Raw genomic sequence first — 144,179 nt, forward strand, 5'->3', positions numbered from 1 at the left:
TGCTAAATACAGAGAGAGATCCTGGATAAAAGCCTCTGCAGAAGGTTTAAACTGGGGAGGAAGTTCAGCTTTCAGCAAGACAACAACCCAAAGCTAACTGCTAGAACAATCATGGAGTGGCTTCAAATGAAGAAAATTGATGTCCTTGAGTTGCCCAGTCAGAGTCCTGACCTTAACCCGATTGAACATCTCTGGCAAGACCTCCAGTCCCCAACCAACCCACCACAGCTTGAGCAATTTAGCAGGGAGGAATGGGTAAATCTTTTTCCATCACATTGTGCAAAGCCAGTACAGACTTAACTAAAATTACCTCTGGCTGTCATGGCTACAAGAGGTGGTACAACTAAGTACTCAGCAAAGGAGGATGAGTACTTTTGAACTGCTGACATTTCAGTTTTTTAATTTTTACTTTTTCATGTTTTACAATTTTCCCTGTTTTTGGGCACTACTGTGAAAAAGGAACATGTGATTCCCAAGTAAAAATTCTCAGTTAATTTGATCAAAATCTCTGGTTGTAATATTCACTTATGTGAACAAAAGATTGGGGGCTGAATGCTTTTACAAGGCACAGTACGTGTACGTGTATATATGTAATATTGTAATTTATAGTTTTTTATTCTTCTCAGTAGATTGTCACCTTGTCGTGGTGGAGAAGCTCGTGTGGTCCTGTGATCCCGAGAGCAATGCCGTTTGGAGCTATGCTCCTAGTAGGATCACCCATGGCGGTAAGGTCAAGGGTGAGGTCCCTGACAAAAAACAATCCAACCAAGACCTCAACGGTGGAACAGGTGGACAAAGTTACTTCAAACTCGACGGCTGTGAAGGCGGATGAAGGCTGCAACAAATCCATCAGCTCCAATTGTCATGGTTCCCATGCCATTGGAATCAGCTGGTTGATTTGTGAAGTATCGTGTGCTTCTTGGAGTGCAACATCAAGTACACGTTAAACAAATACACGCACAGGTGTCTTCACTCTGTGGGCCACTTCTTTAGAATGAAGACCGTCATCCTCGACCTCGAGGGATAGCCACAATGACGAGTTTTTTTTATTACGTATTGCAAAGTCAGCTGCCGCAAGACAACAAATTTCACGACATATGCCAGTGATATTAAACTTCATTCTAATTCTGATTCATAGCAGCAGCACAGACTGCCAATTGACTTGTGTGCAAATGTGTAAGGATCAAAACTGTTGTTTCAAACACTTTGGAAGTGATGTATTAGAATGTTAGTCCCCTCCCCAGAGCCAATTCAACATGTATGCTAACTTGTTGAAGAATCTCTCATCCCAAGTTTCCATGGATGGCAACTTTTAATAGTAATCATACAGTTAACAAAAATGTCTGATAAAAAAATGGGGCCCAAATGGGTAGAAGAGTTCAAAAACTTTTTTTCTGATTTGCCTCTATCTTATTACTTACAATTTTTAAAATATTTGCACTGTTGTCAGAATCAGAATCAGATTTAACATCACTTGTATATGTCATGAAATGTATTAACTTTACGGCAGCAATACAATTCAATACATAATATAGAGAAAAATATATATGAAGTATACATATGTCTATTAAATAGTTAAGTTAAAATAAGTAACGCAAATTAACAAATAAAAAAGTAGTGAGGTCGTGTTCACGGGTTCAATGCCCATTTAGAAATCAGATGGTAGAGGGGAAGAAGCTGTTCCTGCTTCACTAACTGCATGCCTTCAGGTTTCTGTGCCTCCTTCCCAATGGTAACAGTGTGAAGAGGGCGTGTCCTGGGTGCTGGGGACCCTAACCATGGATGGTGCCTTCCTAAGGCACTGCTCCTTGAAGATGTCCTGGATATTACAGAGGCTGGTACCCATGATAGAGATGACCAAGTTTACAAGTTTTTGCAACTTATTCTGATCTTGTGCAATAGTCCCCCCACCCCCCCAATACCAGGTGGTGATGCAGCCAGTCTGAATGCTCTCCATGGTACATTTGTAAAAGTTTTTGAGAGTTTTAGTTGACAAACCAAATCTCCTCAAACTCCTGATGAACTATAACCGTTGTCTTACCTTCTCTGTAGCTGCATCAAACTTTCAAATTCCCACCCAAGGTCTTTTACCATTATGCCTTTGAGAATAGGCATATATTTACTTTTTCATTAGCATCTTGATTTACTTAAATTTAATTTTTTGATGCATTGAAGACTTTGTTGGATGCTGTGCTTGCTTTTCAGCATTTCTGTTAAACAAGGACTTTTAACTTACAGAAGAGACAAGCATCATAGACCTGATTTCATCTTAAATGTCTTTATTTGGCCCTAAAACTGGAAGGTTTATGATTTGAATACATGAGATATGCAATGGGGTTCAATCAGTCTCATTCAATGACATATTACAGAATATAGACCTGGAAACTTTCACAGATGAACTCAAATGTTAAAAAGGAAGAATGATTTAATTGGCTCTGATTGATTTTGATTATCTCATACTTCCAAAGACTCAGAACTGACAAATTACTACTATGGAGCAGGTCTTCAAACATCTTCAAATAGAACTTCATGGTAGATGAGACCTTCAACAACTTCAAACTAGAATATATAATGTTTGTTCATAAAACACAATAAATTAAATGTAATTCTGTGAATTTCAAAAACAGCTTTTAAACACATTAATAAAGTGTTAGTTCTGCTCTGGAATTTTCTCATCAATGCCATTGAGTTAAAACACACCAGATGGGAAAAGTTTATTTTTTTAACCCCAATCAACATTTCATTTGAGCAAACCTTGTTCTTCATTCTGGATCAGTGGAATATCATACTGGAATTATTCAATATTCCATTGGGTGATGTGACTGCCTTGTTAACTGCTGAAATGTGATTTCAAGATCAGCTTTAATGATATTGATATTTGCAGATAAAAACACAGAGTTTTGTGTGTATGCATCACCAAGCTGTGTTTATTCATAGGGAAGAGGCTGATTTGTAAATATCACCTTCATTTTGGGTTATGTTCATTCACGATGGATGATATCAGAACACACACATACTACGGAGGAAATTGATTGTTATTGGCACTCTGTCTAGGTCAATAATAGGATGATTACACACAAAATCAGTCAGCGAAACCCTGCTGTGCATTTGTAAAAATATACACTCACTAAAGAAACTGCATGTATTCATTTACAATATAACTGATTAACATTTAAACAATATTACAGATAAAATTATTAATCTAATATAAAAACTGTTCTTTTAATGCAATAATCCCTCTGCAATGAAATATTCCATTCAAAGTAGTATAAAATATGTTCATTAATGACAATAGTTTTTTTGGATTTCTGGTTCTTTATTTTAATTTCTGAAATCTCCATGCACTGTAACCACATTGATGTTTAACTATTGGTTAGCAATGGCCATGTGAGACAAGAGCACAATGAACTCTAGTCCTGCAAGGTTGTTGCTACCCAGTAATCTTGCTAGCAGCAGCTCCAGTATAAGCAGGTCAGAATTAGCTGGCATCAGCCTGGTTAAGTCCAGTACATAGCAGCATGATAAATCCCAATTATTAGCACTGGAAAACTGATGCTTTCAGAAATCTAATCAACTTTCTAGCTTGAAGGCCCTCAGTGTTGAATTAATCCCACTGAAATTACTCCGTGGAGTAAATAAGATCCTTCTATGGAACCTATCAACTTCCACCTTAAATACACTCCATGACCTGGCCTCCACAGAACTTGTGGCAATGATTTCCACAGATTCACCACCCTCTAGCTAAAGAAATCCCTCCTCATCTCCATTTAATAATAATAATTTAGAACCGTAATTAGTCAGGGCATGAAAGGTTATGGAGAGAAGGCAGAAGACTGGGGTTGAGAGGGAAAATGGATCACCTATGACGAAATGGTGGAGCAGACTCAATGGGCCGAATGGCCTAATTCTGCTCCTGTGTTTCATGATCTTATGATCCTCACAATATGGTTGTCGTGGGCCATTCCCATTTATTCACCTTCAGCTTTGAATTCAGCAGACAGCCAAAATTTAAGAGAATAAAATAAAATCCCATAGTGATCAAATGAAATCTATGGAATGCCCCAATGGCCATTTCCCTCAGATTTTGCCTTCGCTAGGTCTAAGGGAATGAAAATAAAATAAATAATAATTTAAGATAACACAACTACGAACGACATGTTAAAAATAATAGAATACTGCTGATTTGTATGGATGAACAGTTTGCACATGGATGTGGGGCAAGGAGGTGTACTTGTGTAGAGGTTTAGCCATGAGCCCACTGAATTAATGGGGCACATTGAAGGTGCCATCTAAGCTACTGTAGAATTCTGTTTATTGTCTTCTTATTCTCAACTGACTTCAAGAGAACAGCTGAGGGGGAAAGAGGATAAAAGCAAGGACGCAGTAACACCTTTTTTCAAAAAAAAAAGACTGATAAACAGGCAATTTTAATCAAGACACAACAAGTTGCAAATGCAAAAATCAAAAGAGAAATTGATGGAAATACTCTGCAGGCCAGGCAGCAGCAGTGGAAAGGGAAACAGAGTTTAAAGGAGCAATAGCAGAGGGTACGTGGCCCAGAGTATTGCAGCACTTTCTGATGTTATATTGACATGGCGTGGACGTGTAGCAGTTGGCATTGCGCTATTACGGCACCAGCAGTCCGGGTCAATTCATGCTTCTGTCTGTAAGGAGTTCGTACATTCTCTCCGTGACTGCATGGATTTCCTCTGGGTGTTTCGGTTTCTTCCCACATTCCAAAAAATATGGGTTAGTAGGTGAATTGGTCCCATGGATGTAATTGGGCAGGAAGGGTTGTTACTCAAAATTTAAAAACTAGTAAAAGACTGGTTTCTATAACTGGTGGCACATGTTATGCTGCTGTTCTTTGTACCACCAGTCAAAGTGGTGGGAGCCCAGTTGGTAAGTGTTGTGAATGGCGAGATGTGGCAGGTGAAGTGCAAACCTGAAACTCTGAAAGAGTACCCTGTGCACCCCAGGATGATAAAGAGCATATACCACAGTTATTCTTCCTTCCGTTTGTCCAGGTCTAGTGCTGCACAGCCATTCAGAATTTTATTCTAATCACGACCCTAGGTAATGTGCTTCCTGCTTACAATATCTCTTTGACCGCTGCACAGATCTACCCTGAAGCACCAAACAGCTCCATGGTAAATGCAACATAAAGGGGAAAGAGCAGGAAAAGGTCCAGCATTCTTTTTTTAAAGTGAAGATTTGAAAAGAAAAAGATACCAAAGACATTAGTCAGTCAGAGGCTGAGGCACCTTTGGTAACATAGTGAACAGAGGCAATAAGTTTTCAATCTTGTGCTTACAACTGTTTTGCCCTTTGATAAAATTGTCATTTTATTGTACACAAATACTATAAATCTCTGTCCTGATAGACTAAATACCAAGACTCTTCAACCTTGATGGGGAAGAAAGGCATCTCATTATGGTAGCAGTTTCAAAAGAGAAATAATTTAGAAAAAGCAACAATTTTTTGCAATAAACATGCCAATGTAAGATACTCTGTACAGCTACATAAAATTCAGTCATATTTACAAGAAATGTGATTGCCAGAGGAGGACAATACAGGCATTGTAAACTCTGCTGGTCACATTGTCAAGAGTCCTGAGGTCATAATATGACAATCTTTCTCCCTCAGGTACATGGCACCTTATTTACAAATACTGCAGAAGACCTAACTTTTCATCGCTCACCAGGTTTTGGAACCCTGGTAGAGGATTTTGAGATAATACATGAACATTATAGACACCAGCAGTTTAGCACCTAACAGTAACACTGCTTTTAATTGTGTGGCCTCTGCCTAGATGTAATGTTGATGCTCACCGAGAAACCCGGTTCCATGATGCAAGCCAACTAAGAATATTCATGCCTTCCATAACCTTCAAAAGACAAGAAAGAAAAGTGTTTCTGCTGAAACATTTTACAGCTTTGACCCTGGCTGCTGTACCATTGGGAGATTGATCTGCTACTCTAATGTCACCCGTCCCCCCCCCCCCCCCCATTTCTCATAAATCGCTAATCTGAATCTCTTCACTGTATGGAGCAAAGCTCAGAGAACCCCCATAGTAGGAAAAAGGTAAAACTGGAGTGAAAAGTAATTGCACTCTTGGTCTGGCTGTTCCCCCTTCTCATAGTGCAAAAGAGCAGTGAATGAGCAAATTAATAGAAAGCAATTACATGCAAACTCCAATTATTATTTTCTGTGGAGGTCTCCAATAGCAACGGTAATTAATCTTAGATCACAAAAAATATTGGCACTAATAACCAGAAAAGGAAGTGTGACTGCCAAAAAATTTGGATATGGTACTTAGAGAAATTTTCAGATACAAATCTGTATCTATGTTATAACTTTCTGCAGGGTATAAAACAGTAAACCAATTATTATCTGGATAACCGTTGTTACAAACAGCTGGGCCAGCTGTTCCCAAACTTGTCCATTCACACAGTAAAATTAATTCAATTTTCTACAAAGAACAGTTGCTATGGTAATTGCTCTTGTGAGACTAATTGCTGTGTTTATAGGTGAAAGTGGATACAGTTACACAGTTGGATGATTGATTGCTATTATATTGCCAATCGTGTATGGTGCTCCAGATACACTTCCCTTTTAAAAAAATAAGCAAAGAAGTTTGAACTATACATACAAATCATTTTAGGGGCATTTGCAATTAACTGGTCACTGGATTATTAGACCAGGCTGATCCCTGAATACCCTCTGAGAATTTGCATCAGTTCCGTAGACTGGTAAACATTAGAATTATAAAACAATTACTTTGATGGCTATTGACTTATCTTGATGCAAAGATATTTTTAAAATGGGATATCAGGTCACTGCATCGTTTGAAGAGCTTTGCGCTGGATTCCAGGCATTCCAGAATTGGTACGTCATTCTGCAATTTGCTTATTGTAGAATTTCCATTTCAATAGAGGCTACATATGTCTGATTGAAATATTCTACAAGGCCCAGGTAAAATAATCATGTAAAGCACCCTACCTTCTTCAAAGCTTTGTTTTCCGGCAGAGAGCAAAATCAAAACAAAACCTATTAAGAAACTTATTACACAAAATGATATGATCTTATTAGGTAACGAGTGTAGTGAATGGTGCTGTTAATGATATTATTGCCAGATGATAGTTTTGAACCTTTGACCAGAGATGCAAGTCCAGGATTTTCTTAGTAGTAAATCTTTAACTTCATCTGTTCCAATGATGGAAGCTCTTTCCTGACAAGTTGGATTCTGTTCCAAATAACTTATAGTTGCTGGTGTGGTTGAGTTTATGCTCCTTCACTGCCAGACATCAAGCTGTGAGGCACCACCTCCTTTGATAATGTCACATGGCAAAGAATCAATAGAATTGCCATAAAAGGTGGTATGATGCTTCTATGACAGGGAGCTCTGCTGCCAGCCGATGCCGGAATACAAATATGGCTTTTATTGCTAGTCATCAGTCTCAAAAGGCAAGAATTGTGGTAAGTCTGAACCGATGAAGGCATTAATGGTTTTAATTCCTTGCCACACCACCTGCATTACTTCCACAGAACGACATTTCATACCTTTCAGGAAGAAGCAGGTTTTAGGGAAAAATCAGTCTCAATCCATTTTCCGACCTTCCCCGATGAACGACCTTGGTAAATTACAGGGCAATTAGCAACGCTGAACCAGTTGCAGAATGACATTTTCCTCAAGTCCTGCTTCGAGTGTTACAATCACGGTAGTTGAGTAAGCACGGGTCTTCGGACAAAGGTTCGTGGGCAAAGACAGAGTCATTAGAAGAACATGTACTGTTGCTGTCCTCGCAGGAGGGAGAATATTGCTCAAAGGGAGTCGAGAGGTCCAAATACTGTTGAAGGAAACATTTGCATAGGCATTTCATCAAAAAGCATCACATTTATTAATAAACTCAGTTTACCATATGATTGAATTATCATCTGACTTCTAAGTAATTAGTTAAGATGAAAGCTTGCTTTGCTGTAGGGAGAACTGGGTGAAGCAGTTGGTTAGTACATTAAGTTTTTATATTTTGGGTTTGAGCTCTTTATCTTGTGCTGAATTGTACGATGATGTAATGAGTTTAGTCAGCAGCAATCCAAGTTTGAATGGATATGAATTCGCAACATAACTCCCAAAATTACGAGGGGTGATTGATAAGTTCGTGGCCTATGGTAGAAGGATTCAATTTTAGAAAACCTAGCACATTCATTTTTCAACATAGTCCCCTCCTACATTTACACACTTAGTAATAGTCCAGTGGTCGTGGAGCATACGGATCCCTTCTTTGTAGAAGTCGGTGTCCTGGACCTCCAGAAAGTGGTCGACAGCAGGGGTGATTGATAAGTTTGTGGCCTAAGGTAGAAGGAGATGAACTATACACCTCTCGTTACATGCACGTGCAGTCCAACTCTTTGAGTGATTATGCAGAAAGTTTGAAGTTAATAACTCATCTCTTTCTACCTTAGACCACAAACTTATCAATCACCCCTGCTGTGGACCAGTTTCTGGAGGTCCAGGACACCGACTTCTACAAAGAAGAGATCTGTATGCTCCACGACTGCCGGACTATGTGTGTAAATATAGGAGGGGACTATGTTGAAAAATAAATGTGCTAGGTTTTCTAAAATTGACTCCTTCTACCTTAGGCCACGAACTTATCAATCACCCCTCGTAAGGTAAGCTTGCACTATGTGGAAATCCCACTGACAGGCTAGGCTGCTAAAGGAGTGGTGTGGTCAAAGGAAGCTTTCATACTGGTGTACCAGAAATGAAGTCACAGTTCTGGGATATGGTTAGGGATCAAAATATATCAGTGAGGAATTATGATAAAGCTTCACGAATCTGACTTGGGAATGAGTGTGTTTTCAATTATGACTATCTCTACCCTCTTTTTCATGTAAGATCAGAGGAAAAAAAATGAGTCAGGAGCACCCTTCTGCTTCAAATTTCCTTCTGTTTGCCATTTTTAATTTGTATTATAACATTATACTTATTTGGCTTTTAACCACACGCAGCATTGACATTTATCTCAAGCAGATAAAGATTTTCTTTGTGTGGTGATCTGGCAATTCATTGACTATCCAGATTCCTGATCCCCAAGAAATTTTAATGTCCTAATTCTGACGTTAAACTATTCAGAAAACCACGGGGGCCAGAAGGAAGTGTGGATGGAGGTAATATGAACATATTGTAAGTGCACTGACCTCATCTGATATAGAACTCAAGACCTTGTCAAGCTCTGCCACCAGCTGTTTGAATGTTGGTCTTTGGGAAGCCACTGCATGCCAGCACTCCCTCATAAGCAAATATCTGAAACAGATATACAACATGTGAGATTCAATGACAAAAGTCTCACACAAATTACATATAATACCACAGATATTCTAAGAGTGAATTTGCTAGGTTTATTTAAAAATCCTAATGAGACAAAGTAAGCAGTTCCAACAACCCTCATATCAAGTCAGACAAAGTTAGCCATTTGAAGGTGCCCCAGCCGATCAGTTTGTGCTGTAAACCTTCAGGATCCTCAAATATGCAGTCAAGGCCCTACACTTTGAAAGAATGTGAGAAACATGTTGCAATGGATTTGGCTGTAATTACCTTCAGTTAGCTGACGTTAAGTGTTTGCTGCTGAAACATATTCTGGGAGTACAAATTCACTAGTTCTTTATTGACGTTTCAAGGATATAATGGCTAGGAATATCACATTCATGACTAGGAATATCACATCTTCTTTATCTTCTCTTCAGTCTTTTGGTACCAGGGTGAATTTTATTCTGCTAGACGGGAACAATGCTCACAGGGGACACAGCCTATTTTCTAAAATAACTGATGTCCAAAAGCGAGAAAGCAGAAGTTCAGAGATCTACAGGGGCTATGTATTGCACACATATAAATCAGTGAGATGTTGATGAGTAGCTTACAGCTCATGTGTACAGTTTGATGGCTTGTCCATTCGATGACCTTCTTTGAGAAGTTTGAAGAGTTCCTCCACAGGGATTCCTGGATAAGGAGAGCCACCTAGTGTGAAGATTTCCCACATCAAGACTCCAAATGACCATCTGCATTATAGTGAGAAGCAACAGCAAAAGATTAGCTGATGGAACCAACAAAGGTTTGCAATACCTATCTATGAAAGAGATGAAGATATCATCTGAGTTAGTGCATTTTTTTTATTATTCAATGCAAAATGAAATAAACCTCATTATTTTTACAAGAACACAAGATAATTATGGAGAGTGTAGCAGTTATTTGTTCAGTCCAGATTCAGTTTTGCTTCCACTATTTGATCTTGATTCCACACATTGAACAACTTCCTTTGTGAAGAAATTGTTGCTAATCGTAAAAATTCAGGACTTCGGTTAGAATCCAAAGTGAGCACATGTTAGGATTTTATACTGTTCAGGTAGTTTGTTAAGTACTACTGCATATGTCCTCTGTTCTTGATCAATATTTTGAGTTTCATTATCAACTGGGCCAATACCTTGTTCAAGATTGTTATATTTATGGTGATGGTGAGATTGGGTCATGAGACGCCAGATATGGAACATGATAAGTATTTAGGTCAGGTCACGCACTTATACCTAAACAAAGCAACTGTTATTCACCCCTTCCTGCCTTGTGCCCCCCTTCTTTTAAAATGTCTACCTCCATCTGCCTTTGTCCCAAACTTTCACCCACTCCCCTTCCCAATGTCACTTAATCTACCCATCACCCTTCACCCTCCACAGTCCATCCATCACCTCTGGTTCCCCGTCCCACCACTCTCCCTCTGCTACCTTCCAGTCCTGATGCAGGGTTTCAAACCAAAGCATTGACAATTCCTTTCCTCTCACAGATAACTGTGCAATCCACAGAGCTCTTTCAGCAGATTATTAGTTGCACCAGATTCTGTCATTTGTAGTTTCTAGCACCTCCAAAAGTACTGTTATGGTTTATTCCAATAGTTTAAATATTCTGGTTATTTTCCTTCAGGTGTTCCATACAATTCCAATCAGTTATACCTGTAGACGTCATTGTCCTTTCCTGTGCTAGATCCATGACACTGGAATTAGTCTCGTGGGGCTTCTTTACACCATCTATAATGCTCAGCCATTTCCCTTGTTCCATGGCAAAGCATTCAACACATACGTCCAAGGTGTAGCGTTTGAGATCATAGGAGGTCACTGACCTGAGTGAGGACTGAGAACGCAATCTGAGTATGGGACTCTTCAAACTGTTTGATTTCATAGAAAAGTATATGAAAGCTAAATATTTTATCTATTGTTTTTCAGACCGCTGGAGATAAATTAAACAGCTGTACACTGTTGGGAGACTTTTACACTGGGAAAAATGTGCCAGATGAACAAAAATCCTGCTTTGAAAAAAAGACTTGGCCAGATTGAATGATCCCTGTCATGGTGGACATCTGCTGCTGACGGCTGTGCATGGGCTGCAGTAAAGTCACATCACCCAGTGTTAAAGAGAAGATCACTAACAGACTATACTTGGCATTCCTGCCCTTAAGATGGAAAAAGGCGTGTGCTTTTTGTTTTGAGTTTGACTTTAAGTTTTTTTTAGAGAATATTCTCCATGATCATTAGATGATTGGTAAACATTGTTGAACACGGCACTTGCCATGGCAGGGCAGGACTGCCAGGGATCTTGCTCATAGCATGTTGCTTGGGTAGACAAGATTGAGACGTGGAATGAACACCTGCACATGTGACAGTCCAGTGCTAAAGAATCACAGCATGTTGATATTATGTTTTGCAACTCCAAAACATTAAACTAATTAAAAGGAAAAGATGGGAGTCTGAAATGTGAGTCTAACTTAGTTTAACTTTCAGTGAGGTGCCCATATATCATGTGGTAGTGTCATAACGTATGCCATTTATGTACTTTCACATATAACCTGTAATGAATTACGTAAACAAAGAATGCTTAATCAACAATTTATTTACAATATTATTCAAATATTACTGAAATATTATATACACAACAGTTGACTACTGAAATAAGTGAATTATTTTCAGACAGGTAGTGGTTCTGGCAAATGTCAGCTTCAGATCTTTATATCACAGCCTGACAAAGCCAAGGTTGTATTTTTAGGAATTACTTTGACCTACAGCCCAACAAAGCCAAAGTTGTATTTCTAGGAATTATTTTGACCTACAGCCTCAATGTGTGTTATCTGATCTCAACAAATGCATTTAGGCCAAAATCTCACTTGTTCTTAGTGATGTCAAATTTGATGAGCAAACTAATAGGATGGTACTTTCCTTGAGTCTGTAGGTGAATCATTGTGGTCAGATTACACTGTGAAATTCATTTTGGTAGAATTGAGGATAATCTTATTCCCATGGTAAGTGATAAGCCTAAAAAGCTGCCAGAGAAGTATTTTGCAGGATGCATAAGACTTGGCTGAAATGTCAAGAGGAATGGAAAGTTGCTCACTGCCGAGGGTTGAAGAACAGCTGCAGCCCATTAAAGCTGTGTGGATAGCTCATGTTTGTTTTCAGCAGCTCCTGTTAGTGAAGGGACATTTGAAGTCACCAATGCAAACACCTGAACCACTATCCATTTCAAATTGGGGGCACTGTGCAAGTTGAAAATATACTGCTCCACCAACCTACTGATTTCTTCTTCAGAGTGAAATAAAGTGGAAGAATCTATGATATTGTTCTGTATAAAATGACCAGGCCATAATTCTGATGATGTTTCAGGATTTGATGGTTCATGATTGATTGTTCACTGGAAGCATGGGTTTCTTGGAGAGTTCATAGTATCAAGCAATAAGTTAAATACTATGACACAGTATCCTGAAATGGTCTATTCAATTGAAGTGAATTCCATGGAGTTTATTAAAATATAAACATAATGAAGGTTAAATTGTAGTTTTAGGTATAGAACACAAGATAATATTTTGACACTGTGTCTAACTTTGTCAATCCATTTAGTGCAGGGCGAAATGACACGGTGCTGGCAGGCTTCAGTAGGTAATCGACACTATAGCTTTCTTGCGCAGCCTACTCAAATTGAGAAAGGGAATCCAATACTGAAAGAGTACTTAAATATGATCAGTACTTACACGTCACTTTGGTGTGTATACACTCTATCAAACAAGGCCTCTGGCGCCATCCACTTTACTGGCAAGCGACCCTGGAATGAAACATAAAAGCCATTGTCAGTGAGTCTACTGTTCCCTTTTGACAAGTTCAATGTACTTTCAAGTTAACCTCCATGACAAACTGTCAGCTGCAGGCCCAAGCACTGAGGTTTCAAACAGCACAATGAACTGTGTGCACAGGAATTACCCAGAGCAAATTACTTAAAGTGACATTATTATTATTTTTTTTAAAAGGACTTTTCTTCTTTTCCTGAAGTTTGGCTACGTTTTATTTAGCGATACAGTGTGGAGTAGTCCCTTCCAGTCACGGTGCTCCTGCAACCCCGCAACCCTGATTAACCCCAGCCTAATCACAGAACAACCTACACTGACCAATTAACCAACTCGGTTCATCCGTGGACTGTGGGAAGAAACCGGAGGACCCAGAGAAAACCCACGCCTTCCGCGGGGATGACATACAAAGACTCCTTACAGAATGGCCCCAGAATTGAACCCCGAAACACCCCGAGCTATAACAACGTCGCGCTAACCGCTATCAGGGCAAACAGTGCTCCAGCAGTTATCCAAGGACACAGGAACTTTTTCTAAATAATGAAAATTAAACTAAGGTTTACAGCCTTGGGAGGACCTAGCAGTAGTTAGTTAAACATGCGAATTTCATAAATGGGCCGGAAGGCTTGGCATGGATCATGACCATTTATTTATTGAGATACAGCGCAGAATAGGACCTTCCGGCCCTTCGAGACACGCCGCCCAGCAATCACCCAATTTAATCCTCGCCAAATCACGGGGCAATTTACAATGACCAATTAATCTAACAGCCAGTACATCTTTGGAGTGTGGGATGAAAGCCACATGATTGCGGGGAGAACATACCAACTCCTTACAGACAGCGGTGGGAATTGAACCCAGATCACCGTGACTATAAAGCGTTGTGGTAACTAGTACACTACTGTGCCACTAACGTTTGAAAAGATTCACAGTATGACTTTACCTACATATCTTTCAGGGCACTGTCTCCTGCAAAACCAATTCCTAAAGAAAATTTATGACAGAGGAGCCTATCCAAAGAGTTCATTTGATTTATTTATTTATTATCAAAGCATGTATCCATATGCAACTTGAAATTTGTATTCTTGTGGCCCATTCTTTTCTTTCTCCTCCCACTGCACTCCTACAACTTATTCTCCCTTATGTGCCCAACAAAAGAAAAATATTTCTTCACAAATACAGAATTCATAAGGATACTTATTATAAACCAAAATAAGGTAGCACAAAATGCATTATATATAAATCACACTGATACAATCACGGCATCCCATATTCATGATCAGTCAAATAAAATAAATTGAATTATGGAATACAATAATATGGTTAATTATATTATAAAAAAAATCTACACCCACTACCAAGACAAAGCTGGTTGGTTAAAAAAAACAAAAAAAAAAGTGTACTTTACCATATAGTGTTTTATAATAATAGCCCAGATCTATATTTTAATAACATTAACAATTCAAAAATTTTCAAAATAGTACAGAAAGGGTCCCCATAACATTTGAAAATCTTGATTAGAATCAGAAATCGAACAACGAATCTTCTCTAAATTTAAACGTGACACAACACCACATAACTATTGAGCATGTGTGAGGGGAGCGGGGGCAACCTCCTTCCATTTAAGCAAGATTGCCCTCCCAACAGTGTTTGATTCTTTTGCTACTACCTACTCTGGGAACAGCTTGTAGTGGCCAATTAACCTATCAGCAAATCTTTCGAAAGTGATAGGAAACAAGAGCACCAGTTTCTCACATGGTCACAGGGAAGACTCCATACAACAGTACCCAAGTTCAAGATTGAACCAAGACTCCAGAGCAATAAGGAGGCAGCACTAACTACTCTACTACTGTGAAAACTCACGGGACTGCAAAGGCTGGAATCTGAATCAACAACAAAAGCCGTCTGCTGAATGAACTCAGCTGTCTGTGGGGGATGGGGGTGGGGAGAAAAGAGAATGTTGACAATTTGGGTCAAAACCCTGCATCAGGAATTATGCTGGTCTTTGACCAGAAATCTTTGAAATTTCTTTTCCCTTCACAGATGTTGTTCAAATGGCAGAATTCCACCAACACACGGTTTCTTTCAGCAAATTGTGCCTCCATCACTGCGCTGTTCTTCCTTTTCCACCCAGAAGGAATGGTCTTCTTGCCCCGTGTCAACAGAAGCTGATTCATTTCCAATTCAGTATTTTGCATGTAATTCTATAAATTGCTCAATGTGCAAGTCCCACAGTCCTCAGCAATTCAGGATTTTTGTTTTCTGCAGGTTTTACAGATTTTCTAGCGAAATCCCAAACCATTCACCTCTTGTCAGATCTCAGCAAGTTCTTCTACAATCCCCATCACCTCACTTAAAAAATAGTCAGACTAAGTGAAGGTCTGTGGTCGAGCAGTAATATTTATTATTTACAGAATATGCTTACTTAGTTTCAAATGAAGATCTGCATCTGACTGCAGTTGCTGGAATGCATAGCTACTTACATTTGTGGTTTTCTTGTAATAGTCAATATTGTTCACACCTCGTGCCAGACCAAAGTCTGCAATTTTCATGACATTGTCTTCAGTTACTAACACATTCCTGGCTGCCAAGTCACGATGGATACACTGCAGAGAGAATTAAAACAATCCGCTAAGTACACTCACATCTGTGTCACAGCGGATGCTTTTGTCAGGACAAGTAAACAGTTGGGGGTGAGGTATTAGAGGGACAGTCAGTAATATGCCAGCCTCAGACAGTTCTCTTTAACATAGCACACTGCTGTTCGACTAGTTGCCAACGTGGACACTTTTGAAGATGTTTCATTCACTAGATGAGTTTTTAAGCTGTCAGCGCAGCAGCAAGCTTTCAACAAACAGATGAAAATCCTACCACGGATGGCAATCTCATAAGCCCAAAAACTTTAATCCCTGCCCTTCATAGCTGCCGTAAGTTATTGTAATGTGAGCCTCATTCCCCTCTGCTTGTGAACGATGCATGTTGTTTTTAAACCATCATCTTACTTGTAGGACATGGGAAAGTGAGACACTGCCCTTCCCACATTGTTCTGTTCACACGACCTTTCACCCATCCCAAGGGGCCAATGCAGGTACCTAAACTCCCCCTGCATTAAATGAGCAATCCACCTGGGCCTCATCCAAGCATGCTATCTGCAGTGCTTCCCAGAGCTGGATTTGCCGATGGCTTACCTTTTTAGATGCTAAGTATTCCATGCCCCGTGCCACTTGATAAGCACTGGACACCAGATCTTTAAACGTTAGCTGTTCTTCCGGCACCTTTGTGACATGAAAGTTGTAATCCATGCCAGGTGGCCGCCGAGCCCTGAGGTATTCCCGCAAGTTGCCTTTTGTGGCGTATTCCACAATTACATATAGCAAACCTAGGACATCAACAGCAGCTTCAGCCACAGCACACTCAGCAAATACAAACAGCACTCGTCATGCTCTTTACCCTAATGGCTTGCTTAGTTCTCCATCTGTCAACATACAGTCAAAATGACTTCATGCAAAGCTTACACCTGTTCTGGTACCACACTCTGTGTAAGGTATACAAGCAACATACATAAATGCAGCCATCTCGTACCTGTTAGGTGTAAGACAATAGTCTGCATTTCTTTCCTGCTTCCTACTTTTCTGACACATTAGCTGTTGTGAGTAGCATTGTTGACAGCAGCTCGCCAAATTCATTATTCTTCATTTACGTTATATTTTATCATACGAAAGGTATCACACCTAAGCTTAGTGTCATTTTCAATTCAGATTTACATGCTTTTCAGTGGATATCATTGGATGGGATTTCAATCAAGGACCAAATGCAAAACAACTCTCCCAAAGAAGACAGTGGAAGCTAGCTGCTGGATACACTGGCGGGGGGGGGGGGAGAAAACAGTGCTGCACTGTCCCACTGCTGTTACCACTGGCAGAAAACTTCCAGTTCCAAGGTAACCTGGAGATTCTCCTCTCATAGGTGGATAGTGGAGCCCAGTGTATTCACTCAAAACAGTGATATACAGCACTGGTGGCTGCATTGATACATCTAAGCGTAGATAGTATATTAGAGCAAAGTTTCACCTGTTCTGCATTGAGCATGCAAATTATTACACAGATACAATCATGTATACTGCCTTGTGTAATATAGTCATAAAGCATATGTAACTTTAATATCCCTATGTAGTTCTCACCACAGAGATTGTGTAAAATAGGATCACGCAAAATAGTTGATGTATGAAAATATTTACGACAGCACAGTAGCGTAGGTTAGCACAACGCTTTACAGCTCAATTCCCGCTGCTGTCTGTAAGGAGTTTGTACGTTCTCCCCGTGACCGCGTGGGTTTCCTCCGGGTGCTCCGGTTTCTTCCCACAGTCCAAAGACGTACTGTTTAGTAGGTTAATTGGACATTGTAAATTGTCCCGTGAATTGGCTAGGGGTTGCTGAGCAGCACGTCTCGTTGGGAAAGAAGGGCCTATTCTGCGTTGTATCCCAATAAATAAATATTTAATGCGAGAAAATAGTTTGCTGTCCACAGAAGTTCACCGTAAACTCACCATCCTGTGTGCAGGCACCAAGCAAGTTAATTATATTCTTATGCTTATCCATCATCTTCATCATCTCCATCTCTGAGATAAGATCTGCCAGGTCTTTCTCCGTGGCATCATCTGCAAACAAGTGTTAAAAGTTGTACTTAATACCTCTCTTCGCACTGATTTCACCAAGTGACGAAGCAAGCAAAATTATTACCAAGTCCAGCCAAGATCAATCAGAGAAGAATTGTGTGGAATTGCTTGGACTTGGATCAAATAACAGTTCAGTTCAGTTCATTCTCTTACTGGAGTCAGTTCGAAAGTAGTCTGGGCTATTAGGTTTCCGACTGAACCCAGCAACAGACTGGACTACATATTTTCAAATTTTATGAGACCACTTCTTACTCACCTTTCAGTGACTTCACTGCCACCGTAACTGGCTTGTCTGGTTCGTCCTTGTTTATCCCATAAGCCTCCGCTTTAACCACCTGCCCAAAGCAACCCTCTCCAAGGGGTTTCCCCAATACCAGTCTGGAAAAGAAATACAAGATAAACTCTGACCTGCAAAGATATATACAAAGATAGTTTAAGCCTGTCTGAATCCTTTATTTATTTTCTATTTCTATTTCCATCTGGAGCTATTTATAGGAAAACCTAATTTATTAAAATAAATATGATAACAGACCCTAGTGCTAATGAATTGCTCTTACTGCAACTTACAATATGGGAAGACAGTTTGATCCATGTTCTGTTTGGGTACACACACAAAATGCTGGAGGAAATCAGAAGGCCAGGCAGTATCTACAGAAAAGAGTACAGTTGACGTTTCAGGCAGGACGCTGAAGGGTCTTGGCCTGAAACTTCGACTGTACTCATTTCCATAAATGCTGCTGGGCCTACTGAGTTCCTCCACCATTTTCTGTGTGTTGCTCAGATTCTCTCTTGTTTCTGTTTGGGTACATTTATTTGTAAGCCATTTGTGCAGCTTACCAAGAGATGTGAAGTTTAATACTCTATATGCAGCATCTTACTAATATTACACTTACTTATCACGATGGAATTCCCACTTTGGGTCCATCGGTAACTCGAACTCCACGACGCCAGACAGCATGGGTGTACCACTGGAGGACAGGCGCGCCACTCTGACGAGAGAGGCATTCGATTTCATTGAAGAATTTGATTCTCGTGAAAACTGAAATGGCAAAGAATTGAGTAATTAAGCTGCATGGAAATAAAGCATTTCTACAAACTCGCTCATCCCCAGCATGTTTGTGAAAATTAGCTTTACAACGGTAACATTAGTGCACTTTAGCAGATCTGTGATTGACTTACGTTGTACTTTGACTAGTCTGTGACGGGCACCAAAACGTTGATGTTGGTGCAGCTTGGCCAGACGGAGATGGACTTTGGGTGTAATGTAACTGTGCTAGTCTGTTCTAGTTATACTGGAATAATATTGGTACGCTTCAGTTGCTATATGAAATTAAATGTGCATTCTAGCTGTGATCGTGTTGATGCAGTTTTATATATAATGAAGGTGCTGATGCGATTTGCTTGTGCTACGATATTGTTGGTGCAATTTATTGTGTGGGGATGATGCTGGCAGGTTTGATTGTATTGATGCTATATGATGCTATTGTAATAGTGATGGAAATTAAATGCTCCCACGGAACAGTTAAAGTTTAACAAACTCTTAGGTCATTCAAGATTCTGTTGGTGATTTTTCTTCTGGTGCAGTTTTGTTTGTATTAATTCCTTTTTTCAGGTATTGGCATTAAGATAGTAACATATTGATATTTATATATCACTGACTGTGGATTGGAGACTACATTTCGAGAGCTCAGTAAAGCAAATTTGTATCTCATCACCTCAAACGATACTACACCAACACAGAGATATTCCAGGTGCTGGAATTCTTGAACAACATTGACAAAATGCTGGAAGAACTCATCAAGTCAGGCTGCATCTATTGAGGTGAATAAATGGTCAAGGTTTTGGGCCGAGACTCTTCATCAGATCAACCTGCTGAAGGGTCTTGGCCTGAAACTTCAACTGTTCATTCTCCTTCTTAAATGTATTAAGAGTGTCAGCAAGGCTCTCACATACTGACTTCCACCATCACGATGGCAGAAAAGCTTGTCGAATTGTTAATTACAAACAGTTGAGCAAGATGTGAGTGGTCTGTCGGTAGCCAGGTAGCCAGCGATAAAAATAGGTTGTTAATTGCAGAGCTGAACAAAAGAAGTTAGGAGAAAGTAATTACAGGTTGTCAAGCACAGCCACGCAACACTCAGCTGCATTTCAGTAATTTATTTCTGAACGTTGTGAGGTACCCAGGGTTTACCTGTCTTTTAAAAGGAAACTTGGAGAGTTTCTGCACAGGCAGTGGGTCAAAGGCTCTCTTACTGGACCTTGCCTGCATTCTGCACAATATAATGATGACTACTGACAGGATGATAGCCAGAGATGTAGCAGCATAAATCAGGATATCAGTGTACTTTGTCCCAGAGGAATCAATTATTTTCGGGGGCTCTTCCTCTGTGAAATAATGGAAAGAAGAAATCTATGAATATTTTCATAAAGCTAGATATTACTGAGAAAATGGCTAAAGGTACATGACATGCGAAACCTCAGTGTCTTTGGCACCGAAGTCAGAGTCAGTGCTTAATTGACAACAAAGGTGCCATATAGGCCTGTGATTAGCACTTCTCCTTTATAAAGGCACTATGTTCTCAGGCAGGAGGACATTTCACTCTGCGTGCCCAGTAGAGATGGTAGAGGCAGAATGCTGATGGCTGGCCACATCACATGCTCCCACATCTCACTACAGACATGCCCATCCGTCCCTAGCAAGTGAGGATCTCACTAACTTTCAGAAGCCACAGATCAATATTGACATCAGAATATGGTTAAAACTTGGAAAATCGCAGAGGACCAAATCTGAAAGAAGTACGTGATGGTAGTCAATGGCCTGATGACAATAAGTACTTACATACGGGGATACGGGGAGAGGCAGGAGACTGGGGCTGAGCGGGAAAATGGATCAGCCATGATGAAATGGCAGAGCAGACTCGATGGGCTGAATGGCCTAATTTCCCCTATACCTTCTGGTCTTATGGTCTTACATTTTTTTTCAAAAACAGCCCACCCCCTTCCAACTTTACAGTGATAACTCTCACCCCACCAGCCCAAATCCTGTCACTTCCACTCTATGCCAGTTTTGTTTGTATACTTCATTTCAGCGCCAAAACAGACCATCCCATTGTGTTCATAGCATCCTCAGCCTTCTTCCCCCACATTCAGGACCACTAGTGCGATGGTTCTAATGTTGCTCCCACTGGAGACAGTGATTAATTGCCCAGGTCTAGGAGAGAACATGGCCCAGGTCTCAGACCCTAAAGGTGTTTCCCTCTTAATCTTATCTGCACCTTGTCTGGCTGCATAGGGTGTAGAGTTAATACAATCTTTTAAACACAAAATTAAATGTTTAGTTCTTGCATAACCATTATACATCCCATAGAAAGAGAAGTACGCACCTGGTAAAACTGTCAGCCAGGCAGAATGGTAAGAGATCCCAATAGAATTGCCTGCCAAACAGGTGTATTTCCCTGCATCTTCAAATGTGACATTATGCAAGTAGAGGACTTCAATTTCAGTGCTGTTAATGTCAGCAGTCTGTGAAGAGAGATAGAGAAAAACATACAATAAACTGATTAAGGAATTGTGCTGTGCAGAGGACAACGTGTATAAACTGTGCTTTGCAGGTGCATAGTATTAGATTACACAGAGATAAAACAGGAAATAATTGGGTTATTCAACGTTCCAACAGCATAGTTTTGTGCCAAAACAATAACAATGGCACCCTACAATAAAGGTTATGTGAGAACCAGTATGTCCACCTAAGTCTACTACAAGTGCACTAATCCGACTCACAGTAGCGTGGTTATAGAATTTTTTGACCCACATACGTACCTTTAACACTTGGACATATGGAGCCTCATCGGGTCCATATCTACTGCCGTTCACCTCCACGTGTTTGAGCCATTGGATGTGAGGCTGTGCGTCACTGTAAACTCTGCAGTGGAACTCCACATTGCTGCCCACCACGGCAGATTTGTTAGCTGGCAGGCCAACCTGCAGGATGGGCCGGTGAGGAGACCGTTCTGTGTATCAGAGAAGGTATAATCAACCTAAATTCAGAACACTGCTCACACCATGTAGTTTTGAAAATCCATAAATACTCTGGGGGCTACCAATCATTGAACTATTTTTTTGTTGATTTTCCTCAGTTGTTCTCAAACTTCCACAGGGAGAAAATGGCAGAACTCTCAACCTTTTCTATATTATTTATCCAAATTACAAACTGCAACAGAAGCTCACTTATTTCTCATTCTTGAAATAACTTCCAGCAGAAATTGTTTAACATTAGTTCCTAATTCCCTCTGGTGGGTTGATATGATGTACAGATAAGCAAGCAACATAACATGGAAAATCAGAACAGCTCGTAATGGGTTTCATTATAATAGTTAACAATGTTACAAACTTTGATGTTGCTTTGAAGTCTCAATGTACACAGAGATTGTGGTCAAACCCTATACTGACTCTAATCGCATTGCAACAACATGTCAGACCAACCAGAAACATCAAATCGGCTCAGATCCAAAGTCAACCACTACTAAGTCCAATACAAACACCTGGTTTTTGGGGAAATTTTTGAAGCATGTAGACTTTTGCTTCTTTTTGATTGTTATCAATTATTTGGTATTTAGACATAATTGAACCTGTACTCCAAAAGCAATAATCTTACATTATCAAAATTATAACAACTGACTCTCATTTACCTACAATTAACTTATTCTAATTCAAAGTTTTTTTAAACGTGTGCAATTAGGTTCGTTCCATTTTGCTAGCACAATACTTAGTTTGAAAATAATGAGGGAAGCCATCTTGCCCTTAATATGGCTGAGTAATATGTACTGGCTTCTGTTATGAGCCCACATTTTTAGCGTGCAAAAGATTCACGAGCCAGGAGTATGAAAATTACCAACATGTACTCTTGGTGATCCTTAAGAATGCTGAAGACAAAATATTATATATATATATATATATATATATATATATATATATATATATATAGACGCACACACAATAGACCTCACACAACAATGGAGCACAAATATTGTTATTGTCAATGTCAGTAGATTTTATGCTCATTTTGTTCATATGCCATGCCCAATTTTAATGGAGAATGATATTTTTTGGGCAATACATACAAAATTCTGAGACATTTGTAGCTTTAGAGCATTGAAAACTGGTTATCACAATGTATAAGGTTTGCTTCTATAAATATCATTCACACTTGACCTTTTTTATTCCTCCCAATATTTCTACCAACTTGCATCTCACTGAATCATTCAATTCTTACCCAGAACTTCCAACTGGTAACTGTGGTTAATGCTGCCATACTTGTTTTCCACCACGCAGGTGTAGTTACCGCGATCAGAAGGCACAACGCTCTCCATCACAAGACTCCAGCGCTGATGGCGGAGCTGAAAGATCAATAAAAAAATAACTTGCAAATCAGAAGAGAGGCAAATACGCCAATTAAAGGCACCAAGCAAACCCAGTAAACTGACTACACACCAGAAGTCAAATCAGGACTTTCTGGATTCCAAAACTTCTTTATATCTTCACAGTGCATTCTAAGCGATTTAGAAGATCTGGAGATTTGAGTTAGGATGTGATCAAGAGAGGATTGGACAGGACAGTAGTGCAGTCAGTGAAACTGCTGCACACAGCTCAAGTGACACTGGCTCACTCCTTCAATGTGCTGCCTGTGTGGAGGTTGCATGTTTTTCCTGTGATTGTGTATACTTCTGGGTTTTCCTGTTTCTTCCCAATCCAAAGTCATGAAGGTTGATGGGTTAATAGATCACAGTAAATTGCCCTCTTGTGAGGTGAGGAATAGAATCTGGGTGAGAGAACGCGATTAGTTTACATATGATTTAAGGGGATAGGTAGTAAATAAACTTTGACTATGCTTAATATTCCTTTAGACCTTTAAAAGATCAAGGTCACCATTTATGATGCTAAACGCGAAAGGAAAGTATTAGTAATGTCCTTGATCTTACATAGCAGAGACTGCGGGGCAGGGTGGTTCACACTCACCCGGTCTCCACTTACCTGAATGCTATTCCTGTTTTTAGGAGCTACAGAAACTGTACATTTCATTTCCTTTTCTGGTCTTGTTCCTCCATCAAAGATAAATGCCCACAGAGTGTCTTGTGTCTCAGGAAGTAGTTTCTGAAATGTTGCCAAGTGCAATGGACAACTTGTGCAGAACAAGACTTCATAAATACTACACAGATAAATCAACAGTGATGTGTTTTGGTACTGTTGACTGAAAGAACTAGTTGTTCTCCAAAAATTACTTGTTAAATTTACTGGACTAGCAGCCGAAGTTCTGGGCTGTAGATGCAGAGATGAAAGTTCAAATCTCAGCTTGGCAGCTGGCAAACTTCTATTTAAGTAACTTTGAAGTTAAATGAAAATGCTAGTCTCAGTATCAATGGTCATGAAAGTAGTGGATTGTTGCTAGAAGTGTGGCTGACTGATATTGTTTAGTGACAAAAAAAATCTTCCACCCTGACTCCAAACAGACACCCATGTGTTTGACTCTTAGCTGCCTTTATTTGGCAATAGTTAGGGGTGGATTACAAATTCCAGATTTGCCATCAACATCCACAAAGCAAGAAAAATATTTAAGAACCTTATTTAATCTTTTATGTTTCTGAACAGGAAGTTAGACTTTGTTTACTGTTCATCTGAATTTAGGTAGCTTTGACAGTGATGCACTTCTTCAGTACCATGGCTGGTGTGAATGCAATGCACTCTGGTCTTGGTTCTATCCAAATGCCAATGGTGCCAGGCAGATACCAAACAAACTTCATACTTAATGATTAAACCTAAAAATGTGTATTTCAAGGCAGAATGCAATGACCCTGGAAGTTGCCAGAAGTAGCACTGTCAACTTTATCAGGCATAACAATCAATTTCAGCAGTAAACACAACTAAAGGCAGGTTCAATTCCCAAGAAAGAATTCAGGAAAGTTAAGAGAATCTGCTGGGCTCTCACTCTTTGTTGCTTATGGCTTCTCCTCTGCTGGCGGACCCCGTATGCCAAGAAAGCATCATGTTTCACTCGTACACCTCTGCCTTTTTGATAATTTATATTCACGTAAGCCAGTTCCTTTAACAAGTGACTCACGGTTGTACTGGCAATGTCCCAGACCCGTCTTTCAGTTACACAACCTTTTATACCAAAGATTAGCTGTATGCTTCATCTGCAATGCCTCTTTTAGCTTTGTAGCAACCTAGAACAATTGGCTGGCTTGAAATACAATATTAACTACCATGGTTGTGTTCCATTTTTCACAAAGCAGTCGATTCTACAATGCAGAAATATTAGAATTGCATTGCTTTAATAGCCTTCACAATCATTTCCTTCAAGAAGTATTGAGGGAGGGGTGTTATGCATTTGATCCTTGACTCTTGCGGATTGTCAACATATGTTGAATCCTTTGTGGATATGTAATTAAATTTTTAACAATTACAGAGGAATGGTCAGTGATCCTGATGAGAAGGTGGGCATATCTGATTTTCTAGTTGTGATGTATACAAGTCAGGTCACTTGTACTGAAGTCAACTAAAGTCGAGTTTATTGTCATGTGTGTGCACAAGTACAATGCAAAGCTCACTTGCAGCAGCATTACAGGGACATAACATCATATAAGCATTCACAAGAAAATCATACATTAAATAATACACAATTCTTACAAGAAAAAACAATTAGAATCAAAAGTTCACTTTAGTGCAAAGTTTACCATCTAAGTTATTGGTCAAATTGATCAGCCTTTTTATTTAAAATTCACTCTTCATGTTGTGATCCCTCTGAATATGAATGAACTCAATTCTTAACAACCCCACAGGGAAGTGAGTGTGAATTTACCTTAATTCCTCCAATCCGCTGCTCTCCCCTGAATTCCCTGCCGTTCTTCAGCCAGCGTATGGTGGGAAGAGGATTCCCAGCAGCTGGGCAGCGAAATTTAACTGTGTTTGCTGCTGGAACCACGTGCAGGCGCTTTTCCATTCGCTCAAAGTGTGTCCAGTAGGGAGCTCCTGTGTGCAGAAAGAGAAACCAGTATGCAAAAAAAGCTCTTGACTTAATTCTGTGCAATGCCACAACATGTCTGATATGACCTGCTCAAGCTGAATCAATACTTTGGTACAGCGTTGGCTAGGCAAATTAAAATGACTGATTTTTGTGAGAGCTCTGACTGAGGGGAACAAAAGATATGGAATTGGCAGAAGGTGAAAAATCAAAACACTGCACTGTGAAACAAAAACAGAAAAATACAGCAGGTCAGACAGCATCCATGAAGAAATACAGAGATAAAGCTGAGGGACTTTCAAAAAAATGTTAGCCTTTGAATTGGCATTGAGTACTGTGATTAAAGCTGTAAGCTGGACATACTTGGAACATGGTTTCATGGTATATGTACACCTCAATAAAATTATCCCATCCTGTGTGAAAAACATCGTACTCCATCTGATTGTATTCAATTAGTTCTGTGATCTACATGGCCTTTAGCAGGAAATAATCTATGATTTTTGAGATTCAATTTTTCAATTAATGTATATCAGCAGCAATAAAAGAGCTGGTGTATTTTACGAGTGTTAATGGAATTGCAAAGGCATCCCAAAGCACTTCACATCCAACAAATTACTTCAATTGGTTAAAAGAAGCAAACAATATATCCAATTTGAGTGTAGGAGGATCCAACAAGCAGCTTTGGAAATAAATGATCTATTAACCAATTTTTCAAGGTGTCGACTGAGGGTTAAATATTAAGTAAATGAAGAGAACTCTCTTGCTCATAGAGTTAACAGAACCTCTCTGCTGTAAACCAACTATTACGAGAGGATTTTTATCTCTTTTTTAAACCTTTATCTGACATTAAGGGCAGGGCCTTAGCTTAATATCCAAAAATATAGCCACTCTCTCATTACTACACAGAAATTTCAACCTTTACAATATACTTGTTTTTGAAAGGGTTGAACCATCAACTCTGATTGAAGAGCCATGAGTCCCACCATTGACTCAAGATGCCATTAACAGGGCTTCTGTTACATCAGGAATGGGGATTCATGGTGGAAAATACAAAGTCTTTGTTTTACACACACACACACAAACACACACACATAGCTTTGATGTCAACATTGGCTAAGGGACAGAAAAGAAAACTGTAGTGAGTGGCTGCTTTCATACTGGAACCAGTGCAACGTTTCATATAGGTTAATATGTTGAGCAATACACATAACATGCTGGAGAAACTCAGCAGATCAAGCAGCAGCTATGGTGGGGAATAAACAGTTGATGTTTCAGGCTGAGATCCTTCATTAGGACCGAAGGATGTCAGCCTGGAACACCAACTGATTATTACCCCCACCACTCCCCATAGATGCTGCCTGACCTGCTGAGTTCCTCCAGCAATTTGTGTGCGTGTTGTGCTAGCTTTCCAGCATCTGGAGAACTTCCTGGGTCAATGAATTGAGCATCTGGGGATGGAGCAAATTTTCAGAACTGTGGTAGGTGAATCTAAACATGAAGTGGCATTTAATACTTCAAGGAGACACAAAGAGGCAGATTCATAGTAGATGACTTTCCTAGTAGGAGCTTGAGAACGAAGGGAGAAAATACAAATCAAATGTCATATTTTAAGAAAGGGCCATGGGATCAGAAAAGCTGCTGAAAGGTGTAAATTCAGCCAGCTCTATCATGCAAGTGAGCCTCCTCAGCATCCAGGGCACCTTCAAAAGATGATGCCTCAGAAAGGAGGCTTCCATGATTAAGGACCCCCATCACCTAGGACATGCCCTCTTCTCATTGCCGCCATCATGGAGGAGGTACAGGAGCCTGATGACACTCACTCAGTGACTGAGGAACAGCTTCTTCCCGTTTGCCATCAGGTTTATGAATGGACAAGGAACCCGTGAACACTACCTCACTATTTTACCCCCTCTCTTTTTGCACTGTTTATACATACACACACACAATTATTGTTATTTGTAGTTTTTATTACTACATATTGCAATGTACTGCCAATGCAAAACAACAAATTTCATGGCCTACGTCAGCGAATCTGATTGGCCCCAGGTTGACCCTTGCATCTAATTCAGGCTGGACACATTAAGAAGGGGCTGAAACTTTGGGAGGGATAATGAAAAGGATGAGGGATTCCAATTACGTTGTCACACTGGCAAACCTATGGTTGTTCTCTTCAGAGAGAAATGACAAAGAGGAGTTTTCTCTGATCTGTTACTGTAACACAAGGTTTAGATTGGAATGTACAAACTGTTTCCTGTGGTCAAAACAGTGATAATCAGAAGGGAAGGCTTTTGATAAAAGAACCAGTGGTAATAAAAGGAAAGCCATTCTTGTACAGCATATGTTCATAATCTCCGTCACAAGACCAGGAGACACTCTTAGTTGTAAATTAAGCAATTAATTGAAGGAGAAAAGATTTCCAAGAGTTGGGGAGTTGTGGAAGCTGCTGAAGCTAACACACAAACTCAGCAGAAGTTATCAACTGAGGGCACATGGAATAATTGGGCCATTTCTGGTATTGGGGGAGAGGTGGGCCAATCAAATGCCTGTGGTGAAGGGCAAGGGGCTGAGACTGAACGTAAGAATTGCTAAACTCCATCCTACTGACCCAATAAAGCTGGTTTCCCCTTAACACATGCAGAAGCAGATCTGGTACATTGTGAAAATCTGCAGCTGCATAAGTGACCCAAAACGTTCATAGACCATGCAAACACGAATTAATTATTTGTGATGTCTAAACATGTATTGACGGCAGTTCTACTCCACCACATGTGTTTGGATGTCTCTATGCTTAAATATATCATAGGTACTGTTTCATCAGTGGCGGTTGCATGCACTGTTGAACAAATGACTTTGGCTTAAATTCCACTGCATTGCCTGAGAAAAAAACTACTGGAAAATTATTTCAAACCTCCTGATTCAAATTCTAGCTTGGAACACTATCAATGTTTCCACATTGTCTTTAAAATATTCTGAAAAAGGCTATCAATGAACTAAAAAAAACCTTAGACCATAAGGAATGGTTCCTACAAACATTTGAATTAACTTTAGAATCCCTGAAAATCTGCTATACCGGTCAATTTAAGTCAACTGTTGTACTCTGAGTTTATGAACCCTGTGTAAATGAAACTCCTCAGTTACATACCAAGCATCTATCATTTTGAAATTCTCCGAAGTTGTTACACATTCCTAAACATTCTTGTCTAATCGGCTCTAGAGTAATTGACCTAATTAACTGGACTGGGAGTTCCAGCAGCAATTAGGCTACGCATTTAGCAGCAGACTGAATCTGCAGAGCTTGAACAATTAGAGCAAAGGCAAACTGTTGCCCTAAATTACACAAAGCAGTTTAATTGGAGAACTGCCTGTTTGCCTGAAGAGCAACACACTTGCTTCCATGAGCAAGAAACACATTTCCAATAGTCCTTAGAGTGCAAATTTGCAAATAAATGACTTCAATTTATACAAACCAATGCTGCACACAAGGCTTACATGATGGGATGGTTAAAACCAACTATTTACCAATGTACACACCAAAATTAATAATTCCAGTCCAGAGCACCTTGACTCTTATATCCACCGAACCCTGAGTGCATTTCAGCTGCAAAGCTCAGGCAAATATAACTAAGTCAATTACAGCCCAATCTGCCAGCTGACAATGATTAGCATAGTAGTGAAAGCATTATTACTCATCATTAATAGCTTATTCCCTGAAGCTCTTCTTATGCTGTGCCAGAACCATTCAGTTCCAAACCCTTCACAGACACGGCACAGGTACGTTAGCAAGGATAGAATTAAAGATGAGAAATCAAGTTGCCATTAAAGCAACATTTTACTGAATACTGAACTATTCATACTGTGCGTTGTACACATCTAAGCTTTGTGCAAACACTGCCCGAACTGCTTTATTCTCAAATCCAAGTTTTACATACAGGCAACACTGCACGCACAAGAAAATCTGTAGATGCTAGAAATCCAAAGCAACACACATCGAAATCCGATAACGATGTCCACTCCTTTAACGGTGAGATCTTTGATGACTATACAGTCCTATCCTGGACCCACAAGCTCTATTGCAGGTGGGACATGTATATGTGGTGGTGGTGGAAACCATGGCTGCATTTCTCCTGGCTCTCTTCTGCTGTCTTCGGGTTGTTCTTTCCATCTCCAGAATACGAACTCTGTCCCTACACAGCTGTCGCCAAGTGTTACGGTCAGCAGCAACATCCTCCAGGTCCTCGGGTCTGATCTTGCGCTTCCTTCAAGCATTCTTCATCTGATCCTTATAGCACTTCTTTGGCCTTCCAGCTGAGCATCGACCATGATGTAAATGGCTGTATAACACTCTGCGGGGTAGCCGATATGGGGGCATCCTTATCTCGAGCCCCAGCCACTGCAGCTGATGCTGGGTGATCATGGCCTCAATACTCCTGCAGTTGGTCTTTACAAGTATTTCAGTGTGAGGCACCCATTCACGCCAGTCAATTCTCAGGATGCGCTGGAGGCAGCTTATGTGGAAGCGCTCCAAAGACTTGATGTGATGGCTGTAGGTTACCCAAGCTTCACAGCTATAAAGGAGGGTGGTGACACAGACCACTTGGTATACGGTGACCTTTGTGGAGGGACGAAGGCTCCTGTTCTGAAAGACTCTACGCCGAAGTCTCCCAAAGGCACCTGATGCCTGCTTAATGTGGCTCTGGATGTCGTCGTCAATGCTGATATCGTCAGAGAGAATGCTCCCCAGGTATTTGAAAGATGGCACTACTGACAGCTTTTCATCACGAACAGTGAAGGCAGGTAGAGTGGGTGGGACACTGGTACTCCATTGGCAAACCACTTCTGTCTTGGTGGTATTGACAGTCAGCCCCATCCTGCTGTACGCTCTCACCGCCACAGCAAGGACGGTCTGAAGATCCTCCGGAGTATGGGCCACAAGAGCACAGACACACACACACACACACACACACTGCTGCAGGAACTCAGCAGGCTAGGCAGCATCTATGGAAATGAGTAACCGGTCGACATTTTGGGCTGAGACCCAACATCAGGAAGGGGAGAAGTCAGAGTAAGGTGAGGGGAGGGAGGAAGAAGTACAAAGTGGTAGGTGATGGGGGAGGGGGTGAAATAAAGAGCAGGGAAATCGAATGGTGGAAGAGATAAAGGGTTGGAGAAGGGGGAGTTTGATAGGAGAGGACAGAAGACCATGGAATAAAGGGAAGGGTGGGGGAAGACCAGAGGGAGTTGATGGGCTGGTAAGGAGATAAGATGAGAGAGGGAAACAGACAACATTGTATGGTATGTACCTATGTGCATTGTAAATGACAATATAACATCTTTTCTGATCGCACATTTAGTTGGGATCTGTGAGAGAAAAAGTGAAAATGCTGGCCAAAAGCACTGACCTTTCTGAGGAAACGAGTGACCGTCACTGGTTTCTGAAGCTGAATCTTCAGATCCACCATCTTCATCATCATCTCCAGAAGACAAAGAGTCTGAAAAAATCAAAGAAAGGGGTGCTGACCCTTAAAAACTGGAATCTCATTTTTTACTCACCACCAATATGAAGAATTTCCCCTTGCACTGAAGATAAAGCAAAAACAAAGCTTTCTCATTTTGCTTGGAAATAAAAGTGGGCAAAAACCAGACTGAAGACTATTGAAAAGTAGCTACTTAACCTAACCCAGCTGCAAATGGCTTTTAACAATGCTGAAGGGATAAAAATCAATCATCTACCTTTGAAATTAAACGATCAATTTCACACGCGAGTTACAGTTCCAACACCTGCTGGGGGAATTCTGCTAGACCGGGGTCCCCAACCTTTTTTGCACTGCGGACCGGTTTAATATTGACAATATTCTTGCGGACCGGCCGACCGGGAGTGGCCGGGGGGTTGTTCAAGTAGGGTTAAACTCACCCCAACATGTCTTTTACAGTTAGGGTTGCCAACTTTCTCACTCCCAAATAAGGGACAAAAGTTGCAGTCAAATCCTGGGACACTTCACCCCAGGAAAGACTACCATGACCATGAAGCCTTGCGCGGGCACCTGTGTGCGCATGCGCATATGTGCCGATTTTTTTCCCCATAAATCGGTTTTGCCTTCATCTTCCCGACTATACTGTAGATACATTATTTCTACTTTATATAGGCTGTTATTTATCATATCATTCCTGCTTTTACTATATGTTAGTGTTACTTATTTTCTGTTTTATGTGTTATTTGGTATGATTTGTTAGGTTATTTTATCGGTCTGGGAACGCTCAAAAATTTTTCCCATATGAATTAATGGTAATTGCTTCTTTGCTTCACGCCATTTCGGCACGAAAGGTTTTATAGGAATGCTCTACCTTAGCGGGGGGAAATGTGGGACAAGGGCGGTCCCGTATGGGACAAACCAATTTAGCCCAATATACGGGATGTCCCGGCAAATATGGGACAGTTGGCAATCCAATGTTCAAGTTCAACAGTGCGTGACAGGGAATGAGGAAAGGTGCAGCTGACTCATATCGTTTCCTCACAGCCCAGTAGCACATGCTTTGCAACCCGGTACCGGTCCGCAGACCGGTGGTTGGGGACCCCTGTGCTAGACGTCTTGGAGAAACTCACTGACAGAGCTTCCATGCAGACATGCCACCAGTGTTGCCTGCAATGGATTCCTCTATCCACTTCAGCAAACACATCACCCAAGCAGTGGCGTATCTAAGGTTTCACAGGTATGACACGTGCCCTGGGCGCCACTTGAAAGGGGGCGCCACTGAGCAGTTTCTATTAAAGTCAGACAAGCCATCCTCGGATAGTGAAAAAAGAATTTTCTTCAGATGTATGATCTGTCTTTGATTATCATGGGTGAGAAGCACTAGGATGGCCTTATTTCAGAGCATAGTGTAAGAAGACCATGAAACGTTTCTTCACAAAGAAGAAGAAAAGTGGAGCTGAAGGACGGAAGAGACGAAAGTTGGAGGCGGAGGAAGCCAAGAAGTCGAGCAAGTTCTTCATGCCCTTCTTTGAAAAGCCCAGAACAAGTAGATCGACACGTTCCATGGAGTCCCCTGCACCTGCTACAAGTTTGTTAGAATCTGAATGTGGATCAAGTACAAATGCGTCACAAGCCAAGGATGAAGTCAAGTCAGATAAATCCGAGTATGATGAGATTAAGAGTGAGGCTGCCACAGAGAACATAGACATGACAGGAGGGGAAGATGGTGGTGGTGGTGATGTTGAGTTTATTGACGAGATTTTACCTGACGAGATTGAACCTGACGACACTGAACCTAGTGAACTGGACGGTGTCAAAGAGCCTCGAACTGTCATACCAGAAGTGATTGAACAGCGTGACATTGGACTTCTGAAGTTCGACAAGGATACTGGAAAAGCAATTCTGCCTGACGCGTTGAGAACAGAAATAGTAAAGCTGGGTTCAAAGTGTTTCCAGAACAGTGAGGGGCCTTTCCAACCAACAAATAACCACTCAATAAACAAAACTTGGTTCAAGAGGAAATTGGGAAATGGTCATGTTGAGGAAGTGACTCGTTCATGGCTGGTCTATTCCCCTTCTAAAAAGTCTTCATTTTGTATCTATTGTCTTCTCTATTCCCGGTCAGACCATCAATCCTCATTGGAGCAGGAAAGTGGATTCAACCAGTGGAAAGCACCTGAAAGGATTAGTGTTGATGAAAATGCCAAGAATCATCGGGAATGCTTCACACAGTGGAAAGAAATGGAAAGAAATTTAGCTGGAAACAGAGGAGTTATTGACGCGGTACTTCAGTCACAGGTTGAGAAGGAAAAGCAGAAGTGGGGTGATATCTTGACGAGAATCCTTCACTGCATAAAATTCCTTGCGACTCAGAACCTGGCTTTGCGAGGACACAGGGAGACACTTCAGCTAGATGATGATTCCAATGTGGGAAATTTCCTTGCTTTACTGAAACTACTCACCATCTTTGACCCTGTCATACAAGAACACCTCACTCATTTGGAAAGTCATTCTGGATCCACATCTTATCTTTCACCAGGTGTCCAGAACGAATTCATCCACATGATGGCATCCACTGTTCACCACAGTTTACTGAGAAACATTTGTAAAGCCAAGTACTATGGTCTCATGTTCGACTCGACTCCTGATCAGGCACACCGTGAGCAGATGTCAGAAATAGTGAGATATGTGGAAGTTGATTTTGAGAGGAATACAGTCCGTGTTAGAGAGTCCTTCCTTGGTTTTATCCAGATAAGCCCGAAGGATGCTGAGAGCTTGGTTGAAGACATCTTGAAACAGCTAGAGAAGGACAAAATGGAGCTACAAGATTGTCGGTCACAGTGCTATGACAACGCTGCTGTGATGGCTGGACACAGAAGTGGTGTTCATCAAAGAATAAGTGAGAAAAACAACCTGGCAGTGTTTGTGAATTGCGACAATCACTCACTCAACTTGGTGGGTGTACATGCAGCTAAGTAGGATACAATGATGGTCACGTCTTTTGGAACCATCGAAGCTCTCTACGTGTTTTCATCTTGTTCAACACAGCGCTGGGAAAAATTCAAAAACGCCATGCCTGTGGTTTTTAAGTCGGAGTCCGAAACCAGGTGGAGCGCAAGGACAGAAGCAGTGAAGCCCGTCAACAAGTACCTTGAGGACATACTTCAAGTTCTCCAGGATATGATAGACAATGAAAATGAGACCAATGAAACAAGAAGTGACGCAAGGCAGCTGTACAACCGCATGTTGAGTTAAGATTTTCTGATTTTGCTAGGATTTTGGAACAAAGTACTCGTTCGCATTGACCATATTCAAAAGAGGCTGCAGGATCCTAGCATGAACTTCCACGATGCTGCCCTGGATTTGAAAACCCTCCGAGATAATTTTTATGATGAAAGAGAAGTGTTGGTCAGTGAAGTTACTCAAAGAAGGAGTCGGTCTCTGTCAAGAATGGAATATTGAAGATGAAAGACGTCAGAGACAAAAGAAACGAATGGCTAATGAGAACTCGAGAGACGCTGGGTTAGCAGTTGAGGAGGAAATGGAAAGAGTCATGAAGGGAACACTCGACCGTCTTCACAGAAAAATGGATGAAAGGTTCGCTTGTTTGCACGACAAACGTTTGGGTTCCTTCTCGATGTCGAGGGACTGTGTTACGGCACCGACAGTAATGACCTAAAGAAGAAGTGCGAAAATTTGGGCGAATGGTACAGCTCTGATGTTGATGGACAGCAGCTATATGAAGAAATTTTGGATTGCAGAATGTAGCTATCAAGGCGGGTCAACATGAAAATATCAAGACCTGAAGAGCTTCTTGAATTTATTGTTCAGTATGGAGATGAGACCGTCTTCCCCAATCTTTGCTTTGCTATTCAGATAATGCTAACCATCGCAGTTTCCATCGCCAGCTGTGAGAGATCATTCAGCAAGTTAAAACTAATATTTTTGTATTTGAGAGCCTTCATGGGTCAAGGCAGACTCTGTGATCTTGCTCTGCTGAGTGTAGAAAGAGAAGAAACTGGAAAAATTGACTTTGATCAGATCATAGACCAATTTCCATCGGTGAAAGCAAGGAAGGTGCAGTTATAATTTTCATGTAGCGCCATAATTTGTTAATTAAAAGATTAACGAGCTTGACTTGTATTTTTGAGCTGATATTATGGTAAAGTTATCTAACAGATGGGTGTCAGATGGGGCGCAATTTCAGTGCTTGCTATAAGCGCTATTTTCCGTAGATATGCCCCTGCACCCAAGCTGACATTCAATGTTCAGCAATGACTAAAAATGATCAGAGTCCAGAGACTGTGCTTCTTCGGTCACACTGCTTGGACAATACCTGGCCGAATCACACAGGAACACAGGTCACCATACCTTTAGCAACTTGCCACATGCCTATAGCCAACCACAGTGGCAGACCACTGTTACTATGGATGCACAGGGCTGAGGCTGACCTCAGACCTTGCAGGAACAGCTACACTGTAGCCACAGGAAACAGCAAAATCTTACCCTGTTCTAATTTTATAGAAAATACCGTGGAAAGGAGGTGTTGTTTCTTTATACTATATAATTACACTGGCCTAGATGGAGCTTGTTAGGGGATTTTACATTTCACATTTCTGGTAAAATAAACTCTATGAAGGACACAGTCAGAACCTTGTGACAACATCCCTAAGTGTCCATTCCTTATGTGCGATATTAATGAGAATCCATGCACTATTAGATTGAACTGCATGTAACAACTCAATGCCCCATCCTCCCATGCCAATGCATAGAATTTATAGAAGGGGTGATTAATTATATAAGTTCTGCTTTATATTCAAACGTTACTGGATTTTTTTTTGCAATGTACTGGCTTTGTCTATTTTTGTGCACATTTGAACTAACTGCTTGAATTTGCATTATACCAAATAACAACTTCTGTATATAATAACGCATAGTTGTTTAAGCTGTTTTAACCCCTCCAGGTACGAACATACTGTATATAGGGACTTGTGCAAATTGTCCCAATTAATAAAAATTAGTATGCAGTCGACTTTCAGAAAAGATTGAAAAACTTGTAGTAAAAAAAAATCTCATAATTTAGGTAGCTAGTTTTTTTAAAATGATAGAACTGGTAATTAATTCCCAAATCAACAATATTCAGTCTTGAATTCTGAACAAGTATCTGAAGATTGAATATTTAGCTCTTCTGAAACACAAATACAAGCAAATAGCACAAGGGCAGTGCTGTTGTACCAGAATGGCTAAATTTCACCAAAATATTGGGTAACTACAGATGACTTGATGCAGAAAGGAAGGTGACTATCCCAGCGAAAATGGATAACATGAATTTATATTATAGTTCCTGAAATTCCTACTATGTTACTGGGGAAATGTACACCTCTATGATTCAGGACATGAAAATCTCAGCTGTTAACAACAATCCAATGATATTTCACACTATTTGCTTTATTAACAAAATCTCATACCCTCCTTAGCCTCATGCTTGCTTTCATTATTTTCTTTCTATTGAGAGAATTAGAAGAGCTGGGAACATTCCCGGACTAAAAACCATATATATAGAACAAGTAGTAGCGTTAGAGTGTAGTGCTCAGAATATGGTGTTAATTCTACACAGCAGAAACACATCTGTCCCATTAAAAATATTAGTATTTGGGCTCAGAGCTTAAAAGAATTAATGGACTCATTCATACCTGCTACAGTCACTGTGAAGTTTTTAAGAATCTCGCCTGTCCCATGCACCACGCATAGATATAGACCAGAGTCATTGTAATTAGTCTCTACAATTTCTAGAACCTTCCGCACTATGTGCACTCTGTCACTGGGCAAGATCTGCTTATCTTCTTTGTACCAGTTGATGTTCTCGGTTCGATTGGTGCCACATATCAACTTGAGCCCATCATGAAGATCCAGGAGAATATGGTTCTGGGTTTCTGCCGCTTCACTGCCCAACAATACTGAAAGAGACAGTACAAGGAAACTGTAAGAAGCTGGTAGGACATGAAAAAGAGAACATGAATTAGCCTTAGCTTGTTTCTGACTGCTGACAACCGCAGTTAGGGGAAATGATGGAATCTATTGTTAAGGAAGTAGTTACATAGCACTTAGAAAAAAATAGGATTAAGCAGCTCATCGTGAATTCCCAAAAAGAAAATAATGTTTAATGACTTGATTTAAATATTTTTTGAGATTGAAAGAGAAGGTCATGCTGGATTTGGATTTCAAGGTCTTCAAAAGATTATTAAACTAAGTAAGAACACAAGGAATTAGGTGTCCTGGACTGAAGTTTAGCTAATGGACTGAAAAGGGTGTAGGTATAAACAGGTAATTTTGGGTTACAATTAACAGAGTGCCTTGGGCATTTATACAGGGATCCCAACTCCTCACATTTTACATCAGCGATTTGGATAAGAAGATTAAGTGTAATTTATTACTGTACAACTTTGCTGGATATACAAAACTAACTGGAAACATAGGCTGTGAAGAGGATAGTGAAGGATTTATTAATTTAATTTATTTATTTACTGAGATGCAGCACGGAATAGATCCTCCCGGCCCTTTGAGCTGGGCAACCCAGCAACCCTCGCCTAACCACAGGAGAATTTACAATAACCAATTAACCCAACAACTGGTAACGTCTTTGGACTGTGGGAGGAAACTGGAGCACCCGGTTATGGGGAGAACGTAGCAACTCCTTAGAGACAGTGATGGAATTTGAGCCCCGGTCACTGGTACTGTAAAACGTTGTGTTAACCACTAAAGCTACTGTGCCACTCCACTGGAGATATAAAAGTGAGAAGGTGAGAACACAGAATATATCATAGGAAATGTGAGACAATTCAGTTAGTTACGATCGAAAGGGTGATTTGTTTTGAATGGTGCTGGTTTTCTGATGGACCCAATATTCTGCTTGTGAAAATTGGTTCATCTGTACCCAAATCATAGATAGCTAACATACAGATAAAGCAAATAACTAGGACTTAAAAATTATACAACCACATTGAAAATAAAATGACCAGATCTAAGTCAACCAACTCCAAGTTAACAAATCCTCACAATATATCTATATTCACGTATTATTTGTAACTTAAAGATGTAGCAGAAACATGATATCATCAACATTTTGGGCCAAGACCCTTCATCAGGAATAATGCATGCAATACAAAAGTAATGGCTTGATTATAGGGTTACCAGACAGAGCACAAAACCATTTTTAGAAGAATGGTAATGAAATGCAAGATTGTGTTGATTGCAGGATGATTAGGGTGCACCTTTTTTCACTTCAAAATTTCAAGATAATATTATGAAAGGCTATGCTCAAGTAGAAAGTGAAAATTTTATCTTTAGTCATCAGCAATATTCTGCATGTGAAAACTGGTTCAGTTGACTTCATTGAAATGAAATTTCAGAAGTGGTGTATGGCATGGAGTTACTATAATAAAGCTCAGTACCTAAAATCAACTAAACATAAATTTCCCCGAAAGAGTATTTACAAAAGTGAAGAACAAACCTGGAAGCCATCAAATCAAGATAGTAACCAAGAAATTATAAAATTCAGAGGAAATATCTTTAGCCCGAAGAATGAAGAGAATGGGACTCGGTATTGGAGGATGTATTTGTGTCAATAATATAAATATACTTAAAGGTGAGAAGGAAATTAAGTGCAATAAAGAAGCAAAGGATTATTCCGTTGGTGTTAAATGGGGAGGTTTTGGGAAAAAAACTCATGAGAGGCATTAATACCAGTTTAGACAGATAGATTTAAATGTCTTTGCTGCAACCAAAAAAATTAAAATTCAGGAAACCACAAGAGTCATTTAAATGAGAATACAACAGACCTGGGACACTGTCAGCAACAAAGGGGTTTACAAATTACACAAAAAGGCATCCCCTAATTAATTATCTGCATTTGTAAATAAGAATACAAGTTTAACAAAGCTACACAGAATCATGTATTAGCTTCATTGTTGTGCAGTTGCTTAATATGTTAAAGATATTTTAATTTTCATAATCTTTTAAATATTGTTTCTTAATCTCCTGAGAGGAAATGACAGGCAACAACAGCGGAAGATCCAAGAATAACAAAACAAGGTTGGAAAAGAAAGTGAGGAAAGTGACCAGGGGAGAAATCAGGGCCATAGTGTGAAGGTGAATCAGACCAGACATAAAAGGGAGAAGTAACATTTTAAATAAGTTTATGACAGTAGAAATGGACATGAAGTTATGAAATGGGTGGTACAAGGAGTGATGGGACTGATTATGAACTTAATACGTTTTACGCGTGGACAGGGAGTTCATAGTAGAGTATTTTGCGGTTGTCTTAGCCAGGGAAGGTACTAACAGTTATAGTAAAAGAGAAGACAACTAAGATGGTGCACATCCTAAGACCTGATTTAAAAACAACTTGTGTACTAAAGAAGACTGGCTCTCCTTAAGATAATAAAAACAAATGATTGAACAGGATCATTGCCAATTGGACAATCCTGAAGCCCACTTTCCTCCCCTTTCCCCATTTGTCTTATTGATTAGAGATCTATTTGTCTCAGCCATGGACTCTTTGGGCAAATTCCAAACCTGCTAAGAGAAGAAATTCTTTCTTGTCTTAGTCTTAAAAGAGAATCCCTCACCTTGAGATTATGCCCTTTGGGTCTGGATTCTCTGGAGCCAGAGAATCCAGCCTAGGTTCACTCTATGGTCAAATAATCAATGTACTGTGTATAACCTATCCTATGTACCCATTTGTATTTATTATGTGTGGTTTAGTATTATTATTGCATTCATTACCATGCATAAGGACCCCCAAATCTCCAAAATTTTCTCCACTTACATAAATTCACTGGAATTCAGAATGAGGGGTGACCTCATTGAAGCCCATCAAATGTTGAAATGCCTCAGTGGAGTGGACGTGGAGAGGATGTTTCCTCAGGTGGGAGAGTCTTAGACTGGAGGGAACAGCCTCAGAATCGAGGGACGTCCATTCAGAATGGAGGTGAGGGGGAAGTTCTTTACCAGAGAGTGGTGAGTCTGTGGCATTTGTTGCCACAGGCAGCTGTGGAGGCCAAGCAACTGGGTATGTTTAAAGCAGTAATCGATAGATTCCTGACTAGTCAGAGCATGAAAAGATACAGGGAGAAGGCAGGAGATTGGGACTGAGAAGGAAATGGACCAGCCATGATGAAATGGCGGAGCAGAATCGATGGACCAGATGGGCTAATTCTCCTTCTATATCTTATAATACCATATTGTATTACCATAAACTACTTCACATTCCCACACTATTCCCACTTCTCTCTCGCCTATCAATATCTCTCTATTAGTGTAAAGGCCACAATTAAGAATGACTTTTAAAAAGAGTGCTGCAGCCTCAAGGGAGATGGTCTCAGACAGTACTCTGAAACAGGCCTCAGGCTTCTGGTTGTGACCTACTTCAGTGTTCTTGCTGACCTTGTACACACAATGAAATTTTGTCAAATGAGTGTTGTGCACCATCCATCATTATTCGATACACTCAGTGGTCTTTGAGATGTGTCCTTGTCACTGACATAGAATTGGCAGCAACTATTTTGGTGTTCTGCTCTCTTCTGTAAATGGCCTTCTAAACATAAAACAGCACACCCCCCTCCCCCCACTCCATCCTGTCTCATCAGCCCAGGTGAATGACAATCACTTTCTATTTACGGAAGGGTCAAGAATTAGAATGAACAGACTTAACGTGATTGGCAAAAATGTCCAAGGGAACATGTGCAAGTGCATTTTCACACTGCTACCCATCATTATCATCATGAAGCAAATTAAATTGTCATGTTCAGTAGGGAGCTGGTTGGACATAAAACCCGCAGGGCTGTGTGAAGGGAACTGGAGAACTAATACAAGCTTGACTGGTTGATTGGCATCCTTCCATAGTGAGGCAATATTTTGATTTTTGCATCTTATGGAAAATGTATTTATTGGAACTGCCTCAGAGGACTTTAAATGGGCACAATTAATAGAATCACACATGGGGCCAGTTGTACGAGTTAGATTCACTTCCAATATGTCTCCCCAGACCTACTCCCCAACAATCAGCACAGATCATGAAAGCCTGATCTATCCTAAGTCTAATTTATTCTTTACATCCCTTGATTTTTTTTGCATTAATTTGCCTGATTTCAAACAAAGAATAGGGAAAAAAACAGTCAGACTAACTTAGAAAACTTTTCCCACTATACTTGCTCTGGGAAGACAGTAGTTTCATACTGTGGCAATATCAACAAGTTTCCTTTACACTGCTCTCAGCGCACAGTTATAAGGCCATAAGACACAGGGCAGAATGAAGCCACTTGGCCCATCTAGTCTGCTGTACAATCCGATCATGGCTGATTTATTATCCCTCTCAAACCCGTTCGCTTGCCTTTGATGCCCAGATTAACCAAGAACCTATCAACCGCTGTTTTAAATATACTCAATGACTGGGCCACCGCAGTCATCTGTGGCAATGAATTCCACAGATTCACCACCCTCTTGCTAAAGAAATTCCATCTCACCTAAATGGATATACCTCTACTCTGAGGTTATGTCCCACTACTGGAAACATCCTCTCCACATCCATACTATCTGGGCCTTTCAACATTTGATAGGTTCAATGAGATCCCCTCTCATTCTTCTAAGTTCCAATGAGCACAGGCCCAGAGCTATCAAATACTTTGCATACATTAACCTTTCATTCCAGAATTATTTTTGTGACGCTGTCTGGACCCTCTCCAATGCCAGCACCTCTTTTCTTTGATAATGGGCTTAAACTTGCTCTCGATATTCCAAGTGCTGCAGTGTAACCAAAGCCTCAGCATCACATCCTTGCTCTCATGCTCTAGTCGTCTTAAAAAGAATGCTGACATTGCATTTGCCTTCCTTACACCGACTCAACCTGCAAGTTAACCTTCAGAAATCCTTCACAAGGACTCCCAAGTTCCTTTGCACCTCAGATATTTGGTTTTTTTTCCCTGATTAGAAAATAGTCTACACCTTTATTCCTTCTACCAAAGTGCATGGCCACTTCCCTACACTAGATTGCATCTGCCACTTTCTTGCCCATTCTCCCAATCTGTCCAAGTCCTTCTGCAGACTTCCTGCTTCCTCAACCCTACCTGCCCCTCCGTCTATCTTTATATTGTCTGCAAACCTGGCCACAAAGCTATCAACTCTGTTATCCAAACCATTTACATACTGTATACCATAAAAAGAAGTGATCTCAATACTAACCCCTGCAGAACACCACTAGTCACCAGCAGCCAACCAGAATAGGCCCACTTTAATCTGACTCTTTCTCTCCTGCCAGCCCGCCAATCTTCTATCCATGCGTGAATCTTTCCTGTAATAACATGAGCTCTTGTTAATCAGACTCATGTGCAGTACCTTGTCAAAAGCTCTTCTGAAAATCCAAGTAAACAATATCCACTGGTTATCCTTTGTCTATCCTGCCTGTTATTTCCTCAAAGAATTTCAACAGATTTGTTCGGTAAGATTTCCTCTGAAGGAAACAATGCTGACTCTGGCCTGCTTTATCATGCGCCTCCAAGTACCCTGAAACCTTATCTTTAAAAAACGGACTCTAACATCTTCCCAACCACTGGTCAGGCTAGCTGCCTATAATTTCCTTTAATCTGTCACCCTCCCTTTTTAAAGAGTGGAGAGACATTTGCAAATTTCCAGCCTCCGAAACCATTCCAGAATCTAGTGCTTCTTGAAAGATCATTACTAATGCCTCCACCATCTTTTCAGCTATCTCTTTCAGAACACTGGGGTATAGCCCATCTGGTCCAGGTGAGTTCTCTACCGTTCAGCTTCACAACCACCTTCTCCTCAGTAATAGCAACTACCCTCACCTTCTCTCCTGACACCTTCAAATTCCTAGCATACTGCTAGTGTCTTCCTCAGTGAAGACTGATGTTAAAAATATTTATTAAGTTCCTTCATCATTCTTTGTCTGCCATTACTACCTCTCCAGCATCATCTTCCGGAAATCCAAGATACACTTTGTCTCTCTTTTATCCTTCATATACCTGAAAAATCTTTTGGTGTCCTTGTTGATATAATTGGCTGGCTTGCCTGCATATTGCATTTTTTCCTCTCCATTTGTCTTTTAGTTACTTTCTATTGATTTTTAAAAGCTTCCCAATCTCCACTTTCTCACTATTTTTTTGCTATATTACGTGCCCCCTCTTTTGATTTTATGCTGTCTTTGACTTACATTGTCACCCACATTTGCCTCATCCTCCCTTTAGAATACTTCATCTTTGGGATGTATCTATCCTGTCTTCTGAATTTCCCCTGAAAACTCCAGCCATTGCTACTCTGCCATCATCCCTGCTAGTGTCCTCTTCCAATCAACTTTGACCAGCTCCTCTCTCATACCCCTTTACTCCGCTGTAATACTAATACATTGACTTTATCTTCTGCTTCTCAAACTGCAGGGCGAATCCTGTCATATTATGATCCTTGTCTCCCAAGTTCCTTTACCTTAAGCTCCCAAATCAAATCTTGTTCATTACCCATCATCCAATTCAGAATTGCCTTTCTCCTGCTCTAAACAAATATTTTATGGGCATTCTACAAATACCATCCCTTGAGATCCAGCACCAATCTGATTTTCCCTAATCTACCTGCATATTGAATTCCCCCATGACTAATCTTACATTGTCCTTATTACATATAATAGATATTGATATAGCTAGGGTGTCTAAGACTTTTGCACAATATGGTATTTGTCATCGAGGAGTGGAGAGCGAGCTTGTAAATCTGGCAGGAGCATAGGATGTTAGGAATGACAAGGGTGGACTACTGTGGGAGGGGTGGCAGAGAAGGAGTGACAGAGGTCAGTGGTAGTGAGGGTGCAGACACAACCAATCCTGAGACTCCAGGAAAGGCTATTTGATTCCATACAATTGATTACAGAATGTCTTACTGGTGCTTCTCACTCCTTCCCCTTTTCCCAATCCTCTCTCTGCCCCCTTTCCCACTCAGTCCACAGTAGAGACTCATATCAGAATCAGGTTTATCATCACTCATGTATGTCATGAAATTTGTTGATTTTTTGTACAGTGCAATACATAAAGCCACCACAGTACTGAGCAAAGGTTTTAGGCACCCTAGCTATGCAGTTTCTTAACTCTACCCACAAGGATTACACATTTACTGATCCTATGTCACTTCTTTCGAAGGATTTGATTTCATTTTTTACCAACAGAGCCATGCCATTCCCTCTGCCTACCTGCCTGTCCTTTCAATACAAGGTATATCCTTGGATGTTATGCTCCCAACTTTGATCTTCTTTCAGTATCCCCACAATGGCATACCTGCCAGGGTCTAATTACGTGACAGGATCATCTACCTTGTCGGAGTAGACCTGATGGGCTGAATGGCCTCATTCTGCTTCCATCGCTCTATTATCTTTTATTCTGTATACTGCATGCATTCAAATAACACGTTCAGATCAGTATTCATCACTTCTCAATTTTGTCCCCATGTTATAGAGGAATAAACTATCTGCATACCAAAAAATACTCGAAAAATTAAGTCCTCTATTACCAAATGGAGAAGGGACAACGTACAGTCACTGATCAATACATTCACTCTACAAAACTAGTATCAGTCATTTCAAATAAGTATTAATGAGATGGCAACATAAGAGGACAAATTTAAAATAATTGGTACAAAATATATCAGTAATTTTGTTGACACAAATTAAAATGTGGACCAACATTCTCTTTCAAAGAGCATCAGATAGCTGTTCACTGATGAAAATTATGACCTAGCAAGATAAGGGTTTCAGAAAATAAGATGTAGATAGAAGCAAGCGTAGACCTCATGCCTGAACCATCATTCACTTTCTCAAAAGTCCCAATTACATGCAATCATCCCTTCGTATCCAAAAATCTACTGTATTGGCTTCTGTCTCAAGTATACTCAGCAATGACCCCACGCAGCCCTTGGACGTAGAATTCCATATTAAACAGTGACTTCACAAATGTATCAGTTTGAATAGCTGACTTGTGTGATGTAACATTCTGTGGCATTTTTAATAGTAGTAATAACCTCATTTTTCTTGGGGGGAAATGGCCACAAAGTAAGTGCCTTCCTTCAATTGTGTCAGCACAGGCATTCATTTAAATGAAACCAATTTCCCATTGACTTCTCCAAACAGTGATTTGATAACACAAAGATATCAATGTCCATACCAGCACACTTCAATGCATATTCCACAGTGAGTGAGATGTTAAACATGTAGGGTAGTCTTACCCTGCAACAATTATACTCTAGTATTTAATGCCTTTCCAAAAATAAAAGGTTCATGATACTCATTCTGAAGCGATCCTATACACTAACATTTTATACACAGCTGTGGTCAAAGAAAGAATAATCCCTTCAATTGTGTTTGATAGAGCAGTGTCTTTTTTGTCAAAAATCAATGTCTTTCTCATCATCAGGCATCCCACCTCCCCGCCCCCATCAACTTCCACTAGGGTCATGACCCAATACCTGACATGGGAAGACAACAAGGAATGATTTGCTGCTTGCTGAGGCATGACCTTTCAACCTTAGCCAACAACCCAACAGTGACAAGGACAAAAGTACAATACTCCATAGGATGGGGTGCAGTAAGAGGCTGAGGCTCTGCAGGTGTCTTAGAGGAGCTCGGGGGTGAGGGGAAAGGCGGTCACTCACCGGGAAGCCTGACAACTCCATTGACAAACATGTCAACCTCTGACAGAGCTTAAAGTCAATGCCTTTGGCTGGAATACTTGAGGGTGTGGCTTCAAAGTGACCAGAAGTCACATCTTGGTTACATTCTGTGCAAATCAGCAGATAGCTCAAACTGCAGGAAAAGATCAACCATTGAAAATAAATAATAGGAAAAGAGACATAACAAACTGGACCCAAAGCTAAAAACTGACGCAAACAAAAAAAAACAACAGCCCCTTCTCTCAGAGTTAAAAAGAGTAAAAGACTTATTTAATTGTAACTGACTTCAGAGTGTAATCTTTCTGTCATTTTATTGATTTGGTTTATATCAAGCAACCATGGTAGACCGTTTCAAAGTACAATAGGGAGATTAGGCACTAGAAATATTTTTTTACACATTTAATCTGATGTTTAGTGAATTACGTTTTTGGTGAGGCTTTTACAATATATGTTTAAAAAGGTGTTAACCTTTTGAAAAAGGCCTTTAATCTTGGTATTGAGTGCTTCCTCTGCCCACGGATAAATTGCTGGAAAATAACCATAGTCGAGCAATTATCGTCACCATTATCGTCGAGCAAATCAACCAGTAAATGCAGGGATTAAGAATTTGCAGCCCTTTAGAAGGTGCTGGTCACTTTATGTCGCTCTGCGTTATGTTTTCTGTAAATGGCAAAGTACCTTTATCATAGCTATTAGCAACATGACTAGCTCAATGGCTAGTTACAGGGAAAGCCAGGCCTTGAATTTACATCTTAATTATCATCTAATACTGTGGAAATTATCAACACAAGACCAATCCGACCTCTTCAGGCTCAGGAACGTTTAACTTAATCTGTTGATTGAATATGTCCAGTTTCACTCTGCCATGTTGCAAACTATTGATATATTAAAAAATTTAACATCTAATTATTTTATAATTTTCCCCCTTGAAATGTCTAAGCTTTGTGTTTGCTAGTAAAGGACAATGATCGAAGGGTTAACAGTTCCTTCTACTTACAGCCAATTTATACCAATGCAATATTTTGCATCTTTTGTCAAAATTTCATGGTGAAAAAGATACAAATATTTTTTATTTGATATTATTTAGAGATACAGCAAGGAATATGCCATTGCAGTCTCCAAGCCTCACCGTCTGGCCTCCCTGATAGCCCCAATTAAACCCCAACTTAATCATGGGACAATTTACAAACCAATTGACCCATCAGGTATGTCTTTGGAGTGTGGGAGAAAACCGATGGACCCGGAGAAGACCCACACGTTCCATGGGGAATACGTACAGAGGCCCCTTAGAGAGGACGCTGGGATTGAACCCTGAAATCCCACCCCCCAAGCTGTTTTAGTGAAACACTAACCACCACACCACCATGGCGCCCTATTTATGGAGCACAATGGAATCTTCACAATATAGCTGAGAGCATATTTTCCTGGGTTTAATGTTACATTTGAAAGATACAAGTCAGCACTCCCTCAATACCGAAGAAAGCAACGCATTAAACTAAACAGTCCATCTTATCATTAGAGTTTAGGGCCCCAGAGCAACTGAGCACAGACACTGACCATTCATCCCAAGGCATCCATGTTGACCATAGTCCCAATTTCCTGAACTTGGCCCATATCCCTCTAAGTCTCACCCTTCCATGGACCCCTCCGTGTACCTATCCAAGTGCTTCTTAAATGATACTGTTATATCTGTTTCAACCATTATTTCTGGCACCTTGTTCCACATATTCACCACCCTCTGCATTAAAAAGCTGCCCCTCAGGCCCCTTTTAAATCTTTCCTCCTCACCCCAAATCTTTACCTCCTAGTTCTATACTCCCCTACCCTGGGGAAAAGACTATTACTACCCACATTTCCATAAGCAGATCCTCATTGTCCTGTGCTCCAAGGAATACAGACCTAGCCTGCTCAATCTCTGCCTATAACTCAGGCCCTCCACTACTACTACTACTACGTCAACGCAGGCCTAGGGGGCCGGCATCAGGCCCTCCAGTCTAGGCAAAATCCTTGTACATCCTTTCTGCATTCTTTCCAGTTTACCATAGCTTTCCCATAACGGGTGGTCAGCACTTCCAGGGTGGCCCCCCCAGCAACTCACACAACTGCAACATAATGTCCTTAACTCTTGTGCTCAATGCCCTGACTGGCCAACAAGCTGAACACCTTTATCGCCATGCTGTCTACCTGTGCCACTGTTCTCAATGAACTACACATTGAACAATGTTGATGGATCTTAGTATGAAGTTAATTGTACAGTATGAATAGACTAAATGGTTTAACAGATCAAGTTCAAGTTTAATTATTATTCAACTGTACATGAATATAGCTAAATGAAACAGTTTTCCTCCAGGGCCAGGGTGTAAAATACAATACCAGCAGCACACAATGCATAGCACAAACAGCACATATGGTTGTGATTCAGAAAAACATAGTCACAAAGAACAAAAAATAATATAGCCAAGTCCCTGAGTGGCATGACTGTGGAATCAATGGTAAATTGTCCTGATCCAGCTTGTTCTTCCACTGAGCGAACAATGGGGGGCAGCACTGACAGAAGGAGCACCCCCCCACCTCCCCACCACCCCAACCCAAGTACAGATTCCAGCCCGTCCTACAGGGGCTCTCCCACACTGCCTTGGTATCTCCTCGCCTGCCCCGTGACCTCGACTTAGTCCTTGGCACAACCAAGCAATGCAGTTCCCCCGCCGTCAATCTCACCAGTGAATCAGCGAGTCAGACATTACCAGTGTCCAGCAGGGTCTTGCGATCAGAATAAAAATGTCCAATTCAGCCGCTGCACCGCGCACTCCCCAAAAGTACACGCCAAGTTCAGGTGACAACACAACAGCGGTATGCAGCAAGTTCAGCATCATCGCTATTGAGCAACTTGCTGATTGGATGGTCCTGCAGAACTTGATGTTCTTAGTATTCAGCAGTAATTTACAATCATAAAAAAAAAGACATACAAGCCAAACAAATACACCTTCGACTGGACCCAAAATGACTGCTACATCACAGCACACTACCATCTTACTGGAAGAGAACAATCAAATTAACAACGGATGAATCAGCATTCCTCACAATGCCCCCATCGTCGATGGTACAGCTGTGAAAATTCGTGTCAGTAGCCTAATGAAAGCAATCTAATATATATTGAATGGGCTCCACATTGATTTCTGTGAAGTATTTATCCAATTCAGGAGGAGGGCTGAATTTTGCCATGCTGGAATATCCTTCAGTCATATGATCTGTTGCCACTCTGCCAAGGACTTCAAATAGATAAAGTAGGAAATGCAGCTCTAACCACGTCAATGCTTTGTGGAGTAGAGAAGTTTTAAAAAAAGTAATTAATTCATTGTAAGAAAAGCCTTCATGTATATACTGTATACCCGGTCTTGTAATTTAGAAACATTCTTGATCTTCACAATTGTCCATCTTTTTCCTGCAACGATACTGCCTTTTGCTGTATAGATTCAAATGCTGCTTCCTTCCTGAAATATTCAAGAAATTGCTTTTCCAATTTCCTTTTGGTAGCTGCTGCATTACCCTTGCCTACTGCATTTACTTCACCTTAAATTAAAAGCTACAACTGGTCTCAGTTTCTCTATCAGGCACCATTGCCTTTACTGTGCCTACTGTCCCAGCTGGTCGCAAACACAGGACAATCCTGGGTCACAAAGTGTTAATCCTCGCCCTCTGGGAGCATGGCAACAACAAACACAAGGCTAGAAGCCAGACTGCCTTTCTCCATAGGCACTGGCCTGGAATTCCCTCATTCCTCCACAGAGACGAGTCCCACACTGGGAAGCAGACAAAGCTATTTCATCTTCCAACCATGATAGATGAAGAAACTTATTAAGATGTTATTTATCTCCAGCTGTGTTAAAGAGATGCAGCCTGCTATTTAAAATAATGAATAAAATGCAACTTGCCCTTTATGCGTTTTAACTTGCCAATCAGAGATAGATCTTGCTCTGAAATGCTGGGTTTGCTGGACAGAGAGAGAAAGGGGGGGGGGGACAGACACATGCAGACACACAGAGACAAAGGGCTCCATTTCAGATTGATAATTGAAACACCTCTAATCCTTACTACAAGGAAGAACTTGGAATTGAAGAGAGTTAAATAAGTTAGCAAATATTAAAAAGAAACCAAATGTGTAAAGCAGAATAGTATTCAATGTGAACCCTTGCTGGGCAATAGTATTTGCTCACTACCGTACATTGGGGTCATCGTAAAATTGGTTAATCTCCAACTTCGTGGTCCCTCGTTGCCCCCACTATCATGAGGTTTCTTTATGATAATTATTTTACTCAAGTTAAGTTTACTTACAAGAATACAAATCCAAATGGAGTTGTCTACTCCGTTAATTTTAACATCTGCAATGAGGCATCCAATACAGTGATGCTGTAATTGATTTCTTGTAATAGTTATTGTTACTCATTTCAGAATTATTTTCCTGACAAGTAAACACCAGAAATACAACAAAAACAAGAAAATCTGCAGATGCTGGAAAACTAAGCAACACACACAAAATGCTGGGGAACTCAGCAGGTCGGGGATGGAAAAGAATAAACAGTCGACGTTTCGGACCGAGACCCTGCATCAGGACATCAGGCGGAATATAACACTTCTCTATTCATTGTCTTCAATGTGCACTACCTTGCTGAACCACCAGCCTTCATGTTCTACACTGGCTCTAATGCAACAAAACACAAGACTTGTGGGCTTGCCTTTAGTGGCTGAAGTACTCATTTTTTGGATCTTTTTGGAGAAATGATCTGTGACATTTAGGCCTGAGGTCCCATAAGCAAAAGGATTGCTGGGAGAGGAATTTATCTTATAAAGTGATTTCGCCCTTGTACACTTGGTAAACTGTATCTACACTGTCACAGAGATAAGACGTTTATTACAATGTGAGGGCAGCTTGTGTTTCTGTCTGCCTCCTACCAATTTCTTGCATTTATTTAATGTTCCCATGCCTTGATTGAACATCCTGGAGCATGAGGATATTTTAATTAAAGATCAGCTGGGTCAACAGAACAACCTGCTGATAGCACTAAAGGAATGCAGACCAGATGATTCCCAGGTTTGACCTCCTCAGTACATTAATTCAGGGAAGTTTTTGCAGTTTTCCAATTAACTTGAACTATCTAGAGTATTTGAAAACAAGCAAATGGTATTTTGATTGAGCAGAGGAATAAATTGGTTTATTATACCTCTGAGTCATATCTGAGGTCTGGAGTCACTAAATGCCACAATCTAGTAAGAGTTCATCCTTACAACAGAAGTGGACTAGCATTAAATAAGTGCTTAGTAAACAACACAAGAAAACCTCACAACATCTGAAAACACAATTACTTTAATATTTTCTTGGACATCTGGCAGTGCAAGGAAGTGTTTATCCTGATTCACCAGAAGAGCTCTTTTCAAGCGAGTTAAAATGGTGCTAATTCCACAATAATCTTTCATTTGCTAAAGGAGGAATTTGGGCTGCTTTTTTTCCCCCAGGAATCTTACTCTATGTTGCTCTTGAATGATGTTGCATTATTAATTAGCCCATTCTCTCATTACCTCCTACCGCACTCTGTAAACAACTTTTAATCTTCACTTACCACCTGTGTAGACAAGGCCTTCCACTGACCTCCTTACCCCCCTCACACTTTGTGTTGATCCTGGTTTAGTCACTGCTTTTTGCAGACTATAAAATTATAACTTTAACTATCATTCTTTCAAAGAACCGGTTGATGCAATTAACTTTGTGTCTGAGCTGTGTCCATTAATACCATAAGTAGAGTTCTGGTTAGTTCCGGTTTTGTAGTCCGTTTATGGGACAAGTGTGAGCCATGATTCATGCCTCAGGGTCAAATGTTATGGATGGATACCTAGCACTATTTTGAGGTGAAGCATAGAAGTTCTGTCATATTGCTATTTAAGGTTTCTTGCTATTCTCAGTTTGTGTGTGGTGTTTTCCTACAGCGTTGTTGCCCCGTTTCTTTAGAAGTATTTCATTGTAGCAAGTACTTGCAAGGACAAAGCTCCACCGTCAATATGGCCCCTTGGTCACTCCTGGCCCCACCTGATCTTCACCCCATGTCAGTCTCTCAGTCTGCCCACCTTTGTGATATTGTTTGGGCTAATTGCCCCACCCCTGCTAACTATGCCTTCAGCTGCCTGGGTACCAGTGTCTGGAGGTTCCCCCTTAGCCCTTGCCACCGCCGTCCACTTCTTGTAAATCTTGATGGCGGTTGGCAGGTCAACATAAGGTGCAGTACCGCCACCTACTCAGCTGATGTGTGGAGCAAAGAGACAGGACGTATACCCACTAAATTCCCCCTCAAAAAAACCCAAATAATATCAACAAGTCTAATGATTTTCAGAAAGTCAAATACACACTTATATACATTATGATGGCAGTGATATCCTAACAAACTTTCCATGTGAAACTGTGTCTGTCCCACAGATCTCACTTTAGTAATTAGATGTACTTTGTAGGAACTGCATTCAAACAAAATATGCTGCAATGTTTCTTGACAAATGCACTCCTAACAAATGCCCACATCATGCATTTTAAATCTGTACAAGGAATTATTCAGCCCAGTATGTTTAATACGTAAACATTAAATTATAACATCTTCTGTCATTTTAAACCCATCTTTCAGTTGAGTTTTCACCGTTTTATGTAAATGCTGTCCTTTCTTTTCCTTATCCCAACCTTGTGGCCACAGTGACCTAACAGACTTTCTAATTGTGGCTTTCACCTCCCCTCTATGCAAAGGCACCACTGCATTTATATCTTTAATTTTAAGTGACTGCTTGGCTGGAACGTCTGCCACCTTGTTTCCTGCAACCCCGATGTGTGCAGGGACCCATAAGAACTGACACACAAGTCTAGACCCTGCAACCTCAACAGAAGTTGTCTGATGCCAAGACCGTCCGGCCTATAATTTGAAATACCTGTTTTAATAGATGTCAAAACGGAGTACACACCAGAGCACAAAAGTACATAATCAGGGTGTACTTCTGCGACCCATTACAAGGCTAAAATGATAACAACCATCTCAAATGTGACTTTGCCTGATAATACCTTCTTAATAATCACCTTCCGACCCTTCGAGCTGCACTGCCCAGGAACCCCCGACAACCCCGATTCAACCCTTTCCTATGTAACAGGATACAAGTCTCATTTCGCACAAGTTCACTTCTTGTCTTACTGCTGCAGATTTGTTATTCAAGTCTAGAGTGACTGGATCTATAACTGAACTTTGCTTTTCATTGGGAGAACAAATTATGCATTGCTATTAATAACTGAATGCCCAAATGCTCAGGTGGTCACTCTCAAACACATTCCGTAGGCAAGGGGACTATTGAACTTGTAAACAGCAATGTTATCACCGAGATGCGGAACATACAACACTGAAGTCATATGAGCCTTATGTACACAAGAATGTAAAATTGCACATGTTATAGGCAAATTCTATATGGACTATAAAGGACATAAATGTTTTCATGCACATTTGATCATTAGATATAGCTTGGTAGTCCTTTTACCAATTAGAGCACGAAGTGCAATTGAAGCAAGCAATACAAATTAGCTTAATCCAATGAAATCTGCATAACAAAAGTTTGACAGCCTACTGACATCCTTCACATCAAACAGATTAAAAATTTTAAAAAAGAGTAGCTAGGAAGTGTACAGTGAAAGTTTGCACTAATAAAGTAATTGAACTGAGTTTTACACGATTCCAAAAGCAAGTCATGCAGTACACCTCAAGGTGAGGAAGGATGGAGAGACAGACAGAGATAGTTCTTCTGTGACCAAAAAGAAAAGCCAGCTATTCATTAAACAGGCATTCCTTAATTGCCTCTATGTCTGCAACAATTAAATATTCCTGAAAATTAGCCAAGCTCCTTGGCCCTCCATTCAAGAGGAGCAGAGCAGAGTTGCTTGCAGGCCGTGTGAACTCCACGCCTCGTCTAGGCTGCTATGTATGAGATGTTCACTCCATTCATAATAAACTGACAGCTTCTGTTTCTGGTGCCGCGGACAGCAGTGGGGAGGGGAGCTGGATTGTCCTTTCCCGAGTGGCAGGCTCGCTTCTTTTCCCTCCCCCCTCCCCACTGCCACCCCTTTCCTTCATAGGATTTGGCCTGGGGCCACCATCCTCACATTAGAGCCCAGAATATTGAAGGATAGAGTGACACGCAGAATTGAGCCTGAGCGGGTGCTCTTTATACACAAATGTACACAGTTCCCAGGGACAATAAATGGGCCACCACTCAAAGGCAGGCTAGATTACAGTGCACATTTATCTGGACAAAAGCCTCTCTCTGGGATGAGACTTCGGGGGCAGCGTGTGAGCCAGTCTAATGAGATCTCACGCAGAAAAATCCCTCTGTAACCGCACCACATCCCAGATACCTCCATTTAACCTTCGACACACAGAAAATATTTGAATATTACTACCCACATATCTTAGAAACTACAAGGCTCTTTTCTAACGAATCCATTTCATTTATGAGATTCTGTTTTTAGAGACAGCACATTTTTACAGTAACTTTTTAGAATATATCCATTGACATTTTAAGTGTTTAGCCATAATTTTAAATAAGAACCTCTGAAAGTGCATTGTTAGAGCTTTTGGTGGCTAGGTGTAGAACAACAGGTTAAAGGTAGAAATCTTGACCAGCAGACCCAAAATAGCAACATTATCTTCACTCCTAAAATTTTCAATCATGGCATGCATGCTGGTTAATTTTAAGTCAGACTGGAGGTGGTATTGCTACGATCGGCTCATTGGTCATAGAGGGGAGTTCAATTTCCTGGTTGCAATCTATTGACTACAGGTGGAAATGAATGTGTAGTTGTCAGGCGAGTGCAGAACAGGGCACAGGTCATGGTGCAATAGGCCAGCAGTAACAGGATTGCTTGTGAAAATAGTCACTTAGGCAAATTATTGAAATGTCACCGGTGCCCGAAAACAGGCTGCCAGTATTTGCAGAAAAGCAGGTGGGAAGGCAGATAATTTCAGGATAGAAAAATAACAGAGGGATGGAGGGGTGTGGGAGGTAGAGGGGGAGGTGGGGGCGTGAGGTAGGGGAGTGGGGGATGCAGAGGGAGTGGGGGAGGGAGTTGGCGAGAGGGGGCCAATGGAGAGGTTGCGGGGAGGGAAGGCACATTCTCCTTGTAATAACATGAGTTGCTCCAATTCCTCCCATCTCAAAAACTGAGAGTCTCAGTCTGTAGGTTAATTGGCCTGTATAAATTGTTTCTGGTGTACAAAGTGAAGATGTGAAAGGGAGAATTTGTTGGAAGTTGTAGAAAATGTGGGGAGAACAAAATGTTGATTTTGTGTAAAATTTATGTTATTGGGTGGTCAATAGATGGTGTGGATGGATGGATGGCTGAAGGATCTGTTTCTATGCTGCATTTTACAGTGAGCGGTGAACACAGCTAAATTTTCTTTATTAGTCCCTCTGCCCTGAAGAAGAAACTCCCATCCTGAGTTAACTGCACAGGCCACAATGGCTCCAAATGCCTCAGCCAAGTGACCATTCCATATAGATGTTTGGGGCTAATGAACAGAGAAGGGTCAGAGACATCGGAAAAGCAAAGCATAGAAAGTTCACAAGACTGGAGTCACAAGTGCTGGTGCAGAGAGAATGATTGCCCTCCCTACCCTGAGATCTAAAGCTGTTGCTAGCCCCTTACAACTACTGAAGTAGAAGTTGAAAGTACATTTATCATCAAAGTATGCATACTTCATACAACCTTGAGATTCGTCACCTTACACATAGCCATGAAACAAAGAACCCCAATGGAACCCATTAAAGACAAAAGACTGTCGAACACCCGGTGAGCAGAGAGAGAAAAAACAAATCGTGCAAACAATAAAACAAGCAAGCAGCATTCAGAACTGAAGTTCACAATGCCAAGCATCACTGCAGCTGATTCAGACGGCCTCAGTCCAGCACAGAGTCGAGCAAACTCCGCGAAGCAGTGCGCCAAACTGGCCTGTCTCTCAGCTCTGACAAACTCCCGGAGTTAAATACAGTTCCCTCCCCATGTGAGATCCTCAAAAAGGTTAATACAGCTAAACTTTCAAAATTAAACAACCTCTCCCTCAATGTCGCAAAAACAAAGGAACTGGTTGTGGACTATAGGAAGAATGGAGACAGGTTAGCCCCTATTGACATCAATGGATCTGGCGTTGGGAGGGTGAACAGCTTTAAGTTCCTCATCTTAAACATCACAGAGGATCTCACGTGGTCTGTACATACCGCCTGTGTGGTAAAAAAGGCACAACAGCGCCTCTTTCACCTCAAACGGTTGAAGAAGTTTGGTATGGTCCCCAAATCCTAAGAACATTCCAAAGGGGTATGATTGAGAGCATCCTGACCGGCTGCATCACTGTCTGGTATGGGAACTGTACCTCCCTCAATCGCAGGACCCTGCAGAGAGTGGTGCGGACAGCCCAGCGCATCTGTGGATGTGAACTTCCCATGATTCAGGACATTTACAAAGACAGGTGGGTAAAAAGGGCCTGAAGGATCATTGGGGACCCAATTCACCCCAGCTGCTACCAGCTGGGAAACGGTACCACAGTATAAAAGCCAGGACCAACGGGCTCCGGGACAGCTTCTTCCACCAGGTCATCAGACTGATTAACTCATGCTGACACAACTGTATTTCTATGTTATCTTGACTATCCTGTTGTACATAATATTTATTATAAATTACTATAAATTGCACATTGCACATTTAGACTGAGATGTAACGTGAAGATTTTTACTCCTCATATATATATTAAGGATGTAAGTAATAAAGTCAATTCATTTCAATAAAAGGCTCCAAGCAGACGGCTGGTAGAGAGCAAAAAAAAGGTTCAAAAATCAGCAAAGATTCAGCAAGAAGCAGTGAAGGGCAAACAAGGGCTGTGGTGCCAGAGGAAGTGTGACATCCAGTTTACTGGCCTGCAGAGGAGCATTACTTGATTCAGAACCAACTCATTCAGACTTAATGCTGTATTCATCCTTCTTAGTCTAAGGTTTAGCATAATACCACAGTCTACCCATTGATCCAGTGGGAGAGCTCTGAAGATCAACTCCACCTACATTCCATTACAGTATCAAATTAATCCCATTCTGTTGGCCTTACCTAACTGTGAGTTCTTTTCTTCCAATTGTGATACAGTGGGCCTTGACACGGTGAGCGTAATGAGAGTGAACACGCAGAGACACAGTTTGCACAGCACGTAGCTCATTCCTCTTCCTTTAGTAGAAATTCGAAGTAGTTACAAACTTTCCAAATCTTGATAGCTCAGCAGCTCTGGGCATTCATTGGTGGAATGGAATGGTGAAGGCACTGCAGCTTTCCTTTTGTACCTCAACAGTTCTGTGCAGTCGTTGGCAAAGATCTGCATATAAGCTCTTGAGCTGCTGGATGCCGGCTAGAAGAGAACACAAAATAATTAGATCAAAATAACAGCTCCCCAGATTTAGGAGTCTGCCAGCTAGTAGCATTATTGTGCTTTACCCAACTTAAGTAATGGCATCTCTTGTCAATTGGGTATGAGTGATAGTTCTATCCAACTGTTCCTGTAGTCTATAACCATGACCTGTGGTTATCTAGAGAAGTTGTGGGTAGAAGCTAGAGAGAGAGATATAGAGAAATATATACATAGACAGAGAGGAAAAGCATTAAAGCGTTCATGGTATTTCACATCTCTGTTTACCTTTCTGGCATCAGACTTTAACTGGTTAATATCAGAAGGCATCAGAGCATTCTACCTCAGAGCCAATCCTCTTGATGCTGGTTGCTTTGTGAGGATGCCAAGTATGAGCATGGATAGTGGAAATTATCAGAAAGTCTGATATGTCTGAAAGTCTGATATCTCCTATGAGCATCAGTGATCACTCCACTTATCTTAACCGCAAGACGTACTGAACCAAACAAAACCCGAGCAGCTGACGCTCAGGGACAGTTTTCCAACCTCACTGTCCCGGCTGAATACGTGGTTGGAAGATCCTCCATCTTTTACAAAACTCACATTAACTTTTTCTTCTGAAATTAATAGGATGAAAGTTGGAGGTTGTGGGGCTAGCAGAGGAGAAAAGGTCTGGAAAAAGGTAAAGAAGGGTAGTAAATTTGAGAATCTACTTTTCAATTTCTCTCGGCTCTAGTTTATTCATCTGATAACTTTTGTTCAATGTATAATTTAAGAGTCTGGATGCCTGCTATAAGTATGACCTACACACTGCAGCAGGTGGGAGGAAGGGTGGAGATACATCTCTACCAAAGGAGGTATAAGGTGTTTCTTCCCTCCTTTAGACTGCAGGTCACCCTTGGGCAAGGTGTAGCACCTGCTTTGCCCCCTGCCCCCCCCCGCACCCCGCACTCCCAATCAGGGTCACATGAGCCATGGAAGCAGATGGTGGACGGTCATATGAGCAGCTGGTGCATATCATAAGTCCTGGTTATGCGACCACTGATGCCAGGCAGACAATCTCTGAAGAGCTTTGATAATGGCTAGGGTTACCCATCTTGTAAAAACATTGCCCAGAAGAAGGCAATGGCAAACCACTTCTGTAGGAAAATTTGCCGAGAGCAATCATGGTCGCAGAAAAACCATGATCGCCCATATCATACGACATGGCACATAACGAACGAACTGCAGACAGAATCATTCAAGAGATGAACACTTCTATTCAGGAAGTACAAATTTACCCCCCATTATTTCTTGTAATTCTAATCATTTCACCTTCAGTAACCTAGTACAAAGTTCATTTCATAAATTTGATAACTGGAATATTTTTATGTGCTTTTTTCTTTTGGGTCTGTGCTACTGTCATTAATGATATCACCATCTGAGCCACTTGCTCTGTTACTCTTCTTGTTTAAAAAAAGAAATAAGATCAAAATGAGTCAAAATAAGTCTAAATCATGATAAAGTTTAATCCTTTGTTTTTCAACAAGGTCAGAGCATGCTGCTCAATGTCTTTTAAATTTATATACTGTATATCTATATTTGCTAATTCAGCTATGCAGCCAAGCACTGATAAGAGCTGGAAATGTCAAACTAACATACAGACAAGTCCCTAAACCCCAAGATGTGCCCACATTGTGTTTAACTAGTATACTGCTCATTACCAGTGTCATTTGTCAGCTGGCACAGAGAATTAATTGTCTTAGAGAATTCTTGATCAATGTGCACTGACACCTTCAGTTCATAAAGCAACTGCCACAAAATGGCATAAATCCCCATACTGCGCACTAATGCCATAAAGGAACTTTTTAAAACGTGCATGATATCATTAACAAGATACTTTATTGCACTATTATTTAATAGGCAAACTTGTTGCTCTGTGTGGTACTCAGCTGCATACACTGGGAAGATCTCAAGTTCACTTAACTGATCTCTGCCAAATTAGTAAATCCCATCTGGGCTTCAAGAATAATTAAAGATGTTTGAATCCAGTAAGGAAATATCAGCTTGAGTTTCTACATCTGCCCACTATGCAACTCCTCATGGGGTTGCAGTCAGGTTCTTATCAGTGAACAAAGGAAGATTTTGGTTCTGTTGTGGTTGAAACAGCGCATCAACTTTTATTATAAAGTGACAAGTGCACATGATCCCATCAAAATGTGGAGGAGAAAAACTAGTTAAAGCAGGCACATCCCAAAAGTAATGCAGAAAGGACTGCCAGTCTATTACAGCTTGTTAAATAGATGCCGCCTCCCCCTATTAAAAAGCCCCTAATATCATATACAATGAACATTTCACTCGGACATTGTAATGGGTTCATGGAGTCAGCTCTGGTATTGAAAGGAACAACGTGCCTGCCTCCCATTCCCCACCCCCTCACCTCCTGACTGCCCTCCCCCCTCCAAACTTAAGATCACAGGAAAAGATGCTGTATGGTTGATTAGTTTCTTTAACTTAGGAGTACAACAGCAAACAGTTGTGAAAGCAGCCAATCTTGACTAACAGCGGGCCCTCTGTTCACTAAAAAAAAAGCGTGTCCATCTTTCTCTTGCTCTCCCTTCCTGTTGTTTTAAACTCGGGATCTGAAAGGGCTTTGCTCAAGACAGGAGAGTGATTCTTCTTTCGGCCGCTCTCACTTGTCTGGCTATCAAGGGCCATCTGTTCATTCTGCTGCTATCACAGTGTTGACAAAGAAGCCTCTTACTTTCCAACATGGTTCAGAGCACAATTCCTCCACCCGGCTTCCCCTCACCCCTCTCAACCAACACAGCCGTCCACTTACTGCTTCAAACCCCTCCTGAAATCCCAAAGCCTCTGGCTCAGATATCTCACTGCTCATTGTTTATCTCTTAGGTTTGTCAGTTGCCTAACATTTGCCAAGTGTCAAGTGGAATAAGACCAAGGCCTTTCTTGTAAGCTTGTCTGCTGAATAATTAATAACCACCCAATTGGGCATTTTAATCTGGTTCCTTGCCACAATCAATGTCCTACTGCTTTATTCTGTCTAAAGATATACCACAGTGAAGTGGGCATTGACACCAATTTTCACTGGAGTCAATTTGTTGCCACACTTGACAGTTCAGTATTTAGTCAGTCAGTGATCAGAACATACGAAGCACTGATTCCCAGTCAGGCAAAGATACAGCACCTGGTTTCCATGTTCTAGAAGAATAATAGGTACTTTCAATCAACTGGAATATGTTATCAGATGAAGACAGTTTGGCATTTGCAGTGCCTTCTACTAGTATTGTTGCATAGGTCATGAATAGTGTGCAGGATAATGCCTTCAAGTAAGATAGGAGAAAATTGATAGGAAATGTAAAAGAATGTAGAATTGGAGCTTCACATCAGAAAGCTAACTCTCAATGTGTTATATCACGCTGATGAAATGGTGCCTAAGCAAAGGATGGTAGACAGGCAGCCTGACTGGCGCATGTACAGCAAGATAATCAGATCCCAAGATATTAAGTGAGAAAGCAGATAAGCTGCATGTTAACACACAGGAGTGAGCATGAGAGACCCTGAGAGGGTATAGTGAACGCATGCGACAGACAGACTCAGATTAACATAGTGTGCCTGGATATTCAGGCTCCAGGGTGGCACAGATAACAGTGAAATAAACAGAACCCAAGCTGATACACTGTGTAAAACATGGATAGGCCTCAGATTAGCATACAAAAAGAACATTCTGAATTCCCTGCCCTGTCCACAATCAGTCAGGGCAAGCTATGCAGGCAACAGAATTATTTGTCCAGTAATGGAAAACATATAATGGTTAAACTTTTGAATTAATGTTTAATCCCTATATTCACTTGGAAAACAGGGATATATATTACCCTCCATTAACATAAATACTCAAAATGAAGTTAACATAAGGCATCAATTTAACTTGTACAACTTCCTCATGCAAATACTGACTAACAACTGAAGTAAATTTCCTAATAGAAAATGTTGTGGCAACAAGCCTAGAATTATTCATGAAACAACTGGGTTCTATAATATCAAGGAGTTATATCTCTTGGAATGGGCCAGTAGGAATCATTAAAATGGCTTTCCTCATCTGTCAGACCATTGACCCCATACTTAAAACAGTTATATCAAGGCTCCTAATCACTAGCTGATTCATCCTGCCAGATCAGTAAATGCCAAGCTGTCTTGCAGAACAGCCTGAGGAGATTCACACACCACAGTGTTACAAACTACTCACTTAGATCTTACATCTTGATCTCTTGCTCATCACTCAACCACATTGCTCCAATTTTGAAGAAACATACAAGCTAAATAAAGCAAACCAAAGGGATTGCAACTGGATTAAATGTGAATACCATTACCCAGTTACCAGATTACAAACAGAACAGTTGAAGAAAAAGCATTAAATGTTAGCTTTTGAGCTAACATGGAATCAAACTTAAACTTTAACAAGATGCTTGCAATGTATTCCGATTTTAAACAAATGGTAAAGTGATATGGCTAATGTGCATCTATTCCCCACATTCAGTATAATATGAATAGACATTAGCTTAAACTTCAAGACAACATGAATGGTGTCCTAAAGCACCTTGCTATGGTATCATTTCCTCATCATTCACAAGTGATCCTGGCTGAGTTTGAGGGAACTGAAGTTGGCAACAAGAAACCTCTAAATTCCCTATCCCTAGCTTAGACCACTGGAACTGAACAGTTACTCATCCACAATCGAAATGAAAAACAAGATACTTCTGATCTGGCAGCCCATAAATAGACAGTTTGAAGAATCTTTGGATGGGGGGGGAGTTGTCGGGGGGGAAAATGGGCAGTGTAAGGGAGAGTAAACTACAAAAACAATACATGAACAAGACATAAACCTCATGGTGCAAAGTAATGCACAAATATCGACAGCAGGGCTCCTCACCTTTCATCCAAAACAATTGCTTACCCAATTTATTAGCTCATTTTATGTTTTTATTGAAAACTGCAGAGTAAACAGATTGTGCAAAGTATTTCTCTCATATCTTAGGGCAGTCATTGCTTGCATTAGGTACTCATCTAAAACCATGAGTGGATTTTTTTTTATCTCCATCTGGTTATTTAAAAAGTCATTTTCAAATTGGAAAAGCACAGGCTAACCTTACCAGGAACAGCCTCTCCCACTACACTGCTCAGGAGCATAGATAAGAGAACTAGTGCTGTATTTGCCTCTCCACTGGAGGTAGCTTAAAAAGCAATTAATATGCATTGGAAAAAACTTCATTCAACACCAGCTGGAGCGGCCTGGCCTCTGATGGAGACAATCCATTTCCTCTAAGGAAGTTGATTTTCTGCTCATAGTCTGAAGGATATGACTCTTTTGATTTATATCCACCTCCTCATTAAATTCTTAATGATAACTATCTCAGAGTTCATTCTGATCATATGGAATTAGTTTTTCCAGGCAAGGCAATGACTTTTTTGAAACTACACTGATAATTCCCATTCATAGTACTAGTTCTGAAAACCGATTTGGAACTCTCCAACAGAAACATGATGGTTCATAGTTTATTGCAAGAACAAGACTAGAAAGCAGCAAGATCTGAGTACTCATGAGCTCGTGCTAGAAAGAGAAATATATATGCAAGCAAGTTATTGAGATTTTAGTGGAGATTAGCACAGGGAATGGAAACAGCATTACTTAATGAATGTTGCAATGAAACCTATTCATGGAGTAGTATTCAAATTACTAGATAATAGCTTTTGGGATAAAAGTGCAGAGAGGAAGCATTATTACTGTGAAGGCAGGGTAAACAGGCACTTTACTAGCTAGAAACTAGTCATAGAGATGGAAGCAGAGCCAGGAAATTATATTTCGGTGTAATCAGAGTAATTGCACATGATGCAACAAAAAAATCATAAGATTGATAGCAGGAAATCGTAATAATAATTAACTGGTGAAGTAAGTTTCTAAGTAAAACTATGGAGGCAGAAACACTGGAATTATTCAGGAAATAACAGGATATTACTACGGGATGAAGTTAGGATCTCTTGGAATGAATGAACTATGATCACTAAAACAGCTTTGTGATTATTGGTTAGAACTAACCCTACCCTGCAAATCCATTCAAACTACCCTTGAGCTGCGGAATCACTAAAATCCGGTGCTTTCAAACTAAATCTGTACTTTCTGAAAGACTAATTTTAGTGACAGAAGGCGGATTATTTTGCTGTATTTCGTAGGAATTTTTCTGCAATTACATTTATTTCCAAGGCATAAATATTCATTTTATTTGGACAGTCCGTAAATTCTAACCTGTCTTCCGACACACAGATCTCCCATAGCAGCTGCAATTTAATGCAGTCCGGTCTCTAGATTTCTTGTACATCCCGGTTTGATGTACTGTACATCAAACCACCAGGTGATGGAAAGCAGCCTGTCATACTGCTTTTATAACTTCATGCTTGGGTCGTGTAGTTTTAAGGTAAAAAAAACAATTGTTGCTTAAAACCCAGTTTAGTTGACTTCGGATATGGATATCGCAAAGGTTTGCGATCTAGATCTTTAAACTGTGCCATGATCTTTGCCGTGTCATCGTGTTGTATGACACATCTCTTACAAGCGCCTAAAATGAGGACTTTGTGACCTGTTCTTCTTTCTTTGACCAAACCAAGCAGCCCCCAAACCACGAAACTATGGCAATATAATTTGCCTATTCCTGTCCACACAGCACCAATTGTTATTATACACTTAAAACTCAAATCTTCAAGAGGTGGACTTGCTCCCCTGACCAGTATTGGAGGAGGGGAAAACTGTAATCGGGAACAGAGACATTAGGAATATAAAAAACCTTTGGATTTTCCATATGATCGTTGCACCCTTGAGAATTATGTAGGCACGGCACATTCGCCAATCTTAATCTGTTATACAACACTGTCTTCTGTAGTTTATAATGCTGCCATCATGTCTCCTCAGATGTATATACATTTACAAACACGACACTCAAATATATACACACGGACGTATAAACACACACAGACACACACACCTTCAACACGGTCTACCTCTTCGAGAAGTTGCTGAGCAATTCCAGGACAATTACAAACTGTTGAAGCAGTACCTCCGAGCTTGCTTAGAAAAGTTGGTCGATCCCACACAGTCTCACTCCATCAAGGTACCTGTGTGACGATTCACAATCAAACCCCACCACAATTATCGCTCCCCCTCTGGACGCCGTGACGAGATGAAAGTTTCCGGAAAACTTTCAGGTGTCCTTACATCAGGCGGGACGAGTTACAGTCTCAAGCACATCTGAAGTCACCTGTGTGAGTGGGACGTTGATGCCACCATTGCACGGGGGCGGAGGCAGTGACACCAGGAAGAGTTCGAGCTCCAAGAAATTACCAATCCCTCTTTCTAACTCTCCAGGAAAGGTTCGATCAGCTTGCTCCCAGAAAGTTTCCCTCTCTTTGGCCGTGCCAGCAATCCCGGAGAAGTATCACTACTGCAAATGAAATCTGAAAACCGTTGGCAGAATCAGGAGTCGGCGGTACCTGATAACAGTTCCTTGAAGCCTTCAGACTGCATACTTTGGCCGTCACGAATGTTCTATTCAGTTAAATCCAAAGTAAACAACAGAAAGATCTTGGCGGGAGGAGGGATGTTTACACAATTGTAACACAGAAGAAAACGCTTTTTCTGAGTCTAAAGCCGTTCTGGTCCTGGTAATAGGACTGATCTGCCGGTGGAAAGTGTTCAGCACTGTACGCAGGAGTTAATGCAGAGCGCGCAGTTCCTCAGCCTGCCTGGCTAGGCTGGCTGCCTGCTCTCGTCTCTCTCTCTCCCTCTCTCTCCCTCTCTCTCCCCCTCTCTCTCTCTCCCTCTCTCCCCACGCTGTCTGAGTCAGAGTCGCCAGAGCTTGTGCCCTTAAGGGGTCAGCAGCATTAGAAATCTCAATTAGCAGCTCTCGCGTTACACCCACTGTTTGCTGGAAGGTTCTATCTCTCACGCACTCTGAGTTAACAATAGCCCTTAAAGGGAGCTGAAAGAGAGGGGTGGCTCCAATCCCCTGGCACCTCCTCTTACCCCCCAGCTCCGCACTACAATCCTTTCACACACTAGAAGGAGAAAAGGTAGCGTTTGTCCTATCTATGGAGAATAGGATTAACCCTTTTCAATACAGGCTCCTCTCCGCAACAATGACAACTTGCTTTCTGCTACAGTACATAGTCATTTATAAAACACAGTGACCCTCCGAGAGGCTGATAAAGAGAGAATTCTTTGCATATCTTTAGTACTCTAGGAGAGTTACGGGGGATGGGGGGGTTCATGCTTGCAAAGTGCACAAACCTTCAGGCCAATTTTACCTCAGAAAAATCACTATGTAAAAAAGGTCAGTTTACTGATTTAAAAAAAAGATCTTTGGACTGAAGAGACCTGCTCCCTCTTCCTGATAATCTGGAAGTATGATCACACATATTGATTTGGTAATTTGTATCTTTATTTTCAGTTTTCTTCAAGTTTCTCTCCTGCTACAGTGGGTGCTGCTTAGTTTGCTGGCTGCTCTCCAGTACCTCCCAGAAGGGGAGGTGTGCATTCGGGTTACTGTTTCACTGAACTGGTTGCCTCGAGATGTCTCCTCAAAGTGACTATTCTTTCCGGGAGCCAAGAAAGCAAGCACCAACAAGCTAGCTCCATGTCTGGTTTTTATCTGGGATGGAACTTCTCTGATTTATTCCTCTCCCAAAGCCCAACAGCACCAAAGATTCCTAGGCCACCCGAGTTGCGATCACCTAACATCAACAGGAAATTATTCTTGTCTACATGGCTCAGTCCCTACTCATCAAACAAAAAAAAAATCAGTTTGTTGGATATGTATCTTATTCAGGAATATAATTTTCAGTGTATACTGATTGTGAAAATCAACACCAGCATTAAATTACCTTTATACCACCTTTATTTCTGTGGTTCATCCCAAGGTTCATCACAAGAGAGTTCGCAAAGAAAAAAAAGGTGATAGATATCAGTTCCATCCGTTCCATCTGCTAAAAGTGGAACTTCCCAGTGGCCAAACATTTTAATTCCAATTCCCATTCCTGTCCCAACATGTCGGTCCGTGGCCGCCTCTTGTGCCACGGTGAGGCCACCCTCAGGCGGGAGGAGCAATACCTGATGCCTCCAACCTGATGGCATGAATATCGATTTCTCCTTCTGATTAAAAAAAAACTCCCTTCCCTTCCCCTCTTCAGTTCCTCACTCTGGCCTCATACCTCTTCTCACCTGCCTATCACCTCCCCCCAGTGCCCCTCCTCTTCCCTGTCTCCTACGACCCACTTTCCTCTTCTATCCGATTCCTTCTGCTCCAGCCTTTGACCTTTTCTGCCCACCTACCTTCACCTATCACCTTCTCGCTATCCTCCTTCCCCTGCTCCCACCTTTTTAGTCTGATGTCTTCTGCTTTTCTTTCCAGTCCTGAAGAAAGGCCTCGGCTTGAAACATTGACTGTTTGTTCATTTCCAAGGATGCCGCCCTATGTACTGAGTTCCTTCTGCATTTTGTGTGTGTGTTGCTTGGATTTCCAGCATCCGCAGATTTTCTCTTGTTAGTGTTTTCAGTTTGGAACTTCCATGTGTGTTTGAACCTGTGTTTAAGACAGGTTTGTATGCAAACTTGCTCTCACAGCCTGTGTGCCCTTGCTTGTGAGAGTGGAAGAGCAGGGCGTGCATGGTGTTGCTAGTAGAGCTGCTGCCTTGCAGCACCATAACCCGGATTCTGTCCTAAACTTGGGTGTGGTCTGTGAGGAGTTACTCCCAGTTCTCAGTTGTGCTCCCTGAGACAGTGTGGGTTTCCTTGGAAGACCTGGTTTTCTTTTATATCCTGAAGACATGCAGGCTGGTAGGTTCATTGGCCACTTTAAATTGCCCCAGCATAGTTGGGTGTTGGAAGAACTGTTGTGATGAGATGATGGGTGATGGGTATGTGTGAGAGATGGGGGTCACATGAAATTATTTGGATTGGATTGTTGGGATTTCTCAGAGAGCTGGCATTGATTTGATGGGCCAAATGGATTCCTTCTTTGTCATTCATCAAGGTGGCAAACCATTCGGCTCTGCAAAAAGTTACAAAGTGAATGGTTGATGATGAGCAACACCCTCTACCTACACCCCGACAATTCCCAATTTACAAAGAAAGCTGTCTCATGTGCTACCACTGAAAGCAGCATATCTTGATCATTAAAACCTAGAAGTGACCTTCCATATATTAAACTACCGTATAGTTGCTCGGTGCTGTAATGACATACACATTGGACTTTGAGACGAGTGGTTGTGGGTTCGAATCCGGCCGTCTTCTTGCATACTTTCCATTGGTGCTGGGTTGGGCATTGAGCTAGCAACTCGGCCTGGAAAAAACAGACAAAATGATAAAGAAACGCCAAGGTTGCCAGCTGATGCGCCACAAGCATGGGAAGGAACAACAAACCACCATATGGGGTGAAACAACAGCAAAAATATGCAAAGTAACTATAGACAAAATGTTGCAGGGAATTATTTGCTTGTGGAAATTATGATTTTCTTGTTGCAGCAGTCAGGAAGTAAGGGAATCTCTAGATATTTAAGGAAGGGCTTAGAAGTTCAAATCATTGTCATGTCAAGCTTAAAGTAAATCAAGAAGCGGATAATTTATTTGGTCTGTGTGTAGATGTAGATAGCCTGTTTAAAAATGAGAAAATTAATGCCATCATCAGAGTCTAAAAGACCAACAATATTACTCAGCTCAGGTCACTTGGGGGAATGATCCAACAACCTATAATAATCCTATATTCCAATTTGATCTCACCAGTATTAATACCTCCTCAGCAATAATTAAGAATAAAAGATCATCTCTGGTCCTAGACCCAGTAACTTGGGCAAAAAAAGCCTCACTAGTGAGTTTTTGTCCAATGTCAGTGTTGAAACTGACATGTGATATTTCAAATTTCTGAGTTCGACCAGCTTCATATCATGCATCCTGTACACGTCCCCTGTACCAATGAAAGTGGCATTGGCACTTGGTGGGGAGACTGCTCACACTGATTGCTGTCCACAAGCCTATTCTCAGCTCTCTGAGTCCAAACTCAGCCATGACCATAAAGCAGCACCACCACGTGCAGAGCTGTGCCACTACATCAAACAACATTCACCTTGGAAAATCAAAAACAAATACTAATGTGGACGCCACGCCAAGAGTTCACAATGACGGGGCTACAACAGCCAGAGAACAATATTTCTTTCCTTACCCGCAGCAGTGGGGATATCTGGAGCCATGTGAAAAGATCTGACTGTGGAAAACCATAGGAATACACAGTCTGTGGACAGATACAGACACAGTCCGAGACACAAAAGCATTTCAGCACAGATGATATAAATTATTTACTAACCAGCGTTGTATAACATAGGAAAACAGGCCAAATGGTCCTGAGTAGAGGTGGAATAAGATTATAGAAAGATTCTAAGCATAGTGGATGCGGTGTGGTACTGTGGTGGTTAACTTTATGTTATTACACCGCCAGCAACCCTGGTTCAATTCTGCTGCTGTCTGCAAGGAGTTTGTATGTTCACCCTGCGACCTCATGGGTTTCCTCCAGGTGCTCCTGTTTCCTCCCACAGTGCAAATATGGACAGGTTAGTAGTTTAACTGGTCGCATGGGTAAAATGGGCGGCATGGGCTCTTTCAGCTGCAAGGGCCAGTTACTGTGCTGTCTCTCTAAATAAAATTAAAATTTAATATTTGGGTACAGGTTTTATGAGGGAGGGGACCAGATGATCTATGCAAAGTTAAAGAAGACTTAGCTAGCAGACATTCAGTGCATCAGGACTGCAGAGTGCAAACTCCTAAAGTACTAGTCCAAGTGTGGAAGTGGCCAGCAACATTGTCTCTAGAAAGAAAGCGGATGACAACCGAATTAGCAGCTATTTGTAATGACTGGAGGTCGTACATCAAGACTCATTCACTGCAACCAGCAGTACAATTGAGGAATTATGATCTATCTGACTGCCTGAAGAAGCCAAATCACACAATGGCTTATACTGCAGATCCACTCATAGATAATGATCAGTCTGTAAAGAGCAATGGAATAAACTAGAGGTGGAAAATGATCAGAATCAGGTTTCATATCACCGGTATATGTCGTGAAATTTGTTGGAATAATGGAATTCTATGCAAGCAGAACCATACTATTGAGAAAATCAAGGGGCGGCGGGGGGGCGGGGGGGAGAGAGAGAGAGAGAGAGAGAACTGCAGCTTAGTTAAATTAATGAAATCTGCAAAATGTGCATATTTTAATTAAACATTTCTTTGTCTTTTAAAAAAGTAATGTGGAATATGAAATGTTGGTGCAAAAAATAGTTGTCATTTCAAGGATTTCATGTTGTGACTACATCTTCCCTGGAATACAATAATGTTTATAAAAAGTTGCAAAGGGCAGTCTGTGAAAAGCTCTTGAATAAAGACACACCTTGTTTAGCACTCCAGGTGTGACCTGATCGAAGGCTGTATAAACTCAGGAGGACTTCGTTACTCTTGTACTCCAATCTCCCCGCAGCATTCATTTGCCTTCCTGACTAATGCTGTACCTCCATGTGCATTGTTTGTAGTTCATGAACTGATACACTACAATCACTCTGAACAGCAACCTTTACTACATAATGCCATTTAAAAAATGTTCCGCTTTTCCATTCTTCATACCAAAGTTTATAACCTCCCATTTGCAATCTGCCACCTGTCATCCTCTTGCTTTCATTCTTAAGCTGCTTGTTTCCTTTGAGGACTTCCTCAATTCTTTTCACTGCTCATTTTTTCACTCATAGTTCCATCATCTATGAACTTAAATACTGCACACTTTTCATCTAAATCTATTGTAACTTGTAAATAGCAATGAATGCCCAGTACTGATTCCTGCGGCTTCCCACTAGTAAAACCCATGGCAATCTGAAAAGGACAACCAGCTCTCTATTATTCAAGATAATATGTTGCCATAAACCCATAGAATCCTTATATATTGGCATCTTGTGAGGAATCTTAACAACCGTGTTTTGAAAATGCAGGTTGATCTCATCCACTCACAAACAAGAGAAAATCTGCAGATGCTGGCTATCCAAGCAACACACACAAAATGCTGGAGGAACTTAGCAGGCCAGGCAGCATCTATGGAAAGGAGTTAACAGGTGATACTTCAGGCCAAGACCCTTCATCAAGACTGGAGAAGAAAAGATGAGGGATCTGACCCCTCATATTTTTTTCTCCAATCTTGATGAAGGGTCTCGGCCCAAAACATCGACTGCACTCTTTTCCATAGATGCTGCCTGGTTTACTGAGTTCCTCCAGCATTTTGTGTGTGATCACATCCACTGGCTCCTCCTTATCTACTCTTCTGTTACATTTGCTACCTTCCAGTGTTCTGGAAATATTGCAGAATTTCAGAAATTTTGTGATATCGCCAGAGAAGAGCAGACATCATGAGGGAGGAGCTGGCCAAAGTTGATTGGAAGGGGGCGCTAGCAGGGATAATGGTAGAGCAGCAATGGCTGGAGTTTTTCTGAGCTATTGTGAAGATGCAGGATTGGTTCATCCCAAAGGAGAAGAGCGGTCTAAAGGGAGGATGAGGCAACTGTGGCTGACAAGGGAAGTCAAAGGCAGCATAAAAGAAAAAGTGTAGGCATACAATATAGCAAAAAAAAATAGCCGTGCCAAGATAGCAACCTCTCCCTCAATCTCGAAAAAACAAATGTGCTGATCGTGGGATTACAGGAGGAATGGAGATAGGCTCACCCTGATCAACATCAATGGGACTCCGGTGAGTAGCCCTGCAGTACCGCAGTGAGTAGAGGGTGAGTAGTTTAAAGTTCCTCGATCTACACATCACCGAAGATCTCACCTGGATTGTACACACCAGCTGTGTGGTTTTAAAAAAAGCACAACCAGCATCTCTTCCACCTCAGGCGACTGAAGGAGTTTGGCATGAGCCCCCAAATTCTGAAGACCTTCTACAGAGGCACCATTGAGAGCATCCAACTGGCTGTAAATCTGCCTGCTAGAGGAACTGCACCCACCTTGAACACTGGGCACTGCAGAGAGTGGTATGGATAGCCCAGCAGATCTGTAGGCATGAAGTTTCCTCCATTGAGGACTTCTACAGCAGCAGGTGCATAAAGAAGGTCTGGGAGATCATCGAGGCCATCAGTCACCCCAACCATAAACTGTTCCAGCTGCTTCCGTCTTGTAAATGATACCGCAGCATATAAGCCAGGGCCAATGGGACAACTTCTTTCTACAAGCCATTAGATTTATAAATTCACATGCCTGTACATTGTGACAGAGTCATAACACACAGATTTTTACTCCCTCACATTGTGGGATGGATGTAAGAGTTAAATAAATTCAAATTCAAATTCAAACTTTAAAATAGTGGGAAGCTAGAGGATTGAGAAGCTTTTAAAATCCAACAGAAGGCAAAAAGGAGAGAAAAGACAAAATATAAAGACATAAAAGAGGATACAAATAGATTTTTTTCCAACATATAAAGAGGCAAGAGTGAATATCAGACCAGCGGAAAATGAGGCTGGAGAGCTCGTAATGGAGGTCAGAGAAATTAGGAGTATTATGAACAATGCAGATGTGCTTGGAGCAATGATGTTGTGGCCATTACAGAGACTTGGATGGCTCAGGGGCAGCAATGGTTACTTCGAGTGCCAGGCTTTAGATGTTTCAGAAAGGATAGGGAAGGAGGCAAAAGAGGTGGGGGTGTGGCACTGTTGATCAGAGATAATGTCACAGCTGCAGTAAAGGACGAAGTTGTGGAAGAATTGTCTATGGAGTCTCTGTGGGTGGAAGTTAGGAACAGGCAGGGGCCAATAACTCTACTGGGTGTTTTTGTAGACCACCAAATAGTAACAGGGACATCAAGGAACAGATAGGGAGACAGGTTCTGGAAAGGTGTAGTAATGACAGGGTTGCTGTAGAGAGAGATTTTAATTTCCCAAATATTGATTGGCATGTCATGTCCCGAGAGTGAGGGGTTTAGATGGGGTGGAGTTTGTTAGGTGTGTTCAGGAAGCTTTCTCGACACAGTATGTAAAGCTTACAAGAGGAGAGGCTGTACTTGATCTGGTATTGGGAAATGAACCTGGTCAGGTGTCAGATCTCTCAGTTGGAGAGCATTTTGGAGATAGTGATCACAATTCTATATCCTTTACCATAGTATTGGAGAGGGATAGGAACAGACAAGTTAGGAAAGTGATTACTTGGAGTAAGGGGAAATATGAGGATATCAGGCAAGATCTTGGAAGCATAAATTGGAAACAGATGTACTCAGGGAAACATTCAGAAGAAATGTGACAAATGTTCAGGGGATATTCATGTGGAGCTCTGCATAGGTACATTCCAATGAGACAGGGAAAGGATGGTAGGGTATAGGAACCATGGTGCAAATCTAGTCAAGAAGAAAGGAAGAGCTTACGAAAGGATCAAAAAACTAGGTAATGATAGAGATCTAGAAGATTATAAGGCTAGCAGAAAGGAGCTTAAGAATGAAATTAGGAGAGCCAGAAGGGGCCATGAGAAGGCCTTGGCAGACAGGATTAAGGAAAACCCCAAGGCATTCTGTAAGTATGTGAAGAGCAAGAGGATAAGACGTGAGAGAATAGAACCAATCAAGTATGGCAGTGGAAAAGTGTGTATGGAACCGGAGGAAATAGCAGAGGTACTTAATTAATACTTTGCTACAGTATTCACTACAGAAAAGAATCTTCGTGATTGTAGGGATGACTTACAGCAGAATGAAAAGCTTGAGCATGTATATATTAAGGAAGAGGATGTGCTGGAGCTTTTGGAAAGCATCAAGTTGGATAAGTCACCGGGACTGGACGATATATACCCCAGGCTACCGTGGGAGGCGAGGGAGGAGATTGCTGAGCCTCTGGCAATGATCTTGCATTATCAATGGGGACTAGAGAGGTTCCGGAGGATTGGAGGGTTGCAGATGTTGTTCCTTTATTCAAGAAAGGGAGTAGAGATAGCCTGAGAAATTATAGACGAGTGAGTCTTACTTCAGTGGTTGGTAAGTTGATGGAGAAGATCCTGAGAGGCAGGATTTATGAACATTTGGAGAGGCATAATATGATTAGGAATAGTCAGCATGGCTTTGTCAAAGGCAGGTCGTGCCTTACGAGCCTGACTGAATTTTTTGAGGATGTGACTAAACACATTGATGAAGGTAGAGCAGTAGGTGTGGTGCATATGGATCTCAGCAAGGCACTTGATAAGGTACCCCAGTCAAAGCTTATTGAGAAAGTAAGGAGGCATGGGATCCAAGGGGACATTGCTTTGTGGATCCAGAACTGGCTTGCCCACAGAAGGCAAAGAGTGGTTGTAGATGGTTCATATTCTGCATGGAGGTTGGTGACCAGTGGTTTGCCTCAGGGATCTGTTCTGGGATCCCTACTCTAATGATATTTATAAATGTCCTCCATGAGGAAGTCCTTCAAATATCAGGGGAGAATTCTCTCTGAGGATAGAGACATTGATGACGACATCCAGAGCCACATTAAACAGGCATCAGCTGCCTTTGGGAGACTTTGGCGTAGAGTCTTTCAGAACAGGAGCCTTCGTCCCTCCACAAAGGTCGTTGTATACCAAGCGATCTGTGTCACCACCCTCCTTTATAGCTGTGAAGCTTGGGTAACCTATAGCTGTCACATCAAGTCCTTGGAGTACTTCCACATAAGCTGCCTCCAGCGCATCCTGGGAATTACCCGGCGTGAGCGGGTGCCTCACACTGAAATACTTGTAAAGACCAACTGCAGAAGTATTGAGGCCATGATCACCCAGCATCAGCTGCAGTGGCTGGGGCACGTGATAAGGATGCCCCCATTTTGGCTACCCTGCAGAGTGTTATACGGCCAGCTACTTCATGGTCGACGCTCAGCTGCAGGGCTGAAGAAGCGCTATAAAGATCAGATGAAGAATGCTTGAAGGAAGTGCAAGATCAGATCTGAGGACCTGGAGGATGTTGCTGCTGACTGTACCACGTGGCACAGCTGTGTAGGGATGGGGTTCGTATTCTGGAGATGGAAAGAACAACCAAAAGACAGCAGAAGGGAGCCAGGAGAAATGCAGCCATGGTTGCCACCACTACCACCACCACTACTACATATACATGTCCCACCTGCAATAGAGCTTGTGGGTCCAGGATAGGACTGTATAGTCATCAAAGATCTCACCGTTAAAGGAGTGGACGTCGTCATCGGATTTCGATGGACAACCGAAGACAGAAGAGAGAGGATGAGGAAGTGGAGGGATGGGTTAGTAAATTTGCTGATGACACAAAGGTTGGGGGTGTTGTGGATAGTGTAGAGGGCTGTCAGAGGTTACAGCGGAACATTGATAGGATGTAAAACCGGACTGAGAAGTGGCAAATGGAGTTCAACCCAGATAAGTGTGAGGTGGTTCATTTTGGTAGGTCAAATATCATGACAGAACATAGTATTAATGGTAAGACTCTTGGCAGTGTGGAGGATCAGAGGGATCTTGGTGTCTTAGTCCACAGGACACACAAAACTGCTGCACAGGTCGATTCTGTGGTCAAGAAGGCATACGATGCATTGGCCTTCATTAATCGTGGGACTGAGTTTAAGAGTCAAGAGGTAATACTGCAGCTATATAGGACCTTGGTCAGACCCCACTTGGAGTACTGTGCTCAGTTCTGGTCACCTCACTATAGGAAGGATGTGGAAACCATAGAATGGGTGCAGAGGAAATTTACAAGGATGTTTCCTGGATTGGGGAACATGCCTTATGAGAATTTGTTGAGTGAACGCGGCCTTTTCTCCTTAAAGTGACGGAGGATGAGAGGTGACCTGATAGAGGTGTACAAGATGATGAGAGGCATTGATTGTGTGGATAGTCAGAGGCTTTTTCCCAAGGCTGAGATGGCTAGCACGAGAGGGCATAGTTTTAAGGTGCTTGGAAGTAGGTACAGAGGAAATGTCAGGGGTAAGTTTTTTATGCAGAGAGCGGTGAGTGTATGGAATGGGCTGCTGGTGACGGTGGTAGAGGTAGATGCGATAGGGTCTTTTAAGAGACTCCTGGATAGGTACATGGAGCTTAGAAATATAGAGGGCTATAGGTAATTTCCAAGGTAAGGACATGTTCGGCACTGCTTTGTGCTGTAGGCTTTCTATATTTCTAATATTTCTAAATGGTGGCTGAACTGAATAAGTACTTTGCATCAGTCTTCAATGTGGAAGATACCAGCAATATGGCAGAAGTTCAAAACTGGCAGAGGGCAGAAGTGAGTGGAGTCACTATTACTAAGGTGAAGCTGACTGGGGAGCTGGAAGGTCTGAATGTGGATAAGTTACATAGACCAGATGAATTATACCCCAAGGTTCTGAAAGAGGTAGCTGAAGAGATTGTGGAGACATTAGTAGTGATCTTTCAATAATCACTCTACTCTGGAATGCTTCTGTAGGACAGGAAAATTGCACATGTCATTCCATTCTTTAAGAAAGGAGAGAGACAGAAGACAGAAAATTATAGGCCAGTTAGCCTGACTGTGGTTGGCAAGAAGGTAGAAACCATTGTTAAGCATTATTAAGGATGAAATTTTTGGATACTTGGGGACACACAATAAAATAGTCAGCATGGTTTCCTTAAGGGAAATCTTGCTTGATAAATCTATTGGAATTCTTTGAGAAAATAACAAGCAGGATAGACAAAGGAATGTCAGTAGAAGTCATTTACTTGGGTTTTCAAAAGGCCTTTGTCAAAGTGCCCTGCATGAGGCTGCTATACAAGATAAGGATCCATGTTATTACAAGAAAGATTGATGGAAGATTGGCTGAGTGGCAGGAAGGAAATAGTTAAAATAAAAGGGTTCTTTCTGGTTGGCTGCTGACGACTAGTGGAGTTCCACAAGGGGTTTGTGTTGAGTCCACTACTTTTCACGTTACATGGTAATAATCTCGTGACTGAATTGGTGGTTTTGTGGCCAAGTTAGTAGATGTTACAAAGATATGTGGAGGGCCAGGCAGTGCTAAGGAAGCAGGGAATCTACAGACATCTTAGACAGATGAGGAGAATGGGCAAAGAAGAGGCTAATGGAATACAGTGTAGGGCAGTGCATGGTTATGCACTTAGGTAAAAGCAATACAGGCATAGACTATTTCCTACATGGGGAGCAAATTCAGAAATTGGAGATGCAAAGGGACTTGAGAGGCCTGTTGCAGGATTCCCAAAAGGTTAACTTGTAGGTTGAGTCGGTAGTAAGGAAGGCAAATTTAATTCATTTTCAGGGGTTTGGAATATAAAAGCAAGGATGTAATGCTGAGGCTTTAAAAAGCATTAGTCAGACCACACTTGGATTATTGTAAACAGTTTTGGGCCCCTTACCTAAGAAAAAATGTGCTGCATTGGGGAGGGTCCAGAGGAGGTTCACAAGAATGATTCCAGGAATGAAACAGTTAATGTACGAGGAGCATTTGATGACTCTGGGCTCGTAGTCATCAGAATTTATAAGAATGGGGGTGCGGGGGTTATCTATGTAATATTGGAAGTCTAGGTAGAGAGGATGTGGAGAGGATGTTTCCAATAGTGGGAGTTTCTAGGACCAGATGTCGCAGCCTCAGAATAGAAGAATGTTCCTTTACAAAAGAGAGGATGAGGAAATTTCCTTACTCAGAGGGTGATGATACTGTGGAACTCATTGCCACAGACAGCTGTGGAGGCAAAATCATTGGGTATATTTAAAGCGGAGGTTGATAGGCACTTGATTAACATCAAAGGTTATGAGGAGAAGGTAGGAGAATGTGTTTGAGACAAAAAATAAATCGGCCATGTTTAAATTGTGGAACGGACTCAATGGGCCAAATTATGCTTTTACATCTTATGGTGTTATGGACTAATGGAAACATTACCTTCACAGTCTTTTGAACTCCTTGAATTCAGGCTGTTGGGTCCATAGGACTTAATTGATTTTGTTCCCCCTAATATCTCCTGAGTGTTATTGAGTTAAGTTTCTGAGTTTGTTCAGAACCTTGGTTCCTTTCTATTTCTGCTGCACTTATTATGTCCTCTAGCTTGTACACAGATGCAAAATATTTGCTTAATGTCTCAGCCTTCTGACTCAGAGCAGAGTTTGAGACCAGTTTGGCCACAGCTAATCAAAATCACTCACCAAATAAACTGAGAGCATCTTTTACCAACTTCTCTCTGAATTCCTTCAGTCCAGACGTATAGCCTTCCCCATTTCTACACTTCCACAACCACAGCCCTTGTTACATTCCACATGCTTTACAAGGGAACTATAACAAAGTTCAGAACTCCTTGCCCAAGACAGCTATGGGAACAGATTTAATACTTTCCAAGCAGTTTTTGAGGTACAATTCTGTTCTCTTGTTCCCTTCAGTGGTGCTGCTATTAGGATGCCATATATTTACCAGCAGGAACATGAATCCCATTGGTTACCTGTCCCTGATACCTCACTTCCTGTGAGAAATTAGCTGAAATCTTGTTAGCAATTACTCAGCAAAGGATAAAAGCTTCTCACTGGTGTTCTATGTATTCACAGCATCCACTATTTTCCAATTAACATCTCACTCAAAGGGTCTGATGGTTGATAGAACCAAAACAAATGGTATACTATTAGAGTAGAAAGTAGTCTTCTGACATTGGGATTTCAGCACACTTTTGGGGAGAAGAAAGTGGAACCTGCCTTTGATTTTAACTATGCTCTACCTAATGATTGTCTATTCCCAGTCTTTGATGGAACAGCTCCCTTTTATTAGACATCAACATCCTTCAATTTCATGCAAGAACATAAAGAACTCAGTTTATGGTGGACTGTAGTTTTCTGCTATTGTCTATACTAATGAGGTAAATGATGGTTACATAAAAAAACCAAAAAAAAAGGATACGAGTCTTCAACTGCTAAAACCTACGATTAAGTTCTCTGTGAACATATCTATTTAAGGAGCAGCGTCTGTTAATTATGTCCAAACCCAGCATTTTAGGCAGGGTCGTCTGAATCAGAATAGTGGGCTGTTATAAGTACAGCATACTACAAATACTTCACTTTCAGCTCAAAAATTCCACAGTCTCTTCTTGTTACCCACGATACATATGAGTGTGTGCAACTACACACAATCTCAATATGACACTGATAATTAGTGACGCATGCAGTTCTGATGGTGTTCATCAAATATTCCCAGTTAGGACTACTATAACTGAAATTCACAGTCACAGGCAACACTGTTTTAAGACGTATAAAAAAATCCCCTTTATTAAAATGGAAGTGTAGAAGGCGAATTGATTTGCAGGTATGATTGAAACGCAAAGAACTGAAAACCCTCCTCCACTCCCAACTATCTTGCTGGCGAATGTACAATTTCTGGAAAATAAAATCGAAGACTTCAGAACAAGATTGCAGTACCAGAGGGACATCAGAGACTGCTATGTACTTTGCTTCACAGAGACATGGCTCAACCCTGCCATTTCAGACACAGCACTGCAGCCTGATAGCTTCACCGTTCTCTGCAAAGACAGGACAACTAAAGTTTTTAAAGGTAGTGGAGGTGGAGTATACTTTATGATTAACTCATCGTGCTGCACATACATAGCAGTTCCATCTTATTCCTGCTCACCCAACCTGAAATGTCTAGTAGTACATTGTCATCCATTTTATCTGTTCTGGAAGTTTTCTGCCTGGTAGTGGTGTACATTCCACCTCTGGCCAACATCAGGCAAGCATAGGAGGAGCTGAGCACCATGATCACCAGTCACAAAACAGTGCACCAGGATGACTTTCCTCTCTTTGTGGGGAATTTCAACCAGGCCAGCTTGAAGAAGTCTCCGAACAACGTCCACCAACATATCACCTGTGGAATCAGAGGAGCCAACACAGCTGACCTATGTTACACCACCATCAAGAATGAATCTCATACCCATATTTTGGAATCACCCAGCTGTATTTCTACCCCTAGTGTATAGGCAGAGACTAAAGACTGCAGCACCAGTGGTGAGAACAAAGAAGATGTGGTCAAGGGACATGGATGAGCACTTACAGGATTGCTATGAGTCCATGGACTGGACAGTATTCAGGGATTCATCTTCAAACTTGAATGAATATGCCACAGTTGTCGCCGACTTCATCATATCCAAACCAAAAGCCGTGGATGACCCAGGAGGTTCATAGTCTGCTGAGGGCCAGATCTGTGGCATTCAAGACTGTTGATCCAGAACTATACAAGTAGTCCATGTATGACTGAGGGAATGCAATATTGAAAGCGATAAAACAATTCCAATTTAAATTTGAGATGGAGTCGGATGCATGTCAGTTGTGGCAGGGATTGCAGGCCATTACTTCCTACAAGGCAAAACACAACATCATGAGTGGCCCTGATGCTTCTCTCCCTGATGAGCTCAGCACCTTTAATGCACACTTTTAAAGGGAGAATAAAACTACACCTATGCGAATCCCTGCAGTATCTGATGACCCTATGACCTCTGTCTCAGAGGCCGACATCAGAACATCTTTCAAGAGGGTGAACCTTTACAAGATGTCAGGCCTTGATGATTTACCTGGAAACCTGTGCCAACCAACTGGTGGGAGCGTTCAAGGATGTCTACAATCTCCTCACTACTGCAATCAAAGGTTCCCACCTGCTTCAAAAGGGTGACCAAGAAGAGCAGAGTGAGCTGCCTCACTGATTATTGCTGCTGAGTGGTACTCACATCCACTGTGATGAAGTGCTTTAAGAGGTTGGTAATGGCCAGAATCAACTCCAGCCTCGGAAAGGACCTACTGCAATTTACCTATTGCCGCAATGGCTCCACAGCGGATGCAATCTCATTGGCTCTCCACTTGGCCTTGGATCACCTGGACAATAACAACACCCTGCACCTGGCTGCTGTTTATTGATTACAGCTCAGCATTCAACACAATCATGCCCTCAGATCCAATCAAAGCTCCAAAACCTGGGCCTCTTTACCTTCCTCTGCAACTGGATCCTTGACTTCCTCACCAGGAGACTACAGTCAGTGTGGATTTGAAATAGCATCTCCTCCTCACTGACAATCAACACTGGCACACCTCAGTGAGGCCCTGATCTACTCTCTCTCTATACCCATGGCTATGAGCACAGCTCAAACACTACCCGTAAATTTGCTGATGACACAACTTTTGTTGGCAGAATTTCAGATGGTGACAAGGAGGTGTGCAGAAGTGAGATAGATCAGCTGGTTGAGTGGTGTAGCAATAACAACCTTGCACTCAACGTCAATAAGGAATTGATTGTGGACTTCAGGAGTTGAAAAACACACTAGTTCTCATAGGGATCAGCAGTGGAAAATATTGTGTATTTAATATATCAGTAATATTTAAGTAATATTGTGAATATACTGTTTAGTTAAGCATTCTTGTTCATTGAAAAATTCATTGCAGGTTATATATATAAAAATATGTGAATTGGATACCACATGATGATACCATGCGACACGTGTGCTTTGCTTTAAAGTAAAGAACAAACTAAGACTCACAACTCTTGGGCTCCTGTCCTTTTCTTGCAATTAGTTTTTATGTTTTGAAGTTACAAAACGTAACATTGCAAAGAGATATTTTTAAAATGAATCCAAGATGACTACCTATCTGTTGAAGCTCAGTGAGATATTTAAAAAAAACAGCAGTACATTGAGAAACCTTCAAGTAAAAAAAAAGAGCACCACATTTTTTTCTTTGGAGCAGTACATTTGCTTCACAAAAGTAAAGACGATCGAGTTTAAAAAAGGCAGAAAATGGACAAATTCATGGGTTCATACTTTGAATACTGGGTTATAATAATCATAAACAAAAAAAGCAGAAATGACTGACTTCATCAGAAAGATAAAGGCATTCAGTTGCATATGAGATAACTGGAATAGCTAATTGAGCAGTGTTTTAAAACAAGTGAAATAGCCAATGAGAAACAAGTACCAATTTTGCTGAGTGTATTGGGTTTAAAGGTGTATAGTTTGCTGCGAAGTTTAGCTGTTTCATAGAACAGTTGAAGTGAATTTTGCTGATATCATGAAAATACTGCAGAAACATTTAGAACTCAATACATTGTTGATTGCAGAACTGTTTAGGTTTCATGAACAGAATCAAAAGGAAGGGGAGTCCATTTTAGCATATGTGGCTGAATTGAAGAGATGGTCTGACCATTGTGAGTTCAATCTTAGAAGAATCTTCGAAGAAATCATTCAAAAATGGCTCCTAAATGAAGCACAACTTACATTTAAAGAGCAGTTGAAATATCTATATCAATGGAAACAGCAGACAGAGATGCAATTGAGTTGCAGTCAGTAATGAAAGTGAGCATAAACAAAATTACAATGTCTAAACAAAAACCGGCCTGGCCAAACAAATTCTGTTACCATTGTGGCAGGACCTCACATATGCATCAATGCAGATTTAAAGATAAAACATGCAGAAAATGCAACAAAGTTGGACACATGCAAAGAGCATGTCAGGCAGACAACTATAAATGGACTGCACAGGAAAGAGAAAAAGACAAAAAAAAAAGTTGTAGTTTCAAAAAGAGCACTGATCTGCATTCTTTTGATGAAAAATCCAACAATGATGAGTGACACAGGACTAGGTAGCCTTGAAGTTTACTATGTGAAAACTAACAATAGACAAGCAATATGGCTTACACCAGAACTGAAAGGCAAATTAATTAAAATGGATTTAGACACTGGTTGGGCTGTTTCATTCATTCCACAAAATGGGTTTGAATAGGATTTCAAAAGTATTGAACTAAAGCCTGCAGATAGCCAACTAAGAACTTATACTGGAAAAAAAGATTATTCCTGTGGGAATGACATTTGTAACAGTGAAATATAGCAACCAACAAGCCACATTAAGCTTGTATATGGTAAAAACAGGAGGGCCAGCATTGTGGAGACGTAAGTGGCTGAGACAACTACAACTTGTTTGGAGATCCATCCACCATTTGCACGCTACATCACCTTCAACAAAGTCAACTGAAAGTGAATTTAAAACGATAATGGATTATGCCACATTTCTCTCCATGCTATACACCATGAAGCGTTGCCCAACAGAGGAAAAATAGGTGCTGATGCCAACCTCTATGCCTCTGGCTGGAAAGCACATTGGATCAAAGAAGGACCATGCTGCTCAGAGGAAGCGTGAAAACAGTGCTCTAACTACAGTTTTTGTAGGTAACATATCTGAGAAAGGCTTTGATATGTTAATCAGGCAATTACTTCCAAATTTTGGCTTGATTTTAAGCTGGAAGAGAGTTCAAGGAGTTTCAGAAAAGTTGCAAGCATTTGTCTTTTGTGAGTAGACAGAACCAGAATCCATTCTGCGTGCTATTAGGTTATTGTATGAACTTCAACTGGGAGGCTAAAAGCTGCTTGTAAAAGTAAATGAAAAGACCAAAGCCCAGCTGGATGAATAGAATGGCAAAAAGAAAGGAGTCAATGGAGATAGAAAAACAGAGGATACTTCAGATGTGGTTGTGGTTGAGGAAACCAAGAGGAGAGATCAGATAGTAAAGGGAGCAATAGAAGGATGAATAAGAGAATATTCCAGTGAATTAAATGGACCTTCCCAAGATCAAAATGCACACACTAGAAGAAGAAAAAGGAAGGAGAAGAAAGGTGTCCAGAGCAGTCAGAACCACTTCCTGCAGTCTTGGAGTCAACTCCTACAACCACCACGGAGGAGGCCCCAGAACCTGAGATTGTTTCACAGCCACAAGTCTCACTTGCCAAGCAGATGGGCAGGCAAGGAAATAAGACAGGAAATTGGGATAGGGAATAGAGAAGGACGGTAGCGAGCAGTAATGGAAGTTCGAGAAATCAGTGTTCATGCCATCAGGTTGGCGGCTACCCAGACAGAATATAAAGTACTGTTCCTCCAACCTGAGTGTGGCCTCATCGTGATGGTAGAGGAGGCCATGGACTGACATGTCTGACTGGGATTGGGAAGTGCAATTAAAATGTGTAGCCACTGGAAGATTCCTCTTTTTCTGGTGGACAGAGTGTAGGTGCTTGGCAAATTCTGGAGTAGCTTTGGAGGACTTTGTAAATGTTACTCCACTCTTCAAGAAGGAAGACAGGCAGAGGAAAGGAAATTGTAGGCCAGTTAGCCTGACTTTAGTGGTTGGGAAGATGTTGGAGTGAATTGTGAAGGATGAAGTTTCAGGGTACTTGGAGGCACATCATAAAATAAGCTGTAGTCAGCATGGTTTCCTCAAGGGAAAATCTTGCCTGTGAAATCTGTTGGAATTCTTTAAGGAAATAACAAGCAGAATAGACAAAGGAGAATCAGTGGATGTTGTGTATTTGGATTTTCCAAAGGCCTTTGAAAAGATGCCACACATGAGACTCCTTAGCAAGATAAAAGCCCATGATATTACAGGAAAAATACTAGCCTGAAAGACCATTAGCTGATCAGCAGGATGCAAAGAGTGGGAATAAAGAGTATCTTTTCTGATTGGCGGCTGGTAGCTTGCAGTGATCCCCAAGGGTTGGTTTGGGATCGCTTCTTTTTACGTTGTATGTCAGTGATTCAGATTATGGAATTACTGGCTTTGTAGCCTAGTTTGCAGAAGATATGAAGACAGGTGGAGGGGCAGGAAATTGCAAAATCACCAGATCATTTAGTCAGGTCTGAAGGAGACTGAAGACAAGCACTCAACATTTCAGGAACAACTTCTACCCCTTCACCATCAGATTTCAGAATAGAGAGTGAAGGCATGTACACTACCTCACTAGTTTTTTTTCACTTTTGTTGCTCTTTTTTGCAATGCTTATTTAATTTAATTTTTATATACCTTTCTTATTGTAATTTATAGCTTTTATTATTATTTATTGCACTATACTGTTGCTGCGAAACAACACATTTCATGACATATACCTGTGATGTCAGTGTTTAACACCATCATTCCCACGGTCCTACAATATAAGCTACATCACTGGGCCTTGGTACCTCGCTCTGCAATTGGATCCTCGACTTCCGAACCAGAAGACCACAAGCCGTGTGGATTGGAAATAATATCTCTTTCTCACTGACCATCAACACAGGTGCACCTCAGGGGTGTGTGCTTAGCCCACTGCTTTACTGACTTTTTATCTATGACTGTGTCCCAAATATAGCTCAGATGCCTCTATAAATTTGCTGATGACTCAACTATTGTTGGTAGAATCTCAGATGGAGGTGAGAGAGCATACAGGAGTGAGATATATCAGGTAGTTGAATGGTGTTGCAGCAACAACCTGGCACTCAATGTCAGCAAAACCAAAGAGCTGATTGGGGACTTCAGGGAGGGTAGGACGAGGGAATACAAACCAATCCTCATAGAGGGCTCGGAAGTAGAGAGACTGAGCAATTTCAAGTTCCTGGGTGTCAAGATCTCCGAAGATTTAACCTGGTCCCAAAATATCAATGCAGCTATAAAAAAGACATGACAGCGGCTATATTTCATTAGAAGAGATTTGGTTTGTCACCTAAAACACTCAAAACTTCTGTAGATGTACTGTGGAGAGCATTCTGACAGACTGCATCACTGTCTGGTATGGGGGTGGAGGGGTGGGGTTGCTACTGCACAGGCCTGAAAGAAGCTAAAGAAAGTTGTAAAATTAGTCAGCTCTATCTTTGGTACTAGCCTCCATCGTATACAAGACATCTTTAAGCAGCGGTGCCTCTGAAAGGCAGCGTCCATTATTAAGGACCCCCATCACCCAGGGCATGCCCTCTTCTCATTGCTACCATCAGGTAGGAGGTACAGAAGCCTAAAGTCACACACTCAGTGATTCAGTAACAGCTTTTTCCCCTCTGCCATCCAATTCCTAAATGGACATTGAACCCATGAACACTATCTCACTTTTTTAATATGTTATTTCAGCCTTTTTAAAATTCTATTTAATACGCAATACATATATATACTTACTCTAATTGATTGATTTGTTAATTAATGTCTATATTATCATGTATTGCATTGAACTGCTGCTGCTAAGTTAACAAATTTCTCGACACATGCCACTGATAATAAACCCGATTCTGATTCTGAATGTAACTCATTCTGTTCTGTCCTTTTGTCCTTTTGAAATTACCTTCACCCACAGCTATCAACAACCTGACCATGCACCAAGAGATAAGAATACTCAGATAAGCAATACAGCTATTTCAATCTTTTCACCAACTTCAGGCTTTTACTCAGAATGGATATTTATTTTTAACTAATAATTAATCGGCGCACAGCTTTCATTTTTATCCACCTTTCTCACCCTTCAAGGTAGGTGCTCTTACACGTATGAGCCCTGTGGACAAGAAGCTGTTATGTGGATCTCCCTTTTTTGAAAGCCTCCTGATATTTGGGCATTGAAATCTCAAGGAGATACACTTCTCAGAGTACCCTGTAAGTGTAGGTGCCAGTGCAAGGAGGTAAAACAATAAAAATTGCTTCTTCTTTTTTGTTTAGAAAGGTAACATAGAGTATATAACTTGCTGCTTTCTGTGTGGAGTTTGTACGTTCTCCCCGTGCCCATGTGGGTTTCCTCCGGGTGCTCCAGTTCTCGCCTACATTTCAAAGACGTAGATAGATTAACTGGTCATTGTAAATTGTCCCATGATTAGGCCAGGGTTAAATTGGGGGATTGCTGGGTGGTGAGTCATAAAGGGCCAGAAGAGCCTATTCCACGGTGCATCTCAATAAATAAATACATCTATTGATTGTACATGAGTTTGCTCAGTTTGCTCAGGGTGAAGATTGTGTTCAACTTCAGGTGTTCTGTCACAGTCCAACCACAGCAGCTGAGAAAGTTAAATTCAGGTCAACAATTTAAACATTGGGAAAAGCAATCATGTTTGTAATTGGGATTAACAATATAGATAGATGCTTGAAAGTTGGCATGGATACGGTGGGGTGAAGGACTCCACCTGTGTTGCGTGACTCCATGAGTCAGTAATAGTGTTGTGGAGGGTGGAAATATTTGCAAAGTTCAAAACCACCGACATTGAGTTGGGGTTCACTTTAAGAAGCTGGTCTGACATGATGATGTGCTAATGTGAAGTATTCACCATGTTTTATGTTCTCGGTTGTTACGATTTCCCTTAAACGTAAAACACCTCTGCTGTTTTATTTACGGAAACCTACACTGGTGATCCTAATGCTCTTGAACTATTCCAGAGTTATTCAACATATTGGCCAATGCAGTTGCTTTGAAACTGCCGGAGTTTGGGAAGTAAAATATCGTTGTTTGATTTGTACAAGCCGAGGCCCAATTTGCAATGCGAGAAAATTCCGCACATTTTTTGAGCACTTAAGCTAGCACGAGTTGATTATTAACCCTGCTAAATGCCAGTTTGGGTTGTCAGCCATTGACTTTCTCAACCACAGAAGGTGCAAAACCCCTCCCATCAAAAGACCCTGCTGTTATGGATTTCCCATAACACTACTAAACACTACTACCTTCCCGCACTACTAAAAACTACAGGAGCTTTTAGGTATGGTGAATTTTTATCACTGCTTTATTCCATGATTTGCAGAATTTATGCTCCTCCTGTATGATGCCCTTGAATGTAAAGCTGCTAAACACGTGCTTGACTGGTCAGCAGACATGACCAGAGCATTTGATGACACCAAACAAGCTCTTTCCAACATGACCCTACTGGTGCACTAGCTCCCTAACACTCCTATAGCCATCACTACTCACGCCTCAGACTATGCTGTGGGTGCTGTGCAGGAACAGTTGGCCGGAGGCCAGTGCCAGCAGCCCACCTTCTTCAGCTGACAGCTCCATCCCCTCGAATGGAAGCACAGCATGTTTGATTGTGAGCTTCTCGATCTCTATCTTGCTTCTGCCATTTTTGTTTTCTCCTAGAGGATCACCATTTCACAGAGATCTTTTACCACAGAACCCCTCGTGCACGCGACGGCCAAATTATCAGACCCTTGGTCTGCACAGCAGTAACACCACCTGGCCTACATATCAGAGTTCATAACTGATATACAACATATCAAGGGGAAAAGTAATGGCCATGGCCAGCTGTTGTGGTAATACACATCAGACCTCTTTGCTGTGATGGTCCAGAAACTCGGCGTTAAGCGACATCACAGCACGGCGTATCACCCACAGTCCAACGGCCAATGCCTATTTCACCACTCCTTAAAGGCCGCTCTGAGGGTTTCCCTTATGGATGAGTCTTGGCGTGATTGTCTCCCGTGAGTCCTCCAAAAGACAAGCGGCAGTGATCCGTGGCTGAGCTGGCATTTGGGCAGCTGTTACGAGTGCCAAGTGATTTTATCCCTGATGCCACAACCACCTGGTCGGCCTCTCAACAGCATTCTGCCCTCCTCAGTAAACTCAATTCCTTTGCACCTATTCCTGCCTCCCATCATGGGGTACAGCACTCTTGGAACACACACGGAATGCTGGAGGAACTCAGTAGGCCAGGCACCATCTATGGAAAAGAGTGTAGTCGACGTTTTGGGCTGAGACCCTTCACCAAAGCACTCTTGGATTCCCGTTGACCCACATTCTGCCTCGTTTGTTTTCATCCACCATGATACACAGCAACATCCCCTGAGGCCTCTTTACGATGGCCTGTTCTGCATTTTGGAATGGAGAGAAAAGACTTTTTCCACAGATAAGAGAGGTAAACCTGAATGCATTTCGATAGATTGCCTTAAACTGGCCCACCAAGATTTGGAGGATTCCGCTACCATTCACCTGGCATCACGGCATGACCATGGGCATGCCAACACTCCTCTGGAGGAACCAGAGGCCTCTGCTGTTCCTCCACCCATGGAACATAGGAACTAGGCTCCTCCGAGTTCCGGACAGGCTCACAATGCTGGTTTTGGTGAACTCTGGGGGACCTGTGTAGGGTAAAGCAATGGGTGGAAATAGAGGCATAATCCACAACCACCAACATTGAGGGGGTTCACTTTAAAAAACTCGTCTAACATGTTGACGTAATTACGTGAAGTTTTTTTACCGTGCTTTATATTTTGGATTTTGCTGACAATAAAGAAGTTGCTATGGTTTTCCATAAACTTAAAACACCTCTGTTGTTTTATTTATGTGACCATATAATCTCTGTATTGTTACAGAAACCCGTCTGATTTCCTGAAAGAAAATCTGTCATCCTTGAAAGGCCAGGTCTATATATGATAACAGATCCACGGGAACTTGTATAGCTCTTACGTCCTCTCTGAAATAGCCAAGAACCCATTTAATTAGGATCAGCACTAAATATACTCAATGCCACCCGCATCCTGTGAATGAACAAAAGAAAAGGGCACACAAGAAGCTATCATTGCAGATGTTTATATTTTGCCAAATGTTTTAGGGCTGCAAAAAGCACAGGGTTACAAGCAGGAGCAAAGCTATGGGGAGGGGGGCTTAGATCACAAAGAATGGAATTTTAAAATCGAGGCGTGGTGAGACCAGGACACAGTATAGACCAACAGACAGAGGGGTGATGAGTGAATTGAATTTAGTGAGAGTTATGATAGAGGTACAGAGCTTCAGATGAAAATAACCAGTCAGCATTTGTGACTGTTAGGAACTGACCCTGATGTATTCCTATTGGAAAACTGGATTGAGGACCTTTGCTTCAGAATATCAAACTAAATGGGGATGTGGGCAGTGGACATAGCTTTGCTCCAATTAGAAAGACTGTCACAGAGTGCACCAACGCCTCTGACTCAGTTTTCAATTTCTATGCAAACAATTTTTGGAGTTACATTCAGCACAGATGGCTAGATATTATAACGAATCTAAATGGGTGTACTAGAGTGATAGTTTCACAAACATGAACAAGAGAGAATCTGCAGATGCTGGCAATCCAAGCAGCATTCACAAAATGCTGGAGGAACTCAGCAGGCCGGGCAGACATACAGTCGACGTTTCTGATGCACCATCAATAACTCCAAAAGACTGGAAGTAGAGTAAATACTGAAAGGCTTTTATTAGCAGTAAAATGTGACCTCCACCATGCTGAGTATCTGCCCCTGGACTGAGAGGAGGAGCAATGGCACAATCGCCTTTATTCAGGGGTCTGTGGGAGGAGCCACAGGAGTAGTCAGCAGAGGGGCGTGTCCAGACAGGTAACCCAGTTACAACAAATATATATGGTTTACCACAGTTTCAGGCCGAGACCCTTCATCAGGACATTTTGAGCCTGAGTCCTTTGTTACGAATATAAAATAACCTTACCCCAAAACCCTTGATGCATTTAATCAAGCACTGCATACTGTCGGGAACAAAAATGTAGAATCAGGGACTGAACTTGTGGCCAGGAAAGAGGTGTATAGAGTGGCCAGTGGCTCTAAGCCTAGTTGGAACCCGGGTGTTTAGACAGATCAGGATGAAGGGATTGTATTCAGGATGTCTGGAGGGGAAGGATAAGGAAGGGGAGGGGTTGTTGCTGAAGGGATAAAGCCTGCTTTGATCAGAGTCTAGAGTCTGGGAGGTGAGCAGGATGTCTGAAAGGGTTATGATCTGTGGCCGAGCATTCGGGTTGGGAGTATGACATTTCACATGCTCTCAATCTCTTCAATCATTTTCACTTCCCTGGCCTGTTCATCTCATTTTCACAATGGACGTCCAGTCCCGAAGCAATTCTGTCCCCTATCAGGAAAGCCCTATAGCTCTTTGCTTCTATCAAGCCAAAGACCTAACCCTTCCACCACCACACTCCTCCATCTGCCAGAACTTGTCCTCACACTCAGCAACTTCGCTTTCGACTCCTCCCACTTACTCCAAACCCAAGGTGTAGCCATGGGTATCTGCTTTTTCACTGGCTATGTGGAACAGTTCATGTTCCAAGCCTACACTGGTAACGCTCCCCATCTTCATGCACCCATGCTGAACTCGTTAATTTCATCAATTTTGCCTCCAACTTCCACCCTGCCCTCAAATTTACTTGGTCTCTGACACCTCTCTCCCCTTTATCGATCTCTCTGACTCCATCTCTGGCCTACTGATGCTCACGGCTATCTTGACTATGCCTCTTCACACTCTTTCACTTGTAAAAATGCTATTTCTTTTCGTCAGTTCCTCCGCATTAGGATGAGGCTTTCCATTCCAGAATATCTGAGATGCCCTCCTTCTTCAAAGAACAGAGTTTCCCTTCATCTATCATCAATGCTACCACCATCCGCATCTCCTCCATTTCCTGGACGTCAGCCTTCACCCAGTCTTCCTGCTCCCAGCACAGGGAGAGAATGTGCGAGGGAGTTGATGAAAATGGAGAGCACAGGCTACAGGGAAAATTAATGGGAATTGGATGTATTCTGTGGGTAAACTTAAGCTGGGGTGGTTGAAGTGGACTCCTCCTATGTCGTGGGAAATACTGTCTTTGGTAAGTATGGGAGACAGGAACTCTTAACTGCTCTTGGCACACACATGCTTGGTATGCACTTGTGCTCCCTCATTTAATGCTTTAGCTACTGGAAGTCCTACATAAACATTGGTTGCTGCTAAAACTTGTACTTCTGGCCCCTCCTATCCCACCCCTTTTCACTTACCACAGAGTGGAACCTTCACATTCAGTGGGAGTGGCCTGGCCCCAAATGTGAAATACTGAGCTGTGAAGCCAGTTTGAATCCAGACTAACTCCTCTCATTGGCACTGTGTCCATCCAGCCACCATTAGTAAGATTAATGCTCCACATTTTGCCATAAGTGCGCCCAAAGGTCTGTAATAAAGTGAGGATTGTTAAAAAGGCACATAATTTCTTCACTCAGGAAGTACTGAAAGTGGGCAGATCTATGTTAGAGTCTGGTATAGGGGACATTTATAGAGGTAATATAACTGTGTTATTTATAGAGCATGTTCTGGCAAGAAGGAGAATATCAAAGTGTAATAGAAGAGAACAGTACAATGTGAAGATTATTCAGAAAAGGATCTATAACTGAGATCATTGTCAAAAGGGTTGGCTCATAAAGAGGCTGCATTATTGTGAGTATTACTGAGGTTTACTGTTATAGTGATGTGTTAATGTTGTGGGCAGGATTATATTTTATAGAAAAGGGTGATTTAGTGAGAATGTTACTGGAAAACTTTGTTTACAGACAGGAAGTTATTAAGAGAGCGATGTCGAAGGGAATATTATGTCAAAGTTACAGAGAGTGTGGTAGTTCACTTTCTTCAAGAGGTGGATTATATTAACGCACAGATGAAATGGGATTACTCTAAAAGCTTTCCAAGTTAAAGTGCTAAATGTTGGCAGGTACTTTGAGAAGGGAGATGCCATGATGAAGCTCATCCTGCACCTATTCGCAGTCAAATATACAGACAGAGATGATTTACCAGTGACAGATTATGTACGGGGTCTGGACAGTGTCTGGTATTATGCTCTCTGGCTCTGTAATACTGAGATAAGGTAGAGACAAGAAATAGCAATACTGGACCACAACTATTATGGTGATCTGTCAGTAGCATTTCCTCTCTTCCTTTCTAGGCCAGCCCTCAGGAAGGAGGATTCAGATTCATTTATTTGTCACATGTACATTGAAAAGCGTTGTTTGCGTTAACAACCAACAGGATCTAAATACGTGCTGGGGGCAGCCCACAAGTGTTGCCACACGTTCCATCGCCAATGTAATATACTAGCAATGCTCTTAAGAACAATAGAAACAAAACAACAGTAGCAAAACAAGCCTCCTTTCTGCCTCCCATCACCCCCACCTACCCATAGGGGCACCAGCCCTCATTCCTGCTGGTCTTTGTCCACCTGCATTTGCTGGCCCAACACAGACGTCCGTTGTCCATATTATCACTGGCCTTAGAACACGGATTGCTTAGCAGAGACCTAGATTCCACACTGACCTCTAACTCCCCATATCCCGGTCCCTAACCCTATACTGACTCTCTCTGTCCCCAAAACCATCCCTAAGAACCTAAAAAAAAACAAAGACAACTAAGTTTGAGCCATGACCTCCATGGAAGTTGTAGCTTAGCGCCATCTTGATCGGGAGGATAACTTGCTTCTTCTCTAGTTCTGTGGGTGCTGACGTGACTAATGAAGCCAATTCAGGATCTATAGATGAGCAAAAAGGCCTGTTTGGACAGGTAGGTGAGTAAATTATCATCTGGTCCACTCTTGCACCATTTACACTGGGTTTTTGTGCGCTCTCAATGTACGGACTTTCTCCATGTTGAGTGTTCATGGGTGAGGAATCTGAAACAAAAACGGAAAGTGCTGGAAGACTGTAGCCTGTCAAGTAGCTGAGGAGGGGTCCGTGACCTGAAATGTTAACTGATTTCTCTTTCCACCTGACTGGCTGAATTCTATTTTTGTTTCAGATTCCAGTATCCACAGTTTCATCTATTTTCCGATTTTAAGGATTCACTGAACTGTTTTGACAATATCCTTAAATCTTTCTATCTGTTCATTTTGTAATTTTTTTCCAAGACAGGACTCAGAATGTTATCTGTTTTGGGAGTCTGTTGTCAGATATGCAAATAAAACTGCATTGTATTGATTTATTACACAGGACAACACATTTTTTCAAAAGTGTTGCTTCCTCAGAAATGATTTTTTCTGTTTCTGATAGACTGCTTGAAGCTGAACACAACTATACTTTCAGACTACTTGTATCACATAGGAATTTGGAGAAACAAGAAATGAACTTTTATTGAATATAATATGTTTAATTGCATAATGGTGCTGACTCTTTGCAATGGTTCAACTAAGCTAAAAATGTTTTGTTGATGATTTTCATTTTTACTTAGTGTTTGAGGCTTTTAGCTTGTGTCCAACAATAATCAGTCGGCACTGATGGATTCCAGTTGCTCTGATATAGTTTCTCCATGACCGAAATGGCCTTGTGAAACTTTTCACCATGCTCAAGATTTGCAAGGAAGAAGTCAAAATGGAAATGCAGAAAATGAATCTTCAGTGACATGTTACATTTCATGGTTTTATATGCTTGAAGCATGTTGTCAATCAGCTGCATGTAGATTGGTGCTTTGTAGTTGCCAAGAAGATTTTCAACAACATCTTTGAATGCCTTCTATGTGATTTTCTCCGGTCCCACTAGAAGTTCTTTGAATTGCCTGTCATTGATGACCTGTTTGGTTTCTGGATGAACAAAAATGCTCTCCTTAATCTTGGCATCAGTTATTCTGACTTGAATTATAAATTGAAATAACAAATATAGACGATTTCAAAAAAAAATGATGCATGATAGGGAAATTGCATGGTGGTTTTCATGATCAGTACCCGAAAATCCATAAGAAACACTCAAAAGTATCCAGCGTTATTGTCACATGTACTGTGATGCAGTGAAATGCTTTTCTTGAATATTGTTCAAACAGATCACATCATTGTACAGTACATTGAGATAGAACAAGGTAAAACAGAATGAAGTGTACCAGATACAGAGGAAAATACAGTGCATTTCACATAAGGTGAAAGATCATAATGAGGTAGATAGTGAGAATGAGAGTGTAATTAATGCTTCATTATTGGGGATCTCGGTCTGGGAGAGGTCACTGGCATTACTTTGCTTGTCCTTCATTGGATATGGAGAATTGTGCTGTGATATCTCTTCAGTGCCTTGATGTGCCTGCTGTAGGTTATCCAAATCTATAGGACCTCTGCTCCCTGGTAGATCATGAACTTTGTGATCCAATTTGAGATTTTGATTGTCAAACACCATTCTCCTCAGTGCTAGTGGATTGAAGGTGACAATGAATCTCACCGCTGTCAGCTGCCTTCGCTGAGATTTAGATCCCAAGCTTTGTGAAATGATCCACGTTTCCTAGATCTCATCATGAATCTCTTTTGTTGGTGCTGTACAGCTGGGGCAGCTGCACTTCGTTGGAGGAACAGACACAAAAGGTGGGAGGAACTCAACAGGCCAGGTAGCATCTATGGGGAGGAATAAACTGTCAATGTTTCGGGCTGAAACTCTTCACCGACACTGGAACAGAAGGACGAGGAAGGTGGGGGATGGGGGGTGGTAGAGGAAGGAGTAGACACCGGCGGGCGACGGATGAAACCAGGTGATGGGGAAGGTGGGTGGATGGCAGAGTGGGGATGAAGTAAGAAGCTGGGAGGTGAGAGATGGACAGGATAAAGGGCTGAAGAAGAAGAAATCTGATAGGAGTGGACAATGGATCATGGGAGAAAGTGAAGGAGGAGAGGCACCAGAAGGAGGTGATGGGCAGGTGGGAAGAAAAAGGGTAAGAGGAGATCCAGAATGGGCAGTGAGCTTACTGTATTGAGTACAGTGTGGTTAGTGGTGAAGCCCTAAACAGATGCACAGTTATCAATAGCTGAAGTTCTACAATATAACCACCAGCAATGAATCATTCAGCACAGAAGTAGTCCTTCTAGCCCACTTTGTGGCACTCTTGCTGATCATCAGCTACCCACCTTTAAGTTTTGTAAGTACCACCTCATAAAAGCGTTCTGATGCAACAACAGTAAGATCCTTTTCCTGATACAACAAGGGTATGTCCACCATCAAGGTGATACATACAGGAAGGAGCCAGAAAAGGGCCAGTAACAGCATGAAGGAGACTACCCAACCTGCTCGTGGACTGTTTGTCCCACTCCCATCAGGGAGGAGGCCATGTAGCATCCACACCAGGACCACCAGCCTCAAAAACAGTTACCTTCCCAAGCAGCAAGACTGACTCACTATAGGAAGGATGTGGAAGCATTGGAAAGGGTACAGAAGAGATTTGCCAGGATGCTACCTGGTTTAGAGAGTATGCATTATGATCAGAGATTAAGGGAACTAGGGCTTTACTCTTTGGAGAGAAGGAGGATGAGAGGAGACATGATAGAGGTGTACAAGATAATAAGAGGAATAGATAGAGTGGACAGCCAGCGCCTCTTCCCCAGGGCACCACTACTCAATACAAGAGGACATGGCTTTAAGGTAAGGGGTGGGAAGTTCAAAGGGGATATTAGAGGAAGGTTTTTTACTCAGAGAGTGGTTGGTGCGTGGAATGCACTGCCTGCATCAGTGGTGGAGGCAGATACACTAGTGAAATTTAAGAGACTACTAGACAGGTATATAGAGGAATTTAAGGTGGGGGGTTATATGTGAAGCAGGGTTTAAGGGTCAGCACAACATTGTGGGCCGAAAGGCCTGTACTGTGCTGTACTACGCTATGTTCTAAGTTCTATGTTAATCAACACCTCCAGTCACAAACCTAACCATCCAAATCCACGCCCCCCCCCCCACCATTCCTGTCAGAGCCACTTTATGTACAAGTACTGCTGTGCCTGGTGTTACCCATTGCTTTCACTGAATTAGTGAAGCACCAGTCACTGTCTTCAGACTTGAGATTATCACCGAGAATTTATTTTATGGTTTTCACTGCCTCCATAGGTAAGCAACAGGATCAGCACACACGGGATTGGGGAGAGGAGAAGAGCTGGGGCTCAGTTTGGGGCACTTCAAAGGTTAATCCAGCAGAAAACTATGCCGGGATCACTGAAAAAAAACTACCTACCGAAGATCTTTATGTTACAAAAACAGCAGACAGACCTTAACGCCCTCACACCTGTGGTTTTCCCATTAGGTGTGTTTTCACAGTTCACAAGATCCAGAGTCTTGGCCTGTCAGGGGACTTGAATGATAGCGTGGATATGCGGATATGCACAGCAGTAATGGTTTCTGGCTTGCCTGAATTCATTCACAATTCATGGCACTTTGGCTTTAATCCTAAAACAGCTGCATCCAGTCACATCTACTGTAGCAGCCAATAACCTTGCTGGAGCTAATATTAATGTTGCTGGGGACAATTATCATTGTATATTGAACTTATACTTAAAATTTTTTATGCCTGCATAGAAATAAGAACTTATTTTCTTTTCACAGTCTTGTATAAATTATGTATAATTTATATATAACTTACAGTTGTCTGAATCTATATTCCTGTGCAAGTTTTTTATTCTACCTGTACCTCACCATACTTGTGAATATGAGTACAAAATTGGCTTAGACCTCAGTGTAGGCTTCTTCTGCTACTGGAGGTAGAGGAGTCAGGTTGTGTGAGGAAGCCCCTCATTTATTTTTTAATAATGTTCTATATGGGCTTGTTATCTTGCATATGCTAGGATTGAACCTCAGGCTTCATTATCACATGGAGGGGGGGGTAACAAGGGGTGTTAGTGTCGGTGTGCTCCACTGGAGACGTTGTGGTCATCGACTGAAGTTTTCAATTGGTATTTTGTCTTGTGTCATTTTTTTCCCCTGATATTCTATATGGGCTTGTAGTCTTGTACGCGTAAGGTCTGGGCCTCAAGCGATGGCTTGGAGGAGGAGTTGGGATTGGTGCGCTCCACTGGGGGAGTTGCTGTCAACTGACGTTTTCAGTGGGTATTTTGTGTGGCTGTATCTTTTTTTCTGATATTCTATATGGGCCTGTAGTCTTGTATGTGTGTGGGCTGGTGTCTGGGGGGGTGCAGCATCCAGACTGGGGGAGTTGGGCTCTATTGTAGTTGACTGAGGATTGATGGTGTGAGTTTTTTTCCCTTTATCGCGTGATTATGATACTTCTTGTATCTATTGTGTGCTCTGTGCTGTATGTTACTGTACTGTGTACTGCACTTTGACCCCATAGTAACACTGTTTCGTTTGGCTGTATTCATGAGTATTCATGTATGGTTGAAATAACAGTTAAGCTTGAATTGAATTAGTATAGTTGTGTAGTGCCCCAGCAGACCATTGGAATGGCAGCAGTGATATTGATGGGTAGGAATGCAATAGAACAGTACTAAAAACATTGACTATGAATGTAAATAATGAAAAGCCATTCCACATTTTATTCTTGTAAATTTCTTTTATAATGAATCAAGCTTATTTTGATAAAAAAATAAACTCAGTTTGACAGTTCTTGATACTGTTTAAGAAGCTGTAATAACAACCAGCACTCGGTGAGAAGGTGAATTCTGGTGGGTGTGAATGTCTAGGAGAAGTGAGGAAATATTTGATTGACTTGAGATTTTTAAATGAAACCAAGCTTCCTGACGTTTATCACAAAGTCCAATGGGAAAACTTTTTTTTTTCTGTCTGTAACCGTGTGTCTGACTTTCATTCTGTTGAGTTCTTTCTGACATACACAGGGATGACTGGGGTGCTGGGGCCTGAGGTACTGAGGAGAAATGTGCCTCAGTCCAACTAACTCAGGAAAAATGGGCATTGGACCTGGGTGGTTCTGGTTCAGATGACTTTGCATCATGGATCACATGTGGTGTTTATATATTTCAAAGTTTCAAGGATATACTTGATTAGAAAATCTGTCTGATAAGTGGAGTAGTGGAGTCAGGGCAGTGTATGCATTAGCACAGATTCAATACCAGATATGGGTCAAAGAACAACAGGAGGTAAAATATAAGCACAGTGGCAAGCTGTATCCATCTCCAAGCCTGCACAGCAATTCATTAATCAGATGTGCTGTACTCAGCTCTTGCCATGGTCCACCCATACCCAGATTTACAAGCCTGGGTTTCGCCCTGCTTAACCCTTTCACACCTGAGTCCAGCAGCATGAGCCAAGCAGGGCTGGACCTCCTAATTTCTGAAAACTTCGGAAAGCTGGAAAAGCTAAGCTTGGATTTTAACTGCAAAATCGCAAAGTAATTAAAACAATTTAAAATTTCTCTGTAATTCAGAGACAATTAAATAGATCTGAAATTGGAGTGAATAATTTTCTTTAAATCCATAATCTTAAACAATACAAAAGTAATTAAAGCACATTAATAATTAGAAACCTTAATCTAAATCAAAATGGCATTAAAATATGTATGTTTCTCTTCATCCCCAAAAATCTTGCCCTACTAACTGGATTGAAATATATTGGATCTTGAGTCTGTGCCAGGATTCGAGTGGTGGTTCCCAGCTCTCAGCTTCTACCCGATAACATGGGAAATCTCATGGGCTCTGCCACTGGATCCCATAGTGGTGAGTGAACAAGAGGTTAGTTGTATTTGTCACACGTACATCGAAGCATTCGGTGAACTGCGTCATTTGCATCAAGTCAAATCAGTGAGGATTGTGCTGGCCAGCCTGTGTTGCCAGACTTCTAGTGCCAACATAGAATGCCCACACTTACTAACCCTTACCCATACATCTTTAGAACGTGGGAGAAAACTGGAACATCCAAAGGAAACGCACGCCATCATGGGGAGAGCTTACAACTCCTTATAGATACTGAGGGGAAATGAACCCCAAACGGTGATCTTCCCAACTGTAAAGAAACTACTCTAATTGGTACAGAAAAGGTTCAAACAGATACAAATTAAATCAGGTTTAATTATCATTAAACCATACAGCTGAATGAGACAGCATTCCTCTGAGACCAAGGTGCAAAACATACAAAAATTATCACATTCTAAGTAGCAAGCAAACATTCCAAATAATGAGCAACATTCAAAAAAGTGAGCAAAGAAGCGTAACCACTCAAAAAAAACCCCGTATATACATAGTCCAGGACCATTAGCGACACATCCCGCAATCAATGGTACAGTCTGCCGGCAATGAGCAGACACCCATAATCCTGCCTGTCATTCCACCAGTCGAACATGGGAGGGCAGCACCAATGGGAGAGGCTGGCCCCCAGCTGAGCACGGACACCATGCTGCACTGCCTCCAATGTTTCGTCACCTAGTCTGCAGTAGCAGACGAGCTTGTAGCTTTAGGCCTGGTCCTCGCTACAGCCCAGGCTACACAGCTACCATGTCGTCTGTCAGCCTTCCTTATCCAACAATAAACCCTGAACTTCCACAAAGACTGATGTCAGCATAGAATTACTGAACTAATGGATGTGGATATCAGCTCATCTAGCCAGTGAGATCATGGCTGAACTGACTGATGTGGGATTGCAGACTTTACCAGTGACAGGACAGATGGAGCTTGAAAAGGAAGCTGGTTAGGTTGCTAAAGCTCCTTTCTGTTGCTCAGACTTGGCCTCCATGTATTCTGGTGGGAACTCCAAGTGCAGCCTACCTTCCCAGAGGAATCCAACCTGAGTGGCCTTGGGTCAAGATCGGTAGGCAGTGTTAAATTTTATTTATTTTATTTTCCAGAGATGATTTCAGGATGTCTTTGAAGTGATTGTTCTGGTCTCCCAGTAATCTTTTGTATGACAGAGCTCAGGTCAGTTTGCTCGGGTCATTTGAGGTTAGGCAAGTGACTGGTGCAGCCTATCTGTCCAAGCCAGTTGAGTGTGATTGGAGGATCAGTGCAGGAAGACAATTTTGGCATTGGTGGACTATGCAGAGGCAGCTTTGGTGGTACATCTCCAATGATTTGATGTTGCCCTGGTTTCCAGTTTCTATAGGAGCCTGGGGACTAATTTTGCTTGGTATACTATGACTCTGGTGATGGTTTTGAGGCCTGGAGTTTTGAAAGCTGTTTCAACAATGGACAAAGATTCTGCTGACAAACTAGAGGCATTTTTTGATCATCCTATAGATTGCTTCCATTCCGTTGGGGAGCCTGTTAGATGTGAGAAGCAGCACTGCATCAATTAAGGGTGCAAAGAAGATTTGTACAATGACATAATTTTGCCTGAGCCCAGTCTGGGTCAATGGTGGAACTTTGGAATCAGTGTAGGATAGTGTCAAATTATGAGAAGGATCAGCCATCCTTCATAATGTATAAACCAGGGGAAGATGTAGTTTTACCACATACAACAAAAACATGAATTTAAAAAGACCTTTATGCCTAGTAAAGCAGGCAAAGCTGTCCCAAACTAAACTTAATACTTGACCACTTTAGGATGTATCAGTTTAACTAACCAATTGGGAATTAGTTTTAAAATGAAAGAGAAGAAAATATTGAGTTTATGGGCGGAATTCAGGACTTTAGAGCCTCAACAGTGAAAGGAACGGCTAGCAAAGGTTGGAGAAATTATATGGAGAGTGTGATGGCACCTGCAAACGACACTACCACATGGGCGGCTTTCTCCAGATGGTCATGAAACTATTTCTTTCAATTCTTTTACATCTTCTTTTCTTTTAAACGTGGTTCTGATACTATTGGAGCCTATGATCTACAGTTTTATGGTATGTTTTCAGGCAGTTGAGCGATCTGGTGCTTTGCTGTCTCTGAGAAGGTTCAGGAAGGTGAGTGGCCTCGAGGCCAAGAAGCTTAGAGACGGGGCGCGAGCCCATGATTGACCCTATTTCTCACCGAACTTGCCAGTTCGGGAAATTGCAAACACCAAGGCAAGTGCAGAAGTCAAGAGACTGCCATCTACCAGCCCCTCATTAGCTGCTGCAGGAGGAGGTGGCTGTGAGCAACAGTCTCTCTCTCCATCTCACCTGCTGCTCCTGAGAGAAGATTCCTGCATTCAAATGATCTCTCTCTCTCCTCAATACTGTCGGGGAATCGACGCGGTTTGTGGATTGGACTCTTACAGTTCGCATTATGATGTGTTTCCTGGTATTTGAAACAGGGCAACCTGCAGATAATGAACACTGAATAGGGACACTTCAGTTCTGTGTTTTATATTCTGTGTTTTCGCTCATTCTTTCTTGTTGCCGATTGCTGGATTTGGTTTTTATTGCACGTGGGTTGCTGTTTTCCTTCTGTGATGGCTTCCATGGCTTTCTTTTGTTTTGTGACTGTCTGTGGAGAAGACAAATCTCAGGGTTGTATACTACATATAAACTTTGATAATACTTTGCATCCTGTGAATCAAGAGACCAGACTTGGAGATATGCAGCTATCCAAGATGGCCACAGGAATGCAGAAGGCTACAGAGAGAGGAAGGAGTAGGCTTGTGGAAAGACTTGAAACTGAGGCCTTTCTGAACTGATTGTTACTGTTGGTCCTTTATGTGTGAAGGGGACCTGATGCAGAGGTTTGGGTTAGTTAATTTATGGGTGGAGGGTGGGACATGAACAGCGTGGAGAGCAAAGGCATAAAGAAAGACATGGATATGCAAAAATGCATGGTGAACTAGGGCATTGTGTCCAGTTACCACGAGTACAATGGGTAAATCACAATTTTTAAGATGGGGTATGGGCTGTGGCGTGGTTGAAAAGATCAGAAATCAATGATAAGGGAAATTCACCTCATCTTCACTATCAAGCAAGAACAAATGTTTTAATTAACAGTGAAAATAATGAACTCATCTTAGTCCTTCAGTCCCCCTCAACCTCCCTTGAGGTGCTGGAGATCTCGCACTCCACTTTCTCATTAAGAATACTGCAAAAGGATTTTTCAGAGGGTTTTGTGGAGCCTGCATCTTCCAAGAGGGAGCTCGCTCCAAATTCAACATGAAAGTAACATTGAACTGATGGGAATGGAGTTGAAGCTGGTGTTTGCAGAGATACTTTTCTGTTGACAGTGTGCCATTAGTAGCAGGAGTGTGGTTTTCCTGGGGGCTGATTCACATACTATTCTCTAAGCAAAGTGAATTCCACTCTTCTGACAGCACCAGAGACCCAACTTTCCCTTGGCTACAGTACTAAAGGTCAGAGTTGCAAAAAAACAAACAATTCTGTCTCGCGTCCCTTCTAAAGGACATACAAACTCGGGTCAAAGGAGAGAGAGCACAGGGTGGAGGGCATGAATCTCCGGTTGTGTGTCACCTTCCCAATAATCATTTTTCAATAATGTTTTTTGGGACTTTGCAGTCCTGCCACCAACAAGCTCATATAACAAGAATTGTTAACGTTTTGAAATGCGTGCCGCTGCACAAAATGGTCAAGGCTTTTCTCCCCTATTGTTCTATCCGGCTCTGTAGTCCAAAATGGGCAACAAATGGGCAGAAAATTATAGGTTGAGGAGCACTAAAAACTTAAAATCCTGGCAAATATGCAGACAAACAAGGGATCGTTCCACTTCACCTGTCATGCACGCTGAGCAAGGCGGGTGCACTGTGTACAGGGACAGGGATGCTGGCTGAGGTGCACTACTGAAGCATGCCCTGGCAAGAGTACATCAGCCTCTGAGGGAAAAGCTGAGCGGTTGTGGCGACAGAATCGTGAATGGATGTTGAACTGATGGAGTAATGGAATACGAGAAGCAAACTCTTAACAGAAAATTAACTCTTCTCGGGCTTCCACTTGGGTGCAGGTATCGATTTTAACCACAGTTTTGTCGACAAACTCTACCCTGTTGAAGATGGCAGAGTTTGCCATCGAAATGCCAGTTAAAATTGATACCTGCACCCGACTGGAAGCCAGAGGAGAATTTATTCATTATATACACCAGGAATGCACTGGATCCTTTTTCTAACAGAAAATACCTGTTAAATCTCAAAGATTTATGGAACTGGCTCAAAACAATCTCAAAGAAGAAGCAGTGTGCCCTGCAGCTGAAAGCAAACACTTAGGCAATTTATGGAAGCTTTCCTCAGTACTAAAGGTTTTCACTTTCCAGTTCCCACAGCGTCCTAGTAAAACACAGCTGCAAGATGTCTTCATCAGCTGGATTATTTTTATATGCCAGTTTCCCACATCCATCAATGTGCTTCAATCACATTCACTCTCTCTCAGGATCTCAACGTCCATATCTTACCCCCCACCAGCCACACATGAACTACACACATATATCAAAGCCTTGCTTATCAGCATAAGGGGCAGGATTCCTGTCTGCAATCACTAAGACTGGAACATAACAACCTTGGAAAGCTGCTGGAAAAAAAAGGACAAAATGCAAACAACTGCCCAGTAACGCAGAATTCTGGTTCTTCTTATCAACTTAACACAAACACTAGCACAGGGGTATCTCACTCAGCTCTAACCTTTCCTTCTAAGCTCTGGCACTAATCACAAAGTTGATTCCAGTGATTTATCGAGGATGGTGTAATTACAGAGACAAGGGACTCATGCAGCAGTTGTCCCGTGTAACAGATTTTTTTTCCATTTGCACTAAAAATATGCTTGATCTGGTCAGATTGTCCTATTTCCACAGTGTTCTAATGACTGATGCAGTGAAGCTGAAATGCGACAGTCATTTATTATTGAGATACAGGGCACAATCGACCCTTTAACTCTTTGAGCCCGCCGCCCAACAATCCATAGAAACCATAGAAACCATAGAAAAACTACAGCACACAAACAGGCATTTTGGCCCTTCTTGGCTGTGCCGAGCCATTTTCTGCCTAGTCCCACTGACCTGCACACGGACCATATCCCTCCATACACCTCCCATCCATGTATCTGTCCAATTTGTTCTTAAATGTTAAAAAAGAACCCGCATTTACCACCTCGTCTGGCAGCTCATTCCATACTCCCACCACTCTCTGTGTGAAGAAGCCCCACTAATGTTCCCTTTAAACTTTTCCCCCCTCACCCTTAACCCATGTCCTCTGGTTTTTTTCTCCCCTTGCCTCAGTGGAAAAAGCCTGCTTGCATTCACTCTATCTATACCCATCATAATTTTATATACCTCTATCAAATCTCACCTCATTCTTCTACGGTCCAGGGAATAAATTCCTAACCTATTCAACCTTTCTCTGTAACTGAGTTTCTCAAGTCCGGGCAACATCCTTGTAAACCTTCTCTACACTCTTTCAACCTTATTTATATACTTCCTGTAATTTGGTGACCAAAACTGATCACAATACTCCAGATATGGCCTCACCAATGCCTTATATAACCTCATCATAACATTCCAGCTCTTATACTCAATACTTTGATTAATAAAGGCCAATGTACCAAAAGCTCTGTTTACCACCCTATCTACCTGTGACGCCACTTTTAGGAAATTTTGTATCTGTATTCCCAGATCCCTCTGTTCTACTGCACTCCTCTGTGCCTTACCATTAACCCTGTATGTTCTACCTTGGTTTGTCCTTCCAACGAGCAATACCTCACACTTGTCTGTACTAAACTCCATCTGCCATTTTTCAGCCCATTTTTCCAGTTGGTCCAAGTCCCTCTGCAGACTCTGAAAACCTTCCTCACTGTCTACTACACCTCCAATCTTTGTATCATCAGCAAATTTGCTGATCCAATTTACCATATTATCATCCAGATCTTTGATATAGATGACAAATAACAATGGACCCAGCACTGATCCCTGTGGCACACCACTAGTCACAGGCCTCCATTCGGAGAAGCAATTCTCTACTACCACTCTTTGGCTTCTTCCTTTGAGCCAATGTCTAAACCAATTTACCACCTCTCCATGTATACCTAGCGACTGAATTTGCCTAACTAACCTCCCATGCGGGACCTTGTCAAAGGCCTTACTGAAGTCCATGTAGACAATATCCACTGCCTTCCCTTCATTCACTTTCCTGGTAACCTCCTCGAAAAACTACAATAGATTGGTCAAACATGACCTACCACGCACAAAGCCATGTTGACTCTCCCTAATAAGTCCCTGTCTATCCAAATGCTTGTAGATTCTGTCTCTTAGTACTCCCTCCAATAACTTACCTACTACCGACGTTAAACTTACTGGCCTATAATTTCCCGGATTACTTTTCGATCCTTTTTTAAACAATGGAACAACATGAGCCACTCTCCAATCCTCTGGCACCTCACCTGTAGACAGCGACATTTTAAATATTTCTGCCAGGGCCCCTGCAATCTCAACACTAGTCTCCTTCAAGGTCCGAGGGAACACCCTGTCAGGTCCCGGGGATTTATCCACTTTAATTTTCCTCAAGACAGCAAGCACCTCCTCCTTTTCAATCTGTACAGTTTCCATGATCTCACTACTTGTTTCCCTTAATTCCATAGACTGCATGCCAGTTTCCTTAGTAAATACAGACGCAAAAAACTTATTTAAGATCTCCCTCATTTCCTTGGTTCCGCACATAGCGACCACTCTGATCTTCAAGACGACCAATTTTATCCCTTACAATCCTTCTGCTCTTAATATACCTGTAAAAACTCTTTGAATTATCCTTCACTTTGACTGCCAAGGCAACCTCACGTCTTCTTTTAGCCCTCCTGATTTCTTTCTTAAGTACTATCTTGCACTTCTTATACTCCTCAAGCACCTTATTTACTCCCTGTTTCCTATACATGTCATACAACTCCCTCTTCTTCTTTATCAGAGTTGCAATATCCCTTGAGAACCAAGGTTCCTTATTCCTAAACAACAGGAATTCTGCAGATGCTAAATCCCTTACTCACTCTTCCTTCAGTTAGTCCTGACAAAGGGTCTCGGCCTGAAACGTCGACTGCACCTCTTCCTAGAGATGCTGCCTGGCCTGTTGCGTTCACCAGCAACTTTTATGTGTGTTCCTTATTCCTATTCACTTTGCCTTTAATCCTGACAAGAACATACAAACTCTGCACTCTCAAAATTTCTCCTTTGAAGGCTTCCCACCTACTGATCACATTTTTGCCAGAGAACAACCTGTCCCAATCCACGCTTTTTAGATCCTTTCTCATTTCTTCAAATCCCAATTTAATCCTAGCCTAATCACTGGGCAATTTACCATGACCAATTAACCCACCAACCGGTACGTCTTTGGACCTGTGGGAGGCAACCAGAGCACCACGGTCATGGGGAAAACGTACAAACCCCATACAGGCAGTGGAGGGAGTTGAACCCGGGTCACATGTACTGTAAAGCATTGTGCTAACCACTATGATTGCTAAGATACTCTGAATGACAATCTTTTTGCCCAATCAGTGATCTGATACAACTTCAGGATCTAAGGACGTCCTTTTAGAACTGAGATGTGGAGAAATTACTTTAGTCAGAGGGTGGTAAATCTGTGGAATTTGTTGCCATGAGCGGCTGTGGAGGCCAAGTCATTGGGTGTATTTAAGGCAGAGATAGATAGGTTCTTGATTAACCAGGGCATCAAAGGGAATGGGGTGAAAGCAGGGGAGTGGGGATGACTGGAAGAATTGGATTAGCCCATGATTGAATGGCGGAGCAGACTCAATGGGCCGAATGTCCTACTTTTGCTCCTAAATCTTAGAGTTTTATGGTCTTATAATATTTGGAACAATAGAATCCTCCAGCAAAGTTCGGCTAGAGAGCTTGTAACATGGTATTCATCTCAATTCTGTTCTTATTTACCCTTCAGAGGCAAAGATTCACATAATACCTCTTATCTCCTGCCTGCAGTCTTACTGATGTCCTCAAAGAGCCTCCTTGCTCTCCCCTACTTCTCATCCACAATCTGATCCTCAGGCAGTTCTGAAACACATCACTCATTTCTGAAAGGAGTTCTCTTCTACCTCACCATCGCTTCTCTTAATTCCTCCATCTGTCTCTAAGTCTCCAGGCTATTTGACACTTAGAGCATCACACACAAAATGCGGGAGGAGCTCAGCAGGTCAGGCAACCTCAATGAAAATGAAGAAGCCTCTGACTTTTTGGGCTGAGACCCTTCATCAAGACTGGAAAGGAAGGGAGAATACAACAGAATAAAAAAGTGGGAGGAGGGGAAGGAGGATAGGTGAAGCCAGGTGGGTGGGAAAGGTAAAGGTCTGGAGAAGAAGGAACCTGATAAGAGATGAAAGTGGATGATAGGAGAAAAGGAAGAAGGAGGGGAACTCGTGGTGGGAGGTGATAGGCAGGTGAGGAGAAGAGGTAAGAGACGAAAGTGGGGAATAGAAGAAGAGGAAAGGGGGACGGAAAAGAAAAAATGAGAAAAAAAATTACTGGAAGAAGAAATTTATGTTTATGCCACGAGGCTGAAGAGTGACCTCATCATGGTAGAAGAGGAGTCCATGGATTGATGTGTTGCAGTGGGAACGGGGATAGGAATTAAAATGGATCACCACTGGGAAACTCCACTTATGGCTGCTGGTGTGAAGGTGCTCAACAAAGCGGGCCCCCAGTGTACAGGTGGCCGCATCAGGAGCACCAGATACAACAGACAACTCCAACAGATTTGCGGGTGAAGTGTTGCCTCATCTGGAAGGAGTGTTTGGGGCCTTGAATGGGGGTGAATGAGCAGGTGTAGCATTTCTCTCACTTACATGGATAAGAGCCAGGAGGGAGATGTGTGGGGAGGGATGAATCAACAAGGAAATCATGGAAGGGTGACTCCTGCAGAAAGAGGACAGTGTGGGGAGTGGGGAAGTAAAAATGCATTTGGTGGCCAGATCCTGTTGAAGATGGCAGAAGTTTTGGAGGATTATGTGTTGGATGCGGAGGCTCAAGAGGTGGTAGGTGAGGACAAGGGAAACTCTATCTCTGGCACTTAATATATATTGAGTAAAACATTCAGATATCTAAATATTCGAAAGATGAAACCATCGGTGTTTGTTCCTTTCTCTTGCCACATTCTGTATTTCACAAACCCGGACACAAAAGACCACCGTGTATACCAATGTAAGGGAGTTTCGTCTTTTATGTTACTGCGGAGGCTAATTAAAATGACTTCTTTGTTATGTTATAATCGGGAATGCTTCTTTGTTATGTTAAACGTTGAGAAGGCTTTGCGCTAGCAGCTTGTTGTGGGTTAGGGGGTGATAAGAGGATGTTACGAACCAATTGGGATAGTCGTTATGACTTTGGTGTGTCTGGAAGATTTGTATGCGCGCGGTTTTGAGGCAGAAGGCGGGAGAGAGAGAGACAGAGAATGGAGCAGGTGCTGTGAGTCCGCTAACGGGGTCGGACCCCGAGTGGTGCATTCGGCAAGGAGGGAAGACAGAGACAGACTCGTGTGGAGTGTCTGGTCGACCACCGTTGTTAGTCCCAGGCGGCCAGTCGAGGCAGTCCAAGAGGTCGCAGGGTGAAGAAGAAGGGTCCTGAGCTCCAACTGTTTGAGCACGAAGAGATTGAACTTTGATAAGTGTGGCACCTTTTATTTTCCTTTTATATTTTATTCACTATTAATTATATAGTTCCAGTAATATCTATAAACTGTAAATTGTTTAATCGTATCTGGTGTATTGTCTGTTATTTGGGTGGGGTTGGGTATATCACACAGCATCCACACAAACTAATTACCCAGTTTGATGGGGCTGAGCGCTGTTTCCCTAGACGACAGCGAGCAGAGCGACCCTGAGGGTGGCCAGGGGGCTATACCAATATTTAATTGATTCTATTTAAAACTGCTTCCCTTGAAATTAAATTGCAGAGTGCTGTTCATTTCAATGCAACATGCTTGATAAAGAGACTACAGACTTAAACTGCTTTCTGTCTGACAATTCTGATCATGAATCAGTAAGTCAGATGAAGGGACCCAGTCTAACATATCCGTGCTTGCTTGGCTACACAATTTGTAATAAAGATGAAGTACAGATCCAGTGCCATATTTAAGTTCACTGTCATTGGCTGAATCAAAGGTGCTGACAACTTGGCAGATACCGTAGGAGGGTGATTGAAAATCTGACTGAGTGGTACCAGAACAACAGCCTCTTCCCTAAACATCAGCAGAACCAAAGAGCAGTTTATCGACTACAGGAGGAAGAAGCCAGAGGTCCATGAGCCTCATTAGAGGATCAGAGGATCGGAGGTGGAGGAGGTCAGTAGCTTTAAATTCCTTGGTGTCAACTTATCAGAAGATCCGTCCTGGGACCAACACATAAGTGTAATAAAAAAGAAAGCTGGACAGCGTCTCTACTTAGAAGTTTGTGTAAATCTGGCATGGCACCAAAAACGTTGACAAACTTCTATAGATGCACAGTGGAGAGTGTCCTAATTGGTTGCATCATGTTCTGGTGTCAAAACTCCAATGCCCAGGAAAAGAAAAGGCTAGTGGTGGATATAGCTTAGTCTATCACAGGAAAAGGCCATTGAGTACATTGTGGCAAAAAGAGCACAACAGAATCTCTTCCAACTCAGGTGACTGAAGAAATTTGGCATGAGCCACAAATCCTTAAGACCTTCTACAGGGGCACCATTGAGAGCACCCTGACTGACTGTATCATCGCCTGGTACGGGAACTGCACCAACCTTGATCGCTGGGCACTGCAGAGAGTGGTATGGACAGCCCCGCAGATCTGTGGCTATGAACTTCCCTCCAGTGAGGACATTTATAGCAGCAGGTGCATAAAGAAGACCTGGAAGATCATCGGGGACACCAGTCACCCCAACCATAAACTGTTTCAGCTGCTTCCGTCTGGCAAACGGTACTGCTGCATGAAAGCCAGGACCAACAGGCTGTGGGACAGCTTCTTTCTACAAGCCGTTAGACTTAAATTTACATGTCTGTACATTGCAACAGAGTCATAACACAAAGATTTTTACTCCCTCACATTGTGGGATGGATATAAGACTTAAATTCAGATTCAAATTTACATGCCACAAGAAAGCAGTATCCATCATTAAAAACCTCCACCGTCCACCTCGACCTCCACCTGGTGGACTCCAACACCACCAGGTTCAGGAACAGTTATTACCCTACAACCATCAGTCTCCTGAACTCAGAGGTACAGTCAACGTTTCAGGCCGAGAACCTTCGTCAGGACTAACTGAAGGAAGAGTTAGTAAGACTCTTACTAACTCTTCCTTCAGTTAGTCCTGACGAAGGGTCTCGGCCTGAAACATCAACTGTACCTCTTTCTAGAGATGCTGCCTGGCCTGCTGCGTTCACCAGCAACTTTGATGTGTGTTGCTGCAGAATTCCTGTTGTTTGAGTCTCCTGAACTGACTCTTTACAACTCAAGTTCCCAATATTGTTCTAAATTGCACAGTTTGTCTTCTGTTGCACATTTGGTCTGTTCATGTATAGTTTTGTCTTTTCATATATAATTTTTCATAGCATTCTATTGTATTTCTTTTTTCCTATGAAAGTCTACATGAAATTGAATCTCAAGGTATTACATCATAACATATACTTTACGTACTTTGATAATAAATTTGCTTCAACTTTGAGCTTTGAAGAAAGGCATCAGGAGGATATAGAAACATTAAGTGAATGGTTTAGGATGTGGCAGATGGAATACAATGGAAAAATGTCAGGGAATTCATTTTGGTTAATATCTAGAATAGCAGAGTACTTTAAAAAACGATATAAAAATTCATTTTCTAATGGTGAAAGATTGAAAGGAATTGGTGCTCAGAGACACTCGAATGTCCTTGTACATGGGTCACTGAAAGACAACATTCAGCTCCAGCAATCGATTAGGAAGGCAAACAGTAAGTTGGCATTCATTGCAAAAGGATTTGAGTACAGATGGAGCTGATAACTTGTCCTATCGAGAGAGGCTAGACTGATTATCCTATGAAGAGAGGTTAGACAGCTTTGGTCTCTATTCCTTGAAGTTTAGAAAAATGAAGGGCAACCTTATTAAAACAGATGTACCGTGGAGAGCATTCTAACTGTTTGAATCATCATCTGGTATGGAAGAGTCATTGCACAGGATTGGAAAATCCACAGCTAGTTGTAAGTTCAACCAGCTCCACCATGGAACTAGCTCCCTCAAAAAGGTGCATACATTACTAAGGACCCCCATCACCCAGGACATGCTCTCTTCTCATTGCTTCCATCAAGGAGGAGGTACAGGAGCCGGAAGACACACTCCCAATATTTCAGGGACAGCTTCTGTCCATCCACCATCAGATTTCTGAATGGACAAGGAATCCATGAACACTACCTCACTACTATTTTCCCTCTTTTTTTTCACTACTTAATTAATTTAATATATAGTTCTTATTGTAATTTATAGGTTTACTATTATGTAATGCTGCTGCAAAACAATAAATTTCATGACATGCCTGTATGCCAGTGATATTAAAGTTGATTCCGATTCTGATTCTGTTAAGATCCTGAAGGGTTTGCCAGGGTCAATGTTGAGGTATTTTCTCTGGAGGGGAGTCATGAATAAGGTGATTTAGCTCCAAATTAAGAAGTTGGTCACATCTCTGTTCCCAACTGTGGTGGAGGGCAGATCATTAAATATACAGGTTCTTATAATGGAGATGGATAATTATTTGAAAGAGCAAGGAAGTGAGGAAACTGGCAGAGAAGAGGAGTTGATGTCAGTATAGAACAGGCTTGAGGGGCCTTCCGGCCTAGTCCTGCTCCTTCTTCCTTGTTTTCTTGTGTCTAAGAGTATAGACATCTTCCTGACATTACTGACAGGCACTGCCTAGCACCCTACCTAAGGAAAGATATACGTACTTGTAGTGAAGGTTCACCAGAGTGAATCGTGGAGTGGGAAGATTGCCCTCTGATAAGAAATTTCGCAAACAGGGCCTCACTACAGCTTAGAAGATCGAGAAGGAACATTTAAGATTGGTGCAAGACCAAGACACACAAAATGCTGGAAGAACTCTGCAAGACAGGAAGCATCTATGGAGGGATATATTCAGTCAATCTTTCAGGCTGACACCCTAATCCAGGCAACATCCTGTCAAACCATTTCTACACCCTTTCTAATGCCTCCACATCTTTTCTACAATGGGTCAACTCGAACTGAATGCAGTACTCCAGATGTTGCCTAACTAGAGTTTTACCAAGATGCAGCATAACTTCCCAATTCGTGAACTCGGTGGTTGGACTAATAAAGGCATACACCTTCTTTTTCCGTCCTATCAAACTGTGCAGCCACTGTCAGGGGGCTGTAGAGTTGGACCCCAAAATCCCTCTGTTCATCAACACTTTTAAGTGCCTTTAGGTTCAATCACTCAGAGTGCAACACTTCACATTGGCTGGATTAATTGTGACCTTTGATACTCCACACTCTGGATAATATTTGACCTTTCTAGTGTATATAGAATCAGAGCTCATAATTTCAAAATAAGGGGTCAGCCATTCAGGACTGCAAATGAGAAGGTATTTTTCATGGATAGTTTTCATGTTGAAGCTTTGGACATCTTTATCCAGGAGGGCTGTGGAGACTCCGCTGCTGAGTATTTTCAGGACAGGTATTGATAGGTGTTTGAAAATCCAAGGAATGAAGGGAGATCAGTCGTGATCTTATTGAACGCTGGAGTTGCTGTGAGGAGCCAACTGGGCTACTGCTGCTTCCAATGACATATGTTAGACTTTTACATTCAACTGAGCACTTACTGAAGTGTGATGTACTTGCATTTTCAGTGTGATTTCCTTGAAAGACATACATTAGATTATATCACTAACCACGCCACAAGTGTCGGGAGCAGTACAGGGGAGGTTAGACCCTATTGCCCTGTTAGTGACCCTCAGTGGGCGCTTCACAAGGCTGGATTGAAAGCTCACAAAACTCATACTTACCTTTCATCCTTCAACCTCATTCCCTGACCGGCAATGGAATCCTGCCCCCAGCACTCGGATTCTCTGATCCACCCCAATCCACTGACCTGGAGCTCAATTTTGCTTCACCTTCCCAACAGCCCAGGTCATGAACTTCCTGCCAATCAATGATCTGTTTGCTTAATCCTACAACCTAGAAATGGCCCCAATATTCCCCGCCCTCTGCATTTGCTCTTGATTTTCTGTTATAGTTTTGTGACTCTCGAATTCTACTCCTCCTGAGGGAAGCAGAGGTCTCTAGCCCTCTGGGCTCAGTGTAGCCCCCCACCTAGCCACACACCTCTCTGCTCTGCCCATTTAATTGATTGCTGTTCCTGACCTCAGGCTCTAATCTGTACAATGGCCATCAGCACTTTCTCCCAGCAGCCTCAGTTCTAACCAACACTTTCGGTTATGCCCATAAACCAGTAGCAGACCCTCCACCGAAGCTGCTGCTGGTGCCCTGTTACTGGCGCTATTGCTTAGCCCATCCTACAACTTCTCGGCCACGCAACACACACAAAATGCTGGAGGAGCTCAGCAGGCCAGGCAGCATCTAGGGAAAAAAGTACAGTCGACGTTTCGGTCTGAGACCCTTCGGCAGAGTCCTGCTGAAGGGTCTCGGCCTGAAACATTGACTGTACTTTATTCCATAGATGCTGCCTGGCCTGCTGAGTTCCTCTAGCATTTCGTGTGTGTTGCCTGGATTTCCAACCTCTGCAGATTTTCTCGTGTTTGTAACTTCTAGGCCAAACTATTATTGATTCTTTTCATCAAAGGAAATAATCTCACATTTTCTGCCAGTTTCTTCTTCACTCACTTAAATGGTCTATATTCATTTGCGCTTATACTTCGCCTTCACAGCTTAATTTCCTGCCCCAGACAGCAGAGCCAAACCTTTTATGACATATTTATCCCTAACCCCTGCTCTCTATCCCTTGACTGATCCTGCAGCAAGTTTGGACAATTCTTTTCTCTGAAGTCCACCCAAAATGATTGCATTTCTTGTTTATCTGAGTCAAGATTATTCTTTGCCTCAGTCCCATGTCATTTTCCATTAATGGGGTCAAGTCCCACCTATATCCAGTATTCTGGAAGTTTTAACTAATTACCTTGGTCACCACGCAGCCACACCCCTGACATGGTTATTACATCAAACCCTCATTTCTTTCGTGATCTAATTCGATTATCATTTCATAAATGACTCATACACTCCATTACAGTGCCTTTAACTACATCCCTATCATTGATTTGACTTTTTCAGTGATTTGATTTAATTGTGAAGTTTCTAAACCACCCTGTACATCCTATTTGTCATTATCTAAATAGCTCTTTTTTCCCATATACTTGACTTTTCTCTTTAAATCTGTAACTTTATCCACACTTGAACACTGCCCTAGTTTGCAGCTTTCTAAAATGTTTAATAACCTACATACAATCCTACTTAACCGATCAACCAGAATTTTGCTCTTAATCCGGAATAATTGGAGTCCTACCCAAGGAGAACAGCACCACCCCAGAAATGATGCAAATGTCACTTGAATATAAAGTCTTTTAGCTAAATCTTCAGCTCTGAGGTCTCTGGTCTCTGATTTCAACCCTACTGAAATTTTCTTGTGGATCAGTTAGCAATCAGCAGAATATTACATTTAAAGTTGAGTGTTTTAATTTCAACAACTGTTCTCAAGATTTCTCAGCAATGCCTCCACTTTAGTTAATCATATACTCTTAGCTCCTGCTTGGGTCTTTGTAATGATATGTTCCTCCTCCCACTCCATTTATCTTAAGCTCCGAGGAGATATCTTTAACCCTTGCTCCAGCCAGGAGAAGCTGAGCACGATCATGGTGGCAAGGTGTTCCATCGTAATTCTATTGTCCTCTGCTGTTACTTCATTCCCTTTTAATCAACTCAGTTGAATGCCTTCTTGTTCCAGAGTGCTGTGGTCAGATTGCTCATTCTCCTTTGAGATTTTGCTCTTATCCATACAGGCAGCAAACATAATGTTGAACGAGGTCAAAGGCAGCACTTTGGGTTCCCTCTTCTGCCACAAATTTACAGTCATATCACATTGCTATCCAGCCCCCAGCCCTGTTTAGAAGTTCTGCTTCCTGGATGAAGTGATCCAAGTAACTGTCTCCTCCTCAGTAGACTGCTCAGCAACAGGCAGGACCGGGTCCTGGTAAAGCAAAGTCATAGCATTTATGCATGTTTTAACTCCATCAAGGCCACATCCCACCCTTTCTCTGAGATCTCCTCTGGTCCTGTTTCCTTTAAAGTGTCCTGTCTCCTCCAATTCTGAGACCTTAATTGATTGGGGGCTTTGCTTGCTCATGCGGCCATTAACTCCTCCCTGGTTCTCCTGCTATCCACTTTCAGTCCCCCATTAAGTTACCAATGTCTTTGAGATGTGGGTGGAAACTTCAGCACTTGGTCATTGGGAGAACATGAAAACTCCACTTGAACCCATGTCCGTAGAGCTATCTGGTAGCAGTGCTGGCTTCTGCAACACTCAGACACTCAGCAACATGAAACCATGTTGTATCAATAGACTGAAGAGAGGCGGCTCGTTGCCATGAACTTTCCTACTGTGTACTGGCACCATGCACAGTGTAGAGCAACCAGAGACCCATGCAGGCCCTAGTTCAGAAGTCAACTATGTCGAGGATTATGGACGGCATGATTACAAAACGGTTATCTATTAAGATAACATCATAAATCACGATAGATAACAGAGAACAAACACTTTATAAATATCACCTGAATGCAAGAGTGAGATAAGGCAAGCCACACAGCATTGACCCTTGGAGCAGTAATACAAATTTCAGGCTGATGCCTACATCTATCCAATTCAGTACAAAGCAAACTTTTCGCCCATAATGTCTAAATATTTTATTAACAATTTGAACACTGACCTAATTAACTAGAGGTATTCTGTAAGGCTAACAAGTGCATTGATCAGAATGTACTATCATCCAAAAATAAACTTTGAGAAACAATACATTCCTAACATGCTACAGTGCTGCTGGTTAATTAATAACTTGGTTTAAGTACTTATTGTTTCACTGTTGACTTGGTACTGGTTTATAATCAATTACAAACATCATCATAATCTGCAGGCACAGATTCAGAGAAATCAGACAGCAATAAACAGCAGAACACAGAGCCTAAGAGCAAACCAACTAAGACCTCAAGATTAAACACAGAGCGCCTCCTGTTTAAAGAATACAGTTCCCCAGTATTTTATAAACCAGTGTTGAATTCCAGTTGCATAAACACAACAGAAACACACACAAAATGCTGGAGGAACCCAGCATGTCAGGCAGCATCTATGGAAATGAATAAACAATCGACGTTTCAGGCTGGGACTCTTCTTCAGGACTGAGAAGGGAGGAGGAAGACGCCAGAATAAAAAGGTGGGGTATAGAAAGCAGGGAAGGGCATCAAATGTACCGACATGCAAACGCAACTTATGCCACGTATCAGCTAAAGTACAATAGTTGTGAATGGGTGGGAAAATGGGACATTACCTGCTGGAGATTGGGGTAAAGGGTGTTTCTTAACCACAACCTTCTTTTCTAGATATTAGTTATGCTTCTGTGACCTGTTTGATTAAGGTGCTTTATTTCACTATACCCAGACCTAATTATTGTGGTGATTTCATTTTGTTATGTAAATTAAACAGTTTTGATTTGAATACATACACTTGGAGTTGGAAGCCAGCCCAAAATATTTTTTTTGAGTTTGTCAGTGCAGGTCATTAAAAATTCTCTGGAAGTGAATTCACGCTTCTGCATTGATCAGCAAAAGTAGTTTTTCCAGTTTGATTCCTGAAAGTCACCGTAGTTCTGAAAATGTTGCAACATTGCTGTTTTTCTCAGTCTACTGTGATGTGGAAAGAAGAAAGTGCTGGTCAAGGTCCCTGCCTCAGTTTATTATAGTCATAGAGTAATAGAATAATACAGCACTAAAACAGGCCCTTTGGCCCAACTTGTTCATGCCAACCCATCTAAGCTCCTCCCATTTGCCTGCAATTAGCCCATATGTCTTGTCCCCTGTTCATTGTGTTTTTTTAATGTTTTTTTTTGTTCCTGCTTCAACTATTTTCTCTGACAGCTCATTCAGTAAAAAAAACTATGCTCCATGTAAAGAAGATGACTATAGGGAAAGATCTGAAAATCTTTCCCTTCTTCACCTTAAACATGTGCCCTCAAACTTTGATTTGCTTTCCATGGGAAAAAGGACAGTGTGCATTCTTCCTACCTCTGCCCTTCATGAGTCTATACACTTCTATAAGATCACTCTTCACTCTCCTACATTTAAAATACCAGCCTGCCCATCTTCTCCCCAGAACTCAAGCAACTTATTGTCTCCCTATACCTCAAGTACTGGTATTATCCTCATAATTATCCAATGATTCCCTCTGCAGATATGCATAAAAGGTCTGTCAGGTGAGAACAAGGCAGTTCCCCTACCCTCTCTTGTGCCACCTTCGCCTATATTTGAGCACATACTGCTTCTTAAGGTCCAATTCAGGAAGACCAAACCATGACCCAGGACAGGTCTTAGTTTGATCCACTGAAAACTCCTCTGATATCTCAAAGTGCTCTGGCTCTAAGTTGTTTAGCAATTTAGTATGGACCTATTCTTTATAGTCTCATGACATCTTGGAGAACATAAAAAAATCAGCTGGGGAGAGGTTTAAGCGGCGTGCAGTTTTGGAGGGTGGGGAGATTTGGTGAGACAGGGGATCTGGGGACTGGGTGGATATGGAGATTGTACTGAGAGTTTTGAGAATCAGTCTGAAGGAGTATTCAGGTATATGATGGAGGGGTGGGTTTGGAGAGCTCAGGAGGGAGGAGGGAGGGCTGGGCAAGCAGAAGTGGTGAAGAAGGTGAGGACATAGGCAGTGGGAATGGAGGTGGGAGTCATTAATAACAATTGAAAGTTAAAGAAGGCAGCCAGCTGAAGAAAATGGGTGCCACGTACTTTACAACAGGGACCCAGCTAGGGTGAAGATCTGCTTCAGTATAAGCAAGGCAAGGGGTGATAAAGAAAAATATGTCAGCATGGGAGGCTACTGGGAACGAACACCGCGCACAGCCTTCTGAAATTTTTCCTCCAATCCCAAATCGATTCAAACTTTTCCAGGAGAAATGACCACTTTCCTAATGCACCAGACGTCAGCTATCAAAGACATCCCAACGATGTTCACCAGCATCAGGAACAGAATGGGATTTAGGCTTTTGGCCATCCTTCTTTCTGTTCCAACCAGAAGAAACTTCAATCTTTCATTCCCTCCACAGTGAACTGAATCACAGCAGTAGGCTATCAAATGGTAGCCATGATGTGGGGTTGAAATTGCAAAGAGAGCCAGAAAATGTTTGTAATTAAAGCAATGTCACAATTGTAATGGGAGACTTCCGTTTGCAAGGGGATTGGGAAAATCAAGTTGGTGCTGCATCACAAGAGAGGAATTTGTTAAATGTCGATGAGATGGCTTATTAGAGCAGCTTGTATGCGAGCCTACTCGGGGAAGGCTATCTTAGATTGGGTGTTGTGTAATAGCCCAGATCTTATTAGAGAACTAATGTAAAGGAACCCTTAGAAGGCAGTGATCATAATATGGTTGAATTCATACTGCAATTTTAGAGGGAGAAGCATAAGACACATAAATCAGTATCACAACGGACATTACAGAGGCATGAGAGAGGAGCTTGCCCAGGTGGATTGGAGAAGGGTACTGGCGATGATGACAGCTGAAGTTTCTGGGAATAGTTTACAAAGCACAGGATAAATATGTCCCACAGAAGAAGTAGTTCTCAAATGGCAGGGGTAGGCAACCATGGCTGACAAGAAAAGTTAGTCCTTAACTCCATAAAAGCCAAGGAAAGGGCATATAAGGTACCAAAAGTGGGCGGGAAGTTGGACGATTGGGAAGCTTTTAAAATCCAGCAAAAAGCAACTAAAAAAAGCTATAAGAAAGGAAAAGATGAAATGTGAGGGCAAACTTGCTAGTAATATAAAGCAGGATACCAAATGTTTTTTCAGATATATAAAGAATAAAAGGGAGGTGAGAGTTGATATTGGACCACTGGAAAATGATGCTGGTGAGGTAGTAATGGGGGACAAAGAAATGGAAGATGAAGTTAATGGGTACTTTGCATCAGTCTTCACTGTGAAAGACACTAGTAGTGTGCCAGATGTCCGTGAATGTTAGGGAGCAGGAGTGAGTACTTTTGCTATTATAAAGGAGACTAATGATAAAATAAGTCAAAGTCAGCATGGTTTCTGTAAAGGGAAATCTTGCCCGACAAATCTATTAGAGTTCTTTGAGGAAGTAACAAGCAGGTGGACAAAGGAGAGATAATGGATGTCATTTACTTGGATTTTCAGAAGGCATTTGATAAGGTGCCACATATGAGACCGCTTAACAAGATAAGATCCTATGGTGTTACAGGAAAGATATTGGCATGGATAGAGGAATGGCTGACAGTTAGGAGGCAGTGAGTGGGAATAAAGGGGGCCTTTTCTGGTTGGCTAGTGGTGTTCCTCAGAGTCGGTATTGGGACTGCTACTTTTCACATTGTTTATCAATGATTTAGATAATGGAATTGATGGCTCTGTGGCAAAATTTGCGGATGCTACGAAGATAGGTAGAGGGGTAGGTAGTGCTGAGGAGGCAATGCGATTGCAGCAGGACTTAGACAAATTAGAAGAATGGACAAAAAAGTGGCAGATGGAATATAGTGTTGGGAAATGTATGATAATGCATCTTGGTAAAGGGAACAATAGTGCTGACTATTATTTAAATGGGGAGAAGGTTCAAACATTAGAGATGCTGAGGGACTTAGGAGTCCTCAGACAAGACTCCCAGAAGGTTAATTTACAGGCTGAGTCTGTGGGATGGGAAGTAAAATGCAATGTTGGCATTTATTTCAAGGGGAATAGAATATAAAAGCAAGGAGATAACGCTGAGGCTTTATAAGACGCTAGTCAGGCTGCACTTGGAGTATTGTCAACAGTTTTGGGCGTCATATCTCAGAAAGGATATGTTGTCATTGGAGGAAGTTCAGAGGAAGTTCACAAGGATGATCCTGGGAATTAAATGGTTAACATATGAGTCGCTGGTGGATCTCATTGAAATCTACTGTATGTTGAAAGGACTGGATAGAATGGATGTGGAGAGGATGTTTCCTCTGGTGGGGGTGTCCAGAACTAGACGGCGAAGCCTCAGAATTGAGAGATGACCTTTTAGAATGGAGGTAAAGAGGACTTTTCTTTAGCCAGAGAGTAGTAAGCCTGTCGAATGCTCTGCCACAGACTGTGGTGGGGGCCAAGTCTGTGGATATATTTAAGGTGGAAGTTGATAAAACTTTAGTTGATAAACTGGAAGTCAGGGCATCAAAGGATATGGCAAGAAGGCAGGTGTATGGGGTTGAGAGGGATCTGGAGTCAGCCATGATGGAATGGCGAAACAGACTCGATGGGCTGGATGGCCTAGTTCTGCTCCTATGCATTATGGTCTTACGGTCTTATCATCAGTTGTGAAAAATGAAGAAAACTGAGCATAGCAGTTTACAGCAAAAACTGTGAACTTCTTGAATGTTCCTGGCTTGTTCTCTGCTCGCAGCCTTTCTGATTTCTTGCAGTGCTGTTGGTTTGGAAGTGTTTTGATGGCAATTATACTAAAGTGCTTTTTTGTTTACAAAGGGGTTGATTTGTGTGCTGCACTGGATTGCAGTCACATTCCTGTTTGACATCAGTCTGCACTCACATAGGGCTGGCATACACATGTTGGCTCATTGCTACATACATTTACAAGGTGAGGATGAATTTCTGTAGCTGGCTAGACCTGAGAAGGATGTTTCACAGTGTCACAATCGAAAACTCTTGTGAGGTCAATAAAGTAGTCAAGGTGGTTCCCTTATTCTCTTGGAGCTGTTCTGCAGTGGAAGTCATGCCCAATGCACCTCTAGATGGGTGGAGTTCACGCTGCATTTCAAGGAAAAGGTCTTCAACAAATGGGAGAAGGCACTTGAGGATGACCCTAGTGATGAATATTCCTGGCAGACAACAGGGAGACCCATCTGTAATTAAAAGGCGTAAACACGAGGAATTCTGCAGATGCTGGAAATTCAAGCAACACACATCAAAGTTGCTGGTGAACGCAGCAGGCCAGGCAGCATCACTAGGAAGAGGTACAGTCGACGTTTCGGGCCGAGACCCTTCATTAGGACTAACTGAAGGAAGAACTAGTAAGAGATTTGAAAGTGGGATGGGGAGGGGGAGATCCAAAATGATAGGAGAAGACAGGAGGGGGAGGGATGGAGCCAAGAGCTGGACAGGTGATTGGCGAAAGAGATATGAGAGGATCATGGGTCAGGAGGTCCGGGGAGAAGGAAAAGGGGGAGGGGGGAAAACCCAGAGGATGGGCAAGGGGTATAGTCAGAGGGACAGAAGGAGAAAAAGGAGAGAGAGAGAGAAAGAATGTGTGTATATAAATAAGTAACGGATGGGGTACGAGGGGGAGGTGGGGATTAGCGGAAGTTAGATTAAAAGAATCAGATTTGTCTCATTTTTTATGATTACAGCGTCTCTGGGATGTCTTGACATGTTCTGCTCTTCCAGATGTGGAGATGAGGTTTTGAATTTGTAGCTGCAGTCCCGCCCCATCACGTTTTCGAACGTCAGCATGGATATCATCCGATCCTGAGGCTTTGTTGATTTTCGTATGGCATATTGTGACCTTTCGAACTTGATAATCAGGCGACTAAGCTGATAGCTGGTTGTGAAATGCAGACTAGGGCATTTAAATCAAGGACAGATTCATAGTTGAAGAGAACTTTAAAGTTTTCCTTCTGCCAGCTCCGGACAGCCTCTCTGTCCTTGATGAGTTCACCACCATTCTTTATTCTCAGCAGCTTGTGTCCCTGAGTGTTACAGAATGAAAGAATCCATGCATTTTCACAGCTATCAGTGAGCTGCTGGATCTCCAGTGCATTTTCCACTGCCACCTGTTTTTTTAATTGTGGTTTCCCTGTTGGCTTTGTGCATTCAAGTGCTTGTAGAATGATCCTTTTCTCTTGAGGCAGAGTGGAATTGAATTTTCTTTATTTCTTACATCCTTCACGTACATGAGGGGTAAAAATATTTGCGTTTTGTCACAGTCTGAATGTGCAATGTGCAAATTATAGTAATTTGTAAAAAAGAGTATGTACAGCTAGATATACAACAGAACAGTCAATATCGCTTAGAAATACAATTGTGTCAGCATGAATTAATCAGTCTGATAGCCCGGTGGAAGAAGCTGTCCTGGAGGTTGTTGGTCCTGGCTTTTATTCTGTGGTACTGTTTCCCGGATGGTAGCAGCCGAAACAGTTTGTGGTTGGGGTGGCTCAGGTCCTCAGTGATCCTTTGGGCCCCTTTTACACACCTGTCTCTGTAAATGTCCTGAATAGTGGGAAGTTCCCATCTACAGATGCGCTGGACTGTCCTCACCACTCTCTGCAGAGTCCTGTGATTGAGCGAAGTACAGTTCCCATACTAGGCAGTGATACAGCCAGTCAGGATGTTCTCAGCTGTGCCCCTGTAGAAAGTCCTTAGCATCTGGGGACTCATGCCAAACTTCTTCAACCATCTGAGGTGGAAGAGGTGCTGTTGTGCTTTTTTCACTGTACAGCCAGTATGTACAGACTAAGTGAGGTCCTTGGTGATGTGTATATGAAGCAATTTGAAGCCGTTCACCCTCTCAATCCCAGATCCATTGATGTCAATAGGAGTGAGCCTGTTTCCATTCCTCCTGCAGTCCACAACCAGCTCCTTTGTTTTTGCGCCATTAAGGGAGAGGTTGTTTTATTGGCACCACTGTCTCAGGGTGATGACTTCTTCTCTGTAGGCTGCCTCATTATTATTTGAGATTAGGCCAATCTATGTAGTATAATTTGCAAATTTAATTAGCAGGTTGGAGCTGTGAGTGGTGACATAGTCATGGGTATACAGAGAGTAAAGGAGGGGCCTTAGGACACAGCCTTGGGGGGCTCCTGTGTTGAGGGTCTGAGGGGAGAAGGTGAGAGAGCCCACTCTTATCACCTGCTGGCGATCTGACAGGAAGTCCAGGATCCAACTGCACAAGGCAGGGTGAAGGCCGAGGTCTCTGGACTTCTTGTCGAGCCTGGAGGGAATTATGGTGTTGAATGCTGAAATGTAGTCCAAGAACAGCATTCTCACATAAGCATCCCTCACCTCCAGGTGTGTAAGGGCGGTGTTAGAGATGTGGCTATTACGTCATCTGTCGATTGTTGTGTCAGTAGGCAAATTGTAAGGGGTCCAGTGTGGGTGGTAGCAAGCAGCAGATGTAATCCTTGACCAGCCTCTCAAAGCATTTGCTTACTATTGAGGTGAGTGTGACAGGACGCCAGTCATTCAGGAATGTTACCTTGGTCTTTTTAGGTACAGGGACAATGGTGGATAATTTGAAGCAGGAGGGCACTCTACACTGGGAGAGGGAGAGATTAAAAATGTCCGTAAACACACCTGCCAGTGTGCCGTGCACATCCTGAGTACTCACCCTGGGATGCTGTCCAGTCCTGCAGCCTTGCGACTGTCGACTCATTGGAAACACCTCCATACTTCAGCCTCAGAGATGACCATGGTGCAGGTTGTTTTGGTGGCTCTCCTCACGGGCTCAGTGTTGGCGACATTAAACCGAGTGTAAAAAGGATTTAGCTCATCTGGGAGAGAGGCAGGGATTTTAGCAGTACCACTGTGCTTAGTTTTGAAGTCTGCGATGGTGTGCAGACCTTGCCATAAGCTGCACGTGTTGTTGGTGGAGAGTTCTGTCTGGATCTTGTCCCTGTACAGGCAGTCGCCGGATTACGAATGAGATCTGTTCCAGAGTCTGTCTTTAAGTTGGATTTGTACAGAAGTTGGAACAAGTACATCCGGTCTTACTTAGTGTCAGTTAGTCAAACTTTTGTCTTAGTATATAGTATAGTTACAGGGAGGTAGTCACACCTAGGCTGTCGGAAGCAGGTTGTTGGGTGACAGTCAGAGGGGGGAAAGCGAAGGTGAGCAGACAGGTAGTGCAGAGCACCCCGTAGCCATTCCCCTGAATAATAAGTTTACCGTCCTGGATACTGTTGGCGGGGATGACTGACCAGGTGTGAGCCACTGTGGCAAGGCCTCCGGCACTTAGCCTGACGCGGTGGTGCAGAAGGGTGGGACAGAGAAGAGGAGAGCTGTCGTCATTGGAGACTCTATAGTCAGGGGAGCAGACAGGAGATTTTGCGGACGTGAGAAGGACACCTGCATGGTTTGTTGCCTCCCGGGTGCCAGGGTCCGGGATGTCTCTGACCAGGTGCACGACATCCTGGTACGAGAGGGAAAGCAACCAGAAGTCATGATACATGTAGGGATCAATAACATAGGCAGGAAGAGGGATGAGGTCCTGAAGTGTGAGTTTCGGGAACTAGGCAGAAGGCTGAAGAACAAGACCTCAAAGGTGGTATTCTCAGGATTGCTGCCAGTGCTACGTGACAGTGATGGTAAGAATTGGAGGAGATGGCAGTTGAATGTGTGGCTGAGGAGTTGGTGCAGGGAGCAGGGTTTTAGATTTTTGGATCATTGGGATCTCTTCTGGGGAAGGTGGGACCTGTACAGATTGGATGGGTTGCACCTGAACTCGAGGGGGAGCAATATCCTTGCAGGTAGGTTTGCTAGCATGGTTCGGGAGGTTTTAAACTAATTTGCAAGGGGGATGGGACCCGGAGCGACAGAGCAGTGAAAGAAATGCATGGAGTAAAGCCAGATCTAACATATAGAGAGGCTTTGAGGAAAGAGAAGCAGAATAAATGGTGTAAAGGTAGTCAGGCAGAAGGGCTGAAGTGTGTGTACCTCAATGCAAGAAGCATCAGGAACGAAGGTGATGAACTGAGAGCTTGGATACATACATGGAATTATGGTGTAGTGGCCATTACAGAGACTTGGCTGGCACCAGGGCAGGAATGAATTCTCAATATTCCTGGATTTCAGTGCTTTAAAAGGGATAGAGAGGGTGGCATTACTGGTCAGGGATACTATTACAGCTACAGAAAGAGTGGGTAATGTAGTAGGATCCTCTTTTGAGTCAGTATGGGTGGAAGTCAGGAACAGGAAGGGAGCATTTACTCTATTGGGAGTATTCTATAGGCCTTCTGGTAGCAGCAGAGATACAGAGGAGCAGATTAGGAGGCAGATTTTAGAAAGGTGCAAAAATAACAGGGTTGTTATCATGGGTGACTTTAACTTCCCTAATATTCATTGGCACCTGATTAGTTCCAAGGGTTTAGATGGAGCAGAGTTTGTTAATTGTGTCCAGGATGGATTCCTGTCACAGTATGTGGACAGGCCGACCAGGGGGAATGCCATATTATATCTAGTACTAGGTAATGAACCGGGTCAGGTTTCAGATCTCTCAGTGGGTGAGCATCTGGGGACAGTGACCACCGCTCCCTGGCCTTTAGCATTATCATGGAAAAGGATAGAATCAGAGAGGACAGGAAAATTTTTAATTGGGGAAGGGCAAATTATGAGGTTATAAGGCTAGAACTTGCGGGAGTGAATTGGGATGATGTTTTTGCAGGGAAATGTACTATGGACATGTGGTCGATGTTTAGAGATCTCTTGCAGGATGTTAGGGATAAATTTGTCCCGGTGAGGAAGATAAAGAATGGTAGGGTGAAGGAACCATGGGTGACAAGTGAGGTGGAAAATCTAGTCAGGTGGAAGAAGGCAGCATACATGAGGTTTAAGAAGCAAGGATCAGATGGACCTACTGAGCAATATAGGGAAGCTAGAAAGGAGCTTAAGAAGGGGCTGAGAAGAGCAAGAAGGGGGCATGAGAAGGCCTTGGCAAGTAGGGTAAAGGAAAACCGCAAGGCATTCTTCAATTATGTGAAAAAAAAAAGGATGACAGGAGTGAAGGTAGGACCGATTAGAGATAAAGGTGGGAAGTTGTGCCTGGAGGCTGTGGAAGTGAATGAGGTCCTCAATGAATACTTCTCTTCGGTATTCACCAATGAGAGGGAACTTGATGATGGTGAGGACAGTATGAGTGAGGTTGATATTCTGGAGCATGTTGATATTAAGGGAGAGCAGGTATTGGAGTTGTTAAAATACATTAGGACAGATAAATCCCCGGGGCCTAATGGAATATTTCCCAGGCTGCTCCACGAGGCGAGGGAAGAGTTTGCTGAGCCTCTGGCTAGGATCTTTATGTCCTCGTTGTCCACGGGAATGGTACCGGAGGATTGGAGGGAGGCGAATGTTGTTCCCTCGTTCAATAAAGGTCGTAGGGATAGTCCGGGTAATTATAGACCAGTGAGCCTTACTTCTGTGGTGGGAAAGCTGTTGGAAAAGATTCTCAGAGATAGGATCTCTGGGCATTTAGAGAATCATGGTCTGATCAGGGACAGTCAGCATGGCTTTGTGAAGGGCAGATCGTGTCTAACAAGCCCGACAGAGTTCTTTGAGGAGGTGACCAGGCATATAGATGAGGGTAGTGCAGTGGATGTGATCTATATGGATTTTAGTATGGCATTTGGCAAGGTTCCACACAGTAGGCTTATTCAGAAAGTCAGAAGGCATGGGATCCAGGGACGTCTGGCCAGGTGGATTCAGAATTGGCTTGCCTGCAGAAGGCAGATGGTCGTGGTGGAGGGAGTACACTTAGATTGGAGGGTTGTGACTAGTGGTGTCCCACAAGGATCTGTTCTGGGACCTCTACTTTTCGTGATTTTTATTAACGACCTGGATGTTGGGGTAGAAGGGTGGGTTGGCAAGATTGCAGACGACACAAAGGTTGGTGGTGTCGTAGACAGTGTAAAGGATTGTTGAAGATTGCAGAGAGACATTGATAGGATGCAGAAGTGTGCTGAGAAGTGGCAGATGGAGTTTAACTTGGAGAAGTGTGAGGTGATACACTTTGGAATGACAAACTCCAAGGCAGAGTACAAAGTAAATGGCAGGATACTTGGTAGAGTGGAGGAGCAGAGGGATCTGGGGGTACATGTCCACAGATCCCTGAAAGTTGCCTCACAGGTAGCTAGGGTAGTTAAGAAAGCTTATGGGGTGTTAGCTTTCATAAGTCGAGGGATAGAGTTTAAGAGTCGCGATCTAATGAGGCAGCTCTATAAAACTCTGGTTAGGCCACACTTGGAGTACTGTGTCGCCTCACTATAGGAAGGATGTGAAAGCATTAGAAAGGGTAAACATAGAAACTTAGAAAATAGGTGCAGGAGTAGGCCATTTGGCCCTTTGAGCCTACACCGCCATTCAGTATGATCATGGCTGATCATCCAACTCAGAACCCTGTACCAGCCTTCCCTCCATACCCCCGATCCCTTTAGCCACAAGGGCCATATCTAACTCCCTCTTAAATATAGCCAATGAACTGGCCTCACTGTTTCCTGTAGCAGAGAATTCCACAGATTCACCACTCTCTGTGTGAAGAAGTTTTTCCTAATCTGGGTCCTAAAGGCTTCCCCTTTATCCTCAAACTGTGACCCCTTGTTCTAGACTTCCCCAACATCGGGAACAATCTTCCTGCATCTAGCCTGTCCAATCACTTTAGGATTTTATACGTTTCAATAAGATCCCCCCTCAATCTTCTAAATTCCAACGGGTATAAACTGAGTCGATCCAGTCTTTCATCATATGAAAGTCCTGCCATCCCAGGAATCAATCTGGTGAACCTTCTTTGTACTCCCTCTATGGCAAGGATGTCTTTCCTCAGATTAGGGGACCAAATCTGCACACAATACTCCAGATGTGGTCTCACCAAGGCCTTGTACATCGCAGTAGTATCTCCCTGCTCTTATACTCGAATCCTCTTGCTATGAATGCCAGCACACCATTCGCCTTTTTCACCGCCTGCTGTACCTGCATGCCCACTTTCAATGACTGGTGTATAATGACACCCAGGTCTCGTTGCACCTCCCCTTTTCCTAATCGGCCACCATTCAGATAATAATCTGTTTTCCTGTTTTTGCCACCATAGTCGATAACCTCACATTTATCCACATTAAATTGCATCTGCCATGAATTTGTCCACTCACCTAACCTATCCAAGTCACCCTGCATCCTCTTAGCATCCTCCTCACAGCTAACACTGCCGCCCAGCTTCATGTCATCCGCAAACTTGGAGATGCTGCATTTATTTCCCTCATCTAAGTCATTAATATATATTGTGAACAACTGTGGTCCCAGCACTGAGCCTTGCGGTACCCCACTAGTCACTGCCTGCCATTTATTCCCACTCTTTGCTTCCTGTCTGCCAACCAATTCTCTATCCACATCAATACCTTACCCCCAATACCGTGTGCTTTAAGTTTGCACACTAATCTCCTGAGTGGGACCTTGTCAAAAGCCTCTTGAAAATCCAATTATACCACATCCACTGGTTCTCCCCTATCCACTCTACTAGTTACATCTTCAAAAAATTCTATGAGATTCGTCAGACATGATTTTCCTTTCACAAATCCATGCTGACTTTGTCCGATGATTTTCCGCTTTCCAAATGTGCTGTTATCACATCTTTGATAACTGACTCTAGCATTTTCCCCACCACCGATGTCAGGCTAACCGGTCTATAATTCCCCGGTTTCTCTCTCCCTCCTTTTTTAAAAAGTGGGGTTACATTAGCCACCCTCCAATTCTCAGGAACTAGTCCAGAATCTAAAGAGTTTTGAAAAATTATCACTAATGCATCCACTATTTCTTAGGCTACTTCCTTAAGCACTCTGGGATGCAGACCATCTGGCCCTGGGGAATTATCTGCCTTTAATCCCTTCAATTTACCTAACACCACTTCCCTACTAACATGTATTTCCCTCAGTTCCTCCATCTCACTGGACCCTCTGTCCCCTACTATTTCTGGAAGATTATTTATGTCCTCCTTAGTGAAGAAGAACCAAAGTAGTTATTCAATTCATCTGCCATGTCCTTGCTCCCCATAATCAATTCACCTGTTTCTGTCTGTAGGGGACCTACATTTGTCTTAACCAATCTTTTTCTTTTCACATATCTATAAAAGCTTTTACAGTCAGTTTTTTATGTTCCCTGCTAGTTTTTTCTCATAATCTTTTTTCCCCTTCCTAATTAAGCCCTTTGTCCTCCTCTGCCGGAATCTGAATTTCTCCCAGTCCTCAGGTGAGCCACTTTTTCTGGCTAATTTGTATGCTTCTTCTTTGGAATTGATACTATCCCTAATTTCCCTTGTCAGCCACGGGTGCACTACCTTCCTTGATTTATTCTTTTGCCAAACTGGGATGAACAATTGTTGTCGTTCATCCATGGGATCTTTAAATGCTTGCCATTGCATATCCACCATCAACCCTTTAAGTGTCATTTGCCAGTCTATCTTAGCTCATTCACGTCTCATACCTTCAAAGTTACCCTTCTTTAAGTTCAGATCCTTTGTTTCTGAATTAACTATGTCATTCTCCATCTTAATGAAGAATTCCACCATATTATGGTCACTCTTACCCAAGGGGCCTCTCACGACAAGATTGCTAACTAACCCTTCCTCATTGCTCAACACCCAGTCTAGAATAGCCTGCTCTCTAGTTGGTTCCTCGACATGTTGGTTCAAAAAACCATCCCGCATGTATTCCTAGAAATCCTCTTCCTCAGCACCCTTACCAATTTGGTTCACCCAATCTATATGTAGATTGAAATCACCCATTATAACTGCTGTTCCTTTATTGTACACATTTCTAATTTCCTGTTTAATACCATCCCCAACTTCACTAGTATTGTTAGGTGGCCTGTACAGAACTCCCACCAGCGTTTTCTGCCCCTCAGTGTTATGCAGCTCTGCCCATATCGATTCCACATCCTCCCGGTTAATGTCCTTCTTTTCTATTGCGTTAATCTCCTCTCTAACCAGCAACGCCACCCCACGTCCTTTTCTTTCATGTCTATCCCTCCTGAATATTGAATATCCCTGAATGTTGAGCTCCCATCCTTGGTCACCCTGGAGTCATGTCTCTGTGATCCCAACTATATCATATTCATTAATAACAATCTGCACTTTTAATTCATCCACCTTGTTACGAATGCTCCTTGCATTGACACACAAAGCCTTCAGGCTCGCTTTTACAACACTCTTAGCCCTTATACAATTATGTTGAAAAGTGGCCCTTTTTGATGCTTGCCCTGGATTTGCCGGCCTGCCACTTTTACTTTTCACCTTACTACTTTTTGCTTCTATCCTCATTTTACACCCCTCTGTCTCTCTGCACTGGTTCCCACCCCCCTGTTGTGAACTAACCTCCTCTCTCCTAGTCTATTTAATTTGATTCCCACCCCCCAACCATTCTAGTTTAAAGTCACCTCAGTAGCCCTCGCAAATCTCTCCGCCAGGATATTGGTCCTCCTAGGATTCAAGTGTAACCCGTCCTTTTTGTACAGGTCACGCCTGCGCCAAAAGAGGTCCCAATGATCCAAAAACTTGAATCCCTGCCCCCTGCTCCAATCCCTCAGCCACGCATTTATCTTCCACCTCATTGCATTCCTACTCACACTGTCGCGTGGCACAGGCAGTAATCCCGAGATTACTACCTTTGCGGTCCTTTTTCTCAACTCCCTTCCTAACTCCCTATATTCTCCTTTCAGGACCTCTTCCCTTTTCCTACCTATGTCATTGGTACCTATATGTACCACGACCTCTGGCTCCTCACCCTCCCACTTCACGATATCTTGGACACAATCAGAAATATCCCGGACCCTGGCACCAGGGAGCCAAACTACCATCCGGGTCTCTGGACTGCGTCCACAGAATCGCCTATCTGACCTCCTTACTATCGAGTCCCCTATTACTACTGCCCTCCTTTTCCTTTCCCTACCCTTCTGAGCTACAGGGTCGGACTCTGTGCCGGAGGCACGGCCACTGTCGCTTCCCCCAGGTAAGATGTCCCCCCCCAACAGTTCTCAAACAGGAGTACCTGTTGTTAAGGGGCACAGCCACCGGGGTACTCTCTATTACCTGACTCTTCCCCTTCCCCCTCCTAACCGTGACCCACTTGTCTGCCTCCCGTGTCCCCGGTGTGACCACCTGCCTGTAACTCCTCTCTATCAACTCCTCACTCTCCCTGACCAAACGAAGGTCCTCGAGCTGCAGCTCCAGTTCCCTAACGCGGTCCCTTAGGAGCTGCATCTCGGTGCACCTGGTGCAGATGCGGACGTCCGGGAGGCTTGGACTCTCCAGGGCCTCCCACATCCGGTACCGAGAACAACAAACTGCCCTCACACTCATACTGCCCCTCTCCTCAAATAACAACAAAAAATGACTACCAAACCTTCCTTGCCTCGCCCGTTTCCGCCTAAGCCCGTTGAGCCAAAGCCCTTAAGCCTTCACTCTGCTCCTGGCTCACTCCACCGCCCGCTGTATGAGGCTCTGTTCCTTTTAAATCTCCCGCTCTTAACTGCCCGATGTCACACGCCTGCGCAGTCCCGCGTCTCTGAACGCCGATGGAAAAAAACCCGAAAAATTCAAAAATGGCTTCCTCCGCACTCCCGCTCCGACTCTCAGACTTCCTTCTTTGAATATTAGAGAACTCTTGGTACAGAGGAGATTTACCAGGACGCTGCCTGGTTTAGAAAGTATGCATTATGATCAGAGATTAAGGGATCTAGGGCTTTACTCTTTGGAGAGAAGGAGGATGAGAGGAGACATGATAGAGGTGTACAAGATAATAAGAGGAATAGATAGAGTGGACAGCCAGCGCCTCTTCCCCAGAGCACCACTGCTCAATACAAGAGGACACGGCTTTAAGGTAAGGGGTAGGAAGTTCAAGGGGGATATTAGATGAAGGTTTTTTACTCAGGGAGTGGTTGGTGCGTGGAATGCACTGCCTGAGTCAGTGGTGGAGGCAGATACACTCGTGAAGTTTAAGAGACTACTAGACAGGTATATGGAGGAATTTAAGGTGGGGGGTTATATGGGAGGCAGGGTTTGAGGGTCGGCACAACATTGTGGGCCGAAGGGCCTGTAACGTGCTGTACTATTCTATGTTCTATGTTCTATGTTCTATTTATTTTACCTTTCTATGCATATAAAACACTTAAGAAACGTATGTATTTCAATATTTAAACCACTGCATTGCTTCGTAATAATTGTAGCTTTCATCGGGACAGGGCCTTTTGCATGCTCCGTTATTCTCACTTTATCCTTTAAAATTGTTCCATAGAAACATAGAAACATAGAAAATAGGTGCAGGAGTAGGCCATGCGGCCCTTCGAGCCTGCACCGTCACTCAGTATGATCATGGCTGATCATCCAACTCAGAACCCTGCACCAGCCTTCCCTCCATACCCCCTGATCCCTTTAGCCACAAGGGCCATATCTAACTCCCTCTTAAATATAGCCAATGAACTGGCCTCAACTGTTTCCTGTGGCAGAGAATTCCACAGATTCACCACTCTCTGTGTGAAGAAGTTTTTCCTAATCTCGGTCCTAAAAGGCTTCCCTTTATCCTCAAACTGTGACCCCTCGTTCTGGACTTCCCCAACATCGGGAACAATCTTCCTGCATCTAGCCTGTCCAATCCCTTTAGGATTTTATACGTTTCAATCAGATACCCCCCTCAATCTTCTAAATTCCAACGAGTATAAGCCTAGTTCATCCTGTCTTTCATCATATGAAAGTCCTGCCATCCCAGGAATCAATCTGGTGAACCTTCTTTGTATTCCCTCTATGGCAAGGATGTCTTTCCACAGATTAGGGGACCAAAACTGCACACAATACTCCAGCTGTGGTCTCACCAAGGCCTTGTACAACTGCAGTAGTACCTCCCTGCTCCTGTACTCAAATCCTCTTGCTATAAATGCCAGCATACCATTCGCCTTTTTCACCGCCTGCTGTACCTGCATGCCCACTTTCAATGACTGGTGTATAATGACACCTAGGTCTCGTTGCACCTCCCCTTTTCCTAATCGGCCACCATTCAGATAATAATCTGTTTTCCTGTTTTTGCCACCAAAGTGGATAACTTCACATTTATCCACATTAAATTGCATCTGCCATGAATTTGCCCACTCACCCAACCCATCCAAGTCACCCTGCATCCTCTTAGCATCCTCCTCACAGCTAACATTGCCGCCCAGCTTCGTGTCATCCGTAAACCGATTGCAGATCCGTTCCGATTGTTGACCGACTGTAGCCTAATGCTTTTCCAATGACCGATGGCGTTTCACCTCTTTCTGATCTTTTTATTATTTCCACTTTATTTTCAATCGTGATCGTTTTCTGTCAACGGAACAGACACACAGCGGATTTCAGCAGCAGCCGCGGGCGGTGGGTCCCGAGATCCCCAGGGTTCTAAAGTCAACCTGCACTGAGACAGGTTAAATGGGACAAGTGGAGGTGGGGTACTGACTGGAGAAGAGGGGGTCAGGGTTGTGGTAAACCATGTATATATGTTGTAACTCGGTTACCTGTCTGGACACACCCCTCTGCTGACTGTCCCTGTGGCTCCTCCCACAGAGTCCTGTATAAAGGTGTTCGCCTTGCCCCCTCCCCCTCAGTCCGGGGGCAGACACTCACTGTGGAGGTCGTATTGTACAGCGAATAAAAGCCTTTCAGTATTTTACCAAACCTCAGTCTTTTGGAGTAACTGAAGGTGCTTCAATTTTATTCGCTGTATGTTTTAAAACATGGAACAGGCTCTGAGACCAGAAAAATTAGACCTCAAACCGCAGACACCTGAAGCTGGAAACGCTTTCGAACTCTGGCTGGCCTGCTTCGAAGCGTACCTAGAGGAGATTAAAGCGAGCGACCCCGTAGCGAAGTGCAGAGTTCTACTCTCCAGGGTCAGTTCACGGGTCTATTCACTGATCAGAGACCAGCCGAACTACGACGGCGCAATGAACGCACTCAAAAGACAATACCTGCGGCCGATAAACAGCGTCTATGCTCGGCACCGTTTAGCGACACGGCAGCAACGGTCCGGGGAATCGAGTGCTGAGTTCGTCCAGGCCCTACGGACGCTCGTGCGGGCCTGCAATTGCCAGGAGCTGACGGCGGCGCAGCATGCAGAACTCCTAGTGAGAGACGCCTTCGTCACGGGGACCAGGTCAATGTACGTGCGCCAGCGGCTGCTGGAAAAAGCTGATCTTACCCTAAATTCGGCGATGGAGCTGGCTGATACGTTGGAGGCCGCTCTGCATAACTCCGAGGCTCTCCAGGCACGCGATCCCCCGATGGCTTCGTGGGCGCCGCAGACCCCGCAACCTGCCGGCGAATCGACCTCGGCTGCCGCCAGTCATGAGTCCGCGAAGTGCTACTTCTGCGGACTGGAGAAGCACCCCCGGAAACGATGCCCAGCCCGACAAGCTACCTGCTCCAGCTACGGAAAGAAGGGCCACTTCGCCAAGGTCTGTAAGTCAAAACCGCAAGTGGGATGGAGCAGCGCCGTGTGCGAGACATGGGGGCCACCATCTTGCCTGCACACTGCCACCACGTGCGAGACATGGGGGCCGCCATCTTCCCTGCAGACTGCCACCAAGTGCGAGACATGGGGGCCGCCATCTTCCCTGCACACTGCCACCACGTGCGAGACATGGGGGCGGCCATCTCGGTCGGCGCCACCTCGCACTGCCTACAACCAACGGGTGCTCACAGGGCACCCCACCACGCCGGACCAAGCCAGCGACCCCACCCTGGCTTCCGTGACCCTCGACCAAAGAGCTCCCCACCAGCTCGCAAGGTCAATGATGGACATCCTGGTGGAGGGGCACAGGACAAGCTGCCTGTTTGACACAGGCAGCACGGAGAGTTTTATCCACCCGGCCACGGTGCAGCATTGTGGACTCATGATACGGCCAATAAGTCAGAGGGTCACCATAGCCTCCGGGTCGCATACAACAGACATCCGGGGGGGTTGTACAGCGATGCTAGTGGTGCAGGGCACAGAATATCGGGACTTTACGTTACTGGTCTTGCCTCAACTGTGTGCCCCTGTGCTGTTGTGGTTGGACTTCCAGAGCCACCTGAAAAGCGTGACAATGAAGTATGATGGGCCCCTCCCGCCAATTACTGTCATAAAACCCCTGTTTTGTAGTGATATGTCATGTACCCCGCTACTGACCACACACACACACCGACCCGCACATCCCACCCAACATCATGCCAACTGCCACACTACCGACACCACTTGCGGCCTCTCCACCCTCAGGATCCCTCCCCCACCGCTGTTGGCCAACCTGACCCCCGACTGTAAACCCGTGGCAACTAAAAGCAGGAGGTACAGCGCGGGGGACAGAGCTTTCATTAAGTCGGAGGTGCAGCGGCTGCTCAGGGAGGGGGTCATTGAGGTAAGCACAAGTCCTTGGAGGGCGCAGGTGGTGGTTGTTCGGAACGGGGAGAAGAATAGGATGGTCGTGGACTATAGCCAGACCATCAATAGGTTCACGCAGCTCGACGCGTACCCTCTACCCCGCATCACGGATATGGTCAATCAGATATCAGAGTACAAGGTGTACTCGACCATAGACCTAAAATCCGCTTACCATCAGCTCCCCATCCGCCGGGAGGACCGCCCTTACACTGCCTTCGAGGCGGACGGCAGGCTTTATCAATTCCTGCACGTCCCCTTTGGTGTCACGAATGGTGTATCTGTCTTCCAGAGGGCAATGGACCGGATGGTGGACCAGTGCCAACTGGATAACATCACCATCTGCGGTCACAACCAGCAGGATCACGACAACAACCTCCAAAAATTTCTCCAAGCGGCCAAATCTTTCCTCACCTATAACAAGGACAAGTGTGTATTTGGGACCACCCGACTTGCTATCCTTGGGTGTGTCGTGGAGAATGGAGTCATTGGCCCTGACCCCGACCGTATGCGCCCCTTGTTGGAACTCCCTCTTCCCAATACCCTCAGAGCCCTCAAAAGGTGCCTGGGCTTCTTTTCATATTACACCCAATGGGTCTCTAACTATGCAGACAAGGCCCGCCCCCTGGTCAAGTCCACCACATTCCCCCTCTCTGCGGAGGCCCACGCGGCCTTCAACCGCATAAAAGGGGACATTGCCAAAGCAGCAATGCATGCGGTGGATGAGGCCATTCCCTTCCAAGTAGAGAGTGACGCCTCCGACTTTGCGCTGGCTGCTACCCTCAACCAGGCAGGAAGACCAGTGGCGTTCTTCTCTCGTACCCTTCAAGGCCCTGAAATTCGGCACTCTGCGGTAGAGAAAGAGGCCCAGACCATAGTGGAAGCTATAAGGCACTGGAGGCACTCTCTTGCCGGCAAAAGGTTCACCCTGCTAACTGACCAGCGCTCAGTCGCATTCATGTTTAGTAACCAACAGCGGGGCAAAATCAAAAATGATAAAATTCTGAGGTGGAGAATCGAACTCTCCACCTACAACTATGACATCATGTACAGACCTGGGAAGCTCAACGAGCCCTCCGATGCCCTATACCGGGGAACATGTGCCAGCGCGCAGGTCGACCGGCTATACGCCCTACATGTAGACGTTTGCCACCCGGGAGCCACCCGGCTTTTCCACTTCGTGAAAGCCCAGAACCTGCCTTACTCCCTTGAGGAGATCAGGACGATGACCAGGGACTGCCAAGTCTGCGCACAGTGCAAACCACACTTCTACCTACCTGAAAAGGCAACACTCCTCAAAGCTACCCGCCCCTTTGAGTGTTGACTTTAAGGGCCCCCTTCCCTCCATCGACTGCAATGTGTACTTTCTTAACGTAATTGACGAGTACTCGCGGTTCCCCTTCGCCATCCCCTGCCCCGACACCACTACCACGTCAGTTATAAAAGCCCTGCGCAAGCTCTTCACTCTGTTCGGATACCCATGCTACATCCACAGTGACAGGGGGTCCTCGTTTATGAGTGACGAGCTGCGCTAATATCTACTGGCTAGGGGAATTGCAACCAGTAGGACCACGAGCTATAATCCCCGGGGGAATGGACAGGTAGAGAAGGAGAATGACACAGTGTGGAAAGCCACACTCTTAGCCCTCAGGTCAAAGGGACTGCCAGTCTCCCGCTGGCAGGAGGTCCTTCCCGAGGCACTCCACTCCATCCGCTCCCTGTTATGCACAGCCACCAATGCCACCCCTCATGAGTGGCTCTTTTCTTTTCCCAGAAAATCAACCACTGGAACCACCCTACCATCTTGGCTGACGTCCCCGGGGCCAGTGCTGCTCCGGAAACATGCGAGGAGCAATAAATACTCCCCGATAGTCGAGAGGTTTCACTTACTTCATGCGAACCCTCAGTATGCCTACGTGGTTTTACCTGATGGGCGGGAGGACACGGTCTCCATCCGTGACCTGGCGCCCGCAGGAGCTCTGGGCCCCTACCCTGAACACTCCGTGGTGACTATTGACCCCGTACCCACCAATGTATGTACCTACGAGACACCGTGCACCCCATACCCTATACAGACACCACATGACACTCCCATACTGGGTGCGACGCACACGTACGAGGGATTACCAACGCCTAACGTGCTGGCACCTCAAGTCAGGCCGGAGCCAGCACAACCGCCATCGCCGGTGCAATCATCACCGGTGCTACGTAGATCACAGCGACGGACTCGACCGCCTGATAGACTTGACCTGTAAATATACTTCTTGTAAATATCGTCAGTCACTTCACCCCGCGGGACTCTTTTTAAAAAAAGGAGGGGTGAATATGGTAAACCATGTATATATGTTGTAACTGGGTTACCTGTCTGGACACACCCCTCTGCTGACTGCCCCTGTGGCTCCTCCCACAGAATCCTGTATAAAGGTGTTCACCTTGCCCCTCCCCCTCAGTCCAGGGGCAGACACTCACTGTGGAGGTCATATTGTACAGCGAATAAAAGCCTTTCAGTATTTTACCAAACCTCAGTCTTTTGGAGTAATTGAAGGTGCTTCAAGGGTGAATCCTGCTAATAAAAATTTAAGCCAAATACAAAATTACACACTCAACACAGTGTTAATGGCAACGTGATCCAACTTAAAATGGCGGACGACGTTCTCCTTCCTCGAGCCAATGAATTTTTAATATAACAGGCTTTATGGCAGGCCGTTCGTAAGTACGAGTTGTTCGTAAGTCGGACGTTCGTAACTCGGGGAATAACTGTATTGTCGTTTCGCTGCCTTCATGACTTTGTGTGGATCGTAGCTGCATTTCTTGAGATTCTGGTGGTTGCCAGCGGCAAAATCTCTGTCTCACACAAAGAGTGCTGCCCGCACAGAATTGCTGATCCAGGGTTTCTGGTTTGGATAGACACTGACCGAGCTTCAGGGGACAACGTCCAGATGAAGCTTGTGACCCCTTCTGAGAAGCACTCCAAGAAAAGCTACCTTTGGGCATCCTTAGAAACTTCAAAGCTGCCTTTCTTACAGCAACAGTGCTGTTGGGGCATGGCTAATGAAGATAAGAGTGGATTCAGCCCTGCAAGTACATCAGTCATCAGCGTCTGTCCTGGTGCAGATGATGTGAATATTGAAGATCATTCCAGCCTTGCTTGTACATATATGCCCATTGCACACACGTGCACACCAATAGGGTACTGAAAACCTGTGCTAACAAACTGGCTGGAGTGTTCAAGGACATTTTCAACTTCTCAGTGCTACAGTCTGAAGTTCCCACCTGCTTCAAAGGGCCAACAATCACACTCATGCCCAAGAAGTGCAAAATTAGCCGCCATCTGATGGAACATCTGTGAATGAAAAATTGATGCAATATTGAAACAAAGCAAATATTACATTTAATGTGATGATACGAAGTCAATGTAAAGTCTTGCATTGAATAATTGTATATTTTATAAATAAGGTATGCTATTGGAAAAATAAGTGACAATTGGTAGAATTCAGGGTCAAGCCTCCCTATGTGATAATCTTGTGCTTGTTAGTATTCACAGGGCTTTCAACTGTAACCTGCTTGGCAGAACATTTCTTCAGGTCTTTCCACATAGTTTATAAGCAGCCCTCCTGCTGATGAACACGATTTCCAGATGCAAAAACTTGTAGGAAATAAATAACTGCCCACGCTACCTCTGGAAATAAATAACCACCCACGCAACCTCTCAGCATCACATTAATTCACTGCTTTGCAGGAAAAATATGTTGACACTCGGCAGTTTTAACTTTGGATAATTATTGTCCACCACTTGTATTGCTTCTGATTTACCTCCACGGCTGCTGTACCATACTCTAATTATAACAGACCTGTGACATCAAGTACAGCACAATGGTCAGCTGAAGATGTATGTGAATTGTCAGACTGTCTACTGCAGGAAAGCTGGAGTCAATAAAAAGAACACATATGCTGCAGTCAGTATAACTGAGCATTCCCTGCAAAATGCATTAGGTCTTAGATAATATTTATGGTACAGAGTTTGTGCCAGTAATATTATATGTGGCAAATCAATCATGTCATTGGATATGTGATCTGATTTGTTCAATTTCAGAAACATATACGTTAAATAATATTGTTAAGGCTCCAAGAGACAGCATTCAAATGGAAACCTGTGACATTGTGCTCTTTACATTTTGTACTCCTGGCCCCGATGGAAGATTCAAAGATTCAAAGTACATTTGTTATCAATGTATGTGTGCAGTATACGATGTGGAATTCAGACAGTACAGAAGCCTGAAGGCACACACTCAGTGATTCAGGAACAGCTTCTTCTCCTCTGCCACCTGATTCCTAAATGGACATTGAACCCATGATCACTACCTCACTTTTTTAATATATGCTATTTCAGTTTTTGCATGATTTTTAATCTATGCAGTATACAGATCTATTTATTTATTTATTTATTTATCTTTTTTTTCTTCTTCTTCCAAATTATGCATTGCTTTGAACTGCTGCTTTAAGTTAACGCATTTCACGACACACACCGGTGATAATAAACCTGATTCTGACTCTGATCTTCCCCACAGGCAGTCATGAAACAAAAAAGATCCGTGGAAACAACCCGCTCAAAGCAAAACATTAAGAATCAACCCCCCTCCCCCGTGCAAAAACATTGCGCAAACGAGCGCAACGCAGAATATAAAACACAAAATCAGTGCAGTTCAGCTCAGTGTTCGTTATCTGCAAGCTGTCCGAATTCAAAAAATTGCCCAAAAGTAGTAATAAAAAAGTGACTAGAACTAGAACGAGAAACTAGAACACATCATAAACCTGAATTAGAGTCCAAATCTACAACCTGCGTCGATTAAACCAGATCCAGATGCATATTCATTTATTTATCACGTGTACATTGAAACATACAGTGAAATGCATCATTTGCATTAACAACATACGCACCCGAGGATGTGCTGGGAAGCCTATGAGCGTCTCCACACATTTTGGCTCCGACACAGCATGCCCATGACGTTCAGCAGAACAACACAAGCAGCAGCAACACCAACAATAACAAAACAAGACAACAACAGCAAAGTTCAAAGTACATTTATTATTGAAGTACGCACGTATACAGTATATAATCTTGAGATTCACCTTCTTGCAGGCAGCCACAAAGGAAAGAAACAAAGAACAACAAATCATGCAAACAATAAATAGTAAACAAATTACATTAACCAGAGTACCCAGAAGTGAGTCCTCAGTGCTGTGCCGATGACTGCTGAGTTAACGGTGTTGAAGTGCCCCAATCAAATTGCGCAAACAGTAAAAAAGAAGTAAATAAAAATCAACTCCAGGACAGGCCAGATCCGAGCCTCCAGTCAATGGTCCCATCTCTCAGATTTGTAGACTTGGGCCTCCAACTTCGGATTTCACTCCAGGACTTGCCAATCATGGGTCTGATCTTCTGGAATTAATATTCAGACTGACAGGGACCTCTGAATCTGGTGACATGTGGGGGGAGGTGGGGGGGTGGGGGGTGGCCAGTCCTCATGACTCCAGCCCATACCCGGGATTCACCACCCCTACAGATCTCTAACTCAGGACTGGGACTCGCTGACCTGGCGATTGCTGGTCTCCTCAGCACCTGCCGACCTGACCTCCAAGATTGCTGACGTTTAATTATGGAGAGCTTTGAGGTCTTGGCCAGACTGCACCCCCACCCCCCCAACCTCTAACACCCCCTCGTCCCTGTTACTAAACCCTAACCTGACCCCTAGTTCCCCACGCTGTTCCCAGATCCATCCCTACAAACCTAAACAATCAATCAAGTCTGAGCCTGGACAGCTCGGTGCCATCTTGAGTAGAAGGTGTTAGAGAAACTGGTTTTCCATGCCCATGACCTCAACTCTCATAATCCAGGAAAAATCAAATTCCAGGCACTGCTGAAGGTGAAGATTTCATTTGCTTTCGAATACTGGAGTAACTTTATCTGCCTGTCATTGGTGAGGACTATCAAACCATACATCCACCCATTTCAGTCTCTGCCCCACATTTCTTGACTAAGATTCAAAATAAAGAATTTAACATAATCATTAATCTCTCTAGGAATGCGGTAAGAATGATGCTAGCTGGACATCTCACTCCAGGCATTCAAAGACTGTCTTTGTTCCTTTGGATTCTCAATCCCTTTTGTCTCTGTTTTCGAGGCTAGTGCTGGAGTCTAATGGAGACATCAGAAAGCAAGCCAACTCCCTTCAAATAACACCCTTTGTTCTCCACGGTGGACACAATAACCGGTCCCACCCGCCATCTCCATTTCAATACCCGTGCCGGCCCGAGAACACAAGAGCATACACTGACAACAGTGAAAACACTGTGTGCAGACAATGGCTAACGCTGCCATTCAGCCCAAGCAGGGACACTGAAGCAAGACAAAGGTAATGTATTCTATACAAAGTCAAGCAGCCTAGCACACCCTATCCTAGGCACCTGGACACTGTGGGCTCTGTCATCCACTTGCAGGAGGCCCAAGCAGCAAACTCTGCTCCTGCTGTTTCTAATGGTCAGTCTGCCGCCTCAGTAAAATCACCTTGACAATGATACAGAATTTTTTAAAGGATTCTGCCATGCAGACATTTGCAAGCTACAAAAGATAGTGTAATTAAACATATTTGAAGAGCTATTGGCATTTAGCCCAAACACTTGGATGATTTAGTGCTGGCCACATTGGAAAGGCCAGGTGTCGGGACTGGAGTCGAGGAACGGGCAGGTTCAGATCACTGCTCCGTGAAGTTTACTTGTCTGTGCACTGAACTGAGGTTCAGGCCCTCCACTAATGGGCTTCTGAATCCGCTGTGGACTCAATTCTGTGAACTTCAGTTCTGAATGCTGTATGCTTACTTTCGTTGTCTGTACAACTTGTTTTTTTTCTCTCTCTCTGCTCTTCGGGTGTTTGACGCTCTTCCATTGTTTTAATGGGTTTTATTGGTTTTTTTTTGTTTATTGGCTGCCTGTAAGCAGATGATTCTCAAGTTTGTATAAAATATACACACTTTGATAAAAAATGTACTTTGAACTTTGAATATTTAAACAGAATGCATGCAAAAATAGATCACCTGTGGTACATATGCTCTTAGATATTCCTACTTAATCCCCAAATCAGACAGGTGTAGAACCCAGTGAAGGAAATAACCTGAGAGGGAAGGAGTGATTCCTTATACCCAGTTCAGCAAATTGAAACTGTATGAATATCTCAAAAGATGACCTGGTAGTTTAAGCAACACACATCAAAGTTGTTGGTGAACGCAGCAGGCCAGGCAGCATCTCTAGGAAGAGGTACAGTCGACATTTCAGGCCGAGACCCTTCAGTCAGTCCTGACAAAGGGTCTCCGCCTGAAACATCGACTGTACCTCTTCCTAGAGATGCTGCCTGGCCTGCTGTGTTCACCAGCAACTTTGATGTGTGTTGCTTGAATTTCCAGCATCTGCAGAATTCCTGTTGTTTATCTGGTAGTTTAAATTACTTTGGAATGATTTTGCTTAATCTTCCTACTCTGAAAACTCACTCCTCTTGAAAAAATTCCCTCAAACTTGCCTTATCTTTGGAAGCCTTCACTAACTCTTTTCCTACCAGTGTTCATTCAGTATTTGCATCTTTAAGGACCCTTATAAAGAGCATTTACTGCATTGGGTATCTTGAAAGAGTTTGACTTTAGTGGAGTTGACCTGAGGGCCTGATTACCTTCAGTCAAAGATGATAGCACTCTGAGTTCCCATGTGGAGATTTTACATGGTGTATGTAGAAAGGGTAGAAGGGTGGAGATATGTCTCTACCAGAGGAGGTGTAAGGTGCTCCTTCCCTCTGCTAGGCTGCAGGTCACCCTTGGGCAAGGTGTAGCACCCGCTTAGCACCGCCCCCTGAAATCAAGATCACGTGAGGCCATGGGAGCAGGCAGTAGATGGTCGTATGAGCGGCTGGTGCATATCACAAGTCCTGGTTATGTGACCACTGACTCCAGGCAGACAATCTCTGAAGAGTATTGATGATAATTAGGGTCGCCTGTCTTGTAAAGACTATGCCCAGAATAAGGCAATGGCAAACCAATTCTGTAGGAAAATTTGCCAAGAACAATTATGGCCATGGAAAGTCCAATGTCGCCCACGTCACATGACATGGCACATAACAAACAAAAAAAGCAGGATCTCCCAGTGTCCAGCCATTTTCATTCCACTTCCCATTCCCGTTCTGTCACGAAGAGGCCACACTCAGGTTGGAGGAACAACGTCTTATATCCCGCCTGGGTCCTCTCCAACCTAATGGCATGAACATTGATTTCTCAAACTTCCGGTAATGCCCCTCCCCTTCTCCATTCCGAATCCTCTTATCCCTCTCTCACCTGCCTGTCCATCACCTCCCCCTGGTGCTGCTCACCCTTTTCTACCTTCTATGGCCTTCTGTCCTCTCCTATTAGATTTCCCTTCTCCAGCCCTGTATCTCTTTCACCAATCAACTTCCGAGCTCTTTACTTCACCCCTCCCCCCACCTTCTAACTCTGAATTCTCAACTTTTTTTCTCCAGTCTTACTGAAGGGTCTTGGCCCGAAACATCGACTGTACTCTTTTCCATCGATGCTGCCTGGCCTGCTGAGTTCCTCCAGCATTTTGTATGTTTTCCTTGGATTTCCAGCATCTGCAGATTTTCTCATGTTTCGGGTTGACTGGTTTTCCCTGTCCTCCCTCAGCTGGTATCAAGAATGATTGTAACATGATGAGCTACTGCTCTGGTAAAGTTAATGCAGATCTGGAATGGGTTAGGTAGCATCTGTGGAGAGAATATGGAATTGCTGTTTCAGTTCAAGACCTCTTCCTGATGAAGTGATCTGACTGTAATTTGAATTTCGAACCTGCAAAGTAAAATTCAGTAAATTTCCCTGTGGAAAAGAATGTTGATGAACGTGTGGAATGCAAGAGTATTTCTCTGGAATAGGCCGAGGTGGGGAAGCTTATTCCTGAAATAAATGGCCTGAAAGTCATCTAATGAAAGGGTCTTTGACCTGAAATGTTGCCTCTGTTTCTCTCTCTCTAGACACTGCCTGGCATGTTGAGCATTTCTGCTTTTTAGCTCAAATTTGCACCGTTCACAATATCTTGATTTTTGAAAGCTTAGGTCTCTCCCTTGCTGGACTTGCACCCTTTTCCTTGAGGACGTGGTTACCTCGGGATCTCTGTCACTGTAGCAAACACTGCAGC

At 42.7% G+C, this 144,179-nt stretch overlaps 1 protein-coding gene across 3 annotated transcripts; it reads right to left on the reverse strand.

Annotated features, from left to right (window-relative positions):
* Nucleotides 1-6,007: 6,007 nt before the first annotated feature.
* LOC134349385 (fibroblast growth factor receptor 4-like) lies at nt 6,008-65,539 on the reverse strand. Of its 3 annotated transcripts, none has more exons than XM_063053604.1 (18): nt 64,595-65,539; nt 57,200-57,491; nt 37,017-37,280; nt 31,252-31,341; nt 25,691-25,860; nt 23,108-23,231; nt 21,655-21,845; nt 21,219-21,357; nt 20,027-20,220; nt 18,729-18,874; nt 18,092-18,213; nt 17,707-17,817; nt 16,349-16,539; nt 15,644-15,766; nt 13,071-13,141; nt 9,925-10,062; nt 9,205-9,310; nt 6,008-7,850 (listed from the first exon to the last, which is right to left on the reverse strand). In XM_063053604.1, exons 2-18 carry the CDS (start codon nt 57,303-57,305, stop codon nt 7,692-7,694), a joined length of 2,445 nt encoding a protein of 814 aa, XP_062909674.1. In that variant the 5' UTR covers nt 57,306-57,491; nt 64,595-65,539; the 3' UTR covers nt 6,008-7,691. The 3 variants fall into 3 exon arrangements, with proteins under 3 accessions (XP_062909674.1, XP_062909673.1, XP_062909672.1); XM_063053603.1 differs by having other exon boundaries at nt 64,539-65,539; XM_063053602.1 differs by having other exon boundaries at nt 64,523-65,539.
* Between the last annotated feature and the right edge of the window lie 78,640 nt (nt 65,540-144,179).

Source organism: Mobula hypostoma, chromosome 7 (assembly GCF_963921235.1).
Source record: "Mobula hypostoma chromosome 7, sMobHyp1.1, whole genome shotgun sequence".
Classification (NCBI taxonomy): Eukaryota; Metazoa; Chordata; class Chondrichthyes; order Myliobatiformes; family Myliobatidae; genus Mobula; species Mobula hypostoma.

Excerpts from the sequence above, each read along its gene's own strand:
- LOC134349385 (XM_063053604.1), bottom strand. The coding sequence starts at position 57,305 with ATGAGCTACGTGCTGTGCAAACTGTGTCTCTGCGTGTTCACTCTCATT. Across the intron at positions 18,214-18,728 it reads TGGGAATTCCATCGTGATAA|ACTGGTATTGGGGAAACCCC; the intron begins GTAAGTGTAATA and ends TTTCTTTTCCAG. Across the intron at positions 9,311-9,924 it reads TCAAACTGTACACATGAGCT|ATATTTGCTTATGAGGGAGT; the intron begins GTAAGCTACTCA and ends TATCTGTTTCAG.